The 144,179-nt window shown below is 36.4% G+C and overlaps 1 protein-coding gene across 2 annotated transcripts; it reads right to left on the reverse strand.

Annotated features, from left to right (window-relative positions):
* Positions 1–22,305: 22,305 nt before the first annotated feature.
* Positions 22,306–109,757, reverse strand: RB1CC1 (RB1 inducible coiled-coil 1). Of its 2 annotated transcripts, none has more exons than XM_036752291.1 (24): positions 109,320–109,757; positions 85,117–85,240; positions 83,833–83,962; positions 81,257–81,383; positions 80,801–80,971; positions 76,410–76,612; positions 74,632–75,064; positions 63,424–63,594; positions 60,500–60,684; positions 60,014–60,200; positions 59,837–59,918; positions 55,382–55,443; positions 54,535–54,638; positions 53,959–54,085; positions 51,967–53,867; positions 43,872–44,037; positions 38,898–39,006; positions 38,526–38,766; positions 33,658–33,712; positions 32,681–32,728; positions 30,045–30,103; positions 27,691–27,818; positions 24,248–24,318; positions 22,306–23,354 (listed from the first exon to the last, which is right to left on the reverse strand). In XM_036752291.1, the coding sequence occupies exons 3-24, from the start codon at positions 83,901–83,903 to the stop codon at positions 23,277–23,279; spliced, it is 4,779 nt and encodes a 1,592-aa protein (XP_036608186.1). In that variant the 5' UTR covers positions 83,904–83,962; positions 85,117–85,240; positions 109,320–109,757; the 3' UTR covers positions 22,306–23,276. The 2 variants fall into 2 exon arrangements, with proteins under 2 accessions (XP_036608186.1, XP_036608178.1); XM_036752283.1 differs by having other exon boundaries at positions 27,682–27,818.
* Positions 109,758–144,179: the final 34,422 nt, after the last annotated feature.

Genomic DNA, 144,179 nt, shown 5'->3' on the forward strand with positions numbered 1-144,179 from the left:
ACAGAATTTCAGTTGGAAATTGAACAAAGCCAGGGAGGTCAGTAGTCAGAAGAGAGGAGAGAGTGTGTTCTAGACATGGGGGCACAGCTAGAGAAAATGCCCAGAGCCAAGAGATGGAGTATCTTGTTGGTGGAACAGCCAGGAGGCTAGCATCAATGGATCAAAGAGCACATTTTGGGGAGTAAGGCGTTTGTTGATGTCTAAGCATATTTACTAATGCATTTTCCATCATCTTTCTCTGTGTTCGCCTTTGCATTGAATATATTAAATACCATTATATATGTTGTAATAATTAGGAGTATCTTCTCAGGTCCTCAGAATTTCTCTATACCTTCATTCTGTACAACAGCAGTTGACACAAGTTGTAGTTAGCACCATTGCTCATGATCCCAGTCAATTCTGCAAGACGAGATGATGAATTCTCCCATGAAATTTCATTTGCACTCATTGAAACTGACCCTGTTACATACCTCCTTGACAAGGGCCAAGGGTGGGGTGGGGATTGGATGCAGGGAGAGACCCTGGCCTTTTTAAGCCAAGGTCTTTCCAAGGTCTCAGTTTGTCTGATACAATGCCCATTCATCTTCTGTTTGTTTGAAATTTCTGTCTTCTATTTACAGGAAAAATATCAATATAGATATGGTTCAGTTCAGTGGTCTATCAACTTGTTGGCTCTACAACAGAGATCTCAAGATTGAAGGCATCAATGTTTGTAAGTGGTCTAAGAACTTTAGGGGTTTTATCTCAGAGTTGAAAGGTAGTTAAGAGACCATTTGGTCCAACCATCACATAAAACCCCAAATCTCTTCTAAGACAACCCAAGGAGTACTTCAGCTTTTATTTTCTAATTCAAACAGCAGTTTTAAAAGCAACTGCATCATACAAGGCAATATCGTCTGAAAACCTTTAGTGAAGAAGAAACTTTCACATTTAGATAGTCCCATTAGGAAATTTTTCCTTCCTCAACCTTAAAGTTGCCTCTTCATAATTCCAATTGCTCCTAGTTCCATCCTATGGGGTTAAAGAGAACACATTTTATCCCTCTTCCATATGACAACCCTTTAACTATTTGAAACCAGTTAGAATATTCCTCTTGTGTCTTCTTCAGACTAAATATTACCATTTCCTTCAACTAATCCTCCTATTAAATAATCTGGAGGTACTTTACCATCCCAATTGCCTTGAACCTGCTCTAGTTTGTTACCTCCCTTCCAAAAATTGTGGCACCAAAAATTGGACATATTAGTTCAAATGTTGTTTGACCACGATAGGGTAAAGAAGGATTGCTCTTATTTTGGACAATGTTGTCCATCCTTCCTTCTTGAAGAGGACCAATGACATCAGGAAGGTGACATCTTGACTTGCAAGTGAATTGGATTTGAATGTGGCTGAGCTGTGCAAAGTCATTGACCTCGCTCTCTCCTCCAGACTCATCAGAGTGCAGTGGCAAGTTACAGGTCAGGATGACTGGATGCAGTGGGATATCCTGACCTTTTTAAGCCACGGTCTTTCCCAGGTCTCAGTTTGTCTGAGATAATACCCATTCAGTGATTAAAGGCTAGGTAAGAATTGAGGCAAAAAAAATGGCCTAGTTTGACCTCTCAAAAGAATCAGTCTGGGAGGGGAAGACCCTCAAAGTTTCTGGTCAGAACAGAAACAATTGCTATTTACCTTTGGACATGAACTCTCTATTAATGCTGCCTAAGATTACATTGACCTTTTTGGCATCCATTTGGCACTGTTAAGTTAAATTGAACTTGCAATAAATTTAAACCTTACATCTTTTTTTTTTTCAAATGAACTCCTTTGTAGAACTCTCTTATTCTTGTTCTGGGGAAGTTGATTTTTAAACCTACATGAGAAATTTACATTTAACCCTGTCAAATTCCATCATATTAGGTTTGGTCCAATGTTGTTGTTGTTGTTGTTGTTGTTGTTTGTAAGATCATTTAGGGTCCCAATTTTCATATGTATTAGTTATACTTCTCAGCATTTGTGTTATCTGGAAATATAGCATATCTGTCATCTTTGCCATCATACAAGTCACTGATAAAAATCAGCAAATAAGCATTTTCTGTCTCCTTTTATGCTACTTCACTACAATCACTACAGAATTATAAGAAAGCAACATAAAATTGAGTACCATTCTACATTTTCACCCATTTAATGGATTAACATACATGTCCCCCCCAAAAGAAACCAAAAAACATTCATCCATTGGCCAATCTTCTGTTAACAAGCCTTTCCATATTGAGTTAAGCTAGGCTTCAGACAGCAGATATAGTCAGTTGTTTTTTCTCTACCTCTTAGAAAAAAATACCTAACCTTGTCATCACTACTTCCTCTCCTCATATTCCTCATCCCTTGACAATTTGGCTTGTGTAATTTTTGTGAACCCAGCCACTCTCTGTTAATATTAAATTATTATGTTCATGCATTCTTCATCCCAGGGAAGTTAAAAGATTTTGATTACCAGCTGTCATCCTTAACTGTGCTTCTATGAGTAGGCTTATTATAGATTAATTTTGCAAAGAATGTACATCCTGAAATTTATAGTTCTAAGAACTTTTTTGTACTGGTACTATACCAGACATGACTGCCTGGAGAATATACTGTGTAATGTGTGGAGGAATCAGAATATGGTTTGACTATATCAAATAACTCAGGTAACACAGAGTAAATTTTGTTAGCTGTTCTGCTTATATTCCTTTACCTTTATCTAGCTTGTTTAGTCTAAATTCTTTTCAGTGTGTTCACTGCTTTGAATGTTTTGTCCAGTCCTCTTTTTTTTATTAGTTATTACATCATGCCTTTGTAATGCAGGGCCCCAAGTGCTCATGTTAACAGCAGCTATTTATCTTAGACACAGATTCCTTAATGGCTGGGTGTTTAGGAAAAATGGGGAAGTTTATTCCTTGTTAAATCAGAGTGCTGCTACCTAAAGAGCTTTTAGAATAGATTATTTTCATTCCTTTTTATGACACATATTTATTAAGTTCTGGGTCCCCAGAGAAACACAGTGAATAGCGTAGTAATGCTTTCCATTGTGCTTACTTCTATCTCATAATAAATTAATGTTATACTAAGGAATGGCTCTGCCAGGGATATGTCCTTGTTTCAGTTGGACTCAGTGCATATACACATAAAACAATCTCAAATGTATCTGTTTATAAATATTCATAATAACGGATGTATAACAGTTCTCTGACTCCACTGAGTGCCAGACCTGTTACATTTTACCTTCCCCACCCCTCACCCCCAATTCTCTAGTACCCAGGACCACTTAAACAGGTAACACCTGATCAGTATGTACTTCAAAGATAAAGCAAGGACAAACATACAATACCCCCCCCCAAAAAAAATAATTTGGCACCATAATTCCCACCCAGATTACTTCAGTCTCTGGGGAAGGTTGGAGAAGATTAGTTAAGTTCATAGCATAGCTCATTTTCTACATAGTATTGATCCCACTAAGTTCAAGTCCAAAGCCCTGCTAGGCTAACATCCCCAATCCTTGCTCCGCAGGGCTGCACTGCATGGTTGGATGCAAAATCCAGTCTGAATTTCTGAACTTCTAGATTCCCATGCCTTAAGCATCAGGGCCATAGGATTCACTCCCTGCACCTAGAACTGAAAAGGAAAAAGGAAAAGATCAAAAGCCCTGAGGCTCATTTCAGAGCCATATGGTAGGAGTAGAAGACAGGCTATGAGGCCCTTCTTTCTTACCACTTAGTTTTATCTGGTATGAATGGGGTCCTTTACCTTTAGGAAAAAGCATGAACTATCCTTGTTGGGCAGTTTTAAAATATTCAGACAATTCTGGCTACAAACCCAATTGAAAAAGGCCGCTTACTTTCATGTAGTAGTTCAACACAGAATATTTGTGCATGCCTCAGTCCTCCAGTGCCGAAGAAGATTCCCAGGGCCTTCCATGTAGGTGATACCACCCTAAGTTACCTGGCCATGTGTCAAATCCCCATTATAGATGATTTAGTTAAAATATCTTTATGGAAATCCCACAAGGCACATAACATCTTACCGGTAAAGAGTCCCTTGTTTATACTGGGATCAGACCTCAGCAACCTATACCATACTGAACATTGTAACATTGTAAAGGAACTGGAAAATAAAAGAGATGTCTCAATAATAATGAAAATAGTTGTCACCAAACTCTAGTGTATTATCATAAAACCTATTGCTTTAACCTGGAGGAGAATGTGTGGTATAGAACCTTTCAGAGCGATATTCAGATATTTCTGGGTAGCTTATTGGCTAAATGTTGAATGTAGAAAAAAAAAGGCATCAGGAGTAACAAATACATAGCAAACACTGTCAGTGAGATGGAATATCAAGTTAAAAAAAAACAGACTAAACTGCTACATAAAGCTAGTAGTCTGAACCTAGTGATATAGGAGCAAATATCCTTATATACCTTAAAAACCTGGAAGAATGTCACTGATAGTACCATACAATAAATGATTCATAAGTCCTGGATTGGGCTATATGTCTCTTATCTAAAAAAACAATCTAAGTTCGGAGAGACATCACCAGAACCGTTGCTACTGGGTGGTCAATTTTGGAGGCCATGGCTACTGGAAAAGATAGAATTCATGGAGCAAAGTAAAGTGGAAAAAAACTGGAAAGGTAAGAAGGGACCAAGTTATAAAGAGCTTTAAATATCAACGGAGTGTCTTACAACTTATTCTGTAGGTAATAGGGAGTCACTAGAACTCATGGAGTCAAGAAAGGAGGGGGAGGTGACATGGACAGGCCTGAGTTTAAAAAAAAAATCACCTTGGTTCCTAAGTAGAGAATGGATTGGAATGGGAAGAGATTTGATGCAGGAATACCAGTTAGGAGGCTACTGCAATGGTTTTTCAAGAAGTGATGTGAGCCTGAACCAGGATTGAGCCTGTGTGAGTGGAGAGAAGGGGAAGAATTCCAGAGATGTCGTGAAGGTAGAAATGATAAAAAGGTTTGGCTACAGATTAGATTATGAAGTAAGAGAGAGTGAGCGTTGAAAACAGCAAAGGAATTGGGTGTTTTAGAGGCAGTGTTCTTGACCTTGGAAAAGGGAATGGTTTGGGGGAAAAGAAAATGACTTCTCTTTTGGGCATATTGAGTTTGAAATACCCATGGGATATCCATTTTGAGACATCCAAAAGGCAGCTAGTGATGTGAGACTGAACATCAGGAGAGACAAGGGCTGAATAAAGTGTGAAGAGGTTCCAGTTCAGAACCTTGGGGAATATCCACAATTAGTGAACGTGACAAGGATGAATAGAAGTTAGACATAAGAAAAAATGAGGATAGTTCAGTATCGTGAAAACCTGATGAGGAGAGGTTATCCAGGAAATGGTGATCAGAACTATCAAGAGCTGCAGAGATGTAAAGAGGGATCAGGCTTGAGGAAAGCTTTTAGATTTAGAAATTTAGATTTAGAGATCACTGACAATTTTGAAGAGAGGTATTTCAGTTGAATGATTGGATCTGAAGCCATATGACAAAGGCTTTAGAAAAGAGTGAAAAGAAAGGAAGTAGAACCACCTAGTATAGACAGGTTTTTTTGAGATCATGTTAAGGGAAAGAGAGATACAGGGTAATATTTAGCATAGATAAATGATCAAATGAGGGGTTTTCTTTAAGGATGAGAGATACATGAGCACCTGAGCAAGCAACAAGGAAGTAGCCAATAGACAGTGACAGATTGAAGGTTGAGTGGACATGATGGTAGGGGAGGTCTAGTGAAGAAGTTGAGAAGAGGTGAGATAATGGGGATAGTTTTGGCAAGAAGGGCCATCTCTTTATTTAAGACTAGAATAAGGAAATGAGATGAGATGAGGAAGAGGGGAGAAGGAGCTCTTGACACACAGCCTCATTTTTTTTTCAGTGAAGTATGAAGCAAGGTCTTCAGCTGAGAGGGTGTGAGGTGGAGTGCCAAAGGAGGCTTGAGGAGAGAACCGCTGCTGTGGGGAGTGGGATAATGAATTAATTAGGGAGGAATAGAATGATTGACTTGTTGTAATGGGGACCCAATTGAGATTAGGTAACAAGAATGTTGAACTAGTTGAACTAGTAAGCACAGTTTGGCGATTTTTCTTCAGCTCCATTCAGTAACACATGAACAGAATCAAAAGAAGCAGACGGTGAGAGGAATCAAGCACTAGGATTTGGCTGAGCATGACTGGTGAGAGGACAAGGGGCCAAAGGGTTCCAGAGTGGATGATAGTGTAGAGTTGAGTTTTTTTCCCCAAGAAGTTGAAAGAGAAGAGGGAGAAAAGTCTAGCCAATGCAGTGGTAATGGGAAAGAACTGAAGGGTGGTTGAAATGGAAGTTATGGTGAGGAAGAAGAACACGGTTAGAATCGCAAGACATAGGGAAAAATGATAAAATATTATGATGTGGGTTCAAACTAGAGTGACAGCCTTGTGAGTAGAGAGGAGAAAACATTTTAAAGAAATGTTGTGGTGGTAGAATCACCAAGACTTGGAAATTGTTTGCATATGTGGAATGAGGGAGATTAGGGAGTTGAGGAGGATTCTGAGGTTTGAAGAAGTGTGATTGATAGGATGGTAGTGCTCTCGAAAAAAAAAAAAAGGAAGTCAGGAGATGTGTGTTTGGGAGTAAAAATAATGAATTCCATTTTGGAAATGTTGAGTTTGATATTTCCATGGGATATCAAGTTCAAAATGTCTATAGGAAGTTGGTAAATTAGAAGGACCCATAGGGATTTTCTAGTTCAACCCTCTCATTTAATAGAGGAAACTGAAGACAAGGGAATTACTTGCCCAAGGTCATAGAGATAAGAGCAAAGCTACGGTGAGAATCTATGTCTTTCCTATTCCAAATTGAGTGTTCTTTTCACAAAGCCAGGGAAGTGGTGGGGGTGGAGTGTGTATGTGTGTAAATTATTGGTAGTGGAATTTTTAAGAGTAGAAAACTGAAAGAAATGTTTTTAAAACACATATATAATACTTGTACCCAAGATGTCTCCAAATTCAGACATTGAGTAATTTAGTTTATTTAAATGAATATGTTCACACATAGAAAGTACTATAAAAGGAGATATTAGACATGCCAAAAACTCCCATAAAAGGGGGGAAAAAGACTAATCATTCCCTATCCATCTATGCATGGGAAAAGATGATTCAAAAAATAACACTGAATTGGAAGTGTTTACAAAATTCAGCTGTTCATGGAAGGTAAAAAGGGCTCACAGCTGCTATATAAATGTGTTGTGGTAAATGAGTAAGTTGATGGCTATGTGCTAGTCTCTTAGATATCTAGAATATCATTTCTAATTAGTCAAAGCAATACAGTTATTTAAAAAAAGATATGAATGCACTGAATTGTAAGTGGGATCTTGATATATACAGTAATAGCTGAAAAACTGATGAGTTGGCACTCAATGACAGCAGTACACAGACGTTTCAGGTGGTTCAGCTAACTACTGATAGATTGCAGGAATAAGTTACTCATATCAATAATGTCAAAGTCAATAAAAGCTTTACGCTTTTTTAAGTAAAATAAGTTCATGGACTAAAATGTGAGTACCTAGATTTTCATTCTAAGCTTGGGAGAGTTAATCAGACTTCTCTTTACACCAATATTACAACAGAATTCCAAAGGGATTGGAACTTTGCTAACCATGTAGCATGAGTACCACAATGAATACAACATAAATTGATCATTGCTATAATTTTTATCAGGAGACTGAATGGCATAAGGGCATTACAGCTTCAGAGATTATGGAATTGAATGTTCGTAAGAGGCCCTACTGATCAGTAGTTGAATGGGACTGGAAAGATCATTCTGAAGTGATACTGATGATACAGGAAAACAGCCCTTGAACACACTGATGAACTTTAGGATTCTAATCACTGCAATGACCAATTGTAACTTCAGTCAAGTGAAGCATGTTTCTGGCCTTTCATTAGAGAGATGGTAGAATGCAGTTACATGAGGAGGCATATATTGTCAGACATGGGCAATATGTTGCTTTGTTTTACTTAACTGTACTTTTGTTTTTTTTTTTTTAACAAGGGAGGGACCTCTTGGATGTGGAGGGAGAGGAGGAGGAATCATTGGAAAATGATAGCGATTTCTTAAAAAAAAAGAACATCAATACAACATTTTTTTAAATCCCAGTGCTCAAATGTCATTCAGAACTTGAGTGTGAAATGTGTTGATTTTCAATTGCTAACAATAATTAAAGAATCCGGGGGATGGAATTGGGATACAGTAAGGTCTTACTAGGAGATGCAAAGGAAGGACCTGTGGTTATCATAGAGTCAGGAGATTTTTATGAGAATTTACCTGGTATTCTGACAAACTGAGACTTGTCCTAAATTGTTTACTCTCATACTAAGGCTGCTTATAAGAATGATCTCATCTTTATAAAGCACTTGAAGGTTTACAAAACTTGTCCTTAAGAGCCCCATAGGATTGATGCTACAAGCATTATTATCCATATCTGACAAATGAGCTTAAGGCATTTTCTGGGTCACACAGTTGGTGGTACAGTTTGAACTGGAACCCAGGACTTCTAACTCAAGATTGGGGCTCTTATCACCTAGCCATGCTACCTCTAAAATCACAACAACTATGACTTTTTATTTGGGGAAGCGTATGAAACAAAGAGGTGGAGCTTAGTCCACACATTTCCCATCAGTATGTCTGAGCCACCTAACAAGTATGTAAACAACATAGTTTAAAGCTGACTGTTCAGACTCATTATCACCATGTTAAGAATTTGTTTGAAAGAATCTCCATTTTACATATACATCAAGATTATAGGGTGCATGACAAGTTTAATTTTTTTTTAATTTTGGCTAAAGCAGAATGTTTCTTTTTTCTTTTTAATATTTTATTTTCCCCCAATTACATGTAAAAGCAATTTTTAACATTCATTTTTTTAAAAATTTGAGTTCCAAATTCTCTCTCTCCCTTCCCTCCCCCCTCTCTAAGGCAGTAAGCAATCTGATATAGGTTATACATGTGTAATCATGTGAAACATAGTTCCATAGTAGTCAGTTTATGGAAGAAAACTCAAAGAAAAAAAAGTGTGAAAAATACCATGCTTCACTCTGCATTTAGACTCTGTCAGTTCTTACTCTGGAGGCAGGTAGGAATTTTCATGAAGAACCCTTTGGGTTTGTCTTGATAAGAATAGGTAAATCATTCACAGAAGTTCATTGTACAATATTGCTGTTACTGTGTACAATGTTCTCCTGGTTCTGCTCACTTCACTTTGCATCAATTCATGTAAGTCTTTCTAGGTTTTCCTGTAAAGCAGAATGTTTCAATGTAAGACTCTTAACAACAGCAAAATAACGATGTTTGGTAGATATGAAGGTGAGGATGACAAGGTGTCATGGAAAGAACACTGGTTTTGGACTCAGAGACTTAGGTTTGAATATCTCTTCTGAAACTTACTAGTTGTATGACCGTGGTAAGATGTAGATTCACAGAATCTGACAGTCTGGAAGTAGGGGTTTGCTGGAGATAGCTCATACCGGTAAATGAGAACCAATTGTTAAATTCTCAGTGTGAGCGTGCAGACCTTAGAAATATGGCAATTGCCACAAATCTGGGCTTGAATTGTTTTGTTTTGTTGATTGTCTAGACTTAAGAAAATGAAGGAGGAAAGGGAAGAATTCATGACCCAACAAGAGATAGGGAACATTATAAAATGCAAAATGGATAATTTTGATTATGCTAAACTGAAAAGTTTTTGTGTAAACAAAGCCAATGCAACAAAGATTAGGAGGGAAGCAGAAAATTGGGAGAAAATCTTTACAACCAATGTCTCTGACAAAGGCCTCATATCTAAAATATACAGGGAACTGAGCCAAATTTATAGGAATACAAGTCATTCCCCAATTGAGAAATGGTCAAAGGATATGAACAGGCAGTTTTCAGAGGAAGAAATTAAAGATATCTATAAGAATATGAAAAAATGCTCTAAATCACTTTGCAAATGCAAATCAAAACAACCTAAGTATCACATCTCTCCTGTCAGATTGGCTAACATGACAAAACAGGAAAAATGGTAAATGCTGGAGAGGATGTGGGAAAATTGGAACATTAATACATTGTTGGGGGAGTTGTGAACAGATCTAGCCATTTTGGAGAGCAATTTGGAACTATGCCCAAAGGGCTATAAAAATGTGCATACCCTTTGACCCAGCAATACCACTCCTAGGGCTGCATCCCAAAGAGATCACACAAGTGGGAAAGGGACCTGTATGTACAAAAATATTTACAGCTGCTCTTTTGGTGGTAGCAAAGAATTGGAAATCAAGGGGATGCCCATCAATTGGGGAATGGCTGAACAAGTTGTGGTATATGAATGTAATGGAATACTATTGTGCTATAAGAAATGGGGAAGATACAGACTTCTTAATAACCTGGAAAGACCTACATAATCTGATGTTGAGTGAGAGGAGCAGAACCAGGAGAACATTATACACAACCACAGACATATTGATTCTGTGATGACTAACTTTGATAGACTTGGCTCTCCTCAGCAATACAAGGCTCAAAGACAGCTCCAAAGGACTCATGATGGAGAGAGCTAGCTACATCCAGAGAAAGAAATGTGGAGTCTGAATGCAGACTGAAGCTCTCTTTTTTTCTCTTCTTTTTTGGTTTTGTTTCTTCTCTCTCATGATTCATTCCATTGGTCATACTTCTTCTTTGCAACTTGACTATTGTGTAAATAAGTTTAATGCGAAGGTTTATGTAGAATCTATATCGGACTGCATGCCGTCTTGGTGGGGAGGAGAGAGGGGAGGGAAGGGAAGAAAATTTGAAACTCAAGAACATGTAAAACTAAGTGTTCTAAACAAAAAAATTAAAAAATCTAATTAAAAAAAAGAAAGTGAAGGAGGAAATGTTAATACAGATTAAACTTAAGAGTTTGTTATGAGCACATCTTCCCCCCTCCACACGGAAAGCCACTTGTTAAACATTTGCCAGCACACCCCTGGTTGGAGGGGGCCTTAGCAACCCTCAAGTTCAGTCCGTATCCCCATTATAACCTACCTGAACAAGCAGACCAGGCTCTTCTCAGAGATCTTTAAAGAGGCAGAATCCACCCTTTCTACAGGTATGCCATGCTTCTTTTGGACAGCTCTAATTGTTCTGAAGTCTTTCTTGACATCAAGTTGGCCTCTTCCCAACTTACGTCTGTCACTTTAGTTCTCTCTTCCATAGGCAAACAAAACATATCCAATCTCTTTTCTAAGTGGCAATCCTTCAAACACTTTGACACAGCTATTACTTCCATCTCTGAGTCTTTTTTTTTTCTCCTGGCTTTTGTTGTTGTTGTTCAGTTTTTAGTCATGTCCAACTCTTTGTGACCCCATTTGGGATTTTCTTAGGAAAGATATCAGAGTGGTTTGCCATTTCTTTCTCTAGCTTGTTTTACAGCTGAGGAAATTGAGACAAACAGGGTTAAGTGATTTGCCCAGGGTCACATAGCTAGTAAGTGTCTGAGGCCAGATTTGAACTCAGGAAGAGGAGTCTTCTGGACTCCAGGCTTGGTGCTCTATCCAATACCACCTAGCTGCCCCCTTTTCCTGGCTAGATATGCCTAATTACTTCAACTGACCTTCTGCTGCCATAAACTGCAGGCCCTTAACCATTCTGGTTGCTCTCTTCTGGATACTCTCCAACTCATAACCAACTTCCTTTCTCTCTTGATATAACTAAAAGAGCCCTTTTTGTTGCTTTTGGTATTTCACCAGATTCCCTATAATCTTACAGTTATTATTATTATCATTTATTTCCAAAATGACAGAGCCTCAGGTTGGAAGGAATGTCAGACTAGCATCTAACCTAAGCTATAGATATATAGATAGATCCTGTATAGATATACAGGAATCCCCTCTATAATATCAAAACATCACTAACAGAGAAAAAGAATCCCTGTTTTCTGGATGTAGCCATTCCACCTTTGGATACCATGGAAAATAGTATTTGTATTATTGGTCCATTAATTAGCTTAGAAGGTCCAGATCTTATACTGACTGGATAATTGCCTATGTAAGCATCACAGACTTTGATCAGTCAAGTTAGTCTATAAGCATTTATTAAGTGTCTCCTATGTGTCAGAAACTGTTCTAAGCACAGAGGATACTAAGCAAAAGGCAATCGCTGCCCCTGAGAAGCTCACCATCTAGTGGAGTAGAAAACTATGTACAAGCAATATACAGGACAACTAGGAAATAATACAGGGAAGGAGCTGGAATTAAAAGAGAAATTGGGAAAGGCTTCTGATAGAAGATGGGATTTTAGCTGGGATCTGAAGGAAGTCAGAGGTTCCAAGAGGTAGAGATGAGGAGAGAAAACATTCCAAATATGAGGGACAACCAGGGAAAATGAACAAAATGGAGACAGGGTGTCTTGTTTGACAAACAGCAAGAAGGCTGGTATCACTTGGTGATATAAGATGTAAGACTAAAAAATGTCAAACAGAGGGTTTTTTATTTGATCCTGGAGGTGATAGGGAGCCACGGGAGTTGATTGAATAGAAGAGTGACATGTTCATACCTGTGCTTTAGGAACATCACTGGTGGCTAAATGGTACATGATCTGGAATGGGGAGAGACTTTTGGCAAGCAGACAGACCAACTAGCAGGCTATTAAAAGAGTCCAGGCATGAGGAAATGAGGGACTGTACTAAGGCAGTGGTACATCAAAGAGTAGAGGGCATGGTACTGAAATGTCACATAGGTGAAATTGACAGGCTTTGGCAACAGATTGGATATGGGGGTGAGAGATAGTTAGGAGTCAATGATGAAGCCTAGGTGGTAAGCCTAAGGAACTGGAGGATAGTGGTGTTCTTGTCAGGAATGTTTTGCTGTTTTAGCCCTTTTGTTTTGTGCCATTTTTGCTTTTTTTATTGCCCATTTCCCTGGATTCAGCTTTCCTCAGCTCCTGTCTCCTTGCTTTTTGCTTATGCCTTGTGCAAGGCTAGCTAGGAAAGAATTCGTCTCCAAACTGTGGGCCCCAACCAGTCAGGCTCAGATGTACTCCTCTATGCTTTAGAAATTGGTCTCTGAAATATACTGCGGCATTAGTATTTTTCCACCTTTTAGGGAAGAGTTGTGAGTTCATTTAGGGAAAGGACAGTGATTCTGAGAGTTGATTAATAGGGCTTGCTGTGTTTTCCCATAATCACAAAATTGAGTCACGTGCTTAGCCGCATGGCCAGCAGTGCTGCTGGTTCAGGCACCTCAGAATTCATTTTGTTTATTGGGCTTTTAGTTGGAGGTCTGAAATGACTACTCCATGAACAGGGTAACTGATTTTTTTTCCCCTTTCAACTTCTGTGGAAGAATTAGGAAAAAAAGAGAAGGAATGTTTGTCCAACAAAAAAAAAAAGAAATTGAGTGAGTTGGAGGGTTTTGGATTAGTGAAGTAGGTCAGAGGTTAAATTTGAGAAGAAATCTGAAAAAAAAAATGGGGAGGAATTGAAGAAAATTTGTAGAACAGTCTCTGACCTGGATTCTACTTTTTGCATAAAAAAGCAGCAGAACCCAGAACCAAAAATAGTTAAGGAGGATACAAAAGGTTACTTAAAATAATGGGATGACTGATTCTTGGATACCTAACAAAGGTTGGTAAGCATATATTTGATTGTTGTCTTTCAATTCTAATTAAGGTAACTTGAACTAAAAAAAAAAGATAGAGGAGGAATAAGATGGCATATATATATATATATATCCACAAGTTAGATATTATAGCAACAAGGAAAAACAGCAACCAAGACAAAATTCAAGAAAAGAACTGATGGTAAACTCAAATGTCTATACACAAATGTTTAAAGTTGGGGGAGGGGAACATAAGGAACTAGAGGTCTAGAGGCAAAAATGCAGATTAAATTTCCAAAGTATCTCTGAGAGTGAAATAAAATCCAACACTAGACCATGATTTTTGATAGATTTATTCCAAGAAATATGGTAGGTAAAGGGGGCGTGAGGTATTATAGTTATTGCACATTTAAAAGGTATACACATAACGGGGCAGCTAGGTGGAGCAGTGGAGAGAGCACTGGCCCTGGAGCCCTGCAGGAGGACTTGAATTCGAATTTGGCTTGACACTTACTAGATGTGTGACCCTGGGGAAGTCACTTAACCCCAATTGCCTCCAAAAATGATAATAATAAAAGTATACAAAATAGGATGAAATCCTGAAATCAGAGGAGCAGAGCATGATGGAGACTATTTCACTTAAAGTTAATGCCAGGAGGAACAGAAGTGATGTCATCAGACTATAATACAGACCACCTGTACAAAAAAGAATAAATAGTTGAAAAATTTGGAACAGAACACAAAACTGGAACAAGAGGATTTCAATCACTAAGACATCTTCTCTGCTTGAACTTAATTTCCCTCTTTACCAAAAGTAGGGTACCAAGCAATGAGCTTACTTATTGACTTGCCATAATGATAATTTTATCCTTCAAAAGGTGAAGGAATCAGAGGCAAATTTTATTCTGGATCCCATTCTCATGAATAGACAAGGATTGGTTGCTGGGGATGGAATGATAGGAATCTTGGAGTTAAGGGACACCCAAACTATAGTGTTATAATTGAAGAGAAGAAATCTGGACATAGTCTGAGACGAACCCTAGATTTTAGGAAAGTAATTCTCAAGGGTATCAAGGTTAAGAGGAATGGTAAGGAACAAAATTCAAAAGATGCAAAGAGAAAAAAATTTCCATTGAAGAAGGAAAATAGATGTGGGTACCCAGGGAACTCATCAACCTGGGTTTTTAAAAGAAACATACAGAAATTGGAAGCAAAGCCAGGTCAAAGGTAAATGTAAGAATGTGGCATAGTCTTCTGTAAAAAAATAATGCTACAAATGCTAATGCTCAGAATAAGCTGAAACTAGAAAAAGAAGCTGAAGACTTCTGTTTTTTTTTTCACTTTTTTATTTGCATTCGAAGAGTAAAGAGTATCAAAGAAGGAGGAGGACCTTGTTTGGGGTATGTGGAGCAATGAAAACTGACAACAGAGAAAAGGCAAAGATGCACAGTTCTTGTTCTATTTATTTTCTCTGTAAAAATGGCCTTTACACTATAAAAGAGAGAAAATGACTAACAGGGAGTTGATACTCAATTAAGGGGGCACCTGGCTGCCCTTGATGAATTCAAATACCTTGGCCCAGATCAACCACATCCTTGAGTCCTGAAAGAACTGGCACCACTGTCACTGATACTTGAAAGATCCTGGAAAAGGAGAGGCACCACATTACTGGAAAAGGGTAAACATCTTGTTTTTCAAAAAAAGGGAAGAGAACAGAACAGATTACTTATGGGATGGCTGATGAATATCTAGAAAGTAGGGATTACAGTGAGCCAGCATGGCTTCATCAAGATCAAGTCATGTCTGACTAACCTCATTTCCTTTGCTAGCAGGATTACTAAATTAGACGAGGAAAATGCTGTGGATCTAGTTTCCTTAGGTTTTAGCAAAGCCTTAGGTTAGCAAAGTCTTTGATAAAACATTTCATACTATTCTTGTGCAGAAGATGGGGAAGATATGAATTAGATTATGATACAACAGACTGATTTAGAGCTGAACTCAAAGAGGAGTTGTTTGTGTCAATTTGGTGGGTCTCCCGTGGATGGCCTCGTGTAGATTTTTACTTGGCCCTGCGCCAATCAGTATTTTTACTAGTGACTTCGATAAAGGTATAGATGGTATCTGTGCTCACTAATTTGCAAATGGCACAAAGCTGGGATGGAAAGCTAATATAACGGATGACAAAATTAGGATCCAACAGGATCTTGAAAGGCTAGAGCACTGGGCTATAAGATAAACAATAAAGATAAATTTAAAAGTCATATACTTGGGTACAAAAAAATCAGCTCCATAAATATAAATTGGGGAAAGCATGGATCTAACTCCAAATACAGCACAACTACATTCATTTTAAGAAGAAACAAAAGTCCCAGAGGGCTTTGTGAAGTGACTTACTGAGGTAAGTTATACCGAATTGTTTGCCATGTTAATGTTAAAATATAGGTCAGTAGAAGAACATCTACATCTATTTTAGGAAAATCAGCTACAATTTCTAAAGGGAAGTTTCTCATTAGCCAATGTTGAGGTTTCCTAAAAGGAGAGATCTTAAAATTCCTAAGTTTTGTAACTCTCCACAGTAGTACCAGAAGTTTGATCTTTGCTGAATTTGGCATATGAAAGCATGTCACAGAGGATACCCTTCCACTCCATGCTTCTAAATGACTATTATAAAATAATAATAGCATTGTATGTAGTCTTATCATTACTGGTATCCAACAAAAAATTCCTGAATATGGTACAGAAAATACCATATTTCCCCACGTACAGGACGCACCTTTTTTCGAAAAATTTGGGGTCTAAAACTGAGTGCGTCTTATACGGTGGTTGTAGATTTTTTTACTTGCATTTCCCACTTTTTCACGCTTGTTTTTGTGCTCGTTGTTGTAGATTTTGTTACTTGCATTTCCCACTTTTTCGTGCTTGTTATCTTTGTGCTCATTGTTTCACATTTGTTACCGGTATGTTAGGTTACGTTTTGCCACATTCTGCCCAGAATTGGCTCAGAAAAGATTTTCATACGGCGCTGAATTCAAGTTAAAAGTGATCCAGTTTGCAAAAGTGAATGGAAATTGTGCTGCTGAACCTAAGTTTGGTCCTCCTCCAACTGAGAAAACAATCCGAGACTGGCTACAGGAAGAAGAAAACCTACTGAAAATGCCGCTGCAGAAGGCAGCCATGAGAGGCAAGTCAGCAAGATGGCCTGATTTAGAGAGGGAATTGAAGACATGGATTGAAGAGCAAAATGCAATTAGAATTCCTGTGTCCACAAGGATGGTTCAGAATGAGGCAAGAAGAATTGCTGATGAAAAAGAAGTTACTAATTTCAAAGGACACAATTCAGGTTCGTGAAATGGAATGGATGAAAAGCATGCGTACATGCACCAAACTTGCCCAAAAGATGCCTGAAAGCTATGAACAGATGAATACAACTTGAGTTGAATAACTTTATGTAATACATTTGTTTTTCAAATTTCGGGCCCCCAAATTAGGGTGCATCTTGTACATGGGAGCATTTTATACATGGGGAAATATGGTAGATACCTTTTCATTGAAAAAACTTTATTTTTCCTGTCCTAGCTGTCACCTAAACTGCCATAATTAGGCTGAAGTGTAGAAGTCTAGCTGTAAAGAGAGCTGGGGCTGTATTCAAGAAGACTGAGTTCAAATTCAGCCACAGATGCTGTGACCCTAGGCAAGTCTCTTAGCCTCTGTCTGCCTCAATTTCCTTAACTGTAATGTAGGAATAACAGCACCTACTTTGTAGGGTTGTTGTGAGGATCACACCACACCTGGCACAGAACAGGTGCTATATAAATGATTATTCTATTCCAAATCTTTTGGAGTCCACTGATTTGAACTTGGGTTTCAAAAATAGCGTTTCACAAGTATGTAAATCTTTTCTATGGAGTCAGTCTGAGTGCAGGCTGTGAATTCACGATAACCCGGATAGAAGCTTCATCTGAAATTCAGTGTGTGTCCCTAGACAAATCATTTAATTTTTATGGGACTGGCATCTCCATCTCATCTGCTGCATCCTTTTGGATTACCTTGGAAAAACTCCATGTTCAGATTCAACTACGCTGCCAAAAACACAGATCCTTCCAGTACTCATAGAAATCCTTCCTACTCAGAGAATGCTATGTATAGTTAATTTTCTCTCACGTAAATATAGGTTTAAAAAGTGATTTATGGGAGGGGGGTGGAGCCAAGATGGCAGCTGGAAAATAGGGACTTGCATGAGCTCCCCACCAGGTCCCTCCAAAAACCTATAAAGGATGGCTCTGAACAAATTCTAGAACTGCAGAACCCACAAAATAGCAGAGGGAAGCAGGGCTCCAGCCCAGGACAGCGTGGAGGGTTGCTGGGTGAGGTCTATCACACAGAGCTGGGAGCAGAGGGGAGCAGAGCCCAGTGTGGGTGGCAGCAGAACCAACCAGACTAGGAGCCGGGCAGAACAGGCCCTAGTGCCCTGAATCAGCGAGCTGTGGCAGTTACCAGACTTCTCAACCCACACACACCAAAGACAATAGAGAAGTTTAGTGGGAAAAGCTGCAGGGGACAGAGTGAAAGGAGTTGGCAGTTCTGCCACTGCCCAGGGGCAGCAGGGGTGGTGTAGCTACAGAACTACAGCTGCAGTTGCTTGTGGCCCCAGGCCCACCTGGTGGGAGGAATTAAGTGGCAGATCAGAGTGGGAGACCACAGCCTGCTTAATATCTGAGTCAGGTCCAGGTTGGTGGTTCTTGGGGAAGGAGGAGTGCTGGTGTGGCAGAGTTGCCTGTAGAGAAATAGCTCTGAAAACAACAGCGCATCCCCTCAAGCTTATAACAAAGTACTATTTACTCTACAAGCAGTCACACCCCGACGAAAAACTCAAGGGTCAAGTAAGTTGGCTGGGAACATGACCAGGCAGCGAAAATGGACTCAGATTCAGTCTTAGACTTTGGAATCTTTCTTTGGTGACAAAGAAGACCAAAACATACAGCCAGAAGAAGTCAACAAGGTCAAAGAGCCTACATCAAAAGCCTCCAAGAAAAAACATGAACTGGTCTCAGGCCATGGAAGAGCTCAAAAAGCATTTGGAAAAGCAAGTTAGAGAAGTAGAGGAATAACTGGGAAGAGAAATGAGAAGGATGCGAAAAAACCATGAAAAACAAGTCAATGACTTGCTAAAGGAGACCCAAGAAAAATACTGAAGAAAACACCACCTTAAAAAATAGACTAACTCAAATGGCAAAAGAGCTCCAAAAAGCCAATGAGGAGAAGAATGCCTTGAAAGGCAGAATTACCCAAATGGAAAAAGAGGTCCAAAAGACCACTGAAGAAAATACTACCTTAAAAATTAGTTTGGAGCAAGTGGAAGCTAGTGATTTTATGAGAAATCAAGATACTATAAAACAGAACCAAAGGAATGAAAAAGTGGAAGACAATGTGAAATATCTCATTGGAAAAACCACTGACCTGGAAAACAGATCCAGGAGAGATAATTTAAAAATTATTGGACTACCTGAAAGCCATGATCAAAAAAAGAGCCTAGATATCATCTTTCAAGAAATTATCAAGGAGAACTGCCCTGATTCTAGAGCCAGAGGGTAAAATAGAAATTGAAAGAATCCACAGAGCATCTCCTCAAATAGATCCCAAAAAGAGAATTCCTAGGAATATTGTTGCCAAATTCCAGAGCTCCCAGGTCAAGGAGAAAATACTGCAAGCAGCCAGAAAGAAACAATTTGAGTATTGTGGAAACATAATCAGAATAACACAAGATCTAGCAGCTTCTACATTAAGGGATCGAAGGGCTTGGAATACGATATTCTGGAGGTCAATAGAGCTGGGATTAAAACCAAGAATCACCTACCCAGCAAAACTGAGTATCATGCTCCAAGGCAAAATACGGACTTTCAAGAAAACAGAGAACTTTCAAGCTTTCTCAGTGAAAAGGCCAGAGCTGAATAGAAAATTTGACTTTCAAACACAAGAATCAAGAGAAGCATGAAAAGGTAAACAAGAAAGAGATATCACAAGGGACTTACTAAAGCTGAACTGTTTTGTTTACATTCCTACATGGAAAGACGATGTGTATGATTCATGAGACCTCAGTATTAGGGTAGCTGAAGGGAACATGCATGTGTACATATAATATATGCATATATATATATATGTATGTATATACACACACACACACACACACACAGAGGGCACAGGATGAGTTGAATATACAGGGATGTATCTAATTAAGGGATGAGAGGAATATATTGAGAGAGGGAGAAAGGGAGAGATAGAATGGGGTAAATTATCTGCATAAAAGTGGCAAGAAAAAGCAGTTCTGTAGGAATGGAAGAGGGGGCAGGTGAGGGGGAATGAGTGAATCTTCCTCTCATAGGATTTGACCTGAGGAGGGAATAACATACACACTCAATTGGGTATCTTAAACCACAGAAACGGAGGAAGATAAAAAAGGGGGGATGATAGAAGAGAGGGCGGATGGGGAGGAGGTAATCAAAAACAAACACTTTCGAAAATGAACAGGGTCAAGGGAGAAAATTCAATAAAGGGGGATAGGTTAGGAAGGGGCAAAACATAGTTAATCTTTCACAACATGAGTATTGTGGAAGGGTTTTACATAATGATACTGCAGGTGGCCTATGTTGAATTGCTTGCCTTCTTAGGGAGGGTGGGTGGGGAAGGAAGAGGGGAGAGAATTTGGAACTCCGAGTTTTAAAAACAGACGTTCAAAAACAAAAAGTTTTTGCATGCAACTAAGAAATAAGATACACAGGCAATGGGGTGTAGAAATTTATCTTGCCCTACAAGAAAGGAAGGGAAAAGGGGATGGCAGGGGAGTGGGGTGATAGAAGAGAGGGCTGACTGGGGAATGGGGCAACCAGAATATACACCATCTTAGAGTGGGCAGGAGGGTAGAAATGGGGAGAAAACTTGTAACTCAAACTCTTGTGAAAATCAATGCTGAAGACTAAATATATTAAATTAAAAAATAATAAAAATAGTGATTTATGACTCCTGCCATAACAGGCTAATTTTGAAGACTTTCAAGGTTTATATATGTTTCAGGTCAAATCACAACAAATTAGGAGTAAACCTGAGTACTCTGAAGTTGCAGTTAGTGGTGATAATTGTATCATTTTCCAGCCTATTTCCTTCCTTCTTTTCCCCATCCCCTCCTTCTTGCCTATAATTTAAATTGTTGGCAACTAAAGAAGCCATTTTGTTTTACTGCTGGGGATTTAGGCCTTAGCCCAGAGGCAATCTTATGTGGCAGGAATGCTAGGGTTGGAGACAGAATAAGGTACGGAGGTTTGTATGTTACTTATTTCATTTTGGGTGAGATATTCCACCTAGGATATTTCCTTTATTTGTAAAATATGGAGGTCGGAAGAGAGGATCTCTCTGTATAAACCAATATGAAACATACATGAGTCAAACTGACCAATTTTTTTTATGTCCATAAAATGACCTCAAAGTCCTTCCTAGGCTAACAAATTTTGACTTTGCAGAAATGAATGCTTTGTTATACTTATTTGCAAACAGAAACTAACGAATATTTTAATTGTAATATTCCATATCCTCTTTGCTAAATTCTACATCAAGGATGGTTAGGATCCTTTAAATTTAAATAAAATTTTGCTTTGTAATTTCAAATAATGTTTTTTGATGTAAAAAATTCTCAGGACCTTAACTGTGACTGATATAGAATATTACCGACAGTGATTTGCACATAACAGGTAATGTAAGATTTCAACAAAGATGTGAATGAAGAGGTGGGTGCATCCCAAAATGAAAGGTAGAGAACCTGAGTGCTTAACTAGCATGTTGTGTAAATCTTCTATGAAAATTTATTGAAAGGTACAATCTAGAGCTACACAGGATGATATGAATGCACTGTGATCTATACAAGTATACTGAACTATTAAAGTTCTTCAATTCAAAGGAAGAATATTCAAAATTTCAATTCAATGTGACACCAGCAAAGCTGATGGTAGATAACAATTCTCTATTGTTAACTGGGAAGAAAGGTCAAATCACGAATACCAAAGGGATGGATCTGCTGTTATACTTACTAGCACACTCCGGCACCACAATATGTTATTGAAACTTTCAGTATGTGTCTACGTGACACTGCAGCAACTGCCTGTCTGGTAACTTTACAAAATTTAGTTTGTGCTCTCCTTTGGCTTAAGGGGGAAAAATCTTCACCAAAATTTCATTTTTCAGATGAAGACAGATGCAATACACAGCAGTTTGTTGGCTATTTCTTTTGTACCAAGAAGTCATAGACAGATTGAATAGAAACATTTTAAATCATTCATTCATTCATTTATTAATATGTTGTCAAACTCAGGGATTTTTTACACTGTTGTATTTATTCCATTTTGCTTTCTGTTCTAATAGATACACATCTTTGAAAAAACATTTAACTCTTTTTTATGAAGAAATATTGTTAAATATTTAATGCAAATGAATAGTTTCATTATTGTCCTATAGCAACATAACTGAAACTTTAACCCAACAACTCATTGAAATGCCTTTCCTTAACAGTTGCTTCTATGAGCAAAGGGAGTTTGCCACGATTCATTTCTACTTCTTAGGAAAACACTGCTTTACCCTGTAATATAAATTAAAGAATACCATTTCTGTAACACAGCTGTTTCTCCATGCTGTAATGATAAAGAATAATCTTTTCACACTCTCAAGCATTCACTCAAATTTATTAAAAAACTTACCATTTTCTTTAAAAGGCACACACATTTACAGGTTCAAATCTTTATTGTTTTAAAATTCTACATGTCTTTTACAATACAATAATTTGTTACTTAAATGACTTTTATGTGGTTAATATACAATGAGTGTTCTTTTCCTGAAACTCAACCATGAATTACAATTTCATCAATATGATTTTTCTAAATAGATTAATACAAGACTTCTGTGTTATTGGGAAGGTTCATGTGCTTACATTTAAAACTGTCAATGGCACAGATTCTTCCCTTCAGAATCTATATGATCAATCCATCGAAAGTGCTTTGAAGATTGCTGATTACCTGCGGCTGATCTTAAAATCAGTCAATCCAATTGTAGGGTTCCTTTTTTTTTCTTCCTTGAAACATCAAAGGGCATTTAAAAAAAATAATGAAACAAGTTGTGGTAGTTATCTACAGAGGCAAACTCATGTTTAAGAAAATTATATGATTATCTGCATGCAATGACACTCCTCTTTAAATAGTTTTGAAGAATTTATACATATTATAAAGAATGTGTTAAAGAGAGCAAGTATCCTGATAACGATTTCACAAAAGGACAAATGCTGGTAATAATGGTAACTAACATTTAACATCTAAGTTCGAGCTAATGTATATTTAACAGGCAATTAATATGGCTAATTTTTAAGCCACAATGTATAGGGTATGCCCTTTGAGAAAATGAACTAATTTGGTCCGCATTTCTAGAGTCATCTGGGTAAAAAACTGTAATTCAGCCAAGGGATTTGATGAATTTCTTGTTTCTAAAATGTAATTTGTTAAAAAATAAATGTTGTACATCAATGAAGTATATTGTCATATTGACTTCTGTATAAAAAAGATGGCCTTCTATTTTTGGAGTGATGGATGAACACTGTAGGACAAGGCAGAAAAAATATGACAAAATGAAATGAATTTCCTGTCAGGGTTATACTTTCTTGTTCCACGGCACAGCTTTTACTCTGTAAAATTTGGTACCCAGAGGAACTTTAAATCTGTTTTGTGCCTAAGAGAGAGAAGAAATATTTCTTTAAATCACCAAGGTAAATACACAAGTATGTTTACATGCTACTTGTTGCATATGAAATCCAAGCTAAGGTAAGACATTATCTAAGAGAGTTATTGCTGCAAGTAACTGAAAGACTTTATAATAATACTACTTGATCTAAAAAACAATCCTGCAATAATTACAGAGGATTAGAGCAAGTCTTCAGTGTGACTCAACAGAATGAGTGATGCTATCAAAAATGAGACACGTACATACCTATTAATTATAAAGAAATTATTGACACTAAACTCGTTATTTTTAAACCATGAAAAAATTCCTTTGCATCTTCATTCAGGGAGGTTTGATAGACAGACAGGAAAATATTTCTATGTCAAAACAGAGCTCCCTTTTGATTACCATTAATTTATGGAGCTACCCTACATATAAAAAGACACTACTGACTCAGCAGGGGTAAAACAAGAATTAATCTTCCAATAGATAACTGAACTGCTTATCTGTCTATCCCATTTATGGCAAATGGCACACACCTATTAAGACTATTTGCTAGGATTAATGAGGACTATAGTCAAAGGGGTTACTTTCTTGGGCTTAACTGGAACCTTGCTCTAACTCAAGAGGTTCATAAACTTTATTTGTCCTACTGCACCCTTTAAAAAAAATTACTCAGCGCCCCCTGGGTTTAGATTAACCCTTATTTTTATTAATGCTCCCCCAGTTATGCTGGAGGCTACTCTCACCCCTCTGGATCTTCTAATACCCCGGTATCGTTCACTTTGGGAACCTATGCTCTTAACTGGATAGAAGTGACTATTACTGATTTCTACATAAAGCACTTAAGTTTTCTTTACTAATTCTATGCTTTGTATAGCACATCCTATATTTTGTTTTACCTTTTTGGCTTGACAATATTCCTTTTCCATTACTTTTCCAAGTACCCAGGGTCTTCTAGATGTACCTGAAGCTAATAAATTATAGCATTAATTTCATTTTAAAAATAAAATCTCCTATAAAGCACTTTAACACCTTAAAAAAGAAAAAATAAAATCTTTAAATTATGAATTTATAATACAAAACAAGGAAAATCTTAAATACTTGTAAACAATATTTTTATCATCACCATCTCTTCCCTTTAGTTAACTAGTGAGACATAACTTGAATGGATTATGGAACAGATTAAAGTCAATACAGAAGGCACTGCACACCTACATCTAAGAACCCACAACTCAACAATGGCACAAGAGTGCCACCTACTGTACTACCAAGAAGATTTTATCTGAAGAAATACAAAAAAATAGACAACAGCCAGATTGCCAGGTGCCGCAAATAAAAGGATTTTTAGAATAGAAAGGTCCAAACTAAGTGGAGAAGGGCAGAATGTTTGAAAGGAAATGGAAAAACTCTCTTCAACTCTCAAAGCTGCCACTTTCTTTAATAAGTGTTGGATGATAGTGACAGGGACATTAACTTATTAGGTGAGGCTGTTCTCAAACTTCTAAGATGAATGAACAGCTTTAGGGATGACAGAGCAATGACTATTATGAAGAGTCGTCATATAAAAGAATAATTAGATTTCCCTCTCGCCCCCTTCGGTCTTATAGAGCAAAACAAGAAACAATGAATGGAAGTCGCTAAGAGGCCAATCTAAGCTTGCTGTCAGGCAAAACTTCCTGATAATTAAAAAGCTATGCCAAAGCAGAATGGGCTACCTAGAATGATGGCAAGGTCCCCCTCCATGGAAGTCTTCATACAGAGGCTGGGTATGTTATAGTGGAAATTTTTCCTTTTCTGTATGAGTTGGACTAGATGGCTACTGAGGTCCCTTTCAACTATCAAATTCTGTGAAATTTTATGGTTCTGTGAGTGCAAAAGGTTCTGGTGATCACTACTACACCCAACTAAACCTAAGTAGAACGCCCTTCCCTACCACCTTTAAAGTACTAGAAACAAAAGAATAGATAGTCACATTATAAAATAAGAAATAAGCTTTTTCTTTTCTTTTCATTTCACAACTAGTGATTTCAAGACAACAATGAATCTTGTGATAGTAATTCATCAGATAATCCATTAACCCAGGTAGGAGATATCTCTTTATATTTTATCTGGGAAATGCATACAAGGTTAAGGTAGCAACTTTGGGAGTTTCATGTGAACAGCCTCTATTTTGCTAGCTGGGAAAAGAGGATTAAGTATATTAAAAAAAATTCTAGGTAGAATTTCTGCTTTAGAATTCTAAAGTAGGAAAAGGCCTTAGAGAGATCATTTAGTCTTAACTCTTTCATTTTACAGATGAAGGCACAGAGGTGAAATTACTTGAGCATAGTTAATTAGTACCTAGATCTCCCCTTGCTAATGCCTGTTTCCTTTCAGTCCATGCCTGGAAGTTAAGTTGAAGAAGTTAAAATCTAGGCTAAAAGCCCAGTAGACTCAGAAGTACTGCCTAGTTTCCTTAGTTTCTCTAATCCTCTTTGTTCTACTCTGTTCAATGGGATTGACCTTAGTGGCTATCCACCCACTTAAGTTATGCTACAGGGAAATTAAGAATAATAGCCTGGCTTAAGGCTAGAAACTACATCTGTGATTTCATTGGTATAAATACCAAATGAAGAATCTATTAATGTAAGTCAGCACCTTCTCAGCTTGACTTGCCCAGGTAGCAAGTAGCTGTAGTAGTGTAACTCAAGTCAGTCAACTACAACAGAGGCAGATTCAAAGGGCCCTCATATACTACTGAGCTGTCCAACAACTAACAAAGTAGAGCTGAGAAAGAAAATAAGCAACACTTCTAAGCACAATGAGCTTTTAGATCAGATTTTAATTTGAGTACAGCAATATAGTCACTGAGTAGAACTTGAACTCAAGTCTTCCTCTCCAGTCCTCTACCAACCAGACTACAAGGACAGTCCAGATTTCTAGCCATGATACTACAGAGCCTCTCTCCCAGTGGCCTGGGAATCTTCCCTGCCTTTGAGAAGAACTTTGAAGTCCTTAGAATAGTGAAAGTTACAGACTATAAAAATTACCAGAGGACTCCTGAGTAGTTAAGATAGGAGGCTATGAATATGAGGAACTTAATGACTTAGATTTTTTTCTCTATTTTACTGTCGGGGAAAAGCCAAAACTACACAATTTTACAATTTGCACATTGCATTTTTCCCTTTGAAAGACAGAGGAAAACAACTAGGGCATCCCTGCAAGTTACAAGGTAGAATTACTTTATATATTTTTATTTATTTAAAAGTTATATATAATAGAGATTTAAAGTTTCACGAATAAATATTTTTTCTGTTATATATATGGAAATGCTCATCTATTTAATGTCTATTAAATTCAGGAAAAAAAGGAGGGGGGAAGCGGAGAACTGGAATTTCTAAAGCTATACTAATTTATATGTATGTATGAGGCTATATATCATGCAACCCTGGACTAAATGATGGCACCTGATACAATAATTTTCTTCATTATGATCAAGGAAGGAAGATTTTAATACTTGAGAAGAGTAATGATTTCATCAGTTGGTTACTGAGTTGCTGTGGACAAAACACTCTGTCTCTACTGGCCAACTTTCTGGTGATGAGCCTCTCTGAATTTAGTTAGGCTTATCATCAGATAACAAACAACATACAAGCAGTCCTTCAATTAAGCCTGCACTTGAGGCCTCTCTCATTTGGTAGAACCAAGCTTGACTGGTACAGTTTTTTAAGAATTTAGTCACCTCTGTACTAAGATAGAGCACTGAAATAGAACTTAAGTTGAATATGATGTTTTAGTTAATTATTCTGGGTTAATATTTACCAAATGTATCATCACACTGTTAACAACTGTCAAACAGAATACACTGAAGGATCCTAAACAGCTGTAATATTTGTATATTACTAGTTAGATGGGACCCCAGATTATTTTCTTATTTTATAGCTGAGGAAAATGATGCCCAGAAAAGTTAAGTAACATGCTCAGGATCACATAGAGTCCAGGATAAGACAAAGAATTCATGACTTAGGACTCCTAATTTCTACTTCATAATTTTCCTGGATGACTTAAAAAGTATTCCTGGATTTGACAGTTCCCTAAAGGACATCTCAGTGCTTATCAGTGCCCTGGACACAGGGCACATTCAAGACATAAATTTGTTAATGGTTAATTTTGAACAAAGATTATTAAGCAAGACATTCTTTTTTGGTAAATATTTGTACTACAGTGAATTAGTATGCTAAATTCTGGGACTTTCAGAACTCTATCAAGTCTGAAAAAATTTGGCTATCATTTAAATAAAGTGATAATTGCTGAGGTTAGAGCATCATATTTTAGTTAAAAATGAGACACTTACCACACTCACCTGGTTTGAGGTCCAATGCAGCAAGAGACTCTGAATGCAGGAAGTATAAAGTTGGGCTAACAGTAAATAATACATAATTGTCATGACGTTCATCCAAGATAATGAGAACCAAGTCTCCAACCTGAAAACTAAATAAAAGTAGTAGACTTTTACTATACTTGGTGGTATTATTACAACCACATTCCTGAACGCTTAACTAAACTTTGGATTTTAAGATAAAATTGTAGCTGTTGTTCAGATGTTCCTGAATCTTTGTGATGCTGTGGGCCATACTGTCCATGGGACTTTCTTGACAAGGATACTGGAATAGTTTGCCATTTCCTTCTCCAGTGGATTAAGGCAAATAGATGTGAAGTGACTTGCCCAGTTACAAAGCCAGTAAGTGTCTGATACTGGATCTGAACTCAGGTCTTTCTAACTCCAGGCCCACAGTTCTATCCACTGAGCCACCTAGCTACCCTAAGATAAAACTACACGCTATAAATGTGAAAGAGATCTCTGAGATCATCTCATTTAACTCCCACACTTTAAGAGATGAGCAAAGGAGGACCCACAGAGATGAACTGAATTGTCTAATACCACATGGTTACTAAAGGCAATAAGGAGAAGAAGTTAGATTTGAGTCCAGTACTAATGACTACAAATTTAGTATTCTATCGTTATCGCATTATCTAATTAAATGTGACTAAATATCTCCTCAAAATTCCATTTAAATCTACATGTCCACATGCCCTGAAAGATCTTTTTTAATCTAAGAAAATAAGCATAAGGCCAGGGACATAGTATGTACTCAATAAGTATTTGATTATGAAAAAATTAACTAATTTGATTTTACAAACATTTTCCTGATATTTTATCATAACTATAAGTAAACGGTATTTTTAAAAGCGTTTGGCAGTTTTAATGATTATTATCGTGCCATCTGCAGTTCACTATAATTTGACATTCGCATAAAGCAAAGTGCCAGTAAAACTCCCCTCTCCCCTTTTAAAATACTTCATCCTAGGTATATGCAAATGGTAGGTAAGGAAAGGACATTATAAATGACACAGTTTTTTCAAAGTGATATAATCAAGGTATAAAATGTGTTGCTTAGGAAAAGAAGTGGAAGGAAGGATGGCTTACTTTTCCATGTTGGATGACTTGCCTAATAGCTTGATTTATAAATCAGACTATTTTAAAACCAATAAACCATACGTATACTTCCCACGCCCAGCCCCCAACTCCAAACCCCAAAGGCCTAAAGAAGGGGATCTTCAACAACAGTCGCTAAGCTTCAAAAATAATGATTTGCAATTTTTTTGAGTTTTGGTTTATAGCATTGCTTGTTGTGACCCAACACAGTGTTTAAATGTGCTATGTGGCCTGTTTTTTGTTTTTATTTTTAGATAAAATTAAGCTGATTAAAGGAATTATTAAGTTTCTTAGATCACCAGGAATGATTAGGACATTTCAGAATAAGAGTAGAAAATCACTATTTCAGGAACCCTCATCTACTTTTCCCCTAAAACAGAACAGCAAAAACTCCAAAAAACCATAACACAGAATCTTAGGATTGGGAGAGACAGAGATGATATTAACCACCTCTTTGTCTTCATACAGAACCTTCTGGCTATAACTAACTAAAGAACCATTCTGAGCTCTTTTATTCTCCTACTGCAACTGAAATCAGAAAGAAATATAGATTAGACATAAAAAGCTGGGAAAGAATTATATTTTCATATTAATGGTACCCAAATTTAAAACTACAGATGACTAAAAATCTTTAAAATAACATTTGGGACTCTGGTCAAGATGGAAGCCAGAGATCAGAATAAGCTTCTTAAAACAAACTGAGAATAAATAACCTTAAACAAGAAACAGTTATGGGCTGAAGTAAGCTATGGATGTTTCAGCACACATTCTCAACATTGAGACTGACTTCATTATTCACTATTATTTCATTTCATTATTCATTAATATTCAATATTTTCAATATTCATTAAGGGCAATTGCTTCTTACCATGTATCAGTTTTTGGAGATGCTAATGAATCTAAAACTAGCCTCAATGGAGCACTGGTCTGTAACAGTATAGTACAGGGCAATGAAATATCTGTTTATGGATTAACATCTATGGCATGCCTTTGGAGGTTGCAGGTCTCTCTTCACTGGCAGTGTTTTTCAAGCAAAGCTGGATGACCACTTTTTGAATAGCAGAAGCAATAATTCTTTAAGTATAAGTTGGACTACATAGCTTTTCAAGTCCCCACTAATCTGAAATTCCATGATTTCTCTAACAAGTTAGCACTTCTAAGAGACTTTATTTGCTAACAGGTTACATACATAAAAGAATCTCCCAAAATCAAATACTTACTCTCTAATAGCTATTTTTTCAGAATGCCTTGAAGAAACTGAAGACATGCTTTGAGACATCTGGAAGAAAAAAATTGAGCAAGCAATAAAGCACATAAAATGATATTACCCTCAAATATTTGATCATCCTTAAATTGTTTATTATGTACCAAGACAGAATAAATTTTAGATTAAAAAACTTAAAACACTTTTAATATTGATTAAACAATTACATTTATTAGAGGAGACAGCACCTACTTTCCAGGTCTAGATTTATGATCCTATGAAGTCTTCTTCCCAGTCACAAAAGAACTTCTATTTGGCAACAATTGAAACCAGTATATGAAGTATATATTCAAGGAATAAAATTGTTATTTTGGGGGGAATATTCTATAATTCCTATTTCTCTTTTTCACACTACCTTTTCCATGATGGATAAAATTAAGGGCCTATTGTGAGCCAAGCATTGTGCCAAGTACTGGAGCTATGAACAGAACTAAGAACCTGCCCTTCAGGAGTTCACATCCCCTGGGTTGGACTAGATGCTGATAAGATCCTTTTTCATCTCAGATTCTGTAGTTCTTTCTATCTGTTTACATTTGATTTCCTTACCAATGTGATTACTTAACTTCCCCACTTTTCTCATCTGTAGATGGCTTATATCACTTATAACTGAAATTATTTTGTATTCGTATCCTCAGTGCTTAACACAGTGATTATCATATAAGGCTTAAATGTTTCTCTATTCAACATTAGTTAGAAGCAGTGTCCTATTGGAAATTACTTAATATACATTTTAATAAGCTTTGAAATTATATATATACACATACACATAGTTAAATGATTAAAGTTTTAAAATGAGGGAATCAGGAACATGTGAATTTTTCTATAAAGTACTGATTATATGCATATGTTGTATATGTGTGTGTATAAATGTATATATGTATGTATATAGTCTACTATCAGCTATGATGGGTACAATGCTTTAGGTAAAACCAAGTGTACATTTAATAAAAATTATATATAAAATTTAACATTACAATTTAATATTACTGGCAACTTAATATCCTCCTGTCCAGGATGGTGTACATATATTGCAACAACATTTCAATACTTTAAGGGCCCATGATTCACTCAGATGGCTATAACTTACTCTACCAATGCATATCACAATCCTCGACTTTATCATGTGCTATCCCAACTTTCATGAACTCAAATATATTATCTACAATGCTTAAAAAACATTGTCTCTGCAACTCTGTCTATATTATCTTCTTTTAAAACTCAATTGCTATGCTTCCTCCTCCAGGAAGACTTAAGTAATTCCTCCACATGCAAGTTCACTCTTTTTGATACTGATTACATACTTTACATTAAATCACTCCCCAGTCATCTCCTCACCACGCTTCTTAGACAAGAAACACTTCCCATAAGGACTTAATTTTTCCATCCTGGTTCTCGGGCCTCATTAACCTGATAAGTAGTTGCCTTGGTAGGACACTCTATTTAGTTCTAACTCTAGCCTTCCCTGGCCATTTGCTTCACTTCCTTCCCTGGCAATTTGCTTCTTGGCTGCCAGGCACTCTCAACCCTCTCTTTTTCCAGGTTTGGAACCATAATCAAATCAATTGTCATTGCTATTGGAAAGGGTATATAAAATCTACTCTGCTATAGCTTGACTCACTATCTCTACAACTCTTCCAACCAAAATATTTGGTCTTGGTCACTACTCTACTATGTGTTGCTTCTATTAGAATATAAGTTTTTTAGTCAAACCGTTCTGGAGAACAATTTGGAAACAGGTCCCAAAGGGCCATGGGGCTATAAAATTGTGTATACCCTTTGATTCAGAAATACCACTACTAATTCTGTTTCTTAAAGAGACCAAAGAAGAACATCATACACACTATCAGCAATATTTTAAGGATGATCAACTGTGAAAGACTTTAGTTATTCTGATCAAGAGAATGATTCGAGACAATTCCAAAGAACCATGATGAAAAACGGCATCTACTTTTAGAGAGAGAACTGATGAACTTTGAATGCAGACTAAAGCATACTGTTTAACTTTCTTTTTCTGTGTGAGTGTATGTTTTCTTTTGCAACATGGCTAATATGGAAATGTATGTTTGCATGACTTCACATGTATAATTGATATCACACTGATTACCTTCTCAGAGGAGGAAAGGAGAAAATATGAAAACCAAAATTTTAAAAAATTAATGTTACAAAAAATTTGCATATTTGTAATTGGGAAATATTTAACAAAATAAAAATATTTTTAAAAATAATATAAGCTTCTTGATTGTTGTTGCTTTTGTACTTGCGTCCTTAGCACTGAGAATATTGCTTAGCATAAAAACTTAAATGTTCTTCATTAATTCATTGATAATACTTAGTTTTGTCTATATCAGACTCCTCCCCATTCCCAATTACATAGTATTTCTAATCACAACTGCCTAGTGGAATACTTGGATGTATTAGGTACTGCTGAACTGAGAGGGATTTATAACAAAGAAATATAAAACCCATTATAACTCCTGGAAACAAGGCATTGAAAACTAGATGCACTACTGATTGTGGTCTTTGTGTAAGAAAAAAGAGCACAAAAATATGACACTTTTAGAGCTATCAACATGCCAAGAAATAAATACTTACTAGTCTCTGATTTAACCGCTTATTTTCTTCTTCTTTTAACTGCAAAGTCTGTAGAACAAACGACAATTTATTTTCTGTACTTATAATCAATCCAAATGATAAAATACTAGGAAGCCAAAAAACATTTCTTTGAGAAAGGTGAATTAATCAAAAAAAAAAAAGTCCAAAAATTTTTCTTTAGAATAGCTCTATATATCTTCTGATATTTTCCAAAAGAATTCAATTCAAAATTCTCTGAACTTGGCTCGAAGCAGACATACCTGTTTAAGCTCTATTTGAAAGTATTTATCAATTTTATTTCTAGAATTTCATTAGATAGTCAACTCAACAGATAGAAAAAGATTTTTATAGAGTTAAGGAATGATGATTGGTCTATGGATAAAGAATTTCCCTACCTATGTTATAAAAGTTAGATATGTGCTTGTCTGATTATAAAACTATACAATGAGAAACAAATATACCTAATGCCTTGGTCACAGCTGAAAATGGAAGAGTTGCCAACCTTCAAGATCCTATTCAGACATATTTGAGAAGCATTAATTGTATAATTGTGCTATCAGAAATATAACTGCTCTTCTCTTTTTATATTTTTAACCCAACTAAGATAAATGTAATTTACCATTTTAAAAAAATACGTAGTTTGTTCTATTTCCTAAAATTGTTAATAGAGGCCTGCTATTAAGCAGGAAATGTGTAAAGATTCCAGAACCTGTTCTCTGATATGTATCTTTATTAACTGGTATTCAAAAATCATAAAGATTATCTGAGTTGCGCAAAGTCATTTATTCTCTTTAATAAAGATTCCTCAAAACGTTAACTAGGCCATTTAAAAAACAGAACAATTAAAATTAAATTCTAAATAAATGTAAATAATATGGATGAAAACATATACATGGAATAAAATACATTAATGAATACCCAAGTGTATCCCAAAATGAAAATGACGAATTTAACAATTTTTTAAAAAAGTTACTTACTCTTTCTAACAACATTATCCTTTGTTTTTCTTCAGACAACATGTGAATATTTTCACTAAGGGGAAAAAGAGGGAATTTATGAAGAATAATTCTACTTCTACTATTTTAAAATTAAGTGCTATCTTCAACTGCCATCTCTAAAATTTTTTTAGTTTCTTAATATATCAACTTTCAAAAGGTTTTAAATTAAAAACTTAGAAGATCTTAAGATTTGACACTTAAAAGATTTTACTTAAAAGTGGAGAAGAACAAGGATATTAAATACTTTCCCAAATCTTGAGTAGTGTTTTGGTGTTTACAATAAACTTATGAGGTGCTCAATGAATCATAAATTTGTTATTACGTTTGGAAAGTTTACTTTCACTATTATATATCCTATTATGGGAACATGCTACCTATATTTAGAGCTTAAAATTTAATGACAAAATGAAGCCTATTTCCCCCTGAAATTCAAGGGGCTACATGTAAATACTGGTTGAATTCCCTGATAGTATTTATTTCAATTTTCCTTTTGTTTCTTTTGAATGAACACATCTGGTATATAAAGCACTAGTATGAATTCAGTTGTGTAAATTTTAACAGTTGTAGTACTCCAGTGATCTCTCTATGTAGATGTATATGTATGTGTGTGTATGAATATTTCCCTAGTGTGGCTGGGTCAGTGACGGTGCTGGCTGGATGATGGTTAGCAGGTGAGCTAAACAAGAAAAGCCACTGAAGTTTCCATGAGAAGAAACAAATGAACAGATCAATAAAGAGATGGCTGATGACTATCGAGCAAGATGAGTGATTATTACGAAGAGTTAGCATGGCTTTATCAGTTCACGTAAGACTAAATCTATTTCTTGCATTCAAATCTGCTTGTTGGGCACATCATTTAATCCTTCAAGGATTCTGTAATTGGAATAGGTGGCCTCTAGAGTCCCTTCTTGTTCAAAATCTAGTTTAACAAGATTTTAATGAAGAATGTGATAAAGTATATCAATTATTCAACAAATATTTATTAAGCTCCTATTATGTGCTAGGCAAAAGGGATACAAATCAGTCAGTCAATAAACATTTTTTAAGCAGTTACTATGTTAGCACTGAAGATGCAAAGGCAAAAAAAAAAAAGACAGTCCTTGCTTTTTAAGGAAACTGATTTTAAATGGGAAATAATCAACAAAGGCAGGCAGTAGAATTAAGGGGAATTAAGAAAGGCTTTTGGTAAAGGATAGGATTTTAGCGCAATTTGAAAGAACCCAGATGAAAGGGATGAGGAAGGAGAGCATTTCAGGACTCAGGCACAACCTGTGAAAACCCAGATTCAGGAGATAAAGCAAGAAGGCTGGTGTCTTTGGATCAAAGGATGGAAAAGTGACATTGGGGGGATGCTAGATTATGAAGTGTTTTGAATACCAAACAGAGGGTTTATGTCAGGTTAATTCTCTCCCTTTCCCCAATTTACTGTCTATATCTTATTTATCTAGAGTTATTATTTGTCTTCCCCATTATACTGTAAGCTCCTTAAGCCTGGACTATCTTTGCCTTTATTTGTATCCTAGGCACTGAGCACAGTACTTGGCACATAGTAGGTGCTTAATAAATGGTAACTGACTGACCACCTTTACTATTTTTATTAACAACTTGGATTGGCAGAGAAGGCATGCTCATCAAATTTATAGACTGAACATCAAGTTAGGAGGCAAAGGTAACACAGAGATACAAAGTTTAGGATCCAAAATAATTCTGAAAGGCTAGGGTTTTGCACTACATCTAATAAGATGAAAATTCAATAGTCTTTTATTTATTTAAAAAAAATCAACTTCACAAGTACAAAAAAGAGGAGTAGGAGTTATCAATTTTGCCTAAAAAAGAACTGGAAGTATTCAAGTGTGGCAAGCTCAATGGGTCAGCAGTTTTCAGTAGCATCAAAAGAGTGAATGTGATCCTGATCTGGATTGAGAAACATAGCTCATAGAAATAAGGAAGTGATTGTCCTTTTGTATTTTGTTAGACCTCAACTGGAGCATGGAGTACAGGGCTTGGCACCATGGTTGGAGAAAGACAAGAATAATCTGGGGGGTATCCAAGGGAGAACAACTAGAATAGTAAAGTCCTGCAACCATGGTATAAGAAACACAGAGTGCTATAAAGAATAACTTGAAAACCAGTAACCCAAATGATCTGCCAAAAAATATTAAAAGATAAAAGAATCAAAAAAAAAAAGATACAAGAACCAAATACACGAAATAATTATTAACAAGCATAAGAAAACCAATTTTGGTACATCTGTGCTCTCATTATGTTGCATATTTTGAACCTTTGGCAGGAAGCTGCTAATTGAACCTGAAAGGCACTGAGTAAGCTAGCCTTATCAAAGGAAAAATGGCAGAAAGGCTGCTATGAACAGAAGAAAAGCTTTATTTAGGGCCCTGAAAGTATGCTGAAAAGCAGCTTACCAAAGCAGTTTGGAAATGATGCTGGCAACAAGAGCTACCAAAGAGAATGACAAAGAACTGAGATGATCATCATGATAACATTTATCTAGCACTTCAAGAATTTTTAAACATTATCTCATTTGACATTTACAATAAATCTGTGAGACAATAGATATTATTCCATTTCACAGATGAAGAAACATTAAAAAAGTTTCTTAATGCTCAAAGTCACACAACTGACGAATATTGTGGTTTTCAAACCAAGGATTCTTCTGACTCTAAATCAAACAAGAATGGAAGGCTGAGAAAGTTTTGCAATGTTTTGTGTATTTTGCTGTATTTATTTTTATGCTACTGCCAAATACCTGCTGTCTAGGCTCTAGTTAGGGGGTTCTTAAACTTTTTTGTGTGTCACAGACTCACTAGGCATTCTGGTGAAGCCTATGAATCCCTTCTCAGAATATTGTAAAATATATAAGCATAAAGTTAAAAAAAAAAGGAGACTAATTATATTGTACAATTACCTTAATGTTTTTGGAAGGAAGGAAGGAAGGAAGAAAAGAAGTTCACAGACTTAAGGCTAAGAAACCCTGCTCTAAGTATAGGCTAGCCCCATTCAAGAAGAGAAGGTAAAAGCTCTAATACCTTTTTACTCTCCAAGTCACCATGCAGAATGAAATATTTCTTGTGGAAGAGTAAAAACAACAACAAAAGGATCTGAAGATAAGGAATAGACCTGTAGAAGGGAGACCTTGATCTTTTAGGAGTGAGCACCTGTTCTAGCTTCCAAACATTCATGATGTTTATCCACGGATGCTGTCAGAAAAGAGATCATCCATGCAGTCCAAAAGAGAAGGGAAGTTATGTGGTGAATGTAGACTCCGCTGTGAGGAGAACTGGGGAAGTATGAGTTAAACCCAAGTCCTACACCACCAGAGAAAATCCTTTCAAGACAGGAAGTTGTAGTGCAGACCTGGGACACTCTAGGTTAAGCATGATCCTAGGTGAACTGACCTTGGTGCTTTGGAGAAGAATATAAAGGCAGTTTTTAAGACTTTGGCAGAAAGCTCTTAAAACCCCAGGGAACCTTGCCAACTGCTTTTAACCTACTTCAAAGATAACCTTTAAACTGTTTTTATCTTTCTGAACTGTTTTTAACTTCCTTGAGAACTACTTTTTCCTGAGGGTATTGGAACATGCTTTTAGTAAAAAGACTGTTTGTTTGAGCCCCCATATGATCTCAGAATGATCTTTGACAACAGATGCAGAATCATAACCGAGACAAACTCCCTACCAAGAGATAGAGAGATGTCACTTTATTTAGCTACCACCAACAGTAAAGAGATCTGCTGTCTTCTTGAACTAAAGACCCCAGACAAAGTGAGAAATCTCCCAACAAATGTCTAGTAGGCTTTTTAGGCAATTAATTGGGAAATAATTATACATTGCCATTAGAAACCACCACTTATAAGACCTTGTCAAGAAAATGAATACCTTAGAGATAGATGGGGAATTTTCATCACTTCTGTTTCCTGAAGACAGGTATGGTTACTTTGAAAGAGGAAAATTTCAGAAGCAAACAACTGATTAAGAGAATGATATCTGAGAACAGGATTTGTATTTCTGGACTGTCAATTCGATAGTAGGTAAAATGGGCTTTTTGCCAGGGCTGATACACTACATTAGAGGAGGCAAAAAGAGTTTTGTTGGAATTCTTGCAAACTTAACCAAATGTGGCTTAAACTGAAAAGCAAGGGAGACAGAAATTGTGTACCAAACCTGACAGAACAGAAAATAGCTATAATATAGGAAAAATAGCAATAGCGATGTTAAGGACACAGACTCCAGTTGTCTGAAGTCAAGTCACTCGACTTCTTTGAGTTTTGGATTTCTCATCTTTAAAATGGGGATAATAATATTTGGATTACTACCCCACAGGACTGTTGTGAGAAAAGGGCTTTGTAATCTTTCAAATACTATATAAATTACATGTTGTTATTTTTCACATGACAAAAGGACTCTTTTTGCTTCAAACAACTGTCCTTTTAAAAATTTCCTGTAAGAACAAGCTTTTATAGCTTAAACATGCTTTGTGGACAGTATAATACCGAATAAATGAAAGCCAAGACAGAATAAGATGCTAGCTCAATGTTAATTAATATCTCTAGTCCCAGTTAACTCTAATGTGTGTCTTACTGTGTTAATGTTAACCGTTTTAAGTCTCCTGGATTGAAATAAGCTGCCAAAACATTCAACTACACTGGGCTTGTAATTATTTTTGAAATCTTCATTGTATCCTTCAGTATCATTAGCTAAAATATGGCCTTCTTTTCTTTATAGCTTACAAAATTCTCTCCTTGCTAAGATTACACTTTACAAAGGTTTCGTTGGTAGACAAGAAACAGCTCAGCCATGTTGAAGGATACATACACAAAGATGAATACTCACTGTACAGACATCATGCTTGTTTCCATCGCTGAATCTGTTCTCCCTTCATCTGCTATTTCTGAGGTTAATCTGTCTGTTTCACCAGGGAGTTCAGGTGCACAAGCACCACAAAGTTCAGGGGCTGTAGCTAAATAAGGTGGAGGAACAAAACTGCTACTACGCAATTTATTTACTTCTTCTTCAAGTTTTTTCTTTTCCTCAAGTAAACGAGCTCGATCTTCAGAAAGGGATTCAATTAAATCTGAATATAAAGAATAAAAACAATCAATCAATAAACGAGCACTTAAGGTATTTCAAAAAATGCTCTAAATTTAACAAAAAGATCCCTATAAAACTGATCTAAAATATTCTATTAGAATAAATGGAACTAACCTTTATCTCGTTCTTGTTGTTGCATTGTATTTTTCAATTTGTCACTAAGATCATTTATTATATTTTCTTTCTTCATTTTTTCTCTTGTTAGAACAGTGTTAAAATTAGTCTAGGATTAGAAAAAATGATGATGACTTGAAACACGAGGACAGAAAATAACTAACATAATTTTTTTAAGTTGCAAATTATCTTTATCAAAAAGTGTCAGGAAAAATAAATGGGACAAATTTAATCCAATGGTGTCTTAAACATGTTAATTATACTTCAAAATATTTGGTAATTCCAGGCATGTTCTGCCCTCTTTTCCACAATTATGCTACCATCACTGAAGAAGCAGAAGTGGGCATTGGCTAGCTTACCTACCAGTGATGAGCCTCTGAATGCTGACCTACTTTGGTTCTCAGAAAGCAGACTCAGTTTGCTGTTGTGGCCACACTCAAAACTTTTTCAGCAAGGTAGAATCTGTCAGAGCTTATGGTCCATTGACATAGTCTTCAAGAATCAAGTATCATCTTTATGTCAAGTTGAGGTATAAGAATAGGACTTTGTGGAGGAGCAAAGCACGTAGAATCATAAAATTTTTAAGATGGTCTATGGTTTTTGGTATTCTAAATGTAAGATCTATGTACAATAACAAGCAAATATATATAGATATAGGAGCAGAAGCATATAAATCATGTGACTCGATATAAAATGAAATGAAAAGATAGAAAGATAGCTAACAGGGAATTCTTTGAAGAGGCAGAGAAGAGTTGGAAGCCTTAGATTTACTGTATGACTAAATGCAATAAAAACCACCTTACTTTATGGGGAATTTGGTTATCTCATATTATAGCATTTATGATATTTGCAAAGAAGGAATACAATGAAAATAAATGCAGCTTATACACCAGCATTAGTTTGCAGAGCATGTAAAGAAAAATACTATCAATAACTCATTAAGAAGCTCCAAATTAAAACAATATATATTGATACTCAGTGATTTTGATACAAAAGTGGAGACAGGTCAAGATGGTAAGAGAACATGGGTGATGAAGAAGGAATGAGAAAGATCTAAGAATAAAGATTAGCCTAAAGTCTCTGCATCATGAATATTATTTCAAGAAAATAATTAGTAGGCATTAGACATGGTGAGTACCGTGTAACATCTCAAAAATGAAACTGATTATATATTAGCACACAGGAAAAATTTAACTGATGTGGGAGACAACCCTGAATCAGTCTGTTAGGTCACTGATTTGTCAGAGCCAACATCACAATTAACAAAATGCTGGAAGAATAAGAAGAAAAAAGGTCATAACTGAAACAATATTGAAATATTTGAACAAGTAATTATAATGAAAAAATAAGTAAATGACAATGGAAATTACACTAACCATAATAATTGTCTACCTAAATTCAATCTTTAAATTAAATCAACTGAAATAACAAGGAAACAAAAAGAACCTAAAAAGCACCTTAGTTGGCAAACATCTGACTTAACTTGCTAAACATAGAGAAATAGTGGCCAAAGAAATACTAATTCAGAATATAAACTCACTTGTAAAATGTTGCAAAACAGGATAATGAATGATTATCTGCACTAGCAGCTCACTCTCCTTGGCACTATCTGGGACCACATGCCCTCTACCTTTTCATCTCTTACTCTGAAATACAATCAAATCAATACTGCCATTGCCTTTGGAAAAGGCCTGTCAATGGAACACCCTATTGTTCTACTCACTATCTGTGTGACTTTCTGGACAATAATTACCTTCCCTAGCCATCACTATGTTGTCTCTCCTATTAGAATGTAAACTCCTGGAGGGCAGATACTGTATACCTTGTGCTTAGCACAGCAATTAGTACATAGTGCTTAATAAATGATTTTCATGTATCTGTATTCATTCATACTACAATAGTGGAGCATAAAAGCAGTTTAAAGATAGCTTGGAAAGTGTAAGCAAAGCTATCTGTAGAATGTTTGAGAATGATAATGGAAAAGCAACAAATAGAAGGAAAAAGGGAAAGATCTGCAAAGACTTTAAAAAATTGTTTTGACCATTGAGTATAATCATCACAGGATTTAAAAACAGCAAAAAGGGAGAAAAAAGATGAGAAAAGTAGTTGAATTGAACCAAAATTATACAGATAAAAATCCATATTGGAAGTGACCAAACTGGGAGGAAATTAAGGGAACAATTCATATGGTATCTTGAGAGGAAAATGCCAGAGCATTGTGAAAAATGTCATACTTCATTAATACTAAGAAAAGGTGACTACAGCTACCAAGCTATGTCTTACTTTAACATACATATAAAATATATATGTATATAACATGTATATAAAACCCGTATAAGACTCATCTACACTTCCATAAGTAATAATATACAACAGAACATATCTTTGCCATTTCCCAACTGAAAGATGTGTAGGCTCCAAGATGCTTGTTTATAATTATGAAAAATTAAAATAAAAATGAAAAATCTGAGAACAAAAGGCTCTTTTCCAAAAAAGTGTATCCCACTCATAAATCAAAATCTTTTAAGATTCCTAAGATATAACAATAGAAATGACACTATATAATAGCTTTCTGTTCATATAAAGGCATCAAAGAGGGAGATGTATGCTTCCCCAAGATTATCACCACTGTAATGAAGACGATACAATGCAGAGTCCAAACTGTAAAGGAGTTTTCTATGGAGAGTAAGGTAGTCCAGATAGTCCTGTTTGTAGATAACAGTATACTGGTTCCAATAATGCCTTGGAATACTGCAGAATGTTCTGGAAAAGATGCATAACTACTCAAAAGAGTTTGGCCTCACGATCAACAAAGGAAAAATCAGGTGGACCAAAAAGAATGTTTATTGTCAATTGGCATGTATATCTGGGATAGATTTTACAGATGAACAAGTTGGGCCTAGAGTTTAACAGAAGGAGGAGAGTGAGCTGGATTGCTTTTAGGAAACTGTAAGATTCTCCTATAAAGAAAGTTATACTTTGATAACAATATTCTACTGATGCATGGCTGAAAGATATGGAACACCATTCTTCAAAGGTCAGGAAATAAGTACTAGAGAGGGCAACAGAAATGCACATTGTGGGTGTAATCAGGCTGCAAATTATAACCACTGAAAAACTACAAAGAACAGAAATAAAGATGTTATCAGGGAAATGAATGCAATGGGCTAATTAGATAGCAAGGGAAAACGAATGACAAGTTCAAATGTTCCACGAGAAAGCAAGAAGGCCTCCAACAAGGGGAAACTCCAAACCCTGTGGTGAACTCATGGGAGGACATGGAGAAGAGGTACAGAGAATAGAGAAGGCATTACTGGGCTGTGATGTGCATTCCTGAAGAATCCATTTGATCCATTTGATCCATTAGATCCATTTGAGAGTTTTCTTATGTGGATGTCCTATTCCAATTATAAAAATCAGACTTTTTTTTCCCAACAGGAAAGATCTCTCCTTAAGGAAGTTTAAACATCTGAGAATGAAAATGGTGAATGACTAAAACATTTAGCAGAGTGCCTGGCACATAGTAAGTGCTATATAAAGAATATTGCATTTATGTGCACTCAGACATTAGTCAATAGCTTAAATGTACATAGTACTAAGTACTTTCCTCAGAAAAGCCTGGGAAGTTAGGAAGGTTAAGTATTATTGTCTTCATTTTACAGACTGAGGAATCCAAAGAAGAAAGTGACTGAAACAAATTGGAGGGCTGGGGAGAGGGAATATGACATTTCTACTGTCCTCACTTCTCATAATTATAGCAACTTTTGGCACATGTCACTGTTACACAATATGTCAGATAAAATCAATTCTGCTAGATGCAAATCCAGTGCACTTCTACCACAGTAAAGATCAGTTGTCCCTTCTCCATCACAGTTTCAATGTATCGCAGGTTGGTGTAAGAAATTAAATGGAAATTTTGGGGAGAGTTTTGCAGAAACCACAGATGACATGTGAAGGCCAGCAGAAGACACCAGAAGAGTTTAGAAATTCAAAAATGCATAAAATGTATGTATAGTATTGTATAATATCAACCCATCCAAATTTTACAATGAGGTACTGTAAACACTTCATAAAAGAAAAAATTCACATTTCTTCTCTGGTATGAAGGGAAGGCCAAAAAATTTTATGAAGATTTTCTAGATTGCAGGGGACACCACACCCCTAACCCCACAATGTGGAAGGGCTTACTGTAGTTATGGGTGAAGTTAAACATCACTTTAACTTTACTTCACCTCCCCCCAGCTCCCCAAATTTCTCCCCAAAATACTTGCAAAAGATAGTGGAAATTTAAAAGAAAAGTTGCCAACTAATTTAGAATTTCAGAACTGACTGGGACCTTAAGAAATCATTAGTCAACACCCATCTTTTACAAACCCAGAGAGTTTAAATAAGTTGCTGAATTGCATAATTCTAGTGCAGTGTTTTTAATTAGGGCTGAGTCGGTGACTATCTATTAAGAAATACTATGTGCTGGGCATTTTGTTAGATACTGGGAATGCAGGTACAAAGAATGAAACAATCCATACTCAAAAAGTGACATATTTCCAGAAAATCATTGAGAATTTCACTGTACTCAGGATAGTGTTCAGTATGTGGGTATACTCATGAGGGTCAGGAGGGTGGCTCAATAAAGTTAATTCTGATCAGGTGCAATTTAAATGGAAACTATAGCTACAAAATCATTCGCCACAAATTAAGTATTCTTAGTATGCTCTGCTGGTATGTTTATACTTTCTGATCTTGTTCTATCACTTCTTAAAATTGAAACCAATTTTTCTGGTAGATCTTTTGGGAACTTCCTGCATCGCTGTCCCAATACAGTCTAAAGATATCCTCAGTTAGACCTCCTGAATATTACCAAAACCATTTTCAGGTCTTAAGGGGACAAGGGGACAATGTAGGTTACACAGGCAAATACTAATCCTGATGCTATTCACCCCCTGTGAATCCCTGAGAAAAGAAAGACAAATTTACCTGTTGTTCTGCAATCAAAGATGTTCGGACATTTTGCATTTCTTCATTCTTTCTTTTTTCTTGTTCTTCAAGTTGTTCTAAAAACTTGGCCTTTTCTTCCTGAAGTTTTTCTTGAAGCTCAGCAACTAAACTTGATGAATCTTCACTGATATGCTCAATGGGAGGACTTAAAAAAGTGAATATAATATTGAGAAGAGGCTATTAAATTAATGAAGTGACTTCTTAAATACCTCAATGATTTTAATTTAGCTTAGAAACTAAATAGGCTTAGAATACCAGTGATAATATATGATAATTTTTCCCCCTCAAATATAGTAATGCCTGAGTAAGAACATATCTATATGAAGTTTGACTTCCTAGGCTATAGAAAAAGCAACTGCAAGGACATGGTTATGAGTTTAATACAGCAATATCACCTTAGCTAAAAGGGTATAGTTTGTGGCATATTTTAATCGCAGAAAGAAGGACCAAAAAAACTTTAAAAAGTTCATTCTGAAATATGTGTTTCAGAATATGCTTGGCTAGTAATTATCCAGGCTACGCCTTAAGACTTCTTGTGAATGTGAACTCACTACTTCACAAAGTAGCCATCTCAGTTTTAGGAAGCTCTAATGGTAAGAACCCATGTTATGCCAAAATCTGCATACCTTGCTACTTCTACCTACTGTTGTTAATCTGCCCTACAGGTCAAGCCAATCAGAAAAACTGTGATCTCCCTGATAAGTAATCATATTAATCCAAGAAAATGCCCTCACCAATAAGCAATGATCCCACGATCAAATTCCAGTATATCTTTCAGACACAAGAGAAAAGCTTTCTATTTTTACTGTCTATTTTCAGCATACTATTGTTACTATCTTACCAATAGAGAAATCATAATTTAAAATTTGTAAAATGCTTCACAGATATTGTTTCATTTTTTTCCTCACAAAAACCTTGGGAAGTGGGTGCCATTATCCTAATTTTACAGATGAGCAAACTGACACAGAGATAAATGACTTGCCGAGGTTCATGCAGATAAGTATCTGAGGCCAGTTTTGAACACAAGTTTTACTGACTCCCAATCAACTTAGGCCTGATGTCCGGGAAAAAAAACAAAAAAGCAAAAACTTCCTAACAATTAGCAGCTTCAAGACAAGGTAGATTACTGCTCCTTGAAGGTGATTTAAGCAGAGCCCGGAGATAGTGAGGTATCCTTCTTGTATGGGCTACCACTAGATGGCTGCTGAGGTCCCTTCTACCTCTCAAATTCTAGGAACCCATAACCATGCAGCTAGGATCTAAGAGCTATAGAAATGAAGGATATTTATAGAATTATTGTAGTAAAACTGGTTTTTCAAATATCTTCTTTGTATCCTCTTCAGTAGACAAATGAGTGCTGTCTTGAACAGAGTATGCATCAGTAAATATTCAGTGAATGCTCTTTTCAAGAGTCAAAAACCTTAGTCATCAAACATCTCTTGCTTGCACAAAGGTTTTCAACCTTTCAAATTTTTGGGTCATGGATCCCTTTGGAAACATGTGAAACCTATATACCATCTTCAGAAGGTTTTTAAATGTATAAAATACATATTATTACAAAGGAAATAAATTATACTGAAAAAATTAAAAAACAATAAAATTTAAACAAATTTTAAAAATTAAATTTATATATTAAATATATAATATGTAAATATAATAGAAATAATTACATATGAAATATATTCATAATATAAATAAATCTTAATAAAATAAAAATTAAAAAACATAAAAGAATTAAAGAACAATTCCAGATTCCTGGTTGGGAACTACTATTCTATCAAAATCCCTTGACACTTCAATGCCCTTCCTTTAGAGGAAAGAGGCACAGAAGAGACACTCCCCTCAAATTAAAAGTTGGGTGGGGGAGTCTCCTTGATAAATCATTTATGAATGAGACCGTGGTTGCATGTAAGCTCCAAAAAGTGGACCAAATGATGCATGATATAATTTAAGTTTAGTTTGTAATAAAATCAAGATGATTTTAGCATATATTATAGGCTATTGTTAGCCTATTCAAGCCTATGTTGTGTACTTTCACAATCTCCTTCTCTGGTTTTGCTTTCATTCCTTAGGAAAATTCCTCTTCAGTCTTTCAAACCTCCAGCTCCTCCTCTATAAAATGAGATAGTTTGACCAATGGCTGTTTAGTCCCTTCCAGTTATAATATTCTTTGAAATCGCCATTTTTATATAGTTTCTAGTTACTTTTTAGTTTTTGTCTAAATGCCACAGCCCTGTTTCAAAACTCAAGGAAGTCTCTTGATTAAAACATCACATAATCAATTTAGAAGATTCCTTTTAAATTGATGCTACTGTGGTTTGCCTACAGCCAGGTCCAACAACTTACATGAAAACAGGTTGAGTTCATGAATGAAGTATGGGCAAATGGCTTTTGAAATGTCTTGAAAGCCTAATGTTAATTTTTAAAAAATCTGTTCTTCTAAGAAACAAAAACAAAATCCCCACCTGTTCTTTGCTATCTTTGTACTAATACATAATACCTGATTGGAGCTAAGAAGCAATATAGACAAGACACAAACTGTGCCTTTACACAGTTCAGATTCTTAATTGTTTGTTCAAGCCTTGTTTTTTATATCCCTTAAGACTTCATTGGCTGGGGGGTGGGGGAGGTGGGAAAGGAAGGCACATAGGGGTGATCTAGTAATGTTTCTAAGCAGGAAAAAAATAGTATTTTAACATTCTAATAGTAAAGTCTCTACTGCTACTGTTGCTACTAGATATGCTTCCCCTTCCTACTGGCAATATGGAAAATAGTGTAAGGAAATGGCATTCACTTAAGAGACCAGAAAAGCAAAGTGGTACAGTGGAAGCAGGCAATGGTTTTGGATTCATTTAACCCTTTGTAAATTTCAGTTTCTTCATCTACAAGATGGGCATAATACTCCAAAGGGTTGTTGGGAGAAAATTCCCTCAAAAGATTACATAAAATGGGAGCCATTATTTTTAGACATCAACTACATAAGATTTTACAATCTTAAGTAATAGGTTAAAGTCTACTGGTTGAGGACTCTGTTTTAATCTAAATGGAATTCAGAGTACTTTCACTTTGAATACTATTTTATTTATATGTTACAAACTAAACTCTATTCTAGCTCTATTCTAAATATTTTATTATTCACTCAAAAATTTATTATGTGCCTACTATGTGCCATGTACTTTGCACTGAGGATATAAAAAAAGAAAAAAAGAAAATTCTTGTTCAATCTAATAGGACAGCCAACATACAAATAAGTATGTACAGACAAGATTGTATATATATACATATATATGTATATATGTATATGTATGTGTGTGTGTGTGTATATATAATGGAGATGATCAAAGGGAAGGCAGTAGAATTACAGAGGATTGCAAAAGGTAGGATTTTAGTTGGACTTGAAGGAAGCCAGGAAGCAGAGATGAAGAATAATATTCTAGGCAAGAGAGCTGAGAGATAGAGCATCTTGTTCGAGGAACAACAAAGAGGTCAGTGTAACTGAATTGCAGATACGATGGAAGTAAGGTGCAAGAACGCTGCAAAGGTAGGAGGGGACCAGGAGTAATTTGAATTCCAAAGGATTTTATATTTGATCTTGGAGGTGACAGGGAGCCACTGGAGTTTACTGAGTAGGGTGAGGGTGACATGGTTAGACCTGTGCTTTAGGAAGATAATTCTGACAGCTGAGTGGAGAATGGACTGAAGTGGGGAAGGACTTATAGATGGCAGATCAACCAGCAGGGCACTGCAACAGCCCAGGAGTGAAGTGATGATGTTCTACACTAGGGTAATGGCAATGTCAGAGGAAAGAAGGCATAATGTTACAATGGCAAAATCGACATGCCTTAGCAACAGTTTTGGTTATGCTCAGCTTAAGACATCCACAGTATATCTAGTTTGGGATGCCCAACAGGCAGTGGTATATTTAATACTGGAGGTCAGCAGAAAGGTTAGGGCTGGATAAGAAGATCAAAGAATCACTAACCCAGAAATGATAATTGAATCTATGGGAGTAGATGTGATCACCAAGTGAAATAGTATAGAAGGGTAAGAGAGGAGGGCCTAGGACGGAGCCTTGGTAAAATGGAGAAGACCTGGAGTGAGAAAGTGACAAGTTAAGGATGGCACCTAAGTTGCAAGCCTAAGGGACTGAGAAGACAGTGATAACTTCAACAATATTAGGAAAACTAGGAAGAGGGTAGAATTGGGAGAGGTGGGTGTTGGGGGGGGGGGAATGAGTTCAATTTTTGTGGTTGTAATAACTAACAATTCTAATCATTCTAACATGCAGTTAAATATCATTTATAAAAGGTCACAAAATTGTAAGCAGTAAACAAATGATAAACTATGCTATGACCAAGTTGTTTAGACTTCTAGATGAACTGCTAATGACACTAAAATTATTTTGTAAAGATACAGTTTAAATATTACACATCACTTTTAAATTGTTTAAATAAAAAAATCTGGGAGAAATAATAAATGCAAAATAAAGGAGACATCTTTTTTGGGGAAAGTTTGATAGTTGTAACTTAACTTCACTGTACATTATGCCAGTTGTTTTCACTTAGTTTATTAGCTCTTACACAAATCTTTTAAGGTGTCCATATGATCTTCATTATCTTTTTAGCCAATAACAAAAGAAACCTGAAAATCTAAACTAAGAAGTAGGTTTTAGTACCTTGTCATTAGCGCTACACTGAAATCACAGAAAAAAGATAGCTTGTTAAGTATACTTCTGATATTTCTAAGGGAAAATGAGCTACCTTCTCATACTCCAGTATCTTAAACTCTCAGACTAAATTTAACATAGAACTGTAATATAATTAATTACTGTTATTTCAGATCATACTGGGAGATTCTGATACATAAGTTCTTGTTTATTTATGTCTTTATCATAATCTTTTAGGCCATGAAAATAATGTAAAAGGGCTTTGTAAACTTGTAAACTATGAGGAACTAGACTAAATGTAGGCTTTTTTAATATTATTATTGAATGACATGTTTCAAAAGAATGAGAAGGAAGTTTTAGTGGAAATCTAATTCTCTACCAAAACTGCACTTAGTAAAACGCCAATTTCATTCCTGAAAAGCAAATGAACAAAAATAACTAGTTTCTACTACTACCAAAGGAAGTATTGGTTGAATTAATGTGGTGAATGGGAATAAAAAGGGAGTTATAGAAATGACTGAGGTTTAATTATATCTCAATCCTATATAGAGTTTCATCTATAATCTTTAATTGCACTTAGTCATAATCATATATCTAGAAATGGAAAGGACAATAGAGGTGACTAAGTCCAATCTCTCATTTACAGATGAAGAGAGGTTAAATAATGTGCTCAGAGACAGAGCTAATACGTCTGAGACAAAATTTGAACCTATTATCTTTCTGATTTCAACTACAGAGGTGTATTCACTTCACTGCACTGCCTCAGTATATTTATTTCATTTCTGTCTCCTGATCTATTCTCAGTACTGACTTGTTCAAACATCTAGCTACTGATCATATATATACCCTATTCCCAACAGATGACATGCATAAATGAATATATAAAGAGAAATGCATGAAATCTAACAAAATGTCTCAAAATCAAAGTTTTCAGGCACATCTACCTGGTGGGGAGATTACGGAGGAACTACTAATGTGGTCAGCATGGACACAATCTGGCTATAGTTACAGAGGAGGCCACTGTGGCCAAGGGAATAAGGATTAGGGGAAAGAACCAGAGGAAGAATTAAAAAAAAAACTCCAATGGGACCAGCTTAGTTCAGTTCTTGTTCCCACTTACTCTGGAAAATCCTCATTATCTTCTCTCAAAATTCAATCTGTCCACGATCACAAATCCTTAGCTGGAAAAAAAACTCTGAAGGGCATCTAGTCCAAACCATTCATTTCACAGATGAAGAAACTGAGACCTCGTCAGGATTGAGCTGACCAAGATTATATAGGCAGTAAAAGCTGGACGGCATAATTGAATGCAGGTCCTCTGATTCCGGATGTCCAATTTCAACAGGTGATTTTTTTTTTAAGTCCTAAGCTTCCATGACAGTCTTAAAATTTACTAAATAATATGTCTTCTAAAATTCATTTCTGAAAGATGCTAACACAAATATACACTGGTTAAATCCTAGTTATAAAGTTTGATTCAATTACATATATGGGCTCCTCAACTTTGAAAAAAGCACGTTTTTCAAGAATGAAAATAAAATTTCTGCCTATCACATGCTATCTTCCCCACTATCAGTTAAAAAAAAACTGGAAATATTTTCCTTTGGTAAATAATTAGGTTTCAGTCTGAAATAAAATTACAATGAAGAATCTGATTAGCCTTTTATAACCACAAGTTCACAAGTTTATGAGAAAAAAATGAATTTTATGGTTTATTAACAACACTCAAAACAAATAGTAATTTATAGGATTGACACAATATCTTAGAGGTACAAATCTGAGCATGCTTTTGTGAACAGGACATACTAGACTAAAAAGCAACCCATCTTTTTTCTCAAACCACTTCATCAATGTTTAAAAACAGGATCATGTTATTTTCCTTGATTGTTTAGACCTTATCTTCTAGCACCAGAAGGAAAGTTTTGGCATTTAGAAACAAACAGGCTGAATTTAGGTGATTTGCAGGATGAAAGAAAATGAAGAAATAGGTGAACAAACATAGAACAATATTAGCCACACACAATGCCAAATGAAGAACATATTCCTTAAACATACAGGCTTTGAAGACATGAGAAGCTGCTAACTTGCTATTATGTATTACAATTCTTCTATATACAGATGATTTATGAATTCTATTAAGTACAAACATCTACATATTGTACACATAATGATGAATAGATGTGGTGTAAATTTTCATATACATTTCTTACAGCTATGATTTTGATAGCATAATTGTATCACAACTGTCATATGACAATGGTATTTCAAAGTAAAGGCATGCCTTGCCTAACATCATTAACTGGTTCCATAAAAACATGACATTAGGCAAAACAACATTACAAAACATAGTTGGTTTCATGGAAATGGGGTTGTAAATACAAAAGCGAATACAGTACTGTTAAGTTATAAAGGAGTGTGATTAGAATTATTTATGACATTATTGCATAATGATATTGGTCAAGGCAATATTAAATGGAGTACGTTGATGGTTATTTCAGATAAATGTACACATAACATACAAAAAAGGAAAATCCATAGTCTTCAGGTCTTTGAGATTAGTTGAGCCAAGGTTTTGGGCACTTCTAACTTGCACAGGTAAATTCATCATAATATAACCACCAAAAATTCCCTCTTTATATTATATTAAGGATGAGTCCTAAAACTCTAAAATAATACATTTAATGCTATAATCCAGGGACACACACAGTCCTAAAACACTAGGCTGACAATTAAAATGACAAAAGGAGCCACACAACAGCAGGCTGCATGTCAAAGATTCCAGAGACCAAACAATGAATGTTATATAAATAAAGTCCTTTGAAAACCTTAAAAGGATTATATAAATATATCTATTATTGTTGTTGTTACATGAAGCTTGAGAACTGACCCTGCTACTATCACTGTATTTTCTAAATGGTCACTGCAATATTGCTCAAAATTACATACTCCTTTAATGACTAGACAGCAGTAAATATATACATAGTTAAAACACAAATTTTGACCTATACAACCAAATGACTCTCCCCAACATTTCCCTTAAGCAAACTGAGAAAAAAAAATCCTAGAAAATTGCAACATAGACCTTAATCAGAAAATGCAGGCCTTTAAAAAGTACATTTCTGAAATTAAAATATTTCAAAATTTGTGATTTCAATCTCACACACGAGTACGCACAAAGTACTTTTCATTTAGTCTGTCCTTTTTTAAAGGATATTACAAAAAATGATTTAAACATCAGCCCAAATACAAATGATTATTTAACAATGTTAAAACCCACACACTCAATTTTATAAGAATAACATATACATTTTGGGCATATGATCATATAAAAACCAAAATTATAAGAGAATGTGAGATAGAAACCAATTAGTGGAAATTATAAACGCTTTTAGGCAACTAAATTCTTACCTTTTGCTTATCTGACTCTCAAGATGTTTTATTTTTTCCAACAGTTCTTTTTCAACAGCCTCTCTCTGTAACTCAAATTCTTTAAGGGCAACTTGAACAGCTTCCTCTTTTTCACAATTAAGCTTCTGAATGAGTCGTTCTCTGTCTTGTTCTTGATTCATAACTATTTTCTCTTTGTCTTCTTCAAGTTTATGGATAATAGCTTCATATTTTTCTTCTTGTTGGGCCATTCTTTCATTGCTTTGTTTTTCAAGGACACTCAATTCCAACTCCAACTTACTCTGCAATTCCACTATTTGCTCTTTCAATTTAGTTTCAATTTCAAAAGCTTGTTGATGTAAAGATGTTACCTTGTTTAGTTCAGCTCTCAGCAAATTTGATTCTTCTTCATGTCTACCAACCAACTCTGAAATGCACTGATCTTTTTCAACGGTCATTAGAGTTTTCAGTTCTGCTAAATCTATTTGGTAGTCCTCATTATTATCTAGAATCTTCTGGTTTAACTTGCTTATCTCTGATCTCAAGTTTTCTGTTTCTTTTTCAATAAGGATCTTTAAGGTTTCTTGCTGTTGGGCTTTGTTTTCTTCTAGTAATATTTTCATTTCATCAGTTTCTGCTTCTTTCAAAGCAAGCTCAACCTCTAACTTGCATCTCAGGTCAGACAAATCAGAAACTTTCAGTTTTAACTCCTGTAACTGTTGTTCCTTTTCTTGGACAATTACTGCATGAGATTCTTGTATTTGATCAAGTCTTTGTTGATTTTCCTTTTTTAATTTCTCTAAAGAAACTTTGTGGTCATTCAAAACTTTTTCAAATTCCTGTGTGTGCTTGTCTTGAAGGGTATCTTCTAGTTCCTTCAGGTGACTCTGCTCCAAACTCTGCAGCTCTGCCCTAAGGAGATGTAACTTTTCTTCATTCTCAACATGGAGTTTTTTTAAGTCTTCCAACACAATTTCTCGTGATTGCTTCAGTTCTTTAATTTCAAAATTTTGGTTCTTCATTGCATGCTCCATCTCTAGCAGCTTCTGATCTTTTTCATTTTGCAGGCAGAGGACAGCTTCTTTTTCATTCTTAACCAAAGCAAACTCATTATCTTTATTTTGTAAAACCTCTTCAAGACCTACTAAATCTCCTTTTAATTTTTTAATCTTTTTTTCGTTTTCTTCACTATCTTTTATTAATGTATTGAGCTTAGCTTCATACTCATTTTTTAAAGACTGCAGTTCTTTCTGATGCTTTTCTTTTAGTGTTACTTCTAGGGAACATTTTACTTTTTCAATGATATTTCGTATTTCTACGGCTGTACATTTTAAAGAATTAGAGAAATCACACTGTTCTTTCTGTACAAGTGTTCGGAAGTGACAGAGGTCTTCTTTTATGTTTTGTAAATTGAACTGTGATTCTTGGGCAACAGCTCTACATTTCTCCATTTGAACATTTAGAGAAGCATGGTCTTCTGAATCTTCTTTACCACATATATTTGTATCCTGCATGCGTCTACTGTCTATTGCATTGATAACTGAAGAATAGAGTGATTCTACCATCATTTCTGGACTCTGTGGATCACTTATGGGATTAGGAGATGCTAGATTTTCTTCTATTACAAATTCATTCACTGCTGACATAAAATCAGATTCAGGGCTTTCAGCTAAAGAGTCTAAATCTAAAGATTCTTGGTGAAGGGTTTGTTCTATATTTGGGTGAGGAATTGTCTCAAAATCAAATGTATGAGCATCAATGCTATCTGGAGACAATTCTTCTAATGGACACACTGGCGGACACAGGGGATCCTGAATAGTGAGTGGAGGAGGAGTTCTAGGTGAGGTAGTAGTTGTAATTCCTGTTGTACTTTCCATCCTTGGTGTAGTAACTGATTGTGGGGATGTCTGACTCATGGAAGCCTAGAGATAAAAAGAAAGACAAAAACAGTATTCAATTAAAAACTATATTCTTAATGTTTATCCACAAACGAGCTAAACAAAAAAACCTTACCTTCTGTTCACTCAGTAGGTCTGTAATGGTCTGTGACATTTCATCCAAACTTTGTGCTGCTTTCACTAAATTATGTAGCGCAAGTACATGCTGGTGTAGAGGTTCAAAGTCACAAAGTAATGGAACCCTGAGTGGAAGAAGAGTTTTTGTTTTGAATTTCTATATTATTATGACATGATGACAATGAAATACTAAAAACATATTAGATAAATTAGATCATTAAAATCTTTTTTTTAATGAATCAGGAATATTTTAAAAAATAACAAGGTAAAGTACCAAAGTATAACTAAGCAGGTATATTTAGACCCTTATCTCTTGAGAGCAAATGCTCTTTAAGGGCAGACCACTGATTCAATGGTTGGTTTTATTTCTCATACTGAGCTATATTTCTGCCTGATTAACTTAGTATTTCTCCAGTGAAATCCATGGGACTCCACTAAAAAAGACCCTGAAGCAATATTTTGTTTTTTCTACAATATCTTCCTAAAAATTTCGCTACCCTACAACCCCAAAACTCAGTATTGTAATGTAAACAAATGAACATCACACTGAATCAAACATAGTGATACCATTTACCTGAGTAATGGTTGTACTTCTGAAGGACAGAAAGACTGCAGAAACTTCAAATCAGTTAAGGAAATATCTGGAAGTTCACCATCAAACTTCCGAGGTTTTCGAGTCTGGGGACAAGACAATTTACACAGAAATGTAATATGGGAACAGAATAATGATGAAAACACAATTAAAAGGCAGAAATCAATACACATGATGGGTTTCAATGTGATCAAATTAAGTTGTAAGACACTACATCTTTCCATTGAAAAGTTCAATTTTCTATTAATTCTCCTAAAAAGAAATTGCTAAGATTCACCATAAGTCTCAGCTAATTTTGATCTTATGTGGTGTCAAAGGATTCTGAAGCACTATTCAATCAACAAATTGATGCTATTATGTATTAGTGGTTATACAACCTGTATTTTGTCAATTAACTTGTTTTGTTTCTTATTTTAAAATATTTATACATATATGCATGTGTGTCTATACACATATAAATATAGATAGATATTGATATACATACATATCTACTCTAATATGCATTAGTCAGGTTTTGTACTTTCCTTCATTTTCCGAAAGACCAAAACCAGATACCCTCTAATACCAAGAAAAATTCTGATAATACTATGATGAAAAAATTTAAGACTTTGTATCAGTTGAGTCTTAAAACAAATCTTTTAAAGAGCTAAATTAAGAAACTCCTCAGAGCACAAAGTTCATTATGCTTATAGGGACTATTTTAAATGCTGCCACATGATTTTACTGACAGTTTCCACATCAGGTTCTTCCCCAATGCTAAATATTTTCAAAACTGTAGGTGATTTAAAACATGCAGAATTTAATAATGTTTAAGAAAATGCATACATACACAAAAAGAAGGGGGCCAGGAGTCGAGTCCCCTAAACAGACGGTTTCTTAAAAAAGATTTCCCTGTGTAAAGAGATTAACAATGATTACAACAGAAGGAATAACAAAGGAAAGGCAAAAATTATGGCATTTGTGAAAGATTTAAAAGAAATTTGAAATAATTCTTCCCTTAAAAAAGTTTATATTCAACCTTTAAGCCTTCAAAAGATATGCTCTAATAGATTTCACTGACTGAAGAAAATTTTTAAAAATATTTTAAGAATATTTTTTTAAAAATCAACAAAAACAAAACAATGATTAAAATTAAATGTCATGACATTCAGTCTTCTGCCTCTGTGCTTTTAGGCTATTCTATATGACTAGAATACAATCCTTTCCTCCCTTCCACCGGCTAGAATCCCTAGCTTACTTAAGAGCTTGATTCACGTGCCACTTCCTTTAGGAAGCCTTAGTGCTTTCTTAATGTACAAATTCTATTGTATTTACTTATCTGTATAAATACGGTCATCACTTTTAATATTAACTCCTTGAAAGTAGGGATGGTTTTTTATATTTTGTCTTTGTTTACGCAGATCCATAATGCCTTGTATGTAGTTGATGCTAAATGAATGCTACCACTATCTTTACAAATAGTCCTCAGCAATTCGCTCTCCCAAATCTCTGAGCATCCCACTTAAGCCGATGGATAGGATCCATCAACAGTATGTCAGTAGATGAAAGTGTAAAATTTCTATATTTCTATTTAAACCTAGGAATTCAGTACCAGTAGATCTGTATTCAAGTGTCAGCATTAGCACTGTTCAGGGAAAAACACCTTTTGATTAGCTTGCTCATCATATTAAAAAGAAAGCCCTATAGACACCAAAATATTTATAGTGGCACTTTTTGTGCTATCAAAGAAACTTGAAAGAAAACAGGTATCGATCAGTTGTGGAATAGCTAAACAAACTATGGTACATGAATGTAAAAGAATATACATACATTATATATATAAAAAACCATGCTGTAAGAAATAATGGATGTAAACATAAAAAGTAAAGAACTACATGAACTGATACAGAGCAAAGCAGAACTGAGAAAACAATATACTCATTAACGACAACAAATGTAAATAACACACACACACACACACACACACACACACACACACAGAGTAAATGTTGCAAAATTATAAACAAGAAGCATGGCTCAAAAAAACTGATGAGAAGACACTGCCATCCCTTTATGAGGGGTGAGGGGCACAAATGTTACACAGTGCACCTATTTTCAGACTTTTGTGATCTATTGATCAGTAGGTTTCTTTTTTCCTCTTTTTTTTGTTTTTAAAAAACACTATTTGTTAGACAGAATGGCATTCAGGGAAGGGGTGGGGAAAGGACAGCAGGAGAAGCTATAGTTACATAAAAAACAAGATGTTAATAAAAACTTATCAAAATATTAAAAACAAAATAATTTTTAAAAGGCAATTTAAGGGAAAATTTAAAAGGCAAAATAAAAGAGCATTAAATTAAGTGACCTCTGAGATCATTTCTAATTCTAAGAGTCAAGATTCTGTATTTTTTGCTTATTCTATAAGGGGAAAGATAGTTTTAAAAAACAAACCATTAAAACTAGTTTGCATTGCTCAAGGAAATTAGATGCAATCATGATAAGTGAGGCCTTTGATTACCAAGTTACCTATCTTACTCTTTTATTTTAGAAATGCAGGTAAATCCATGCTTTTCTACTTAGAGTAACAATTTACTGACATGAATCAATTTTTAAAAGCATAAATCAAAGTCTCCTTTAAAGTGAAAATAACTATAAATTTTACATTACAAAGGTCAAATTCTTATCAGTTTATTAGTTTATCTGCAACCTACTATCTGTCAGATGCCAAATGGTAAAGACTGAAAACTGAGTAGATGTCTGTTATAACCTAGCTTGCTGTTTTATAAACTTACGTATACAGTAGGATAAGCTATGTTCTTGTAAACACATGAAAGTTATGTGAAATAAATGCCTGATGCATTAGAAAGAACCTTATGACCCCAGTCTAGTACTCTACTATAGCTTGCTTAGGCCAATAATCAGTGCCTAATGATTCTGATACAGAAGATATGGAAGGGAGATGAAAGTTGATGACATAATGTGGAGGCAGATAATGAAGAAAGGAAGGAGAAGGAAACCAGAGTTCTGCACCTGCTTTTATGATCATATGCAATTAATGGGCTCCCCTTAGACTCAGTTGCCTTATCTGTTAAATAAGATACAAAGAAAAAAAAACAGTCCTTACTCTCAAGAACCATATATACTAATGGAGGAAACAATAAGTAAGGAGTATTAGTGAATCTGCATATAGATGAGTTAAATCTAAGATTAGAAAGACAGGAAGGGGCCAGCTTATAAAAACTTGAGAGGAGTTCATACTCTTATCCTAGGAGCAATAAAGAACAACTAGAGTTAACTGAACACAGTGGGAGCAGAGTGGAGGAAGGGAAATGGAGAGGGAGGGTATGGTGACAGTGAGATGTATATTTTACAAAAATCACATTAGCAGCTGAATGCAGGGCAGATTGGAGTAGGGAGAGATTTGAGGCTTGGAGACCAGTTAGAAGATGTAGTAATTTTTATGTAGTGATAAGGGACTGAATTATGTTTGTATTTTGAGTGAATGGAGAGAGTGAAATGAATTCCATAGATCTTGTAAAGGTAGAAACAAGATGTGGCAACACACTAGATACATAAAGTTCAAGTGAGAAGGATCCCAGGATGATGGGAAGAAAGACAGTAACCAGAAGTTGGAAAAGGGGAAGGTATGGGAGGGAAATATGATGAGCTCTGTTCTGTTCTGAATGCCTGAGAAAGCAAATGGTTATGTAAGACTAAAGCTTAGGTGAGAGGTCCAGAGCTAGAGAAAATGAATGGATCTATCTAATTTAAGGGAGTTAATGACAACACTAAATGAAATCATAGCCAGCAGAAAGGGAAGAAGGACCAAGATGGACCCTTTGGATGTGGGGGCGGGGAGAGACACTCAAAGTTAGCAGTTGAAATACAGATAAAGAACCAGAAGGGAAAGTCAGAATGACAAACCCAGGAGACAGCAGTGTCACAGAAATCTGAAGAAGAAAGAGTACCCATAAGGAGGTGATCAACAGTACGGAATGCTATAGAAAGTTCAAAAAGGACAAAACTAAAGGACTGAGAAAAGGTTTAGCAATTATGAAATCCATGGTAACTTTAGAGAAAGCAATTTTAGATGAATGATGAAGTCAGAATCCAGATTCCAGAAAGTTCAGCTTTCTCAAGGAGTTTAGCCATGAGGAGGAAAAATATAAGATAATGGCTAGCAGAGACGGTAGGATCATATAAACGATTTTTTAAATAAGGGTTCATTTCTGGGTAGCCAGGAAGAAGTTTACAGGGGTAGAATGAATATAAAAAAGTAGGGATTATAGTTGAGGCAATCTGCTGGAGAAGATGGGATCAAGAGTGCATATAGAGGGGTTGGCTTTAGCAAAGAGAAAGGGTATTTTATCTGGGACCAGAGTGAATGGTATGAGATAAGGACAGTGGAGAAGGAAGAATACTTGATGAATGTACCATTTGTTATAGGTAGATTTTGTTTATCTGGGGTGGGGGTTTAGCATGATATAACTGATCCTCAATGGAGAGGTCAAAGTAGGAGGTACCCTGGGAGGCTTAAGAAGAAATAAGAAGGTTTAGAATAGCTGGGGGTGGGGGTAGTGTAGATTAGGGAAGAAAAGAATTTTTGGAGGGAGGGCCCACTTCCTGACAACTCTAAGCTTCTATAAGTACAGAAAAGATAAGCATGGAAAAGAGTCCTGAGCTGGGGGTGATGAAGAGAGAAAAAGCTTGAAAAGTCTCTTCAAATATTTGGGGGGCTAGCAGCAGTGTGGAATGGGGATTATACTTATTCTGCTTGGATTCAGTAAGGAAGAAAAAGATTAATATGAATAATGACAAAATTAAGGAAACCAAATTTCAGATATTTTTTTAAAAAATTCAGAATAAACAGTCTTGTGAATTAAGATCTCTACCTCTACAAGTGTCCACCAGAGACTAACGACTGCTTTTTGGCAATGTTATATATACTGGTAAAGGGCATGAACTACATAAATACCCTTCCTTTTAACTATCATTCTATAGGGGCAACCAGGACCATTAGTTCTGGTACCCAAAAATAGTGTTAATAAAAAAGTTCCTACTTCTAAAATGATCTTTAAAGGAATATTTATTTGGATAACTCATAGATATGTATGCTAAAAGTAATCAATTACAAAATTTTGTAAATGTACATTTTGTGCAACATTTTCCAGTAACCGAAATAGCAAATTTTCTATGGGAAGCAAATATCAACACTTTACTTTGCAAACCTTGTGGATTGAACACATGAAATTCATAAAAGAAACATTTAAATAAAACACAAAAGCCATTAATGAAGAATACTTACTAAACAGTTTTCCAAAAGATTCCCTTTTTGACTTTTCCGCTTCATATAAATGTTTTCCATCACTGATTAAAGCACCAGCCCACTATAAAAAGCAATACATATACATTAATGTAGTCCATCAATTCTCTCATATATATGTGTGTATACACATACAGACATGTAATCTAACTTGCTTACCTCCCTGTAGTGTTTTATGAACATTTTTCTTCTTACAACTTCAACAACAGCTAAGCAGTACATCTGTGGAACTGTACTAAGAGCTTCTACAATCTTGACTCGTTCTAGCAGCTCTGTTACAAGGCGGAGCAAAGCTTGCAGCTTCTCTCCCTCTTTGTCAGCATGAAGCATAACGAAGCAACACCACCTGTGGATAAATTGTGAATGTGAGCATGTAACAGGTTAAAAAGCCACAAAACATCCACTACCCAAAGATACTTTCCAATTGAATTTTGAAACAGACATAGAAACAGCAGACATAAAAATGGTAGCTCATCTAGTACAGTACCTGAGAAAATCCAACTTCATTTGTGTTAATCAATCAACTTGTATGACAATATATTATTGACAAAAATTTATTAAATCCTTTTACTAGGAAGTTTTAGATTAAACTTAAGTTGCATAAAATTAAATTTTGTAATTAGAAATATACTAGAAATCACTTACTTCAATCTGACTTGTAGATTATTTGCAAGTTCTTGTTTGGCAGTGGTACATTTCTGTTTAATATCCAATAGTTTTCTATGATTATTCAACATAATCATCAACTGATTTGCATGACTCAGGCACAAATCAGGTAGCACAGAAGTATCTTTCAAGTTTTCAGCTCTCTTCTGGTTAGCTAAAAATCCCTTTAAAAATAAAACATTTCTTTTAGATGTACATATATTTGAATTATAAACAGTACAAACAGTAGTGAACAAACACTCAAGTTATTAAGTAAACTTTTTTTTTGCAGGGGAGAAGGTGGGGCAATTGGGGTTAAGTGACTTGCCCAAGGTCACACAGCTAGTGAGTGTGTCAAGTGTCTAAAGCCGGATTTGAACTGAGGTCCTCCTGACTCCAAGGCCAGTGAGCTCTACTTACTGTGCCACCTAGCTGCCCTTATTATGTAAATTCTAAAACAAAACTTTAAAATTTAAAATATCTACATTTAAAGAATTAAAATATACATTTCAACTAATACATTTTATTGGAAGACAATTTGATTTACTTCAGCAAATATTAACTAAGCTCTGTATTTATCAGGCTCCATGTAAGGTGCTGAGAATGAAAAGACAAACCAATCCCTACCCCCAAGGAGCATATATTCTCCTATATTCATGAACTGATGTGGATTTTTTTTAAGAGGCAAGATTCCCTTATACTTAATACAAAATCTTTTCTTATTTTTTGTCAAAGAAAAATATACACATATGCCCACAAATACAATTTAAAAACACACAAATATAACACTGAATAAAATTTCAGGCATGGTACAAATAAGATTAATTTTAAAGTTAGAAATGAACTTCTGGAACTCTAGTTTAAACCTTACCTCTTCATTTTAAAGAGAATCAAATTAAGGTCCAAAATGGGTGAGACATTTAACTATAATCATAAAGTTATGTCAGTGGCAACACCAGGATTATGATCCAAAGCTCTTTTCACTAGACTGGCACACATTGCAGTGTTCCAGAACCAAAGTCCAGTTAACGAGGGTTTGATTCTGCCAAGTCTCACAATGAGATCGCATTTGCCCCCTTAGCTTAGGCTCTCTACTGGCTTCTTTCTTGGATTTTGTTTCCTGTGAATTTCTAGTTATTTTTAGCTGCTATTCTTCGTTCTTTATGGCTACACTCTATAGAACCCATATATCTAACAAGTTTCCACATCTTGTCAATTCTACCTACATAACATCTCACACTTGCTACCTTATCTGCATTCACAAAGCCAACATTATTATAGCTCAGAACCTCATCACCTTTCACCAGCTACTGCAGTATCTTCTACCTGACATATTGACATATAACTAAGAAGGTGATTTACTTAAAATACAACTCTGAACATGTCACTCCACAACTCAACTTCAGTGATTCCTTATTACCTCTAGATCAAATATAAACTCCTTAGACCCTTCTGCAATTTGGATCCAATATAGCCTTCCACCTTTATATATTATTCTCCTTCAGGAACTTTAGTTCAGTCAAACAGGCCTTCTTGCTGTTCCTCAAAAATGACATTTCATCTCCTATCTAGGCTGTCCCAAGTGACTATAATGCATTTTTTCCTCATCACATCATAAAATACTGATTTCCTTCAAAGTTCAACTTATGAACAGCTAGCTAGCTTTATGGAACCTTTCCTAATTCCTCCAACTGCAAGGACCTTTAGCTATACAGCACAGCACACTGGCTAAGACTAGAGTCAGAAAGACTGAATTTGCAAACCCTGTTTCAAACATCTACTAGTTATTGTGAGTGTTATGCCTGATAAATTTGCCAGGGTGTTTAGCTAAGAAAATTGGGAAATATAGTGCATCTTACCAACATTTTTCACTTTTCAGTGAGTCAGATCATTAAACCAATTCTTTTAACTTAAAAAGCATATCTCAATTATATATTATTTGATCTGAGAGAATGATATACGAATCATATGATACCCCATTCTATTATTTCATATTCCTAATTGTTAAAAGTGAGCCAACCAAAATCTGCTTTCTATTTGTCCGTTTGTCTACTCTTCTATGTGATGACACTTCAAATATTTAGAGGTGGTAGTCAAGTTTCCTCTTGGTCCTTTCTCCTAGAGTTAAACATCTAGTCCCTTCCACCATTAATCAGGACATGGCTTATCAACCTTGTTGTCTTCTCCTAGACTACTGTAGTCTTATCTTTTCTTTCCCCAGATCTAAAGATTTCACCATATTCTAGTGTAAAAATTCCCTCTACCAATGCAGCTTACCAATTCATCTGTAACTTAGACTCTTACAAACTCTCTAAGTGTCAGGCGCAGGTCTCAATCCAAGGTCTTTCTGACTCCAAGGCCAACTCTATATCCACCATGCCAGCTTGCCTTTCAGTCTGGCAATGTCCTTACTAAAATGCGATATCCAGAACTGAATGTAATTAAATAGGACTGCATTTAAAGAATGATCAATCACACCTCCAATATTTCAAATCATGTGGTTTTTTTTCCCCAGCTTTTTAAAATTTTCAAAAGGCTTATAAAATTACTAATCTCAAACAAAGAGGACAAAATACAAAAGATGACCGATTACCTTAAAGTGAAGTAGATTTCCATTACCAATCTAATCATGAAATAATATCTAAGCCACTTTTAGGTTAGCAAAACATGTCCTAGCTTTTTTCAACAAATATATCCACTGGTTAATGTGAATATCCTCATTTGCCACTAGTTTTTAAATCACTTCATTTTTATATTGATCTTACATTAGTTACTAAAGTTACGTAACATCTTTAATCCATTATTAAAAGGATACAATAATATACAATCACATATTGATATAAGGAATGTTCTCTGATGACAGTGCATGGATGCTATAGAGAACAATGAGAAGTTTTCTTTTCTAGTATGAGGGATGTAATTACCTGAGCAAGTTCTTTTTGTTCATTTACCAATCGGCTGCAGCTAGCTATCATCTGGTCCAGTGCATAAAGCCTGTCTTCAAGTCCTTTAATGGCTTTCATGTTCTGATTATCCAGTTTGGCAACAGTTTGTCGACACTCTACCAAAAAGGGCTGAATGAACCTTGGATCAAGCTAAGAGACAAGAGCAAAGAAATGTTTCAATGACTTTCCGAAGTATTTTTTAAAGAAAGTAGTTCACATGCATCCCAAAATGATGATATTTACACTATTTAAAATTTATATTTATTAATTTTGAGCTTAAATACAAAAATGAGAAAGAAGGAGAACATTTCTCATGTACACAGTAGAACATTAAGAGAGGATTCAATATAAAACAACAAATTACTATTTCATGAAAACCTATGTAATAAACCTTACGTATTGCTTTCAAAGCAATCTCACTTTTCTGTGCTTCCCTCTAGGTTTTCTTTTGTTCTCTGCTATGCACTTTTTATTTTATTTTTTTTCTCCTCCCAACCCCCACAAGGCTACAATTAAACTGGAACACACACACACACACACACACACACACAAGAGAGTACTATACTATGCAAAATTCTATTTGTAATTTTTTTATCTGGAGTTGGATAGCCTCTTCCTTGAACAATTCCAAATCTTTCCATGTTTTCATAAATTAACCAACTCATCATTTCTTATATCACATCAGTATTCCATCACAATCATATACCACAGCTTGTTTAGCCACTCCCCAGTTGAAGAGTATCTATCATTTTATCCAATCTGATAGGTGTAAGATATCTCACAGTTATTTTAACTTACATTTCTCTAATTAATAATGATTGCATTTTCTCATATGATTATCTATAGTCTTGATTTCTTCATAGAAAAATTGCCTGTCCATATCCTTTGACAATTCATCAACTGGAGTATTAGTCACACTATTTTAAAAACTACTTTTGAAGTAAATTTAAAAGAGATGCTCAATTCAGTAGCAAACTATGCTAAATCTGGCTTCTCCTCTCATGGAAAGGTCAAGATAAACAAGGTAAAAACAGAACTGACCCATAACATCATTGTAGAAATCTGTGGGACAAACACAAATCGGGCAAACAGCAAGGAAGTCATAGAGTCAATGTATGTACTCTGTCAATGAATGCCATGTCATTAGCAATACAGAAAGAAAAGGCCATGTGCCATAATTCAGTAAACCCAATACCCTACAGAAAATGTTATGTTCGAATTCTTATTAGAAGCACAGTAGGTATAACCCAGGTAGAAGGCTTCCATAAACTAACTGGAAAGGTATAAATCAAAAATCGAGAGTGTAAAGACCACTGTAGCTTATGGTAAGAAAAATATCATCAGAGGCAGCTGTAAGGGGCAGTAGCCAAAGTATGAGTAGTGTAGTAGCTAGGTCTTTAATGTTTTATTTGAAGTACTGTAATGTCCCAGAAAATTGAATAAACATATTTAAAGTACCAAAACATATTCTTATATCATAAAGAAATTATTTCACAATCATTTCCACTATTGGAGCATTTTCTCTGCCAACATACTCATCATCATTATTTGGGAAAAATGATCAGTATTTTACTATATACTGTCAAAATGCAATTAATGTAGACCCAAGATGCTGTGCTACAGGCTTGTTGCTTAAAGTCTGCTTCCTTAAACCAAATTAAAAAAAAAAACAACTTAAAATATTAAGTTCAAGTAAATTTTAAAATATATCAGAAATTATTACAAAGGATTAAAAGCAGCAATGCACCGTAAGTTCAAATCAATTTGTTTGAATAACAAATTGCTTAGGTATGATACAAAAGCTGAGGCATCTAAAAAATAAACCTGGTTCTCAGGCTAATTGCCCCTTCTGTCACCAAAATATTGTCACTTATTATTTGAGAACTGATATCGAATGTTATCACCAGAAATAAAAGTTACAATTTTTCAAATGACAGTTATACTTATGCAGCTTTAAAAGAGGTATGAAGGCACAAAGACTTCACTTAAAAATTAAAAGTGATCAAGAAATTTTTAAATTTGATAATTAAGTTATAGAATTACAATACATCCTTAAAACCTTCTGGAGCTCATTAAAATAGACACAAAACAGAATGATTAAAATATCTTTAATTAAATTTTAAAACATTAACTATAAATTATTAGCTTTACCCAAAAATATCTATTTTGACCTAGAGAGTATGCTTGTTAGGACTATAGCTCAGGGTAAAAGATAGAAAAGTACAATATACAGAAAAATATTTGGTAAAATATTGGTACTTTTTGAAGTAGCAAATAACAAACAAAATGTCATTAGTTGGGCAATGGCTAAATGGATTACGGTCCAAGAATATGATGGAATATTACCCACATATAAGAAATAATGAAGACTACAGAGCAGCATGGGGAAGACTTATATGAACTGATGCAAAATGCAGAACCAAGGCAATAAGGTAAATGGAAAACTAAATGCTGTTACATGCATAATTATAACTACCAAGAATAGCCCCAGAAAAGCAATATGAAAAGGCACATCTACATTCTTTACAGAGAAGCGTGGAATCTAGCATATGCTCTCAGACTTGTATGATGTATTTGTTTTATCCAACTGTTTCCCCACTCTGCCCAACTCTTTTCATTTTATTCTTTATTGTAACACATTGCTCTCTGTGGGGGTAGGGAGTAAGAAGAGATAAATTATGAAATGAGGATAGTTTTAAAAACAAAAAGATACCAATATAAATTATTGTTAAAATTTTTTTTAACAACACAGACAGTTCTAAGTTATCATCAGGAGTAAAGCAAATTAAAATAGGTTTTTCTTCAAATCCAGAAACTTTAAATGGTCAATGGAAAGAATGCTTTATTAATTGAAAACAAAATATAATGGAGGTAAGGAATTATACAAACGTTCTACTTTTAAAAAATAAGGAAAAAAGCATTAGGATTCTGAAACTGATTAATGAATACTCTCCATTTGAAAGCTGACTCTTCTTATTGGTGTATGTGTGTATGTATGTATGTATGTTCCACAGAGTTCTGTCCTGGGCCCTCTTCTCCCTCTTTACTTCTTCAACTGCCTTTCAAACATTTTGAACTTGATGTCTAGGAGATATCTTAAACTTGACAAGTCCAAAACAGAACTTACTATCTTTCTCCCTAAATTTTCCCTGTCCCTCATAAATCTATAGAGGGCAACCAACCTCCTAATCTCTCAGGCTAGCAAGGAGTTAATCTTAAATTGCTCACCACTTTTCACTCCTTCCTCCCCTTCCCCTATCCAATCTGCTGCCATAGCCAGTTGATTTCACCTTTGTTAACAGTTCTCAAAATACAGCCCCCCTCTATCCTCAAACACTACTACTATTCTAGTTCTGGCCCTCATCACCTCACATCTGGACTACTGTATTAGCTTCCTGCTGACTCAGCCTGCCTCAAGTTTCTCCCCACTCCAATCCATTCTCCATTTAGCCACTAAAGTGCAGGTCCAACCATGTCACCCTGCTACTCAAACTCCCTATTATCTCTGGGATGAAATACAAAATGTTCTGTTTGGCATTCAAAGCCCTTCAGAACCTAGCCTCCTCCTACCTTTCTGGTATTCTTACACCTTACTCTCTGGCACATACTCTTTCATCCAGTGACACAGACTTCCTTGCCATTTCACAAATGAGATATTCTTCATCTTTTGGCTCTGGGCATTTTCTCTGGCTGTCCTCAATGCCTGGAATGATCGTTCTCCTCAAATCTGCCTACTGGCTTCTTTGAAGTCCCAACTAAGATCTTATCTTTTACAGAATGCCTTTCTTAATGCCCCCTCCCTCAGTCCCGCCCCCTCACCTTAATCAGAAGGTTAATGAGAAATATAAATACTTCCTATTTACTGTCTACATGGCTTGTTCACACACACACACACACACACACACACACACACACACACACACACGTACATTGGCATGTTGTCTCCCCATTAGATTCTTAGTTCCTTTATGGCAGGGATTGTTTTTTGATTCTTTTTATGTCCACAGCATTTAGCATAGTACCTGGCCTATAGCAGGTATAACGTGTGTGTACACACACACACACACACACACACACACAGAGAAAGCATTTTAAGAATTATTTCAAGTAGTGACAACCGATTTAGAGTGATCTACCCAGAAGACTAGAAGTATATTCCCTGGTTTTATTATGGAAGGAATCTTGGGTAAACTATGTTGTAATTAGGGAAGCTAAGTAGCTACAGATAGACACTTAAACATGTACCCTCACAACAAAAACACAGAGTTGAATTGTGGGAAATAATCACTAATATTCAGTGGCATTCTACCTTTTAGGATTCCTACAGTATTGTATTCCAATATGAAAAAATACACTAATTCATGATGTAAAAATTATTACTCTTAAGAACCATATCATTTTTTTTTTTTTTGCTTTTTTTGGCCGGGCAGTTGGGGTTAAGTGACTTGCCCAAGGTCACACAGCTAGTACATGTGTCAAGTGTCTGAGGCCGGATTTGAACTCAGGTCCTCCTGACTCCAGGGCCGGTGCTCTACTGACTGCGCCACCTAGCTGCCCCAAAACCATATCATTTTTAAATCAGCAGCAATGTCATTTTAAAACGTTTACTTTACTGAAAACTTTGTTATAAATATAAAAATATGTAAGTAACTAAAGGTAAAAAAAAAATCAAAACCAAAAAATGTTTATTGGGCCCAAATTAAAGTTTTACAATTTAAAACATCTCTTTATTATACTGCTTAATCTACACAAAGAAATCAATCAACAAAATTTTTTTTTATTATTAGCCAACTACTATGTTCTGAGAGAGTGACAGACATTGGGGAAACAAAACAAAAAATGAAACAATCCTTGCCTTTAAGTACCTTATATTTTACTGAGGTGAAGAAGGTATATATTAGCATATGCAAAGTATATTCAAGATAATATGGGGGGCAGGCAGGGGAAATTATGAGGACTATAAAAAGCCTCATGAAGGAAAATGCATTTAAACTGACATCTGAATGAAGCTACGGTTTCTGAGAGGAGATGCTGAAGACATAAGAAAGGGGGCAGAATGTATAACTGCAAAGATAGGAGATAAAATATCTGGTATGAAGAAGAACAAAAAGACCAGTTTGGCTGAAGTGGAGAGGTATGAAGGGGAGTAATTTAAAATTAAGAATGAAAAGGTAGACTAGAATCAGATAGTAAAAGGTTTTAAATGCCTTAAATGCCATATATATTATATATAGTAGATAGTGATAAATATATTATAAAATTTCTCCTGGTACAGGTTGCAGAAGTGCATAAAAATCTTGTTCTCTGAAACCATCTCTTTCATTATTTCTTAATGCACAAGAGTATTCCAATACATTACTATATCATAATTTGTTCACTATCCATGATGAAGTAACTGATCAACATGGTAATCAATGGATTCCAGTGGACTAACAATGGAAAATGCTACGCACTCTCTGAGAGAAAGGTAGACAGATGTATTCAATCTGCAGAATGAGGCATGTATTTTTTGACATGACCAATGTGAAAATTTGTTTTGCCTGACTATGAATATCTGTCATAAGGGTTTTTTTTTTCCTTTACAAGGGAGAGAAAGTAAGAAGAGAAAATAATGTTAATTTATAAATGTTAACATAAAATAAATGTTAATGAAATAAAACTGTTGATTTTTAAAATGCCAATTACAGATTGTATTTGATTCTACAGGTTATTAGGGACACACTAGAAAATACTGATCAGGGAAGTAACATGGTCAGGATGATGTTTTAGGAAAATGACTTAGGTGACTTTGCAGAGAACGGGTTGGAAAAGGGAAAAACTTGTGGCAGGAAGACCAATTAGAAGGCAACTGCAATAGCACAGGGGAGAAGTAATAAAGGCTAGAACAAAGATTGTGGTCATGAGTGGAAAGAAGTGGATGGATGATGATGACAATCATATTAGTTATTATATAGCACCTCAAAGTTTGCAAGACACTTTACAAACATCTCATTTTCTATTGATACAACTCTGGGAAGTAGGTGCTATTATTCTCTCCATTTTATAGATGAGGAAACTGAGCCAGACAGAGGGCAAGGGACTTTCCCAGGGTTACACATCTAAGTGTCTGAGGCTGGATCTGAACTCTGGTCTTACTGGCTCCAGGTCCAGTACCCTATCCACTAAGACATCTGGATACTCCAAGATCCTAGTAGGATCTACAAAATCTAGCAACTCATTGGCTATGTGGTGTGGAAAGCGAGTAGTCAAAGATGAGTTTAATATTCCAAACCTGAGTCACTGAATGGATGATAATGTCCTAGACAGAAACATTTAACTTTAAGATAATTCTAACTGTAAGAACTTTTCCTTACTCAAATATTCAGAGATTTGTGATTTCTTTAATGTGTATATTACTTCCAAAGATATGAAATGTAACCTATCCATGAAATGTTCTCTCATAATATGAGGTAAGCATAGGAGATGCACCCAAAACAGAAGGTGGTGAGGGTGGGAGAAGGGATACTGGATACTACAAGCATATTAATGGAAGACACAAGCTGCCAAAGGGCAGCTTTAAACATAATCAGGAAGCCTAGTGATATCTGTGGCTCAATCGTGACATCAAGAATCAAACAATACTTCAAATATTGTCAGACAACAACAGTGTGAAAGGGGGCTGTAAACTCCTTGAGCAAACTACTCTATTTCTCTTAATCTCACACAAGACAGCATTGGCCTTTTTGATGCTGTTAACACACAGCAGACTTGTATTGAGCTTTCGGGCAACCAAAATAATAAACCTTTTCAGACAAGTTATTGACCATGTCTCTGCTACTCTGTACCTGAGAAATTGATTTCTTCAACCCAAGTTTAAGACTTCAAATCTAAACCTATTCAATTCCATCTTCTTTGACTTAACAAAATGTTATATCCTCAATTTTTTTTGAATCTTGTCATCTAGTTCTACTTCTAAAAGTCATCTACAAATTTAATAAGCATGCAACCTGTGCCTCTATCTAAATCACCGATAAAGAAGATTGAGGCTGGAAAGCAGGGACTTGCCTAAGCTCTCCCCCAAATCCCTCCAAACACCTGTAAAAAATGGCTCTGAACAAATTCTAGAGCTGCGGAACCTGCGAAACAGCAGAGGGAAACAGATCTCCAGCCCAGGAGAGCCTGGATGGTTGCCGGGAAGGGTCTATTGCACAGCGGTGAGAGTGGAGAACAGCTCAGCATAGGCCGTGCCAGGATAGACCAGACCCAGAATCAGCCAGGACAGACCAGACACGGAATCAGCCAGCCGGAACAGGCCTTTGGGCCATGAAACAGTGAGCTGTGGCAGTTACCAGACTTCTCAACCCACAAACACCAAAGAAAACAGAGAAGGTTAGTGGGAAAAGCTGCTGCGACAAAGTGAAAGGAGTTCACAGTTTGGTCACCACCCTGGGGTCAGTGGAGGTGGTGTAACTACAGAACTACAGCTGCAGTTGCTTCTGGCCCTAGGCCCACCTGCTGGGAGGAATTATGTAGCAGATCAGAGTGGGAGTACAGAGCCTGCTTAGATCTGAGTCAGGGTTGGTGGCTCGTGGGGGAGGAGAAGCCCTGGTGTGGCAGAGCTTGCTGAGTAGAAATAGCTCTGAAAACAAAAGCACAGCCCCTCAAGCCTGGGACAAAGAACTCTGTACTCTACAAGCAGTCCTATCCTGACGAAAAACTCAAGGGTCAAGTAAGTTGTCTGGGAACATGGCCAGGAAGTGAAAACAGATTCAGATTCAGTCTTGGACTTTGGAATCTTTCTTTGGTGACAAAGAAGACCAAAACATACAGCCAGAAGAAGTCAACAAAGTCAAAGAGCCTACATCAAAAGCCTCCAAGAAAAATATGAATTGGGCTCAGGCCATGGAAGAACTCAAAAAGGATTTGGAAAAGCAAGTTAGAGAAGTAGAGGAAAAATTGGGAAGAGAAAGGAGAGTGATGCAAGAAAACCATGAAAACAAGTCAATGACTAGCTAAAGGAGACCCCAAAAAATACTGAAGAAAACAACACCTTAAAAAATGGACCAACTCAAATGGCAAAAGAGCTCCAAAAAGCCAATGAGGAGAAGAATACCTTGAAAGGCAGAATTAGCCAAATGGAAAAGGAGGTCCAAAAGACCACTGAAGAAAATACTACCTTAAAAATTAGATTGGAGCAAGTGGAAGCTAGTGACTTTCTGAGAAATCAAGATATTATAAAACAAAACCAAAGGAATGAAAAAATGGAAGACAATGTGAAATATCTCATTGGAAAAACCACTGACCTGGAAAATAGGTCCAGGAAAGATAATTTAAAAATCATTGGACTACCTGAAAGCCATGATCAGAAAAAGAGCCTAGATATCATCTTTCAAGAAATTATCAAGGAGAACTGCCCTGATATTCTAGAAGCAGAGGGTAAAATAGAAATTGAAAGAATCCACCAATCGCCTCCTGAAAAAGATCCCAAAAAGAAAACTCCTAGGAATATTGTCACCAAATTCCAGAGCTCCCAGATCAAGGAGAAAATACTGCAAGCAGCCAAAAAGAAACAATTTCAGTAGTGTGGAAACATAATCAGGATAACCCAAGATCTAGCAGCTTCTGCATTAAGGGATCAAAGGGCTTGGAATATGATATTCCGGAGGTCAATGGAGCTAGGATTAAAACCAAGAATCACGTACCTAGCAAAACTGAAGGCAAAATACGGATTTTCAACAAAATACTGGACTTTCAAGCTTTCTCAGTGAAAAGGCCAGAGCTGAATAGAATATTTGACTTTCAAACACAAGAATCAAGAGAAGCATGAAAGTGTAAACAAGAAAGAGAAATCATAAGGGACTTACTAAAGAAGAACTGTTTTGTTTACATTCCTACATGGAAAGATGATGTATATTAATTCATGAGACCTCAGTATTAGGGTAGCTGAAGGGAATATGCATACACACACACACACACACTTATAGACAGAGGGCACAGGTTGAGTTAAACATGAAGGGATGTTATCCAAAAAAAAAAAAAAAATCAAATTAAGGGATGAGAAAAGAATATATTGAGAGAGGGAGAATGGAAGAGATAGAATGGGGTAAATTATCTCACATAAAAGTGGCAAGAAAAAGCAGTTGCGCAGGAAGGGAAGAGGGGGCAGGTGAGGGGGAATGAGTGAATCTTGCTCTCATCGGAATTGACTTGAGGAAGAAATAACATACATATTCAATTGGGTATTTTACTCCACAGGAAAGTAAGGGGAAGGGGATAAAAATGTGGGGCTGGGGATAAAAATGTGGGGATGATAGAAGGGAGGGCAGATAGGAGGAGGAGGTAATCAAAAGCAAACACTTTTGAAAAGGGACAGGGTCAAGGGAGAAAACTGAATAAAGGGAGATAGGATAGGAAGGAGCAAAATATAGTTAGTTTTTCACAACATGAGTACTGTGGAAGGGTTTTGCATAATGATACACATGTGGCCTATGTTGAATTGCTTGCCTTCTTGGGGGTGGGAGGGTGGAGAGGGAAGAGGGGAGAGAATTTGGAACTCAAAGTTTTAAAATCAGATGCAAAAAAAAAAAGTTTTTGCACGCAACTAGGAAATAAGATATACGGCAATAGGGCATAGAAATCTATCTTGCCCTACAAGAAAGTAAGGGAAAAGGGGATGGGGGGTAGTGTGGTGACAGAAGGGAGGGTTGACTGGGGAACGCAGCAATCAGAATGTATGCCATCTTGGAGTGAGGGGAGGGTAGAAATGGGGAGAAAATTTGTAATTCAAACTTGTGAAAATCAGTGCTGAAAATTAAAAATATTAAATAAAGAAGAAAAAAAATCTCAAGGGTCAAGTAGTTGGCTGGGAACGTGAACAGGCAGCAAAAATGAACTCAGACTCAAACTCAAACTCTAGATTCCTTTTTTGGTGACAAAGAAGAGCAAAACATACAGCCAGAAGAAGTCAACAAAGTCTAAGAGCCAAAATCAAAAGCCTCCAAGAAAAACATGAACTGGTCTCAGGCCATGGAAGAGCTCAAAAAGAATTTGGAAAAGCAAGTAAGAGAAGTAGAGGAAAAATTGGGATGAGAAATGAGAGTGATGAAAGAAAACCATGAAAAACAAGTCAATAGCCTGCTAAAAAGGAGACCCAAAAAAATACTGAAGAAAATAAATCACTGATAAACATGTTCAAAAAAACATGGCCAAACAGATACCTATTAGATACCTCCTCCAAACTGACAAACAATTGATGAATACAGCCATTCATCCAATTCCAAATCAGTATTTTAATATCTGTTAATTTTTCTACCATAAAAAATTGACAAAAAATACTTTATTAAATGCTTTGCTAAAGTCGAGGAAAACTTAACAGGGAGCATTTCTCTAATTTAATAGTTTAGAATGGTTGTAAAAAAGGGAAATGACCTTAGTTTGGCATGATGAACTGTTAAGAATGACATGCTGGCTCTTTGTGAAAATTTTTTTGCTCATTGGTTTAGTCTGTAAAGTCTATCTCCTCCCTTTCTTAAAGAGAGATCTGCCCATCCTAAGGTCAGAGTTTCCTTCTTTTCAACAATTTTTCAAGTAGGAGGTAGGGTAGGAGATATATGACATGGTTAAAAAAAAATACACATCTGGACTGTTCAAATAAGCTTTCCTCACTTGATACAATTACGTTTATGTGGCTTTGTTTCACATTTCTTTAAGGCAGAAAATGTCTTCTAGTTATTTTCTTTGTAACTGCCTACAGAAATTAAATATAGCAGGTTGTTGGTATATTTTTGTGATGAAATTTGCTCATAATCTTACTATTAACTGAATTTTCATATTATTTAATGGCTTCATCTTTTAATTTTATAACTAACACAACTTGGTGAATACTTTAACATTTCAACAAAAGCAAAAAACCAGCATCAAAAATCACAAAAATGTTAAAAATTGCATTCTAATCACAAAACTCAAAAATAGAAATAGTACACTGTTTTAATCTCACTCTATCATTTTATTATTATGTATCAAACCTTATTACCCCTTTTTCTTTTACTTTCATGGAAATTTCAGGTACTAATTAATGAAATATGAAAGTTAACCTAAGGTTATGAGGGAAAAAAAGGAAAAGTGCTTATTTGGAGTATTTGGAGCCAATCAGTAAGATTTCAATTAGCAACAATTTTATTATGTACAGTCAATAAAGTGATTACTTACCCTGTTCATAGAATCAAAGCACTTCCTGACCAAAGATTCCACATCATTAGGTCTATCTTGAACATTTATCCAGTCTAATAAAGAAACATTGAAAGAAGGCAAATCACTCTCTTTAGGTTCTACTGAAATTTCTTCCTCCTGGATAGTGCTCTGACAAGATTCCCTAATTTCTTTGCCACTTTCAGCATCTGTGTTGTCCAGGGCTGAATGTTCCACTGATTTGCAATATGAGGCTAACAATGATTTGTTAGTCATCTGAGGCATATCAGGATAAAGCACCAATTCTGATGATTTTTCAGTCTCATTGTTCTCTGTTTCTTTTCCTTCATGTTCAGGAGAAGAATCAAGTCTTCCCAAACATTCCCTGTAGCTATGTCTTGTTAGGCACTCCAAAAGTGGAATCTTGGCCATTACTGAAACCGCAGTTCCTAAACTTAAAATATATGCAAACTGTCAGTAACAGGAAAATACATAAAAATGCACTAATTCAAAGTAACTGGGGAGAATTCCTAAGTGAATTCACTGCAAAAATATACTATAGATGACTTTAAAATCACATGTCTTTATGCAACAGTCATTCTAATTTGGTAAATGGAAAAATAATCAGTACAATATGGTAAAGTAGAAATAACAGTAGATTTGACGTCAGAACTTGCTTTTGACTTGATTTTTGACCAAGTTACAACACTACCTAAGTTGTGCAATCATGTGATAATTTCCTCACCTGTAAAATGGGAATAATAATAACAAGCACAAATATCATACAGTCTGCACAGGGTTATAAGTGGTAAAAAAATTCTGTTAATGTTAAAATATCATACAAATGTGGGTTCTTATTATTCATATATCAGACTAAATAAATCTGATATCAAGCAAATCCACGGTATAAACATCCAAAGTAACACCCCAACCAAAAAAATAAATTGGGAGATGATTATATATTTTAGAGAAGATTCACTAAAGTATCTCTTAAGTAGTAGCTCCTTTAAATTATTTAAACTATTATTTCACTTATAAAATTTCTACTTATATATAACTATCACATAATTATATATAGTACAGGCTATTATGTGTTGATAAAGCACAGACTAATATGCAACTGATATGTGCTATCATCAGGCTTAAAAATTATTTGTAGTAGTTGGAAAGGCTTGTTTTTTAAGAAGACAGATTCCTGCCATTTTTCTATTACTCATTTCATTAGTCAACCTCTTTCTTTTTAAAATTTCTTTAATAATTTTTCTGTTCTCAAATGGTTTAATATGAAATTATGGAAGAAACTAGCCCAAGAATACCTTTATAATAACTATCAAATTTTCTTGTGGTAGAAATACTTAATGAGGAAAAAAATCTTGCTTTTTAATCTGTCAGAAAAAAATTTAACTTAAAATTTTAATATTATATTTCTGCATACTGAAGAATCAGTGGGAAAGAAGTGTTTTTTGTTAAACCTTTTAATAAAAGCTTTGTCTTCCTTTCAGTTGAGAGGAAAAAGGGAAAGGAAAAGAAGTGTGTGATAGACAGATATATAAGTAATCATCAACTTTTTAAATGTACATATTATTTAATTATTCTATTTTATTTCTTAAGATATCTGTAGGATATATTTCTTAATATTCTGAAAACAGACCATCTAGACATTTAATGACCCAAGAAACTTTACTTGGTACAAGAACAACAACAAAAAAATTCAAGTAATTAAGTTTGGCTATAAAAATGACAAAATAAAAACTGTATTAATTATAGTTCAATTCTACAGGCATTAGTAGCAGACATACTGTGTAAGCTTCAACTTGATGTCTTCTATGGACTGTAGATAATTTGAATAAGCACTTTCAAACTTAGAAAGCAGTTTTTGGTAGGATAATGTACAATCCTCTAAATTGGCCATTATTGCAGCCCAGCCTTGATGTTGCAGATGTTCATCATGGACCAGACCTTCACAAAAGGAACAAAGCTTCTTGGCAACCTCATGCATTTCCTATGTGAAAAAAAAATGAATAAAATATTCCATCAAATCAGGTTTAGAAATGACCTAATACTACCCAAGTATATAAGGAAATAAAAAGAGATCTTAGGAGGCAAGGATGGTCATCATTTCCCTTATGGCAATTACAACAGGAGTTGTGAATGTGTTTCTCTTGAGATTTCAGAATGGCTGAGGTAAGTCAAAACTTCTTAAAGCTATAATTCTTTAAAAAAAAATGATAAAATAAAAAAAAAATAAGAAAGCTGCAACAAAAAATACACACTGAAGCTGAATGTCATTATGGTTTTAGAAAGGACACTAGTTTTGGGAGTCAGAGGAAAGAAATTCAAATTTCATTTTTAATGTTTGGTACTTGTGCTATCTTGGGTAAGTCATTTAACTTCCCTGGGTGTCAGTTTCCACATCTGTAAAAGGAGGTTGTTGGGGCTTTATGGCCTCTGACATTCTTTCTTGCTCTAGATATGTGAACTCTAGGATTCTGATGGAGACAGCCTAGGATTCCCAAACCCAGGTCCTTCAGAAGAGCAATACTTTTAACCTAGTGCCTTCAGCCATTATCTTGGGAAGCAAACCCGAAGAGACAGTCACAACTACTGAAGACCCCAAAAAGAAAGGTCTTGTTACCAAAGTCCTTGGCATTGTCAAATGGTTCAACATCACAAACTGTTATCATTTTATTAGTATAAATGACGTAAGTCATTAATATCTGCTTTACCAGCGTACCCTGAAGACTAAGGGCCTTTTCCATATGACTAGCAGCAGAAACCTTCCATGTGTTATTTGCCTTACTAGAATGTGTGCGCCTTTAAAGCAAAGACTGTCTTACCTTTCTATTTGTATCCTCAGCACTTAAAACAGTGCTTTGCACATAGTAAGAGCTTATTAAATGCTTCACTCATTCATTCCACAATCCTAGAATACCATCTTAGTCCTCAGGACTACAAAAAGCAATTAACTCCAGATCCACAAAACCAAAATCTTATTCATTGTAATTATTTTTTCAGTTAAGCATCTTTGCATAGATTAACATAACTATAATTCTTCACAAATTATCTTCATTTAAAAATTATTATACATGAGCCCACATGTAGAACTATCAATGTATTGAAGCATATGAGTGTGTGTGTATGTATGGGTATATATGTACAAAGACATATATACACATAATGTATAAGAGGTAAGGATCTGGATGTGTGATTTCATGTCATCAATGATGGGAACTCCAGGTGTAAAAATTTCTTTCAATATAGTTAACTCTTTTTGTGTCACAGATCCCTTTTGGTAGTTTGGTGAAGTCCATGGACTCTTTCTCAGGAAAAAAAAAATTTAAATACATAAGATAAAGTACAAAGGAAACAACTTATATTGAAATGCAATTATCAAATTATTAAAAGGCAAAATCCCAGGTTAAGACTCTCTAATTGATAATATTAGAGAATTAAAGATTTAATGTTAACCTTAGAGGTCAACTAGTTCAGCCCTCTCATTTTACTAACTATGGTCGAGAAATATTAAGTGACCTATGCAAGGTAGCAAGTGGCAGAACAGTGCTACGAACCAAGGTCTAAATTCAACCCTTTATCCAGTAGAACAAAATGCTATACTTTACTCCCAGGATAGTGATCTGGGTTAATTAGTGGTTAATTGATTTAACAATAGCTATACAAGAATAATAACTAGCATTTTACACTGTGCTTTAAGGTTTGCAAAATTCTTTAAAAACACAGTTATATCTTGAGGTAGGTGCTGTTATTATATCTATTTTATAGATGAGGAAATTGAGGCTGAGAGAGGTTAAGTGTCTTCATGAGATCATACAGTTAGTAATTATCTTAGGAAAGATCTGAACTCAGTTTTTCTGATTTCCAGCCCCATGCTCTAACCACTGTGGCATTTCAGTTTATTTGTCCTTATTCACAAAGCTAATGTATGTAAGAGTCAGGACTTACACCCAAATATTCATAACTACAAAGCCTTTCCTTCAATCACTGTGACATGAGGGCTGCTGTATGTGTGTGTGGGTAGGGGGAAGAGGCGGAATGTGTGAGTGCATGTGTTTGTGGTTGACAGTGGCATAATAATTTATCTGTGGTCACTATCAACCACAGAACACACAATTATATTAAAGGACAAATAAAACATACTAAAACTGGATACATGATATGGATGTAAAGACCATAGTTAAGCTGGTCAAGAAAACTCCTAGAAATCAACTTTAATGACAAGCAAAGATGGGGTTTTTAAGGCCTGCCTAAGAAAACAAAAGGTTCTCAGTAGCTGCAATGTACCATTAGAAAAGGAAGAAATCATGTTTACAAGTTTGCACAAAGAAGTGGGGAAAGTTGTGAAGAAAAATGCCAATCAAAACAACATTGAGATTGCACTTCACACCAAGAACTTGACAAAAATGACAAAAGATAGGAATAATCAATGTTTGAGGAACTGTGGAAACATAGCCACATATGCATGGTGGAGTTGTGAAGCGGTTCAACTATTTGGGGAAGTGATTTGTAGTTGATATTCAAGTAAAGTGACTAAAATGACCTAACCTTTTGACTTAATTCAGGCATATACCCTAAAAAGGTCAATGATAAAAGTACAATCAGTGGGCAAATTCCAGCTATCTTTACAGGTCAAAATACCAAAAAGCCTACAGAGGTGATGTCATGAGCCCACACACTCTGGGCAAGATGTATATAACCTGACCCACTAGCTTGTGCTCTGGGATATACTCACTAATTTCCCTGCCTGCTATAGTCTCTGCCAGCACAATCTGTCTCTGCCCTCACTCTATCATTCTGTGGCAAGACACAGTAGACCTGAACTGTACCACCCCCTTTCAAAAGAGGAGGAGGTAGAAGAAGGCAAAAGCATGTTCTGCCTGGGGCAGCAGTGCTTAGCCAGCAAATTAAGAAGAAAGAGAACTAGGTCAGGACACCACTGTGTACTAAGCATGAAGGAAAAAGGCCTGACTAGAATGAGATGGAGCTAGTCTCATTCCCTCAGAAGATACTTGGGGCAGAGATTGAGGCTCGTGAAAAGCATATACCCAATGGGGCAGAATGAGATACAAATCTAGTACAAATTTTGGGGGACCCTCCATCAAAGAGAAAGGAGTCAGGAAATGAAAGACAGGGGAATATAAGGAAAAAAAGGCTAAAACAAACCAAAACTCTCACAAAGAAGAAAGCTCAGTTAATAATCTAGAGCAAAAACAGATAAATCAACAGGGAAAATATTAAAACATAAGGAGAAAAATGGCTCCCAAGACAGTTAAATGACTGCAAATGTCTCTAAATAAAAACTGCAAAACAAAGGAAATTAAACCAACTCCTGCTAAAACAGAGAACCAAAGAGAGAACTGAATATCAGCAAATTTTCCCAAATGGTTTAAGAGAGAAATCAAAATCCCGAAAGAAGTTAAAAGAGAACAAAATAGTTGAATTTATGTCCTGCACAGCAGAAATAATTATCAGCAAAGGAAATCTTGACTCTCTCTGTAGCAAATCCATCCAAAAGAAAGAACAAGTGATAGGGATAAAAAGAAAATACCCATATCCACCATTATATTTATAAATCAGCACTTTTTGTGGTAGCAAATAACTAGAAACAAAGTAGATGTCCACCAATTATAGAATGACTAAACTAAATGTGCTACATGAATGCAATAGAATATTATTGGGCTGTAAAAAAAAAAAAGAGATGAATACCATAAATGCAGAGAATCATGCAAAGAAACGAACTGATGCAAAGTGAAGCATGACAAGAAATCTATACATACACAATGACTACAATAATGTACATGGAAAGAACTACCACAAAACGATAAAAAATGAATGTTGTAAAATTTCAAAGAATAAGTATGGCCCCAAAGAAGAGATAGGAGAAAGAAACTTGGGGCCCACTTTTCTGCAGAGGTGGCAAGTGTGGAACATTGCGTGTATTTTTCAGATTTCTTGGTATACTGATCAGTTTTGCTGATTTTTTTCTCCTTTTTTCTTTTCTTAAAAATCTTTGTTAAATGGGATGGCTCTAGGAGAGGGAGAAGGGTTACAGGGAGAAATCTGAGTGATGTAGAAACAAAAGATTCTAATGATACTTTAAAAAAATAAAAATTTAACTGGATGCAAGAAGTAGAAATTATTTGGAAAGCTCAAAAGTTATTTGTGTACAACTTACCACAGCAAGCTGTGTCCTTGAAGCTACCGTATGAAAAACTGCAGGCATCATAAGAGATTCTTCAACTTTTAATTCCATGTCATTTTCTGCTGAAAAAGTTGTTTTGGGAATAGCAGGTGGACGATCACATAAGATCATTTCTTTGTTAAACAGAAAAATTGGATTTGTGTCCTGTATTTAAAAGAATTATAATTTTAAAGTTAAATAACACAATATTCACAGTCCTTCCCAACTTAGGATTGTATGACTGACAGCAAAATAGTTTACTAGCATATGGATACTTCATCTCTTTTTGTTATTGATATTTCTTCCAAATTCACTACACTGCCACAAAAAACCCCGCCAAAACATTCCATTTTCTTCTAAATAATCTAGGATGTAAGCCTGAGAATTTTTAGATTCTAATATGTTCCTTCCTCAGATAAAACGTGTAACAGAACACAGGTGTATACTTACTGTCCCAGCACTGTAAGTGCATACTCTTCGATCTGAGGCCATACATTCTCCTCCATTTACTACCAGTACCTGCTGGTGAATTGCAATCTTATATTTGCTTTGGATAGCATGTTTAAGGTCTGCCACGCTAAGAGAAAGGACAACTAAGTTATTTCATCATTTCCTCAATGAGAGGTTTATCTTTCACAAATAAAGTACATAAAATTTAAAGAGGTTTATGCCAGATTTCAAATTAGGATAATTTAATTAAATTTTATTAAACTGTAGAATCTCAGAAAATTACAAGCTACTACATGCACAGGCAAGTAAAAATTTATCTTTAGTAAAAATTTTGAACATGGAGCAATAAAGAAAACAATTCAAGCTTTCCTTCTTATCAGAGTTTTTAAAATTTAACAACAAAAGAACTATTTACTTAAGGTACAAATTCTTCTTAATAAAGTCTGGAATAATTTGTAATATACCACAAAATGAAGCTGATTTCAATGGCATATAAAAATTAAGGCAGCTTTAAGTTTGGGGAACTCAGGAAATTAACAACGCCAAATCTAGTCTCTATTCTGTCTCTCAAAAGTTCAATCCTTTCATTTTTACTGGAGAGGGGAAAAAAAACACAATTTCGTACCTAAAATGTAACCAATTTAATTTTTAATCAAGATTGTATAAACTAGGTAACTAGATTCTATAAACCTGAATTTTAGTTAAGATTGTTTTCATTTCAATGTAAGAATTTGACTTCAGAACTAAAGAGATAGAGTATCGTTTTATTTTCATTCTTCTGTTTGTTAGGAGCCAATTATATACCAACCTCATATCATTCTGACTGTGACTCCTTATTTAAACTTTTTTTTTTTGGCTGAGACCATGTTGTTCCTTGAAGTTTACACTTTGGGCTTTCTTTCAGGATATGACGGGCAGATTCTATTCCATTCTGTTTCCCTTTGCCCTATGTTTCTAAGAGGTCTGGAAGTTTTTGTTTCACTTTTGGATTTCTTGAAATATGGTTAACAAGGGTGTTTGATCATGATTTTCAGATAATCTGATGATGCCTTCATTTTTCTGAGACTTTCTAAAACCTATGTGAGCCAGTGCTCTTTCCACTATACTACTCTTATTATTTTCCCATGCAACCACGGAATCATTCCTTTCAATTTGTAGTCTGTCTTTCTTTCTTTCTCAATCTGGGCTCCTCTAGGTCCTAACATGCCAGCTCTTCCCCAAACCTTTCATGTTTGTCCATTTCCTATTCTTTAGAATCTTCACATTCTTCGTGATCTTTCAAACATCACTGACAATGGCTTAGGGTGGTCTAATAATTTTTTCAACATACAGTGCATCTGGATTAGGTAACAAGAACAGTCAAATATTCTCTATATCCTCATGCATCTTGAGTCATTAAACTCATTATTAGTTATTCTTGATTACACCTTTCCAATCTCCCTGGCAGAGAAAACAGAAAGAAAATAAGAACTGAGCAGCTCTGCTCTGTATGGACTGTTATGATTGTCCCAGACATCTCAATTTCCATCCCTTCTTTGGTCCTCCTAGTTCTCCTAGTACAGCTTTTGTCTCTTAGCTTTCCTTGACATCATCAGCTCATCTCACAATCTGGACCATTTAGACCATTTCACATTTTTGTACTTATCTTCCAATGCTTACTACTGGTGCCATATTCTGTACAACCCTTTTGAAAAATTTACATGAGTTGGTTCCCTATATATCCACAACAGTCTCCTTTAAAAATTTATTTATTTTTTTAGTGAGGCAACCGGGGTTAAGTGACTGGCCCAGGGTCACACAGCTAGTAAAGTGGCAAGTGTCTGAGGCCAGATTTGAACTCAAGTCCTCCTGACTCCAGGGCTGGTGCTCTATCCACTGCACCACCTAGCTGCCCCTCCACAATAATCTCGTGATATAACTCTCTCCCCTTTCCTCATCGGAAATGTTCTCTAGTATCTTAAGAATTTCCTTCTGATGACTCTCACATTTCTCCTGCACTAATTTTTTCTACAGAATTTTATGCTATTGGATCCTACCTTTCCTTTCAGTTAACTCAACTCTTTTTGGAATCATTGTGGCAATGAATTCTTGAAGTACCTACAAATAGGCACTCATAGGTCTGCCCAAGATAGAAACAGTACATGGGCCCAACAATAAACTGAATATCAACTTCACAAAGACCAGGCTAGTTAGATACAGTATACTCACGAATATATTGTTAGGAAGCAGGTGTTAAAAATTTTTGGCCACTGCAGCAACTCATGAAGCTGTCTTTTAAAGTTTTAAGGATTGTAATGAAATCAGATTTTTTTAAGCATTAAAATATTCACAAATGATAGGCAAAATTTATCATACTTAACCAAAATGTTATTTGCTAAATATATTTGGGTAAAAAAAAAGGAATGGTTTCATACCTGCCAAGTACAATCTTACTTAATAATGGAGTGGGGGCAGGGGGCTTGAGGGGGAGGGAAAAGAAGGGAATAAGCATCTATATATAACCTACTGTAACAACATGCATTTTCTTGAATTATCTCACACACACACACACAGTTCTGTCAGTAAAATATTCTCACGTTTGCACTGCAAGTTCAGTGTCAAATGTTAGGGTAGTTCCAGTGTTGACCAAAAATACATATAACTTCATGATGATTTCTCTGGATTCTAGGAGTTTATCTCTCTCACTCTGATATGGTCATTTAAGAACTAAAAAGAATTCAGAAACAGAGACCAATTTTTAATATATAGCACATTCATTAAGAAAACTGATCTTACTATTAAAACATATCTATACACACTTAAATAGTCAGCTTTCATATAGAAGATGATTAATACTGAACTATTTAATACAAATATTTAGAACATAGTAGTCATACAGTCAGAGAGGCAAACTGTTACATGGAAAATAAAGTAACACAATAACCAGATTTTTCACTTTAATAAAGACAAAAGTCACTGTATACAATATACACAAACACTCCTGTTCAATGAACTCTAGTAGCTATTACCTTTATGATCAAATAAAATCTCAACACTTTGGCATTTAAAGCTCCTCATGACCTTACCCGTTTCCATTTTTCGTCCAAACATTCTATGATACTGTTGCATTGGCTCACCTACAGTACCTATGAGGATAACGCATAGGTCTCTGTTCATTTTCCCATCTCCAGACTGCTTGTTCCCTGGTTTCCCTTCAAGTCATAGTTTAAGTCCCATATTTTATAACAGTCTACCCTCCCATACCCTATTGCTAGTGTCTTCTCAGAGATTACCATTTACTCTATATAGATTCTGTATTTGTCAGGTTATTTACATGAATATAAGCTGCTTGAGGTGAAGAACTGTGTTGAACTACTATTTAAAAAAAATATATCTCCAGAACTTAGCATTTTCGTTGGCACTTATTAAGTGCTTAGTAAAGGCATGCTGACTAACTGAAGTACAGATCAGTCTTTGTCATCATCTCCTTTGCTCTCAAGAGGAAGTAAACGGGCATACAGTGGGAAATGTAAGTCAAGGTAAAAATCTAAAGGTATAAACATTTACTTTTTTAAAAAAATGAAGTTTCCTTTTAGCTTTTAAAATCCTAGTGAAAGATATAACTTTAATCCAATTCTTCTTAGTATGATAATAATGATGTTTCTATTATACAAAGTAAAATATTTAACAACTTAAAAAATTTACTAAATATCTTAAATTGCAAGGCACTATGTAGGGACTAGGGATGTGAAGGAAAAATAAAGCAGTTCCTGCCCTCATTGAATTTATAGTCTATCATAAAGGTTTCCAAATTAAAGATAAAAAAAATTTTATTTATATGCCAACCAAATACTATGTATATAAATAAGATTTAGACTTACCTTCAGGCACTGTTATAGGGGCTACCACTTTTCTTAACTGTAAGAGACTAAAAACTGGTGTATGCTTCCTTTGCTTGATATTGGCAACAGAATGACATTACTGTTCAAAATAAAATCTGGTGACCTAGAAATGAAAATATTTTTGGTTCATTTATTAAGAAATACCACATATGCCCAAGGCCTATATCTTTGGAGAAGATTTTAGGGGGCAGGTTAGTCATCACAGTTCCTTACCTAATGTAAATCAGTTTTTAAGAATTTTCCAGTTACTATTTTAGGCAAAGACACATGTAATACTTGTAAATCATCAGAGCCTTCCAAGTCACATGACAAACAAGGAAACTAAACATTTTCTCTGATCCTCATGACCTCTCAAACATCTCTATGGGCAAGAGCTAAGCAACTGCAGCTGCATCCATAGTCGAAGACGCCAAGAACCTTGACAAAGCAACAACTCAATAGGCCCTAATGCAATCACTCGGAACCCCATCAACAATAAGTTGCCATACTCTGGAGTAGGACAATTTCTGGAATCCATTTAGCAGTCCTTTGTTGCTGCTGTATGGTCTTTGTCAGCACACCTCCTACCCTTGCTCTCACCCCACTATTCTGCGGCAACAAGTAACAACTCAACTCTGCTCAATCCCTTCTATGAGGAAGAAGTGGAAATATAGGAAAGTAAAAGAAGTGTTCTCCCTGGAAGCAACAAGTGTGCTTCTCTATAAGCAGTTCTCTGTCAGAGACGTAATAAAACAGGGAATTAGGGAAAGGTGCCAGCATATGTGTGTAGCTCCACCAACCCTGAAGGAAAGGGGACTACAATCCAGCTGAGACCAGTTCTGTCCTCCCAGAAGTCACTTGGGCAGCTGAAAAGAATTCTCTATCACAGGTGGCATTTGAGACAGCTTTTTAGTTCAACATAGGAAAACCACTATCAAAGAAAGAGAAAAATGAGTAATATGGGAAAAATAAAGCAAAAAAGGGAAAGAGTTTAAATACCAAATTTCTCAGGAGGAAGAAAACTCAGTGAAAAATCTTCAGCACAAGCAGATAAACCAATAGGGAAGACAATAATAACAAAAGGCAATACTAACTCCAGATCAACTAACTGCACCCAAACATCTAAATAAATATTTTAAAACAAAATCTGAACACCATAATTCAAGAAATAATACAAGAAAACTGTCCACTCCCCGCATTTTCTAGCTTTAATGGCACTGGCTCCACCTAAAGACACAGTATCTCTGATCACCTTTTTCAGAATTCGTACCCCTCTGACCACAATAGTTATGGTGGAATAAGAATACTACTTAATTCCAATCGCCACCTCTAGACTCTTCCTTTAAATCACTATCACTCAATAACATTGCCTTCTTTGATGTTCATACCATCAGCCCAGTCACTACCCTTGAGTCCTCACTCAGACTATACCCTTGCACCCCCATTTCTAGTATGTTGCCAAAGCCTGTCACTTTTACCTTCATAACATAACATCTAGCATAACTCTCCCTTCTTTCCTCTGACACTGTCACCTCCCTGGTACAGGTCATTACCTCATACTTGGGACTATTATATAAGCTTGCTTGCTAGTTGGTTTCCCTTCCGCAAGTCTCTCCCCACTTTATATATTTTAAATTATTATTTATTTATTTATTTAACATTTTAAGTTTTCAGCATTGAGTTTCACAAGAGTTTGAATTACAAATTGTCTCCCCATTTCTACCCTCCCCCCACTCCAAGATGGCATATATTCTGATTGCCGCATTCCCCAGTCAACCCTCCCTTCTGTCACCACACTACCCCCCATCCCCTTTTCCCTTACTTTCTTGTAGGGCAAGATAGATTTCTATGCCCCATTGCCTGTATATCTTATTTCCTAGTTGCGTGCAAAAAAATTTTTTTGAACATCTGATTTTAAAACTTTGGGTTCCCAATTCTCTCCCCTCTTCCCTCTCCACCCTCCCACCCCCAAGAAGGCAAGCAATTCAACATAGGCCACATGTGTATCATTATGCAAAAGCCTTCCACAATACTCATGTTGTGAAAAACTAACTATATTTTGCTCCTTCCTATCCTATCCCCCTTTATTCAGTTTTCTCCCTTGACCCTGTCCCTTTTCAAAAGTGTTTGCTTTTGATTACCTCCTCCTCCTATCTGCCCTCCCTTTTATCATCCCCACATTTTTATCCCCTTCCCCTTACTTTCCTGTGGAGTAAAATACCCAATTGAATGTGTATGTTATTTCTTCCTCAAGTCAATTCCGATGAGAGCAAGATTCACTCATTCCCCCTCACCTGCCCCCTCTTCCCTTCCTACAGAACTGCTTTTTCTTGCCACTTTTATGCGAGGTAATTTACCCCATTCTATCTCTCCCTTTCTCCCTCTTTCAAAATATTCCTCTCTCATCCCTTAATTTGATTTTATGTTTTTCAGATACCATCCCTTCATATTCAACTCACCCTGTGCCCTCTGTCTATGTACGTACGTACGTGTGTGTGTGTGTGTGTGTGTGTGTGTGTGTGTGTATGTATGTATGTATATTCCCTTCAGCTACCCTAATACTGAGGTCTCATGAATTATACACATCATCTTTCCATATTGGAATGTAAACAAAACAGTTCAACCTTAGTAAGTCCCTTGTGATTTCTCTTTCTTATTTACCTTTTCATGCTTCTCTTGATTCTTGTGTTTGAAAGTCAAATTTTCTATTCAGCTCTGGTCTTTTCACTGAGAAAGCTTGAAAGTCCAGTATTTTGTTGAAAATCCGTATTTTGCCTCAGAGCATGATACTCAGTTTTGCTAGGTATGTGATTCTTGGTTTTAATCCTAGCTCCATTGACCTCCGGAATATCATATTCCAAGCCCTTTGATCCCTTAATGTAGAAGCTGCTAGATCTTGGGTTATCCTGATTATGTTTCCACACTACTGAAATTGTTTCTTTCTGGCTGCTTGCAGTATTTTCTCCTTGATCTGGGAGCTCTGGAATTTGGTGACAATATTCCTAGGAGTTTTCTTTTTGGGATCTTTTTCAGGAGGCGATTGGTGGATTCTTTCAATTTCTATTTTACCCTCTGCTTCTAGAATATCAGGGCAGTTCTCCTTGATAATTTCTTGAAAGATGATATCTAGGCTCTTTTTCTGATCATGGCTTTCAGGTAGTCCAATGATTTTTAAATTATCTCTCCTGGACCTATTTTCCAGGTCAGCGGTTTTTCCAATGAGATATTTCACATTGTCTTCCATTTTTTCATTCCTTTGGTTCTGTTTTATATCATCTTGATTTCTCAGAAAGTCACTAGCTTCCACTTGCTCCAATCTAATTTTTAAGGTAGTATTTTCTTCAGTGGTCTTTTGGACCCCCTTTTCCATTTGGCTAAATCTGCCTTTCAAGGCATTCTTCTCCTCATTGGCTTTTTGGAGCTCTTTTGTCATTTGACTTAGTCTATTTTTTAAGGTGTTATTTTCTTCAGTATTTTTTGGGGTCTCCTTTAGTCAGTCATTGACTTGTTTTCTTGCACCACTCTCATTTCTCTTTCCAATTTTTCCTCTACTTCTCTAACTTGATTTCCAAATCCTTTTTGAGCTCTTCCATGGCCTGAGACCAGTTCATGTTTTTCTTGATGTATGCTCTTTGACTTTGTTGACTTCTTCTGGCTCTATGTTTGGAATCTTTCTTTGGTGACAAAGAAGACCAAAAGTCCAAGACTGAATCTGAGTCTGTTTTCACTGCCTGGCCATGTTCCCAGACAACTACTTGACCCTTGAGTTTTTCTTCGGGGTAGAACTGCTTGTAAAGTACAGAGTACTTTGTTCCAAGCTTGAGGGGCTGTGCTTTTGTTTTCAGAGCTATTTCTACACAGCAAGCTCTGCCACACCAGGGCTCCTCCTCTCCCAAGAACCACCAACCCGAACACCACTCTGATCTAAGCAGGCTCTGCACTCCCACTCTGATCTGCCACTTAATTCCTCCCAGCAGGTGGGCCTAGGGCCAGAAGCAACTGCAGCTGTAGTTCTGTAGCTGCCCCACCTCTGCTGCCCTCAGGGCGGTGGCCAAACAGCAAACTCCCTTCACTCTGTCCCCACAGTTTTTCCCACTAACCTTTTCTGTTTTCTTTGGTGTTTGTGGGTTGAGAAGTCTGGTAAGTGCCACAGCTCACTGATTCAGGGCGTTAGGACCTGTTCCGCCCAGCTCCCGGGTCTGGTTGGATCCGGGCATGGCACACCCTCGGTTCTGCTCTGTCCTCTCCCAGCTCTGTGCGATAGACCCTACCCAGCGACTATCCAGGCTGTCCTGGGCTGGAGCCCTGCTTCCCTCCGCTATTCTCTGGGTTCTGCAGTTCTAGAATCTGTTCAGAGCCATTTTTTATCAGTGTTTGGAGGGTCCTGGCGGAGAGTCCTAGGCAAGTCCCTGCTTTCCAGCCACCATCTTGGCTCTGCCCCTCTGTCCCCACTTTAGTCCCTCTATCATTCAGCTGCCAAAGTGATTCAGTCTGACCATGTCACTAATAATAACAGCTAGCATTTACGTAAAATATACCACTTTACAAATCTTATCTCATTTGATCCTCACAACAATTCTGAGAGGTAGATGTTATTAAACCCATTTTATATTTGAGAAAACTGAGGCAGCAGTTAAATGACTCTTCCTAATAGAAAGGTTTCAAATACACAAAAATATTTATAGAGCAACAATTTTTGTGGTAGCAAAGAAATGGAAACAAAGTAGAAATCCACTGACTGGAGAATGGATAAACAAATTGTCGTATTTGAATGTAATAGAACATTGCTATACCATAAGAAAAGATAACTATGATGAACACAGAAAAGGCTTGAATGGACTAATGACAAAGCAAAGAAAATCACATACACATGGATTACAGCAATGTCAATGGGAAGAACAAAAAAAATAAAAAGAGTGTAGATTGGTTTTTTTTAATATGCTAATAGGTGTATTAATATATTTATAAGTATTCATCTAAAGTTAACAGTTTTGTTAACATAATTGGGCAAAAGTTTCCGATAAGTTTCTTTATATCTTCTTCAAATGTTAATTTTTTTAAATCTTGGAAGCATCTTGGTTTTTTTTTTTAAATCAGATTGGCTATTTTTATTTTACTCATTATTTTGCAGAGTACTTGACAAATATTATCTCTTGATCCTTGACAACCTTGGGCTATTATCTCCATTTTACAGATGAGGAAACTAGGCCTGAGAGAAGTTAAGTCCAGGATACCACAGCTAGTTAATATCTGGTAGAATGTGAACTCAGATCTTCTTGATTTGAAGTCTATTTCTCTATTCACCACCTAACGCCACCAAACTGCCTTCAATAAAATCCCCTTAAAGAAAGTAAAGTAACTGGAGACTAAGTAACAGGTGGATCAAAGAACAAGTTATACAATTTTATTGTACTGTGGTCAAAGTATTTCTGATTTTCTATTTTTTTTTTTGTGAGATCTTTTAGTCCCTCACATATGGTTTTATTTTTATAAAAGTGCCATGCACAACTGAGAGAGGGCGGGCTTTTTATTTTCATCCAGTAATTACCAGAGATTTATCACCTCTAATTTTGTTAAACTTGGGTTCTTTATTTCTTTGTTGTTTGCCTTTTGCTTAGATTTGTCTAGATCTGAAAGAGGATACATTAATGCTCCCCACTAATCCCAAAACCATTAAACACAACAAAAGCCATCCTCACACTGTCATTTTTAGCTTTCTCTGAGTCTAGGGTACTAGGGTAAGATACTAGGGTTTGGAATTTTCCCCCCTGCTCTGCCATTAATGTGTAAACAAGGCCGTCCCCATTCCTTTTCAATTAAATAATTATGTGAACCTTTTTTCTGTTTCTCTTGGTGCCTCCATTTCTTTCAAAACATCTGTTCAGCTCTGGCCTTTCAAACAAGAATGCTTGGGAAATCCTCTAATCCATTAAAGATCCATTTCTACTCTCTCACACCTTCTCTATTATATTTTATTTTGTCATATAAGGTATTCTTGGTTGTAAATTTTTATCTCTCTTTTTGAAATATTGCATTCCAAGTTTTCTACATGAACATGTTAGCTCCTAAGTTTTATGTAAATCTTTGGTACTTGAATTTTTTTCTTTCTTGCTGCTTGCAGTATTCTTTTTAAAAATCAAAGCTGGATTTGGATATGAAGTTCCTAAGAATTTTCACTGTGTACATTCTTTCAGAATGTGTTCAATAGACTTTATGTTCACTTTTCCCAAATGTTCTAATATATCCAGGTAGTTTTCTTCCGTAATTTCTTGAAATATATCTAGTTGTGTGACCCTGGAAAAGTCACTTGTCCCCTATAAAATCCTCATTCCTCATAGCTAAAAAAAGATTAAAAAAAATATGAGATCTAGGATCTCTTTCTTGTCCATGGCTTACAGATTGTCCAGTGACACTCAAAATTTTCTCTGTCTAGCTCATTTTAATTTTCAGGTCATTCAATTCTTGGGTGAGGCTGTTTTAAGATGCCAATTTTCCTTGCCACTTTTTCCTCCTTAGCTTTCCCATTATGCACTTCTTGTTTCATCTGTTCCAGGTACTCCTACAAATCCCTGTGGCCAGGCATTTTTCTTCCCAGAGACTTCAGTGTATTACCCGTGGTCACTAACCTCCAGGTTTACCCTCTGGGCTTATCTCAAATCACAGTATTTCCTCCTGGTATATAGTTTTCCTTGGTTTCCTCATTTCATTCACCAGAGTATTTAGGTTACAACTGGGAGAGAAGGGGGTGATACAAAGTTGAGTTTTGGTCAGTCTCTGTGACTGAAATGGGCAGAACCTGACTAGTCCTGAATTTAGTGGCCTAGACTAGGTCTTACTACAAGTGACTGCTGGGCTTAGCCTGAGGTCTCTCTTTTGCCACATGACTAAACACCTCCAAGTGCTGTAGGTTCTAGCTGAGGTAATTTGCCCTTGTGTTTTATCTAGGTTATTTCTCTCCTATCCTGCTGGATCCCCACCCCAAATTTGCCTGTACTTCAATTTCCATGTAATCTATCCTAGGGTCTCTGTAGGGATCTGGGGGTATATATGTGGATTCCTGTACTGGGAAGGGGAATCTGCATATTAGTATAGTTTCTTTGCAGAATGTGCATTTTGAATCCCTACTGAGAAGTGTCAACAGGCAATCCCAGCATCAGGAGACTTATGTGAAAACCAGGTTTATTACAAGAGAAATGAACAGGCATGCAGAACTCAACGAGTTCATACTCCTTACAAAAGTTTGTGTATTTGCAACAGTATAACAGAAGGAGGAGAAAACAGAAAGGGGAGTGGTATGGGAGGGGAAAAGGTGCAGTAACCCCTCCCAAAGGGGAGGAGCAAGGTAATGGCAAAAGCTGCATTCTTTTCCCTTAGGAACTTCTAGAGCAGGGTTGGGGAACCTGTGGCCTCAAGGCCACATGTGGCTCTCTAGGTCCTCAACTGCAGTCAAACTTTGCCAGGTTTGGATTCAGTCAAAGGGTTGCATGTACTTCAGCAAGCTATTACTTCTTAACAATCAGTAAGTAATACAACCTGCATTCTGGTTTATTTTAAAGAATTGTGTTTTCAGTTATCTAATTTTCTTCTTTTTTATTAATCCAGCAAGGTTTCAAGACTGAGGTTTTTATTAACCAATATGCAGATAATATAAACAAAACTTAGGTCTGTAATCTTAATCTTTTATGGATTCATGATCCTTACATGTATCCATTCTAATGGATCAGATCACAACCTAAGTGTTATTTCTTATCCTATGCAAGTTGTTCATGCTCTTCTATAAAACTTTCATGACATGCTTCTGCTATATTTTTTTAAACATTTTTTCAGCCTCACTGTGGTATCTAAGCTGTCCATCCGTTGTCCCTCATTCTTGCTACATGACAGACCCACCAGTAGTGGCCTATACTTTGAATTATTTTTTGGTCTTTACTGTGATTTATTCAATTCAAAGTCTAAAAAAGTGTCACTACTACTTTTAAGGCATAAAATAGCAAATAAATTATGGACTCTTTCTTAGAATTTAGCTTTTACCTTTTGGGGGAAAGGACATATTTTATGTCTCATAAAATTGACATAGAGCACAAATTCAAAATAAACTAAGAGAAGTGCAAATAAGGACAGCAATGATAAAGACTGTACACAACCACCCTATCTGTTCTTTTTCTTCAGGAATGAAAACACAGAGATAATAAATAGTATGATACCTCATAGCTAAAAGCAGTAGATGGGAGAATGAGACTTTAGTCTGGCATGATCAGCCAATTCTGGTAACTCCAAGAGCCCTTATGTATGAAACTTGAAAGACAACAAATAGATACAACATGGACCCAATATGCTAGTGTTTTAAGAGGATTTTCTACCATTATTGATAACAGCAGAACTACACAATTTTTATTTTAAAAAAAGGAAATGGAAATGACACTTAAGATGAGGAAATCAAGAAAAGCTGTGCTAATTAGTAATTCAAAGAAGAAATCTAAGGCTAAAACAATCTTAAGGGAACACAGATATCAATTTTTTGTGATAAGTGAGAGACAACCAAAGCAGGAAAAGAAAAACAGGAGTATTAACAACAACAACCAAAAAAGACTACTGAAAGACATCAATAACTACCAATTCAATCAATCACAGTCTTCAAAAACTAGGATAAGGTAGCCTATGTTCAATGGAAGGCCACATTTTCAGTTTCTCCTTTGTAGTGATTTATTTCCATGACATTGGGCACAATCGTTGCAGGTTAATCACACCTGTGCCATCTCCTGTGTATAGACGGATTCTGTCCTGGGCCCTTTGTTTCCCTACACATTCTCCCTGTGATCTCAACAACAATCATGGATTCTATTGCCTCTATGTAAGTAATTCCTAAACTTATATATAAAATCCTCATCCCTCACCTGAACTAGAGACCCACAAGTCCAACTACCTCTCAGTAATCTCTATCTGGATGTCCCAGAGGCAACTCAAACTCAACATATCCAAACAATTCAGCATTCCCTCCTCCAAAAACAAAAAAAAAAAAACCCAAAACCAAAAGAAAAACTCACCCCTTATCCTAATTTCCCTATTTCTGCCAAGGAGTAACCATTCTTCCAATTTCCCAGGTTCTTGACTTAGGAGTCATTCTCAACTCTTCCTTCTCATTAATCCCCCAGAGCCAAATAGTTGCTGAGCTTTATTGTTTTCACCTATTCAACATTGTTCATATTGTCTCCCTATAATCCACAAGATAAAATACCAACTTTGACTTACACAAAAAAAAAAATTACCTTCATGGCAGCAAAATTTGATGACAAACAGTTGGACTTTGTATTCTCTAAAGTCAATTGTGATGGCAAAGATTTGGTTTACTATGGAATATCACAAAACTTACTTTTCCTCTTTTTTGCAAGGAGAGCTTGTGTCACCATTCTACTTTGCTGTAAATCCCTATTTTCTTCTGGTTTCATTTATAGTTAAGACTTTCAAAACTGATGTCACCAAGTGTTATACAAGAATGAAAAACAAGATCTCATATTTATCTAAGTTAAAGTTTATAGAGTATAGAAACTATGTCTGATCACCCTCTGCCCTTTTCCATTATTCTGCAACTATCACTGCAAATCAAATATAGAAGTGTACTACACATTTTTCTTTGCTTCATGAGTTATCATGGTCAGGCATCACCAAATTAGTCATCTTTATTAGGCTGTCCTCAGAAAGCAAACTTACTCTTACTAAAATGTAAACAAACAAAAAGGAACAAGATGAATTCACAACCAAGAGGAAGTAAAAAGATAAGAAATTGAAAAAAAGTGTTAGAGCTAATATTATTTCTATAAGACACACATTTAAATACTGAGAACACAAACCACCCAAAGTTAACAAAAGAATCCATTTTTTTTATTTTCTGAAATGTTCATGTTTATTGTTTAATTCATAACAAAAAAGAATTTTTAGAAGCAGATTTGGGAGGTAGGTTCTCACTAGAAGTCCTCAAGAAAAGAACAAACGACAATTTGTCAGGTATGCTCTAGAGGAGATTATAACAGTACAAGTTGGACTAGTTGGCCTTTAAACTCCTTCCAACTGATTCTGAAAAAAGCTTGGTGAGATGAACTGAACTGCGAGACACTAAAATGAGAAATTATTTTCAGATACAACCAATGTATGGATTTATTCTGCTTATTTCAAGGAAAGATTTTATTTGGGAAGGGAAAGGGAAAGGAGGCAAAGTGTTAAAATAAAAATTTATAAAGTACCTATTATGTGCCAAGCACTGTGCTAAGTGCATTTTACAAAGATTATTTCATTTGATCCCCATGGCAACCCTCTTAGGTGGATGCTATTATTATCCTTATTTTGAAGATGAGGAAGCTGAGGTAAAGAAAGTTAAGTGAATTGCCCAGGGTCAAACATCTAGTAAGCCTCCCAGCCCAGGTCTCCATCCACTGAGCCACCAGCTCCCACTAGTAGGGAGGAGTAGTCACAGTGAGACAAAAAATAAAAATGTCAAAGAAACATTTAAGAAATGAACAAAACAGAACATTGAAAAGGGAACACATTTAAGCAGGGCAATGTTGCTTGACAATCTTAAATTTAATATATATTTCTTTAAAATAAGTTTTACATTATAGATTTGTGGTTTCACATACAATTCTTTGTATATGGAAATGTTTATTTGTTGTTTGTTAAATTCATAATAAAAAACATTTTTAAGACCATACCAAAAGACCTAAAAACTGAGTTTTAGTGCTGTTGTAAAACCCAACAAGATAATGGATAGGAAAGTACTCTGTTTAAAGCAGACTATTATTAAAATTAACCCCAAAAGCTTCCACACATGCTTCACAATTTCTGTTAGAGGTACCAGGATTTTCTGTATTACCCAATGTTCAAAACATCAAATCATCTAACCAAATCCTACAAATCTGCCCTTCATAAATCCATTCCTTCCTTTCCACATGCCATACTAATTCAGGGACTTATCAACACAGGTGTAGATTATAAAAATCACCTTCCAGTCTTCCTGACTATCTCTCCCCTATGCAGGCCATCTGGAACATCACTGTCAGATTTAATTTCACCACTCATAATGTCAGTCACCTCTCCACAGTTCTTACTGGATAAAGACCTAACCCTTGACCTTCACAATCAAGAGCCAATCTACCTTTCGAATACACCTAGTTCCTTTTTGTGAACCTTTATTTATGTTAGATCCTACCCCATGAGGGGAAAGGGGGGAAGAGAAGAATAAATAAGGCTGTCTTGAATCCCATCCAATTTTCAAAGCCAAGACCAACTTCAATTTCTTAGAATCATCAAATCATAGATAGTTCCAAGGGTGTTTAGGTCATCTAACCTCTCACATACTATGAAGAAAGAAATTAAAGTTCAGGAATTTGAGGGACTTACTCCAGGTCAAACATGTGGAAAGGGGCAAAATGGAACTGGGACCTAAAGAGATATGAGAAGATACTTCTCCACATTCCTTTGCCAAATTTGGAATCCACAGGCGTGGAACATTTAATGTAAAAAAATTTTCCCATAATTTTTTTTCTTTTTTTCCTCTTCTCTAAAAAAACCAACCCCCCCCCCCCCCCGCTCTTGCAAATGATATTAAAACAATAAAACTGTTAAAAAAAAGTCAATAAAAATCTAATTCGGAAAGATGGATCAAGCACTGTCACTAAATGTTGAGGGTAATGTTGAGGAATCCCTTGAACTTGTCTTTTTGAGTTGCCATATTTTCCAGAAACACTGGACTCAAGAGTATGCAGGAGGCCCTAAATGTGTCAAGCATAAAGCTTCCCCTGACCGGACATAATGTGGCCTGTTCATACTCCTCTGCTGTAGTACTTCCTTATCACCTCTAGGATAAAACAGAACTCAGCTTGGCATTTAAAGCCCTACACAATCTAGTTTTAGCATATATTCCCCATTATACCCCAGTCATGCATTCCATATTCCAAATTAGTCTAACTTGAAAGATTCCAATAGCTACTCTGATAAAAAACCATTAGGAAAAAAAATAGCTAAATAATGATAATGAAATCCAAAAACTGAACTTAAGTGATTTCTTGTAACCCAGAACTGCAAATTAGTCAGTCAGGGGCCCTGGCAGAAAAGACAGGACCAGTTCTGGCAAATAAGATAGCAGCCAAACAGCTAGACCAGACAGGGCTTCAAGGTTCTGTATCTGATGGGATATTGGTTTGGGGAACCCCCTTGAATCCTTCTCACTTAATATGGGATTAGCCTGAGGCCATAAGCCTACCAATATCACAATGCCCAAATCTGTTACCTTTAAACTAGCCTAGCCCTCCATTGTCTGTTATCTCCAGGTAGCCTTCAACTACTTCCTACCTTTAATCCCATTCTCTGGATTCCTGGAGTCTGATCTCTAGTCAACCCAGTCCCATCACGATCCTCCTTAGACTCCACACAAGACCTCTCTAAACCCCTCCTCCTATCACCCCAGAACTCTCCCAGTCTTTCTGTATATAAGATCCATCTTGCCTCCATGAAGGTGCTCAGATTCAATCCAGCTCAGACTCAATCTGGGTCGGATTGTTCTGGCCCGCTTGTCAATACAAGCCATACAAATGTTCAGACTCCTTAAGAGTCTACCCAATACGGCGATTCTTTAATAAACTTTGTTTTTCTTTAGCCGAGACAAGGCTTGAGTCGAATGCATTTGGGCAGGGCCCAGTGTGTCAGTATTTTGGGGCCCCAAGCACCGCTAAACTTCAATATATCTACAAGCCACAAAAGCAGAAGACTCCCTTGAAAAAGCATTCTGACTTCAAAGATGGGGGAAAGGGCAAAGCAAATAACTCCAGGATGTATACAACAATACTCAGTGTTCACTGGTCATAATTCTTCTTTACAGCTTGACTATTCTGTGAATAGGTTCTATGAGGAGTTATACGTTGAGGATATATCAGATTCCACGCTGTCCTGGGAAGGGAGGGGGGAGAGGGGGGGAAGAAAATCTGGAACTCAAGATTATGTAGAGCCAAGTGTTGTGAACTAAAAATAAAAAAAATCTAAAAAAAAAAATCCAATATTCAGTGTCAAATTCAAATAGGAACTGAGCCACAAAATCATAATAAGGAATCTCTGTGGGACTACTAATTTAGAAAATCACATATTAATATTATGTTTGATTGTATTTTATTTATTTTGATCAATATTTCCCATTTACATTTTATTCTGATTGGGCAGTCACTGGTGGGCTTCATTGGCAGTGTCTGAAGTAAAGCAGGAAACTAAGTTGGGTCAAATACCACACTCAAAGCTCAGCAAGGATCAAAGTTTGGCTGGAAGGAGAAATAAACCCAAGAAGACAATAATCCTTATAAGGAATTAACTCCAACCTGGAAGGATAAAGTATCTCCATAACTACAGAGACTCAAAAAAATTACAAGGGATACATGGATAACTGGAGAAAATTAGGCAAAAAAATTAAACAAAATAACTGGAAGGCAGTAAATAGCTTATACCCAAGTAACAGAGTCTCTGAAAATTAGACTGTAACAGAAATCAAGGACTCTACGAGACATTAAGAAATATTTAGAATAAAATCAAAAGATTGAAAAATAGAAAAAAATGTAAGCTGCTATGACCAGAAAAATGAGTACTGATTTAAGGCTCAAACTTCCTGAAACTGTTTTTAAAAAATCCAAAGCCCTAAAATCACAAATGAAAACTGTCCACATATATTAGAATCAAAGGACAAAGTAAAAATAGAATAGAAAATTTCCATAAATGTCATAGCCAAAAACAGATCTTCCATGTCAATAGCATATTATAAACAACCAGAAAGAGTTCCAGTACCAAGGATCCACAACCAGTGTCACAGGAGACCTGGTAACTTCTAGCATAAAGGAAAGGTAATCTTGGAATATTCCAAAATGGGGGCAAGTATAATCCTACGAGATGGGGGAAAAAAAAAACCTTTCAGGGAATAATGGAATTTAAAATACTCTTGATGAAAAGTTCAGAGTTGAGTAGAAAACCCTGAAATGCAATCACAAGACTATGGAGGAAAGCTACAAAGTGAAATTTATTTGTGAATTGGGAAGGAGCTGTATGACAACCAATGGTTGACATTCCACTAGGGGAAGAAACAAATGTCCCTTCAGAACCTTAAGTGTTTTTAAACAAGCATTGTGTGAATAAAATAAGAAAAACAGAGGACCCGAGGGTAAACTGATTTATGAAGACTTTAGGAAGAAAAAAATAAGGGAGGACATAAGAGGTGCTCAGTGGATAGAGACCTGGGCCTGGAGTCAAGAAGACCTGAGTTCAAATTCGACCTCAGATACCAGCTGTGTGATCCTGGGAAAGTAACTTAACCTGTTTGCCTTAATCCACTGGTGAAGGGAATGGCAAACCACTCCAGTATCTTTGCCAAGAAAATCCCACAGAGTTACAAAGAATCATACTGAATGACTGAAAAATAACAGAAGGAATATACTTGTAGAAGGAGGGGATAGAACTTACTATCTCATAAATGGGTACAGGAGTATGGAATGGAGAAAGGGTTGAAAGAAGCTGGTATCTGATAGACCTTACTGTATAGAAATGCATTATTATCAGTAGGGCAGTAGGTGGGGTCTAAGGAAAAAGGGAGTTTAGAGGAAAGACAGTAAGTGGAAGGGAAAAGTCCAAAGCATAATGTCCTGATCCCCAAGGGGAAATTAAAAGGAAAAAAATACAAATAAATGTAAAGAGGGAAGGGAGAGGTGCCCATCAACTGGGGAACAGCTAAATAAGTTGTGGCATATCGATGTATTGGAAAATTCTTATATGAAATGATAAAATACAGTTTCAGAGAATCCTGGGTAGTGTGAACTGAGACAGATTGAAGTGGGCAGAATCAGAAAAACAATGTATACACTGACAACAACATAGTGAAGAATACCAACTTAAGAAGTCTGATAAAAGCAACAACCACGTTTCCAGAGGTCCCAAGATGAAATATGCCCACTTTCTGACAGTCCATGTATTCAAGATAATGAATGAGACATATCCTTTTAGACTTAAACTTTGACCACTAACTGTATTTGTGTGGCCTGACTAGGTGAAAGGGGGAATTAAGGAAAGGAAAAAAGGACAGTCACTGAAACTTTTTTATATTGAAACATTAAGAAGTATAGTTAAGCAAAATGATTTTCAAAGTAAGTTGCTGAATTTTTAATATACTTCTAAAAAAAAGCAATATTCAATTCAATATTCAAAAGAAATATTCAATTTCATATACAATCCTCTTTGTGTTCTATTTTGCATATGTAAATGGTCATTTCTTTGGCATTAAGTTTAAGACATAAAAATAAATCTCTTTTTTTTAAAAGAGAAACATACTGTTTTCATTCCTGTAACATGTGATAATCTGAGGAACTAGGTTCTATGTTTTACAGTGGTTGGAAAAGGTATAACAAGCCCAATACACAAAAATCAGACTAACAATAGTTTTCTCTGGTCAGTTGCTCAAGTTGTCTATTACTAAGAATAACCTACCATCCTATAATTCTGATAATCAAAGTACACATCAGGGCATTGATGACTTGGCATCAATCTTCATCAGCTCAAAGGATTTAAAGCCAACAAGAGCATTAGAGATCTATGCGACCCCTTCAAATTAGGGTCTAGGGGAAGTTTGAAGATTTTTTTTTCACGGTCTAAGAGAGGGCTGTCTAACCTTAGGTTATCTTAAGGCCACATTAAAATAAAATAATTATTCGAGGGCTGCACCCAGGATAAAAAATACAGTACACTAATAGAAAGTGGAGGGAACGTCATCAATACTACAAGCAAAGGCATGAAGCGCAAAAGCAAACACAAAACGACACAGCGACAACACAACACTAGGCACACACTGACTAGTCTGCATCTACAGACGGAACACATCCCACAGACTGATTGAAAATTTCATCCCTAATACTGCTTAAAAACACCAAAGAAAATTAACACCAAAGAGATTATTTATTAGTGATGGCATTAAAAAACTAATACGCATTCCATGCAAATTATTTTATTTTTTCGCTTGTGAAAATTAAAACCCACAGGTGGGCTGCATAGGCGGGTCGCCTAAGCGGGCCACATTTTGGACAGCTCTGGTCTAAGACAGCAGAGTAAAAATTCAAACTGAGATTCTTTGATGCAAAGTTCAGGGTTCTTTCTTTACCCTATTCCATCTCCAAAGAAGTTTGTGTAGCTTCAATTCTTTTGAGATTTACAATCAACTTAGAAGAAACTGTAGTTCAGAGTGGTTAAGTGATTTACTTCACTTCACTATTTAAGTATTCAACTCTAAATCCAAAGTTGTTCCTAGTTTTTACGCTATATCCTTCATTAGATTTGCAAAAATTTAACATTTCAGGTATAAACAGTATTTAAGAATGACCACTTCTTTAATTTGCACCTAAATCAGGGAGACTAACTGGGGGTAAGGAGTAATTAGTCTTAAGTAAAACAAACTCAAAGGATGTACAAAAGTATTTAAAGCTCTTTTCTTTGGGCATCAGCAAAGAATTGCTAAGTGAGGGCACGCCTATCAATTAAGTAATGGATCAACAAGTTAGGGTATATAAATGTATATAATACTATTGTGCTGTAAGAAATTAAGGAGTTTCGGAGAAACCTGGGAAGACTTGCATGGGAGCAAAGTAAACAGAATAAATAATATTGACAACAATACTATAAAGACAAATTTTAAAGACTTAGGAAAAATAATTAGAGTAATGACTAACTATGACTCCAGAGGAATATAAATGTAACACACTACTTAACTCCTACTAATAGAGAGGTCAAAGACTCAATGAGGCCTCCGTATGTTTTTCGTGACTATATATGTTTGTAACAGGGGAACTGGATAGGAGAGATGAGGGGTGGGGGTAGGGGTGGTAGTTAGGTGGTGAATTTTTGCAGACTGAAAGAAACAATATGACCAGTTCTCAAAAAAATTGTGAACTATTGGCACCCATAAGAAAGAATACTCCAAGTTACTAATAAAAAGAGAAATAAAAATCAAAACAAACCCTGAGGTTTCATTTTACAACCAGCAAATTGGGAAAGATGACAAAAAAAAGGGAAAAGTTAATTTTGGAAGAGTTTTGGAAAGACAGACACACTAATGAACTGTTGGTGCTATTATAAATCAACCATGCTGGAAAGCAATTCGATATTATGCAAAGGGAATGACCAAAAAAAAAAAATGTCTACCCATACTCTTGCTCCAGAAAATCCACTGCTACAAAAGAAGGTCTATGAGAAAAGAAATCCCTACACACATAAAAGTATTTAGATCAATACTTTTTGTGGTAGCAAAGAAGTAGAAGTAATAACAACAATGCTAGCAATAGTTATATTTTAAAGGGCTCAGAAGCCCATTCAACATTTCATTTCCTACCACTTTTACTCTGGATTCTGCCATCAATAAACTAAAATCAGCTTTGGTACTCACATCAGAACTCAGAGTTGCCTGTGGTCCTTCGACTGGAGAGCTTGGGGGCAAAACAAAAAAACTCCTCCCGAAGCTTCCATTCAAAGACGGCCCAGAAGCCAGCCAATTCTTTTCTTCTTACTAGATGCATTCTTTGGATTCTCTTCTGAGTCCACCATTATCATGCCCCTTCCCCAGGTACCAACTATTACCTCTCCTCCCCTTTTCAGTTTTTCCTTTTTCTTATTTGTAGCCCTAGAGCTTAACTCAACCACAAGGGCTTAGCTCTGTACTTAGCACAATCTGTACTGTATTGTATGGTACATAGCATAGCATATGGGCAGCTAGGTGGCTCAGTTGATTGAATGCCAGGCCTGGAGTCAGGAAGACTATCTCCCAGAGTTCAAATCTGGTGTGACCCTGGGTAAGTCATAACCCTGTTTGCCTCCATTTCCTCATCTGTAAAATGGGCTGGAGAAGGAAATGGCAAACTACTCCAGTATCTTTTACCAAGAAAATCCCAAATGGAGTCACAAACAGTTGGACATGATTGGGAAAAAAACTTAATTGAACCTCATTATCCACATCTTCTAAAGCAGGGTGGTCATCAAAGGGAATCAAAGCCCTGGAGCACAGTTGTCTAGAATACTCAGTATTCTGCCTATAGAAATGCACTCAGATTATACTATATTCTACAAAACATTCTAAATGGATATAAAATCCTAATATTACAAAAATTATACAAGTTAGAAGAGAAGCAAATCAGACCCAACTTAAAAATGACTGAACAACTTATAGCCATCTCATTTGAGTAGATAAAAAATTATGAATGATTAATACAAAAAAGCATGGAAAGACATATGAACTGATGCAAAATTGAAGAAGCAGGAAAATATGCATGACTATACCAATAAAACAATAAAAGCTGAGTGTTGTCAACAACAAACCATACTCCATCCTTCAAAGCAGAAGTGGGGAACCCTGAATAAAATCAGATTTTTTTCAATATGTGATTAGCTTTCTCTCTCTCTCTAGTATAAGGAGTGTCTCTCCGGGCAGGTAGGTGACATGAAAACAAAATAAAAATTATTTTAAAATAATTACATCGGGATCACTGTTTACTCTGATCCAGATCAATTCCAATTTTTAGTGTACTACTTGGATGGAGTAGAAAAGAGCTCAACCTTACATTCAAGGTCCTCTTGCAACCCCTGATGCTCTAACTTGGGTGCATTATTCACTAGTCCCTATGCCTCCTCAATGACTGAGGAATGACATACTGTTTCAAACTTAACCTTTTTATCTCCCCCAGTATCTAAAACATTGTTTTGCCCAAAGTAGGAGCCTGAAGAGATTTTAAAAGTGGTATTCCTTTCACTTTCAATGTCCTCTCTAACCTCTTCTCAATCAAAATTTTACCAATTCTTCAAGAAGGTAGCTCAAGGGTCACAAACTAAGCTCCCCTAATTCCTTCAATGACAATCCAAGCACTTCAAACATTAAGGTATTTATCACATAATGCCTCATGGTCAGTCACTCTAATGACTTATTTTCTTAGGTTAATTAAACAGAACAGACTGATGGATATTCTACCTAAACCTATCCTACTCAAATGGTAGGCTGACCTCTAATCTCCTATTTCCAACTGTCTTTACCTCAAACTAAATGTCCAGTAGACATCTTAAAATTCAGCATGTACAAAACTGATCTCGTTTCCCCCTAAACTTTCCCCTCTTCAATTACTTTAGAGGGCAACACCATCCTCCCAGTCCCTCAGGCTCACAATGCAGAGTGTCACCTGCAAATCTTCACCATCTCTCACCCCACCCCCCATCCAAGTTATAGCCAAATCCCGTTTCAGCTTTGCAAGATCTCTCAAATAAGCCCCCCTTTTCCTGACACTGCTACAGTGTAGGTCCTCACCTCATGCCTTGATATAACTGCCTCAAATCTTTCCCCACTCCGATCCATCCAAAGGTCCAATCAGATTACCTCCCCTGATTCCCCCACCTCCCCGAAAAAGAAAAAACCACCACCACCTCCCTATTGCCTCTAGGATCACATAGAAAACCATGGGCCTTCCTTCATGGGAGAATCCTCTGAGTTCACGGATGGGTAATTGCTACTAAATATATATTTACCACAACACAAATTATGGAGGTAAAAACGTAGGTTTTGTTATTATATTCATGCATAGGTTCAGGCCTCAGAGAAAACCTGATCTTATTATTCTAACAGGGTTTCTTATAGGCAAAATTATGTCACTGACAGAGAAATAATTCATTTACACTTTACAATCTTGTATGTTCCTCTTAGGCCACAAAAGTTAAAGAAAAGATAGATCTACAATCCCATACTTCTTCAATAAAAGCTGAAGCAATTTAAACAGTCATAATTCCATATTCCCCCTAAGGCAACAAAACTAGTCAAAAAAACTCTTTAGATAAACTAAGTCAGGTTACAGATTAAACAACATTTAGAGGACTCAAAAATAGGCTGCTGGAGGAGGAGGGTTTTACATATTGCCAAGGAGCCAAGGGCAGTTAAGATTCTTCCTCTGGCTTCTTATATAAGGATCATTTAAGCCACTAAGTAAATTTTCATGTCCCATGGGGAAGGTTTCCGTCAGGAGTAATGGTCCTAGGTCCCAAATAATCAAAAAAGAAATTAAAACTTCCCATAATAATTCCAGGCCTTTCATAACTTAGTCCTCTCCTACCTTCCCAGTCTTCTTAGACCTTACTGCCTTTACAAAGCACTCTTCAATAGCCTCCTTGCTGGGCATCTTCTCTGGCTGTCCCCCATGCCTAAAATGCTCTCAATTCTCATCTTCACCTACTGTTTTCCCTGGCTTCCTTTAAGTCTCAACTAAAATCCCCATTTTTTTATAGAAAGCCTTTCCCAACACCATTAATTATTTCCTATTCATTCTGTATCTATCTTATTTATATATATTTGTTTGTTGACTTCTTCAACAGATTGTGAGCTCCTTTTGTATTCTAACAACACTTTTGGTTGTTTTATTTAAAGTTTTCTCTCCAACTAAACTTGTCAGCTCCTTCAAAATGGGGGTTTCTTTAGTCTTTCCTACAGTACCTAGCACGGGGCTATGCATGCAACAGGTGTTCAGTATTTTTGGTTGATTCCCCCACTAGATTTTGGACAGCATGGAGCTAATCTTAAATAACTCTGAAAATTCTAAACTGCCTTGCACATAGCAAATCTTCAATAGACAGTTGAAGTCTACAATCCCCTCAATGAATGTCAAAAGTTTATTTAGAATACCCTGACCACATCTCTCACCTGTCCCCCAGTCCTAAATCACCAAGAGGATGGGTAAAGACCCCTCTTTTCAACTTCTCCATTACTGTCCAGGGCATCACCATTCTCCCAAGCACATCTCATTCCCTCCACACTTGTGAGAGCTTGTTTCTACTTTCACAGATTCTTTTTATTTAAGATGCCTTACTCTCAACTCATATAGCCACCATCCTAGTTCAGGCCAACTTCCCAGCTGGACTAGAAAAAGCGTTCTGTTGAGTCAGTCTCCCTGTCTCAAGTCTCTTATCAACCTAATCCCTAAACTCCCTCATTCAGCTGCCCAAAGTGACAGTTGTAAAGCTTTCGGTCTTCGTTGCTCTCTATTACCTGAAGGATCATTTTCACAAATTCCTCTTCATAAACTGGACCCTTCCTTCCTTTCCAGTTGTTTTACACTTTTCTCTCCACTCCACCAATTCTATAATCCATCTACACTGATTCTCCCAGACATGCCATCTCCCTGCCTTTACACTGACTGTGCCCGAATGGGCAACTAGGTGGCACAGTGGACAGACTGACAGACGTGGAGTCAGGAAGACTCATCTTCTTGAGTTCGAATTCAGCCTCAGACACTTACTATCTGTGTGACCCTAGGCAAGTCACTTAACCCTGTCTGGATCAGTTTCCTCATTTGTAAAATGAGCTGGAGAAGGAAATGGCAAACACAGTATTTCTGCAAGAAAACCCCAAATCAGGTCAACTAAGAGTTGGACATGACTGAACAGCAACAACATCATCCGGAGTAGAGAGGGTTGTTTCTGAAGACAGAGAAATTCTAATGCCTGAAATACTCTCCTTCCTTGACTCCTCTGGTTCAGTTTTCCTAGCTTTCTTCAAAGCTCAAATCCCACTTTACACAGGAAGCCTTTCCCAGTCAGCGTGCCCCACCTCCAGCTGCTTTTCTCCCTAATGTTACAGTCCATTTTCTATGTACCAAGTTATATACATACATATTATCTTCTTCCCCTTTAGAATGTGAATTTCTTGAAGGCAGGGGCTGTTTTTACTTAACTCTTAGTAAAGTGCCTGGCAAACAGTAAGCCCTTACTAAATATTTGTTCATCCATTTATTCTCATATTTATAATTGAGAATGGCCAACTTTCACATGTTTACACTGATTTTAAAAGCTTCAAAGATGACAATCTTTTAAAAAAATTACAATCTAAAAATAAAAATTTCTAAATAGAGGGAACTAGGGGCACAGTGGGTAAATAGTACTGGACTTGAGTCAAAAAGAACCAGTTTAAATCATGCCTCAGATACTTATTGTACATGATCCTGGGCAAATCAGTTCACTTCTACCTTAGTTTCCCTATCTGTTAAATGTGAGCAATAATGGCACCTATTTCCCAGGGTGGTTGGAAGGATAGAATGAGATAATTATAAAGTGTTTTCAAACATTAACATAAATATAAATGCTATTATATTCCTGTAGTAAATTTTAAACAGTCCAAGTTTATGTTAAAGTTCATAGGATCAAAGATTTAGACCTTAGAAGGAACCTTAGGGCCATCTCATTTTGCAGATATGGAACCTGAGGCCCAAAGAGGCACTTTGGAAGTGTCAGGATGGGGACTCTAATCAGGATTCCAGCACTTTATGCAAAGCTTGCATGTTAGGACATGAAGTAGGGATTCAGGAACAAAGGTTTTGTGTTCCTTGCCCTTTCAGAAAATCAGATTCGAAAGTTCAAAATGCTGTCATGCATTCTGACCTCTTGTTTCTTAGTAAAGCCCTGAAACATTTTTCTTACAACTCAGAAAAGTAGTACATAGCTTTCTCCATGTTACATTTTAAAAAATAATGCTTAAACATACATAATTGGAGGGCCAAACACAATGAATTCTATTGTAGATTTAAAAATATAGATTGGCCAAAATTACTGAAAACGGAGTCAAGTCCTCAAATACTGATTTCCAAACACCTCCAAAACACAAAAGTACACAATCCTGTTTTCCCCTAACATGTTTAATAGATTCAACCAAGAATTTATTATCTACTTAGTTCAAGATCTTTATTATGAGAAAACCTAGCCTAAGCCAATATATATAAAAGCAAAAGAAAAAATCCATTTAAATAATCAGTTTATATAGAAGAGGAATGGTACAAAGAGAACTTGCCTCATACAAGTTTATTCCATTACAACATGTTTGGGAAAAAATCTCTAATCTTTAGGCAAAGGGTCATTTATTGGATTGGTGCATGAACAATCCCCCTCATGCTAAAAATGATTCTTGTCACTTTTTGAATATTTGTTCCAGTTATCAAATTCCTGATCATTTAACAATTTTTAAGTTGCTTAATATAATTTACGTTTTAAAAACTCTAAATCTCAATATTAATCAGTCTTCCGTACCTACTTATGACAACAATGTGAAGCTTAGCTACAGGTGAAAACCTAGAAAAGAGGAAATTGGAGCAGCACTTATTGACAGCCATCCACTTTTTAAGGTGAAATCAGTGCACGCTGGTCGGTCAAGTTGAACAAAACATTCCCACTCGCAGCATATAGAGAAGCAGCATGACAATTACTCCTCTGACACCTAGGCCTACCCGACTTGGGAGGATATAACTGCACTTGTAAGAGTCATGAAGGGAAGTAACACATATTGCGAAACTGTAAACTGCAAACATCGCATAAGCACCCCAAAAAGGTGGAAGAAAGGAGATTCCTCACCCTTAAAAGACTGTTATTTCTCATATTAACGGTTTGCATCTACCAGACAAGTTGTGAAAACAGCTAATACCCAGTTCAACCTCCCCCCACTCCTCAAAAAAAGTACTAGTGGGGGCAGGTGGAAATGTGCGGAGAGGCTGAGTCATTCCTAGAAGTAACTTTATACCGACCCTCTCACTCCAAGGGGACAAAGACGCGGCTGTCTCTCCCAACAGCCCAACCAGGGCTACATTCAGCCCGGACCGGATCAACTTAGCATTTCCTACAGGATGAAAACACCATTCCCTCCGTTCCCCGCCCAGAGAGAAGAGGGGGGAAGAGTCTTTCTACCAGAGATGGTCTCCCCTGCCATCAGTTCCTTGTCTCCACAACTTTGCCGGCCTCCTCCCTAGCGGCAGAGTTGGGGGGGGGGGGGGGGAACCCAGCCAAGGTACCTTCAGGAACCCAAATGTCAGCTCTGTCCCGAAGGGCATCAGACAACCCCAGCTCCTCCCAAAATTGACTTGGCCGCTTTTGTCTCTAAGGCGGCCGGTGCTCGGTCCGGGTGCCCAAGCCCACCAGCCAGATAAGGATCGATGCAGCATCCCCACCCCTTGCCCCAGGGATCCTGGACCCCTGGGGGTGGCGGGGGACTCCAAGGCGAGGATCCTGGGGCCTCAGTGCGCGCCCCCTCCCCCCGGCCCCGGGAGTGCTCCGCTTCGGGGACGAGCAGCCCCGGCGGCGGCAGCAGCAGCTGCCTCGCTGAAGTAAGGCAGTCAGCAGCAGAGGCGCCTTCTTACCCGGCGGCAGCGCCTCCTCCTCCGCGGGCAGCCCCGGCGGCCCCCGGAACCATCTTCCGCCGCCGCCTAGTCCTTCGGCGGCGGCTCCAAACCGCCCATTCGGCGCTGCTAACCGACACGAGCGGCGGCGGCTCCCCTCCCGGCCCCGCCGGGCTCCGGGCGGGGAGGGGTTCAGGCCACTGAAGACAGCCCGCGGTGCGCTGCCAGGCCCCCCGGGTCGTCGTCGGGAACAAGCGCGACGGAGAGAGAGCACAGTCGGGGCTCCCTCCGAGCCCCGCGGCTGAGGCGGCTTCTCGGGTCGGGGGCACAGCTGGGCCCTGCTCGCCGCCACAGCCGGGGTTCGGTTTGTTATTGTCGAGTCTGTCTCTTCCGCCGCGGTGCAAGCTGGGAAAGGGCTGATCAGGCTAAGAAGGGGGGAGGGGGGTTGTGAGTAACACCATAGAGACGGGCATCGGAAACCCAGAGAGGTTAGAAGTGTCACTGCGCATGGTCGGAAGTGAACGGAGCCGACGCGAAGCCGAATGACTCCGCCTCCCAACCTCCGTGGGACCTCGGGCCATGGCTGGTTTCCCCCCACCCCTCGCCCCTCACCCCCACCTCCTGGGCGCTGCAATTGGGACTCGCGGCTGGGGCCTGAGCCACGCCTATGGCGAGGTCGTTCTTCTACCAGGTGCATTTGACCTTCACGGTGGGGACGGTCGTCTGGGCCTGTTCCCTCCGGCTTTGGGATCAGCCCTAGGTGAGGGAGAGATCCCAGCTCGTGGATCTCCGCCGCCCCACCCTTCTCTCCGCCGGCTCCTGGGTGCACGGCCTCTCTGCAAGCCGGCATCCCACCTACCTAAGCTCCAGAACCCGGGGACTGAGACTTTTAAAATTGAGAAACCTCTAATCCTAGGCACTTTGGGGAGAGGAAGGCCACGGGCCTGAGGGGCTGAGGGGAAGGGGAAAACCGCTACTTGGAGGTGGCATGACCTGAGACCGAACAGTTCTTGAAGTTAGGAGACCAATTCTTACCTAAAAAGTGTGTATATGTATCATTAATTGCCTTGCACACATATAAAGCTTGAAGAATTAATAATAATCATTGAATATAAATTTATCCATTTGGCATTATAGGGTTATTCTTTTTCACCAAAGGAAGTAAATTTATTTTTGGAGGTCAGGCAAATCCATTTCTGATTTCTTAAATGTTGTTAAGTGCTAGGCTAAGCAGTAAATGAAAACTTTTTTGAAATAGGGTAAGTTCTTCTAAGTATCGCCTATGTTAATGTTGATCTCCAGCTGGAGATATTAACTTGGCTACAGGAGTAGCAGTTCTAATAATTATCTTAAAAGGGTGTGTGTGTGTGTGTCCTAATGCCCTGTGCATATTAAATGCTTAATGAATGAATTAGTTGTTGAACGAAAGTAACTTTATCCATTTGTCATCATAAGGATATTCTTTCTCACCAAACTAAAAGAAGTAATTTTATTGTTGGTAGTTGGACTTGGACAAATATTCCTTTCCAGTTCATTTATTAAATATTATTAAGGTGCTGTGCTAAGCACTAAATGAAGGCTTTTTGAAAGAGGGTAGATACCTCATGTATGTATAGCCTGTCTTAAAGGTGATCTCCAAGTGGAGATGTTCACTTGGCTACAAGGAGAGCAGCTTTTAGAGACCCCAGTCATGTTTGGCGAGGTCACATCTAACTATTGGTGTAGTGGGAAAAACAGCTAGATCTGGAGTCAGATAGCCTAGGTTCAAATCCAGGTTCTTTCTATTGAGTACCAGTGTGTCTTTGGATAAGTCCCTTTACATGTCTGTCCATCCTTAGATTTCTTCAGCTGTTAAGATGGGAGGGATGTACTATAGAAGTTAAGACACCTTCCAGCCCTTAAGTTTGTATTTCTGTGATCCAGCAGCCTTTATATTTAATTATAGGGCATATAGGTTTGATGTATAGAAAATAGTAATCAACTTCCAGAAAATTTGTAGTTAATAAACATTTATTCTTAGCCAGTATTGGTAGGGGGAGAGGGACATATTTCAGGCTTCCACAAGCTAACTTGTATCTTATTTCCACTGGAGTGTTAGGATTGTCCAAGTTGTTCAAAACTTTGGTTCTGCCAGCTTTTAAAGTAAGATTTTTCAGCTATGACTGTCTTTTTGACTTTGAGTGTTTTTTGAACTATTTTAATTGTGACTTTCTCAGGGCCAGTGCAACTACTTGAGTTGCTATTAATTGATAAGTTGATGGATAAAAACCTGGTCTCCAACCCTCTTAGAATCAGGCTGCATATCATATATGTGATCAGTCTTCAGCCTCATAATGGAGAGCCATTGAACATTTACTAATACTCTATCACTATGTGTCATTATATGGTTCAATTCAGTAAATACTGTGTGAAGAGTACTGGTGTAATTTTTAAAGAAAAGAGAAAGTTTAGCTATAATTTTAATACAATGTGTAACAGTATTACACAGTAATGAAATCTAATATTTGATATTTAGTAATAATCAATTTTCACGTGAACCAAATCATTGTAATAGAGTGTTTGTGCCAGATTGCCCTTTCAAACCCAGAAAAAGGATACCAAGTTAAAAAACAATCTGTAATCACTAGCTGCTGGATGGGAACATGTGCATTCAGTCTTAGAATCTTTACTCCACGTTTTCTTACTGGTCCCATTCTAATCCTTAAATAATATAAGTCATATAAATGTGTTTTCAAAGAATCAATAAAAATTCCTTACATTTTACTAGGAAAGAAAATGTGTGTTGTGACTTTATTTTAATGCTCACAGCTATTTTAAGCTGTTAAATGTAATCATATGTCATTTAAAGGTTGCTATATGGCGTTAATGAAATCACTAAGCTAATAGTTACAGAGCTTCCAACTGCCATACTTTGTTGGTATAATATATGCCATGTATAACTATAATTAACAATAACAACTTACAAATGGCTATTTCCAAAGCTCATTAAAAGTATTAAAGAATCTGGTGAGCTGAGAAGCAACATTGTTTCCAGAGTCATACCATCAGAAGGAAAATTGTTTAGTCGACTATCTCCCAAAAGATTTAACTAGTTTAAACTGAGATACTTCTCCATCCCCCCTCCCCGTCCCATCCACTCAATTGTCAAATCTTATTGCATATGCATTTACTATATCCCTTGTGTTTGTCTCACTTTCCCCACTTAAAGCCACCACTTTAGTTCAGACTTAGATTACTTTTTTTGTTGTATACTGAAATAGATGTGTCTTTTTTGGTGTTTTCACTTATTCATTGGAAGAAGTAAAAAGAAGATATGCTTTTATTCCCTTTTTTTGGTAATATCTGTGAATTTCATATAATATGTTCTTTATCACTCTCTAAACATTTTAATAAGATATATTCCTAGGAAGTAATTCTGTGTAGCACCATAATTAAAACACTATATACTCCTAAGAGTGGATAGATATGATCATACTCTATATAGTAAAGAATATTTGGCTTCCCCTAAACAGGATTCATTAAATTGTCCATGGTAAAATATGTATTTGTGATAATCATAGCTGAGATTTATATAGAGCCTGCTATGTACCAGGTACTGTGATGAGTGATATACAGATATTTCATTTGATCCTCACAACAACCCTGGGAGGTAGGTGCTATTATTGTCTCCATTTTACAAGATCACACAGTTAATTAGCTACTGACCTCCCAGCATTCTATCCACTGTGCCACAGAGGCAAAGACAATACATTGTATATCTGGAGACTTGAGTTCAGGTTTCAGTCCTTGCCCTGCCACTAAATAAGAATACTAATGTTATAACAAGATTAATGAAAAAAGTAACAAGGATTTTTAGAAATTTTGGCACTGCATGTTGGATTGAAAAATTTTGTTTCAGATCTTGTTTGAAGTGTATTAAACTGTGTAATTATATGTATATAGTTATAAAAGACGTGCATTACTAAGCCAGAGAACTCCAAAATGAGTAGGGTAATGCCTTGAGAATATCTGATCTTGCATTGATTTAAGTAAACCAAAGTCTGGACTATATTTTCCCATCCACCAAGTTTAATACAGTTTGGAGGGATAAATATGAAATTTATGGGAAGACCACAAAAGAAAAATAAAACTGAATAGATATTTTGAATAATAATCTAAACTTTAAAAAATGAAAGTAATCTAATTGTCTACCCCTCCTTCAGACTTCCTTTTTTTTCTTTCAAAGGTACCATGTCATCTCAGTCACCCAGGTTCTTAATCTTAACTTCAGTCAATCTTTTTTTCCTTCTCCATCCCGCCTTTGCCTCCCATCCACTCAATTGTCAAATCTTATTGCATATGCATTTACTATATCCCTTGCATTTGTCTCACTTTCCCCACTTAAAGCCACCACTTTAGTTCAGACTTTGATTACTTTTTTTGTTGTATACTGAAATAGACCCCTAATTTGGTCCCAATTTCTAGACTTTTCTAATTCCAACCTATCTGTTGCTGTTTGGCACAGCGGTCAAAATAACCTTCCCAAAACACAGGTTGGGCCATGTCCCTATTTGTTCAAAAACCTTCAGTTAAGTGACTCTCAGTTGCCTAGAAGATAGAATATAAATGCCTTAGCCTGCTCTTTGAATATTTCACAATCATCTTTCCCCTAATGTTTAGTATCTCCTCTCATATTTATTTGTTGGGTTTCCAGTTGTTTAAATATGCAATTAGTTTATTAATGTCCTTGTCTAATTTTGTTAAAGTATGGTTTTAAGGATATATTTTTCTCCCTGAGAACCACATCCCAGAAATTTCAGTACATTATCTCATCATTATTGTCTTTCACATAATTATTGTTTTTGTGAAACAAAGTTCTGTGAAACACAGTAGGTGCTCATCTATTGACAGAACAGGCCAAACAATTGTGGTACATTCGTGAAATAGGATATTAAGGTGCTGTAAGAAACAAATATGATGGTTACAGAAAAACATGGAAAGGCTTTACGTGAACTAATGTTAAAAGTAAGCAGAGCCATGAAAACAATATATACAGTGATTACAAGATTGTAAATGAAAAGAACAACCACAAAACAATCAAAAGTGAACAAAGAACAAGCAGGCCCCAAAGAGAAATTAGAAGATACCTCCTCCTCACTCCTTTGCAGATACAGGAGAGCCATGGATGTGGAATATTATATACATTCTGACTTTTTTTTTTCCCATGTATTGATCTCTTTTACTGATTTCCATCCTCTTTTTTTCTTTTAATAAAATACTTGTTATAAGGTCTGGGTTTCTGAGGTAGTTAGGGACAGATATTTTAGCATGTAAAAATTATTTTTAAATAAGGTTTTAAAGTATTTCTTAGACATTTATATTGTACTTAGATTCATAGTAGTGAATTGCCATTTAATGCCAAGCAGTTTATTGTTAAATAATTATTAATGCAGTGGGTTTTGTTTCTGTTTGTTTTTTACTTCTTGAAAAACAGAAGAACAGCCCTGTACAGAATAAGCAGGATTAATTTTGTAAATGCCAAAACTAAAGACAGAACAAATATACATTTTCATTTTGATATTCTTAATACTGTGTTACCTAGGTTACATTACTTGAAAAAAAAACTATAACCTTTAAGAAAACATATAGAGTTGCCAGGTTCATACACTAGCATTATGGCATAATTATAGTGGATAACTTAAATAATTTTTCTGATTAAATTGTTAACTTGAAGGAATTTTATCCTTTATTTCTTTTATATATCCTACATAGCACTTAGAACTCTGTACTTAAAGCATACCATAAATTCGACAAATGTTGATGCTTGTTTAATTTTAATTTAATTTTATTTTATTTTTGGAGGGGAAGGCAGGGAAATTGGGGTTAAGTGACTTGCCCAAGGTCACACAGCTAGTCAGTGTGTCAAGTGTCTTGAGTTCACATTTGAACTCAGGTCCTCCTGACTCCAGAGCCCGTGCTCTACTCACTACGCCACCTAGCTGCCCTTTGATGCTTGTTTAAGCAAGCGCTTCATATAAAGCTGACGTGTATACTTGATTTTTAAATCATGAAAACATCTCTAATCTGAGTCCAGATAACTCGATGGCCTTAAAAAGACAGGTGATTCATAAATTAAGAAAGGTGGTGCAGCCTGTGGTTAAATAATCTGAGATCACTGAACAAAGTACTTAGTGTCTGGCAAAATTATCCACATGCAAGCCCTGTTTCTCAGTTTCCTCTGATAGTTGGTGGTGCCTTGAGGAAGACCTGAGTTCAAATTCTGCCTCAGGTACTTAGTAACTGTGTTGACACATAACTAGACAAATTACTTAATTCTCCTCAGTTCCCACAACTGTAAAATGGGGATAATCATAGCATCTACTTGTCACGGTTGTTGTGAGGATCAAATGAGATAATAGTTGTGTCAAAAAAAAAATTAGTTAGCACAGTGCCTGGCACATACTAAACTCTGTGTAAATGTTTTTCTTTTTTCTGACCCTTTACCACATTAGGAAGTGGTATTTCACTCCTTTTTATCCATGAGACTGCTTAATTGTCAGAGTATGTAAAACTTCCCTCTGCCTCCTAGAGACAGTTTTATGGAACTACCTTCAGTTGTTTGTTTTTTTGTTTGTTCAGTCATTTTGCAGTCACGTCCAATTCTCTGTGACCCATTTGAGCTTTTCTTGGCAGAGATAGTGGAATATTTTGCCATTTCCTTCTCCGGCCCATTTTACAGATGAAGAAACTGAGGCAAACAGGGTTAAGTGTCACTTATATCTTAGGCTAGATATAAACTCAGGAAGAATCTTCCCGACACCTAGCTGCTTTCAGATTTACTGGTTATCTTATGGTGGCCTTTATTAGTTTCCGCTTTATTCAAAATGATAGCTAAGTATAATGATAGCTTATATCAATTGAGCACTTCAAGGTTTACACAATACATATATTATCTATTATCACAACAAACCAGTAAGGTCAGTCCTACAGGTTGTCACAGGTGAGAAAATAAGGTCAAAGAGATTATTATTTCTACTGATATGTGCTTTAAGGTTTTTAAGTGCTTTACATGTCATCCTTACAACAGCTTTGTTAGTTACATAGCATAGATATATTCATTTTATAAGAAGCAAACTGAGACTAAGGGGTGCTATAATGCAAACAGGGTTTGCATTATTGTATTGTATGTGAGGTTGGTATTCTAACCCTAGTCTTTTTAAAATTATGTTTGAATTTATTTTAAACTTAAATACAATATAAGAAAAAAAACACCTTGTCATGTACATAGCAGAACATAAAAGAAGATTCAGTATAAAGCAATGGATTTCCATCTCAAGCAAACCTATATAGTAAATACTATACATTATTTTCAAAGCTGTACATCTTTGTCTTGTATGTTTTCTTTTGTTCTCTTCTGTATTCTTTTTACTTTATTTTTTTTCCCTTTCTTCCCTCCATGGAGAAGGCTACTATCTATCTATAGATCCATCTATAGAAACACACACACACACACACACACACACACATGTGCTCACGCACATATACACTCAAATGCATATATATAAGACCATATTATGCTTATTTCCACTTGTCATCTGTTTCTCTGTAGTTGGATAGCATCTTCCTTTATATATCCAAGCCTTTCCATAGTTTTCTAAATCCACCAGCTCATCATTTCCTACACCACAATAATATTCCAACCCAATCACATTCTATCTGGGAGATTATGAGAGTTTTCCCCCCAAGTTTTCTGTATTCTTACTGTTCTTGGAAACATAGGTTTTATTCTTACAGGAAAATTTTAATTTAATCCAAATTATCCATTTTATACTTCAACACTGTTCTCACCTTATAATATGGTTTAAAGTCAGATACTACTGAATCTAGTTCCTTCACATCTTTTACCCCTGGTTTCCTTGAAATTCCTGACCCTCTGCTCTTCCAAATGAACCCTGTTATTTTTTCTCCTGATAATTTTTTTAGTAATTTAATTGGGATGGTATTACATAAATGAATTAGTTACTAAAAGTCATTTTGAAAATTATATTGACTTTACCTACCCCTGAACAATAAATATTACTATTTAGACCTGACTCTGTATAAAAGGTGTTTTGTGTTTATATTCATATAGTTCCTGTGTTTGGTTAATAGTAATTAAGATGGGACTTTTTGCTGTTGACCTTCAATGATTCTGGCCTTTGTTTGAATGGGGCAGATAAAGTGGGATGTTTTTGTATTTCTCCGCACTGAGACAACTGGGAGTCACTGATTTTGTATCTGATGTGATATTGGGGGTGGGGAATTTTTCCACACCCAGCCTAGGTGAGGCCGGGCCCTTAGGCCCTGAATGAGATATATAAGCCCATAGGTTAGCATTCTCTCTCTCTCTCTCTCTCTCTCTCTCAGCTCTGCGCCACAGCAGTAGGTAAGCGTGACGCTGGGCTAGCAGTTGTAATGAGCTCCCTGGCTGAATACTCAGATGTTGATAACTATGAATTGTATTTGGTCTGTAATTCAGGGTGCTGGCTTTTCCCCCTGAACTAAGTAAATGATATTTGTATGCTGGATTAAAGTAAGATTGTTAACCCCTTAATATTGCTCTCCTTAGTAAAGCAAATCAAAAGGACCTGGGCTTGCAGCGTTCTGTGAACTGGTTGTTGTTGGTTTTATACCCCCACAGCAGCTGCTAGCTGGATTGTTGAAACAGTCTGTTTTGGTAGGTATACTCTCACTTTTTTTTTAATACTGTCAAGTTATTTTATATGATCTAAAACTATTGATTAATGTGACTGACACAGTATAATTTCCCTATTTTTCTCTTTTGATTAAATCTGATTTTAGCTTTGACTTTATCTGAGATCATGATTACTATCCCTCCTTTTTTACATAAATTCTACTCCTGACCATTATTTTATGTTTGTGTGTATCTCATGTTTATAGCGTTTCCTAAAAGCAACATATTGTTGAATTCAAATTTTTAATCTGCTATCAGTTTCCATTTTATAGGCAAATTTGTCTCATTCACATTCTAAACCATAATTACTTGTTGTACATCTTCATCCTTCCTGTTTTTCTCACTATCCTTCCCCCCTATTCCAAACCCTCCTTGCTCCTCTACTTTTACTTCTACCTGATACCTTGTCGTCCTATTCCTTAATCTATCCCCTCCAAGAATCTCTACCTTATCCTCTCCCTCCACCCTATCCCCTTACTCAGTTTATTTCCTTCTCAATTTAGAAGACTTTTATACCCTTCTAAATATATGTATTGTTCCATCTTTAACCCATCATCTGTGAAAGTAGGGTTCCAGAATTACCTGCCCTTTTCCCCCATCTAATTCCTCTGTATCGGTTTTTCCTCTTGTATAAGATAATTACTCTTTTTGCCTTTTCCTACTTCTTTTTGCTTTTTACAATCACATCATATTCATCTCTACCCAACTCATTCTTTTGAACTACCCAATTACTAATGACAATCTTGGACATATGGTTTGCATTTCCACGTATAAAAAGCAAACAATTTGTCCTTATCGAGTCCCTTGTAATTAATCTTTGATATTTACCTTATATTTCTCTTGGATCTTGTATGTCAAATTTTCTATTTAGTTCTGGTCTTTTTGCAATAAAATCCCAAAAGTCTGTCAGTTCATTGATTATCCTTTTTTTTTCATTCAGCATTATACTTTACTGGATATGATATTTTCAGCCATAACACCAGTTCTTTTGCTCTTTGATATTTAATGTCCCAAGACCTGTGGCCTTTAATGTAGCCACTGCTAAGTCTTGTGTAATTCTAATTGTGGCTCTGCCATATTTGAATTATTTTTTCTTGTTGCTCATAATATTTTCTCCTTAACCTGGGGGTTTCAGAATTTGACTATGATATTCCCATACATTTTCCTCCAAGGATCTCTTTCAGGTGGTGATTGGTGGATTTTTTTTTATTTTTACTTTCCCCTCTTATTCTAACACTTAAGGACAATTTTCTTTAATTATTTCTTGTATTATTGTATCAAGATTGTTTTTTGAACATAGCTTTCAGATAATCTGATTATTCTTGTATTTTCTCTTCTTGATCTGTTCTCTAGATCAGTTGTTTTTCTTATAAGATGTTTCACATTCTCTTCTATTTTTTCATTCTTTATATTTTGTTTTATTATTTCTTGGTCTCTTATAACTTCACTGACTTCCCTTTGCCCAATTCTAATTTTCAAGGAGTCATTTTCTTAAGATTCTGGATCTCCTTTTCTAGTTAGTTGACTTTCTTTTCATAATCTTATTTTACTTGGATTGGTTTTTTTAATATTTTCCAGAGGATTCTGGGAAGATGGTGGAGTGGGTCAGAAAATTCCAAGCTGTCAAGATTTCCCCCCACAAAAGAATTAAAGTAGCACCTTAGGGTGAACAAAGTGGGTGAAGACAAAGAAGAATAGGGACACAATCAGGATCTTCCTGGGACAATTTGAGAAGATTGGAAGAAAAATCCCAGGAGGAGGTTTGGTCCTTGGGAGGAGTAAACACTTCCAGGCTAAGTGCAACTAGGGGCAAGCCCTGGGGTTAGTTGATTTGAGAGGCTGCCTCAGCCCCAGCCGTAGGAACTTTTCACCTCAGGATAGTGAGGGAAGTTTGATGTTTGAGCCCAGGAAGATTGAAGGAATCTCTGCTGATGAGCCAGACCCAGCTGTGCTGCAAAGAGTGGTGGGGACGAGAAGGAACCAGCACACACAGTGAGTGCAGAAGCAGTGGGGCAGAAAACCCCTGCCTGTGGGCCCTTATAGGAGGTTAGGCTTTGGTTTGGCTTTGGTTCCAGGCTAGAGGAGAGAACTGAAGATCTGGGGCAAGAGGCACCATTTCCCATGCCCCAGGGCTAGAGGTGATTACAAAAATCAAGCTATTCCCACAAAAAATGCACAGGCAAAGGAGAAAAAAATCCAACCATAGAAACCTATTATGGGAATAGAGATGACTGGGGTTCATCTTCAGAGGAGAATACTATAGTAAAGAAACCCCCAAAGAGTAACGTCAAATGGTCACCTGCCCAAAAAAATTTTAGAAGATCTTTAAAAAGACTTTAAAAATCAAATTACAGAGATGGAGGGAAAACTAATAAATAAATTAAAAAAATAATCCAAGTAAAATAAGAAGGTTATGAAAAGAAAGTCAACCAATTAGAAAAGGAGATCCAGAATCCCCAGGAGGAAAATGACACCTTGAAAATTATAATTGGGCAAAGTGAAGCCAGTGAAATTATAAGAGATCAAGAAATAATTAAATAAAACATGAATAATGAAAAAATAGAAGAGAAAGTGAAACATAAGAAAAATAACAGATTTGGAGAATAGATCAAGAAGAGAAAATATAAAAATAATCGGACTAACTGAAAGTTATGATCAAAAAAAGAATCTTGATACAATAATACAATAAATAATTAAAGAAAATTGTCCTGAAGCATTAGAACAAGGCAGGGAAGTAGAAATAGGAAAAAAAAAACACTAATCACCACTTAAAAGAGATCCTATGAGGAACACTCATAGGAATATTATAAGTCAAGTTCCAAAACCCCCAGCTCAAGGATAAAATATTAAAGGCATCAAGATTAAAACACTTTAAATATAATGGTGCCACAATTAGAATTATACAAGACCTAGCAGCAGAGACATTAAAGAATCACAGGTCTTGGAACACAATATATTGAACAACAAAAGACCTGGGGTTCCAGCCAAAAATATCATACCCTGAAAATTTAAGTATTATCTTGAATGAAAAAAAAATGGACATTTGACTTTGTTTAAAAAAAAATCCTGAACTTAATACAAGGACCAAGAAAAACATAAGGTACATACCAAAGACTGACTATAAGGGATTCATAAGGTCAGACTGTTTACTTTTTATATAATGTAAAATGTATGTCTAAGATTCTTACTAATAGTTGGCGAGCTCATAAGAGGGGGTAAACCCGACTATGATATAAATTTAAAAAGTAAAACAATTTAGAAACAGCTAAAAAAGAGTAACTTTTTATACAAAAGAGAAGAAAGGATACAGAGGAATTAGATGGGGGAGAAGGGCTGGTAGTTCTGGTAAACTAGTTTCATCGGGAATGGGTTTAAGAGGGAACAATACATATATATTGTAAAGAGTATAAAAGTCTTCTAAATTTAGAAGAAATAAAATGGTAGGGGTATAGTGAGGGGGGAGAGGACAAGGGAGGGATTTTTAGAGGCGAGAATGAGGCAATAGGTAAAAGGGGGGTATAGAAGAGTGTTTAGATTTATGGGAATGGGAGGATAGGGGAGGGATCCTTGGAGGGGGATAGGCAAGTAATAGGAGGGCAATGTAGCAGGTAGAAGTAAAATAGAAGAATCAGGAGGGATAGGAAATGAGATCATAAATAAAAAAAACAAAGGTCAGGAATAGAGTATGTTGGGGAAAGTATGAGTGTGTGTGTATATATGTATATATCTGTATGTATATCTACAGCTGTAGAGAAGCATATCTAAACTTTATTGTAGCCTTTGGGGAGGGGTGGGGAGAGGGAAAAACCGAGAACAAAAGAAAACTCACAAGGAAGCAAAGAAAAGATGAACAGTTCTCAAAACGTATTATTTATCATATAAGCTTTCTTGAAAATTTATTGTTACATATTTTGAATACTCTTACATTCTGCTGTGCACATGACATGCTTTTTTTTCTTTGTATTTATGATATGTTTTGTTCCTTTTCTCTATTCTGTATGTGTTCTGGCCCTTGAGTCTAAAATTAAATTAAATTAAAAAAAATTTCCTCAATCTCTCATTTGATTTTTGAATTCATTTTTGAGCTCTATGAATTCTTTTTTGGCAGGTGACCATTTAATGTTGCTCTTTGGGATAGGAGAGGCTTTTTTGCTTCAGTATCCTCCTCCAGAGACTAACCCTGGTCTCCTCTATTCCCATAGTAACCATCTACAGTTGGGTTTTTTCTCTTTTGCCTGCTCATTTTTAAAAAAAATTTAGCAGATTATTATAAAAATCTTTAATCCTGGAGTGTGGGGGATGGTGCCTCTGGCCTCAGGTCCTTCTTACTGTTCTTTTTTGAGCTTTGTCTTGCGTCCAACTTCTGCACTTCTTTCCGCCTTCAAACCAAAGCTAGGGCCTCCTGGCACACTATGCTGGAAATGCTCTAGCTCCCTGGCTGTGACCTTCAGTTCTCCCCTCTGGCCTGGAACCGAGACCAAGAACCCAGCTGTCCTGTAAGTGCCCACAGCCACAGCATCACCACCCCACTGCTTCTGCACTCACTGGGCATGTGCTGGTTCATTCTTGCCCAGGACCACTTGGCAGCACATCTGGGCCTGGCGTCTCTCAGTAGAGATTTCCTCCACCTTCCCCACTCAGATTCCCAACTCCCCACACTGTCTGGGAGGTGAAAATTCCTGTGGCAGAGGTCCAGGCCACCTCCCAACCCAGCTGCCCCCAGGGCTTGCCCTTGCTGTTTTAGCAGAGGGAGCCGTGAAGTGTTTACACTTCACTTGGGCTGAACCTCTTTCCTGAGATCTTTCTTTGAATCTTCTCTGGTTGTCCTAGGAGGACGAAATCTCTGATTGTCCCAGGAGGAAGGCTGTTTGCTCTTGTTTATTTTTGACGTTCAAAGTTGACCCTGAGGCACTGTTTTGTTTTGTTTGTGGAGGAAATCCGAAGAGCTTGGAATTTTCTGACCTACCATCTTCCCAGAATCATTTCTCCTAACCCTAGTCTTCCTTATTCACAACTATGTCCTGAGAATCAGCATTGTGTACTGGGGCACTGGACTTGGCATCAGGAAGAGTTCATTACAGCTTACTATTTGTCAGGTACTATGCTAAGTGCTAGGTATACAAAGAAAGTCAAAGAACATTCTTTGACTTCAACTGGGGAGGCAACATGCAAACAACTTTATACAAACGAGCTATATACAAGATAAATTGGAGGTAATAAGCAGAAGGAAAGCACTAGAATTAAGGAGGATCAGGAGTGGGTACCTGTAGAAGGGATTTTAGCTGGGTCTTAAAAAAGCCCTTAGACAAAGATGAGGAGGGAGACCATTTCGAGCACAAGGGACAGCCAGTGAAAATCCTTGGAGATAGAGTTCAAATTCCACTTCAGATAATAGGTGTGTGATTGTAAGCTAGTCACAACCTTTGTGACTCAGTTTCTTTATATGTAAAATGGGGAGTTGAACTTAAGGTTCTTACAACTCTAAATATGGCACAGTATACCTCTTTGTGACAACTAGTAAGAGACAGCATTAATCCTAAGTTTTTCTTGACTCCAAATTCAGCATTCCTTTTGTATACCAGGCTAGATTGGTTTCTGCTACTACTACTATTCCTTTTAATCCACTTACATCGGTGACAGTGCAAATTTTCTTTTTCCCTCCTAGGCTTCCGCGATATTCCACTATAGCCTCATTCCCCATTTTGATCAACTCCTCACTCTGTTCGAAAAACTCGAGGTCTTCTTAATATTTGTAACAGCAACAGTAATAACAAAGAATGAATATGGTTTCAGATAATAAACATTTTTCAAGTGCTTACTATGTGCCAGGCTCTGTGCTAAGCACCAAAGATCAAAAAAGAGGCCAAAGACAATTCCTGACCTCAAGGAGCTTCCTGTAACAAAGGAATTCGTTTGGCTTTTATGAAAACAATTACCTCTCCTGGAAAAATCTTAACAGTTTAGTTCTGAAAATGCATTTAAATGCTTCAAAGTATGTAATTAATTGAAATTGATTTTTTTTAGCAAAATTTGACATTTTCAAGAGCATCATTTAAGTGACATTTTGTACCAAGAACAAATTTTTTCCTGAACTATTCTTTCCAAGAAATGTTTACATGAAACATAAATGTATTGAAAATGATGGCTCATAAAAGTCACAGCATCTCAGAGTTGGTAGGGACCTCAGAAGCCATCTCATCCATCATGAAACTGAATGAAAATCTTCTCTACAACATCTAAGGCAAGTATTTTGCTTTATGACTTCTAGTGAGGGGAAATGCACATTTCCTGAAGTAGCCTAATATACTTGTGGATAGCTCCAATTATAAACAACTATCTCTACAATTTCTATCCATTTTTTCTAGTTCTGCTCTCTGAGGCTGAGCAAAACATGTAAATCTCTTTGCTATGATATACTTTCAAATACCTGAAGAAAGCTATTTGTGTATCCCCTAATCCTTTCTCCATAATAAATATCACCAGTTCCTTCATTCTGTCCTCATACGCCCTTGAACATCCTAGTCACCCTCCTCTGGACACTTCTCAGCTTAGCAGTATCCTTCTTAAAATGTGGTTTCCATTAAAAGACAATTGAACTTTGCCTAACTGCCAGTACAGGTTCCATAGGATAGATGATAGAAATCTATACACAATATACACGAATAGGAGGGCAGTCTTAAAAGGAAGACTCAAGAGACCAGGTAGGACGACCAAGATTTCCTGTTGAAAATGGAATGAGTTCAGTCTTGAAGAAAGCTAGAGCTGTCTAAAGATGTAGAAGAGGAAGGAAAGCATTCTAAGCATGAGGAACAGCAGCTACAATGGTTCTCAAACTGGAGATGTGCTTTGTTCAAGGAAAAGCAAATAGGCCAGTAATGCTGAACTGCAGAGGATGTGGAAAGGGGTAAAAGCTAAAACTGGGAAAAACAAGAAGGGGCCAGGTTGTGAAGATCCTTAAATACCAAAAGAGACCTTTGTATTACAGCTTGAAGTAATAAGGAGCCACTGGTGTTAAAAATTAATAAAAGTAATGCAGTAGTAGATAGAGTTAATAGGGTTATAGTCATAGTTCTATCACTGAATTATAATACTAAAAGCTCTCCCAGATGCCTTGTAAAATTTTGCTTTAGTTCAAATAATGTATTATCAAATACTTTTGAGAAAGCCAAATTCTTTCAGGATATATAATACCTATCTTGTTGTATCTCACAAGATTGTTATAAGGATCAAATAAGATTATGGACATAAGCACTTTGAAAACTTTAAAATACTGTAAAAATGTAAGCCATTCTATTTCTTTAACATACTACTCTAGTGTCTAATATAGGACTCAACACAATGAAGACTCTAAGTCTTTTTAACAAATACAAATAGAGGCTGTAGTTTTTTTTTTGGTGCTTCCTAATTTTAAAAGTGTTGGTATGAGATACAGTGTAATCTTGTATTAACGTCTATATTTGCATTCTAACAGGACTGTGGTTCAAACACTAATTTTTTTCCTGAATTTTATAACAATTGCTTTCCCTCAACCTCCTTAGCTTCTGTTCTTGGCATTTTGACTTAAAAATATGATTTTCATTTAGTTGTATTGTCCTTGTGTGTTTTGTAAACATATACTATTTCCTTTGGTAAAATAATATGGGCATTTAACAGGAGTAATTATAAACAGAAAAAGCTTAATTTTATATTAGCCTTTAAGACTTAAGAATTGGATCTTCATAAATCAGATGTGAAAGCATTACTATTTGTAAATGCTTACCATCAATTTCCTTCTTATTTATAGATCATCAGTTTCTATACATTTGCAATTTTTAACACATAACAATTCTTAAAACTTCTCATTTTTTATTTTTCTTTATCAAATTTTGCTCTAATCAAAAGAACCCATCCCTTCCCCTAACCTTTGCTGATACTCCCAAAAATTATTTATGCATTTCATATTTTTTTCTTGAGGACACTAAAAAGCATCATGAAGAAACAAATCAAAAATCCAGTCTTTCTTAAAGCAAATGCCAAATTCTATTTAATTAGTATTTCTTAAATACTGTCAGCACTATGATAGATACTGAAGGATACAAAAGAAGTAGAAGGTATAGTACTTGGCTTTACTTTTAAAGCCCTTCCCAGCCTGGCTCCAACCTACCTTTCCAATCTTGTTATGGTACTTTACTCTCTTTCCATACTCTGCTGCCCTACCCACAGCAGCCATACGTGTTATGTGTCTCCTGCCTCCATGTCTTCACACTATCTGTCCCTCAGGCCTGGAAAGCATGCCTTCCTCACATGAGCCTCTTGGAATCCCTTGTATCAAAAAAACAAGTCAGAGAAACCAACAACATTCTAATATTTAATATTCCACACTCATAGCCCCCTACCTCTTCAATGGAGGGAGAAAGGTACATATTCTCAACTTTTCTCTAGGGCCAAGCTTGGTTGTAATAATTACACAGTGTTCGCTTTCATTTTACAGTTCTTTATATTTACATTATCATAGTTATTGTGCATTTTTTTGTTTCTTTTTACTTCATTCTGTAAACCTTTAAGTTTTCCCCTATCTGTGGAGATTTTTGTAAAAAGGTAGTAAAGCCACCACAATTGGATCCTAACATTTCAGATCTACACTATTTATAGGTGAGGTTGAGGCTCAATAATAAATATACCTATTTTCCCATCTATATGACATGTATTTTTGGTATAATCTACACATGTATCAAGGCATCCTTCCTTGATGAAAGTATTAGGCATCCTTTCAGAGATAGTCCACAGTAGGCCAAGCCATCACATAGTAGGTTGAAAGATATAGTGAATACACAACCAACCCCACAGCATTTACATTTGTTTTTTGACTTCAAGTACTTGATTGAATAAAGTGAAGTGGTGCCTAGCAGTTTGGAGGTGTGCGTATCTATATGTTTGCATAATGATGGTTAGCAGATTTGAGAGCCCCCTTTAGGATTTTTAAAGCTAATAAAGATAAGCTACTTGAAAATGCTGTTAAATTTGTCAACTGTGTTGGCTCCAGTTCAGTCTTCTCTTTTCTATAGCAATGTCATCCTTTTAAAAATTTATATTCCTTTGTATTTAGTTGAATTATGACTGATTTCAAAGTTAAAGCTATATAAAATAAGTAACTAGAAAGCCCATATATGAAACAAATTCTAAAAAGCACTCCAATCTCATGCTGGAAACAACCCTAACTTGAAATAAACAAAGTCAGTAGGGATGATAAATTATGTTTTTTATAGAACATTGTGCTTGTAATAAAAATGAGTACAATCGTTTTAGGACTGCTTAAACCAATGACTGCATTAAATTTATTTTCCAAGGAAATGATCATCAGTATTTCAGCAGTATCAGTGATTATTAGAACTAGAAGGAATCTTATAAAATCATCTGCTTCAACTAGCTCATTTTATAAATGAGGAAACTGAGCCCTACACATATTGTGACTTGTTTAAGGGTAACATTGATGTAGGTTCTTGACTTTGAGTAGGTATTGTTTAGTGGAAACTGTACTGTACTTGGAGCAGGAGAAAACTTATTCACCCTACAGAAATAGCTAAGTGTTCAAAGGCGTAAATATCCTCTTTGAACCTGATTTTTCATGTAGTTTAGATGGGCTTTAAAGTCTCTTCCTGTTCCAAATCTATCATCCTATATTTATTTATCTACAGATTTTATTCCATAACCTCCCTTTCCCACCCTTCATAAGTTCCTTGAAGATAGGGGCTGTATTCTTTTTGTCTTTTCCAGCTAACTATAATCACTCCTCTGAGTTGCCTCACACAAATTCTGACTTTCACAGATTGGCCAACAGTAGGTTCCAAGCCTACCTTGATCATTGTTTGGGTTCTGATGGCTGAGTGAATGTAAATAGCAATCTTTCTGTTTTGGCCAGAAACAGATCGATTTTTTTTTACTAGGTAAAAGAGGCCATTTTTTGGCCTTATTTCTACCTAGCCTTGATCACTGAATGGGCGTTACATCAGAACTGAGACTTGAGACTTTAGCTTAAAAAGGCTAAGGTCTCCCACTGCATCCAGTTCTATCTCTAGTCATCCTGATTTATATCTTGCCACTGGACCCAAATGGCTCAGGAGGAGAGAATGAGGCTGGTGACTTTGCATAGCCCTGCCTCACTTAAATCCAACTCACTTGCAAGTCATGACATCATCTTCCCCATGTCAAGAATAAGGGACAAACAACAATCCTAGAAGAAACTAGCCTAGTCTATAACAGATATTTTCTCTTCCTACAGTATGACATTTAGAAACCTGGAAGATGGATGTACCATGTACCATGGATATACATAAGTAATGGTACTTTGTAAGAAGATCAGAAATATTTTATGAGTTCTTTGTTTTCCATATTTAAAAAAAAAGCTGTACCCATTGCATTCACTTCCTGTTTTTACTCCTCAGCTCTTTGCAATCTAGCCTTCAGCCTCACTTAACTGGTATTGCACTCTCCAAAGTTACCAGTGATTTCTTTTTCCAAATGTTATTTTCTTTTATCTTTTCTTAGTCTCCTTAATGTCGGTACTGCATTTAACATTGTTGACCACCTTCTCCTCTTTGATACTCTTTTCTAAGTCTCCTACCTGGTTGACCACTCCTCTGCCTCCTTTGCCAACTTATCATTTATCTGTATCATGTCCCCTAAGTGGGTGTTCTCTCAAGCTCTGTGATAGGATCCTCTAAACTCTGCTTTCTCATGACTTATCATCTCTCTACAGGTTTGTATATCAGGTCCCGGTTTCACCAGAGTTTCAGTCCCCCGCTACCAGATACCTATTGGATATTTCAAACAGGACACCCCAGAGATATCTCAAAGTCAACATGTTAAAAGATGGTATTATTTTTCCCTCCAAACTTTCTTAATAATATAGAAGTCTGCTTTCATTTCCTTCCCCCCTTCCCTGACCCCATGGGTTAACCCAGTAGAAAGAACCATCAATAGGAGTAAATTTCAAACTCCTTTGCTTTATCACCCTAACCTTGGCATGATCATGCATGATCATTCATAAGTGCCTACCTGAGAGGGCCTTTATGACAAAGGGGTGGGGGAGAGAATGTGAGAGTATAATAGTTATATAAGAAAAAGAAAAGAGGGGAGGAGGGAAAGATCATTGAAACATTTTACATAGGAGACCAGAGTGGAATTTAAAGGGGAATATAGACAAGCAGGCTACTACTGGTACCACCATGTTTCATTTAATGTATATTTAAAGGGATAAGCTATATGTAGTAGATTAACTAATTTTAAGTAAAATCTCCATTTTCTGGCCTTTGTGTATGGAAATGTGTGTATTTGCTTATGGTTTTCTAGTTTGTAATAAACAAAGGACCAAATAGACAATTTTTATTGTTTTTACCAAAAAATAGTCTAGAACAAGAAGAAGAAAATATCAAGTGGGGTAGGGGTTGGGGGAGATTTGAACCAAATAGCATTGCTAGTCAAGATTTATAAGTAATTGACATTAAGTATTTAAGACCAAGAGCCATTCTACAAAAGATAAATGATCAAAGCATAACCATTTTCTCAAAAGAAGAACCCCAAACTAAGTGGTAATCACATTAGGTTGCTACAAATCACTAATAAGGGAAGTGGAATTCAAAGTAACTCAAGGTTTTGACCTACACTCAGTACATTGACAAAGAGAGAGGTGAACATTCAGTGGTGAAGAGATTGTAGAAAGATAAGAAGCTGGTAAAGCTATGAATTGTTCCAACTGTTCTGGAAAAGGTGGGAATTTTATGGTAAGAAAGTGACTAAATTTTCCATACTCTTTGACCCAAAGATCCCACACCTAAACTTATAGTACAGGGCGGTCAGAAATAGAAGGAATGGTCTCTTATCCACCAAATATTTATAGCAACACTTTTTTGTAGTAGCAAAGAACTGGAAACAAAAGTAGAGACCATCAGTTGAGGGATGGTTAAACAAAAATGTGGTGCATGAATTTAATGGAACGTTACACTGCTGTAAGAAATGATGGACATGCTGCACAGAAGCATAGAAAGATGTATGAACTGAAGATGCAAAGTGAAGTTGTGTCAGGAAAGCAATAAACATGACTATTAAAATGTAAATGAAAATAACAAAATAAAAACTGCTATTAAATTTTAAACAACTTTTGGGATAACTTGGTCCCCACGAAAAGATAAGAAAAGCCACTTTGCTTGCCTTTTTGCAGAGGTGAGTGACAATGGGTATAACACTGTGTGTGTCATACTAATTTGCTAAATTAGTTTTGTTTACTTTTTTTCTCTTATGAAGGATAACGGTGGAGAGGGGAGAAGCATGCCTTAGAGAATTGTAAAAACAAGATCTCACTGAAGATTTTATTTTAATAAGGAATACCATGTAGAACACAAAGAAGCACATACAGAACTTAGAGTTCTCACAACAATGTTAATAGAAATTTTTAAAAAATGAGAATCAAAACTGAAGAATATATATAATTACAACAGCTAAACTTGTCCCTGACAAAGAAATAAGAAAATGTGGATTCCCTCCTTTTCTTTGCAGGGGTAGGAATCTGGGTGTGGTGAGTATATTCATGCGATGCCTTACCTATCTAAGAGGGACAAAACATATTCACATTAAAAATTAAGAAAAATATTTTTAAAAAAGAAACTTTCAATATAGTACTTTAAGGAACCAATGACTATATCTGTGTGAAAACTCCCTTCCATAATCTATCTGTGCCTTTTCATCCTGTTATTTTTTCTTCTCCCATATCATCTAGAGGGCTGCTATACAACTCACTGGAGGCCCTCCTTTAGGTTTTCACAATTCAATTCAGCAATTACTTATCTTTTAAGATATTGTGCAGATGTTGGGTGCATTTCTCTGTGCTGTCATTCATCTTATAATCTCTGTATGGTTTCTGTTACTCTTATGTATAAGGATGCATTTTCTTCTTAGAAGTTTGTAACTGAAATAATATCCTCTCACATTAAGAACTATAAATTGATACTGCTTCCTGCAGAAAATATATGTACATACACACATTTATAAACAGCTCTAATTAGGAAGATCTTTCTCCCTTTTGGGGGATCTTTGTATATTGGAAATTTTTTCTCCCTTCCCAATAGAATCTGAGTTGGCATTCATTTTTAGAATCCTTAAAGAGAAAGTCCTAAGTGCCTTAATAAGACCTTGGAGCCTTACTCGCAGGAGTACATCCCAAAATCATTCTCCTGGAGCACATTAGAGGTCACCTAATCTGAACCTCTCATTTTACAGGAGAGGAAAGGGTGTCTATCCAGAGTTGTCCATAGTCACACAAGTAGTAAGGAGCAGAGGGTTATGTGAACCTGGCTCCAAAGGCCTCTTTCCACTGTACTATACCATATTTCACCTTTCTCTTTTCATTTCCACTGCCCTTTTACAGGCCTTCATTGCATCATTTCTTTTCCAATAGTCTATTAGCCTCCTCTTTCCGCACTCCAGTGTGATGACAGTAGCTAGCAATGTGGACAGCAGTGAGATAAGGTACTTTTAAAACAAGGGCATGGGAGATAGGGGGTGTAGAGAAGGGTATGGTCAGAATGAAGATTGAATGTTTTAGAGAGGAATTATTGTGCTAAAATTGTGGCTATGTCAACATATGTATAGGTATATAAAATGCATGTGTAATTTATGTATGTTAAATCCCATCTCAAACCTTTAGTAAGTCTACCTCTGAATCTTAGTTTCCTCACTTCAAAATGGGAAGCAGTCTACAAAAGTCTGACTATATGACTTCTATAAGATCCTTCCCAGTTCTAATCTATTAGGAGGACTAGCTTGGGAGCTAGTTTCCTCAGAGATGCATGTGTGGAATGGTAGATTTTTAAATGGAATAATACATCTTTCTCTGAAGAGAAATATTTAAGAGCCAGTAAGGATAGATACGCAGCTGAAGAGATGACAGTTTTTTTACTGAAGCAGGAGATCAGGTCATGGTTATATCCCAAGAGGGAGGTAGTAACATGGAGAATTGGACAATGGAGGAGTATGTCTAGACTCTATATTTTCTCAAGAGATTGCTAGGATATTGACAAGAGACCAAAACTGATCATTAAGGGACAGCTTGACAGCATAAATCAAGTAGTTATTAGGCATGAGTTATAAAGTTATAAATCTCCCAAAGAAGTGAAACTGAAACAAAGCCTTTTTTTTTTTCACTCAACATTTTCATCCCAGAGCTCATAGCCAATTCCCGGGCAAGACAAGCCACCCTCATGATGTAATTGGTCCTCTTCAAGAATGAAGGAACAACAACAGTATTTGGCATTAACTCCTATGAGTTTTCACCCATTTTTCAGTCATCGTAGAACACTGACTATTAAATCTGTCAGAGACCGGTTTGCAATATTCTATAAAATGATAATGAGTTATACTTACAGCACTAAATTGATGAAAGTTGAAGCAACATTCCTAATAGAAATTGGAGATGTAGGTAAGTTTAGAAGTATGACCTTTTAACAGAAGTGCAATTTGTTTATATAATCCTTTTTTAAACCAAGTGCTTTCCTCACAACTTCTTGAGGTCAGTAGAGCAAGTATTTGAATACTCATTTTGCTGATGGGAAAACAGACTCAAAGAAGTTAAATGGCTTACAATTGCTACATATAGTAAGTGATATAACTAAGACTTCAAGCCAGTTCCTTGGCTCTGAAGCCAGTAGTGTACTTTCATTTGCAACAAGCATGTTCAAAAGCAAGAATAATTTTCACAGGGCAAAGAAAACAAAATTTCAGTAAATTTTGGAATATGACACTCAGAAAAAAAGTTTAATATGGTAACACACTACCTTGTGAATCACCTTGAGATGTTCCGGAGATCTGGCAGTTCTTCCTAAAAGTGTCTCTGGAAAACTGGGCAGTTTCTGAAAGTAAACCTTTCAGAACATACTTGCCTCTGTCATAGCAATCTTATAGCAATCATTAATTGATTCATGAAACATTAAACACTGTTTACTCTCTCTGTGACACATACAGTGCTGAAGACATCCGTAAGCCTCTGTTGACTGATTGAATGATTATGACTACTTAAAGCCAAGTCAAAAGGAAAATGCTCAGAAGCTTTCTCTGCTAAACCCTATGGGTTCAGAGTTTTAGCTACTAATAAAACATTATGGTGTTAGAGACAAAAAAAACTAGGAAGAGTCAAGGTAAAATCAAATTCTAATTAACTCAGTGTCTATGACCATTTAATCATGAACACATGAATTAATCTTTGAAATATACAAAGATGGTTCTTCATTGCATTAAAAATTTAGAGTTGGGAGGGATCTTGGAGGACATTTGGTTCAACCTCCTCAATTTATAGGAAATTGAAGCCAGGTGAGTTTAAGTGACTTGCTCACAGTAACATAGGGTTTGAATGGCAGCGGTAGAATCTGTACCTGAGTTCTTGGTGCAGTGGATAGAGCACTGGGCTTGTAATCAGGTAAAACTCATCTTTATGACTTCAAATCCAGCCTCAGACATTTACTAACTCTGTGTGACCCTGGGCATGTCACTTAACCCTGTTTGTCTTAGTTACTCATCTGTAAGATGAGCTGGAGAAAGAAATCATAAGCCAGTATCTTTGCCAAGATAACCCCAAATGAGGTTATGAGGAGTTGGGCAGGATTGAAATAGATGAACAACTGAATGAACCTATGGATCTAAATGCATCGGCCAATGTACCATGCCAAGTAAGTTTAATGTTAAGACATTAGGGGCTAGTTTAACTTTAAAAGAAGCCATTCATTTAAAGGGACTTTATGCTGCTAGTAGCAAAACTTCAAATTATAAATTATATTTATTTAGTTATTAATAGCTTAAGAGACCCCTACACAGAAACAGAGGTAAGAGCTGGAGTTTATAGATGAATGTGACAAAAATTTTCTTTCAACATCAATGTCCCACAGATATAGCCTTCCCTTAATTATAAAAATTAATGAGATATTACTATAGGATAGTAGAAATAACACTAGACAGGCAGTCAAGAGAACTGGGTTCTAGTTCTAGCTTTGTCACTTTCATTGTCATATGACGTTAGGAGCAATCGCAACTTCTCTGGGCCTAAATGCCTTCATTTATAAAACCCACCCACCTTCGGTGGGTTAGGAGATTGTGCCCAAGGTTAATGGCAGAGTCAGTTATAGAACCCAGATCTCCTGACTCTCCATAAGTCTAGTTTGTCTGGAATTTGGGGCTTTTGAAGGGGAGCAGTATTCATAGCATTATAGCAATCATTTATTGCTTCATGAAACATTTATTAAGCACCTACTGTGTTCTGTGGGCAGAACACTGAATTATATACTACATGCAGAGCACTAAATATTCCTGTGGTTCCCCTTTGCCTCCAGAATAAAATATAAAATGCTCTGTTTGGCAGCCAAAGTTCTTCATAACTTAGCACCTTTCCAGTCTTATGTCTTCTTGGAATTTACTTTTCTACTCAATGACAATGGTCTAGTTTTCCAAAAACATACACTCTCAGCTCAGAGCATTTTCTAGTGCCTTCCCTCTTTAATTTTCCATTTATCCTATATCCCTTATATCAGCCATTTTTCAGTTGTGTCCAACCCCATTTGAGGTTTTCTTGGCAGAGATACTGGAGTTGTTTACTGTTTCATTCTCTGGCTCATTTTACAGATGAGGGAACTAAGGCAAGCAGGGTTAAGTGATTTGCCCAGGGTCACACAGCTAATAAGAATCTGAGGCCAGATTTGAACTCAGGAAGATGAGCTGTCTTGCCTCGAGGCTTGGCACTCTATCCACTGTGCCACCTAGCTGCCCCAACAACAACAGCTGATTTATATATATTTGTTTGCTTGTTGTCTTCCCCCATTAGATGATGAACTCTTTGAGGGCAAGGACTGCCTTCTACCTGTTTTTGTGTCTTAAGATAATGCCTGGCCCATAGCAGGTGATTAATAAATATTTATTATTTAACTATTGATAGTAAGCTGGTTAAACAAGATGTGAAAATAACTGGAATGTTTTGTTGACAACCAAGCCAACTGACCTGATTTGTTTTTGACTTAAGTTACTAAATAAAGTTTGGGTGTGGTGGTTTTCAGGAAGCTGGGAGAGGCTGATTGAATCAGAAAATGAGTAAGGCATTGTTTACATTATTTAGGCAGATATGTCAGTACACCAGTGTTTCTTCAGATAAATAATGATTAAACCCAAGGATGAGTATTATGAGAGGCCGTAGCAAAGTGGATAGAGGGATAGTCTTGGACTTCAGAAGACCTGGTTCAATTGGACACATATTCCCTGTGTTCCCATGAGCAAGATACAGTCTTTCAATAGCCTAGCTACTCCATAAAGATAGGTTGTTAGCATTGGATGGAGTTTCCACACAGTACTATAATTTTTAAAAAATTTCTAGTTTGAAAAGGGACCTGATGCTTGAAATCATTTCCTTTGAGCTCTCTCCAACTTCATTTCAAAGTTCTAAAGTCTTAGAACGGGGTGGAGAATTTCCCTAGACAAGTCGGTGTAGGCAAGTCCTTTTCTTAGTCATCCCACCATCAGCCCCACCCGTTTGTGGGGAGCCTCACTGGCAACTCTTCAGACCAAACATAAAAGTCTGGGCAAAATCCAGCATGCCCAGTCAAAGTACCAAAATACTTAGAACAAATTTAGGCTTTGCAGAAGGAGACACTACATGAAGACAGTATATAAATACGCGTCCTGGCTTTTTAAAGCATTCTTTAACCTTTTTTTTGGTTGGTTGTTTTATTTCTCCCTCAAATCTCTCCTGGATACATGTCTTAGCATATCTTAGCAATATAATAATTTAAAATACAAATGGTGTCCATTTAAAATCCTGTGCACATAAACATTTAAAAAATAAATACCTCCTATTCATTACCTATAACAATAATATTAATAGCAGACCCACACAGCAGACCATTGAAATACTTTTTTTTAGTTGCAAGATAATGCAGAGTATTTTCACTGTACCTGTTTTGTCAGTGGGGTTCGGTGCCTGCATCTTAATTCAGAGCAATGCAAAGCAATAAATTATTTTGAAATAAATGTGGTATATCGTAGCATACACGTCCTTTTAAAAAAAATGCCTCACCACACATCCCCCCTCTTTTCCACAAACTGGGCAAATTAAAAAAAAAAAGAAAAGAAAAAAAGCCAATTATACATAGTTGCATGGCAAACACATTCCCAAATTGTTCATGTCCAAAAATGTATCTGTCTTTCTGCATTTTGAGCTCAATACCTGTCTCCCGGGAGGTAAGTGTCACATTTAATGTTCATTCTTTTGGACTCCTGGTTTATCAGTGTGTTGATAAAAGTTCTGAATTCTTTCGAAGTTGTTTTTCTCTTATTATATTGTCATCAGTGTATAAATTGTTCTTCTAGTTCTATTCCCTTTATTCTGTATCAGTTCATAGAAGTTTGTGATTTCCTATGAAATTTCTTATTGCATATTAATATTCCTTTATATTCATATACTACAATTTGTTTAATCATTCCCTAATAGTTTCTAATTTTTTGCTACCACAAAGAAAAACTGCTTTAATTATTTTTGTATATATAGATCAATCCCTTTCCTCTTTCTTTTACTGTTTGGGGATATAGTTTAGTTGGACCAAAGGTTATACACTGTTTCCTAACTTTCTGAACATAATTCTAAATTGCTTTCCAGAATGGATGGATCAATTCACAGCTCCACCAACAGTGTAGTGGTGTACTTGTTTTCTTTCAGTCCCTCCGATATTTCTTCTTTTCTTTTTGTCATTTTTGCCAGTTAGATGGCTGTGAGGTGGAACCTTAAAGTGGGCTTTAATTTGAATTTCTTTAATCATTAGTCATTTAGAGCATTTTTTCAAATTGTTGGTAATAGCTTATATTTCTTCCTTTGAAAATTACTTGTTCTTACCCTTTGACCATTTATCCAATGAGAAATGTCTTTTGCCTTATAAATTTGAATCTGTTCATATATATTGACAAGTAATTTTTTATATTTAAAAATACAAAAATAAAAAAAATACTTCCCAAACAACGCTCCATAACAAACAAAAAAACCAGATTAAATAAAGTTTACTGTGTCTGTTACTGCAGCAGGTAGCTCAAACAAACAACATACAAGTGTTCTAGGGGGCTGGAGTACGTACAAGGTAGGGGTAGGCACAGGTTTTAACCCATGGGATAGGGGAGACAAAATAGGGGGAAGTGAAAGGAGGAAAATAATTTTTTTTGCCTTAATTCTGTCCACATAAATATGTTCATTAAGACCAAAAAGAAGAGGAAATGAGTTGGCAGGAGAAGGGGAGGAGTGGGAGGGAAAAGGACTCCTCCATACTACCTTCTCTCATGAGAGAAATGCACTGGGAGCCAGGATGGGTGAAAAGGGATGTCCAAAAAAGGAGAGAGAAGATTGAAGGGAATTCAAATCAAATTTGTTTTATCTTGCATGATCCTCTATTTTGGCCTCTTCCCCTGTCTATAGATCCAAAAGGTAATTTCTTCCTTGTTCCTCTCAGTGTGTGTGTGTGTGTGTGTGTGTGTGTGTGTGTGTGTGTGTGTGTGTGTGTGTGCATGCGCGCGTGCACCCGTGGATGCCTAGAAAGAACACCGTGAGAAGATGTCCCAACAGTGCTAAAGATCAGATGTCTTTACAACCATGCCCAACAATCTCAGTTATCCCTAAAAGATGCCTTCATTCCTATGGCCTTTCCTGATCAGTAAGTTCCTCTAGGACCTCTATTTTAAGGAAGTACCTAAGTTAGTTATATTCACTCCCTTCACTCCTCTTCCAGCTCTACTCAGGACACTGTACATCTCCTTCCCAGCCTCCTACTTTTCAGCTTCTTTTTAAGTGTTGTCTTCTCTCATTAGAATGTGAGCTCCTTGAGGGTAGGGAATATCTTTCATTTTGCCTGTATTTGTATTGCCTGGCTTTACACAATGCCTGGCACCTAGTAAATGTTAAATTTTGCTTGACTTCATGATATCTTTTATATCTGGGTTGTATATCCATTTGGAGCTTTTGTTTTGTTGAATGGTGTTGGTCTAAACCAATTTCTCCTGGACTCCTTCCGGTTTTCTCAGTAGTTTCTCAGCAGTCAAATATTGAATCCTACCACTAGTAACTGAGCTTTGGGAGTTTATGAAAATGCTATGCTACTGTGTGTGCTTCTGTTTCACTGTGGCTTGACCACTTTCTAACCAGTACCAAATCATTTAAATGATTATTGCTGTGTAGTATAGTTTGAGATCTGGTTCTAATTGAAAGGCCCTCTTACTTCCCATTTTCATTATTGCCATTGAGATTCTAAAACCTTTTTGTTCCCCTACATAAATTTTATTATGTTCCATAAAATATTTCTTTGACAGTTTAATTGGTACAGCACTGAATAAATTAATTTCAGTAGTATTATTAAATTAGTTTGACCTACCAATGAGCAATTAATGTTTTTCCAATTAAACAAGTATATAATTCAATTCAATAAACATTTGTTAAGTCCACAGTAATATGCCAGCCATAGTCCTAAATGCTAGGGATACAAAGAGGCAAAAGGCAGTCAGTCTTTATTTCTGCAAGGAGTATTTTATAGTTGGATTCATAAAGTCCTATAGATGTATCTTGATTTCATAGCTTCTTTAGTTATTTTTCATAGAATATCTCTTGTTGGTTGTGTGTGTGTGTATATACGCACACACACCTTAATGAGTATACATATGTATATATAGATATGTGTATGAATGTATATAACTGATCACACTTGAAAAGTTATCAAAAAAATTTTAAAACGAGGTCACAAATCCCAGGTTAAGAACCCTAAGTTTGAAGGTCATCACTAGGTTTGCCCCAGCTGCTGTCATTTAGATTGTACTTGAAAGCTTACCAAGTGCTTTACAAATAGGTGTTGTTCTCATGCTGTAGAAAAGGAGACTGAAATTCAGACAAGTGACGTTCATGGTTCTCAGGCAAGAAGTATCAGAGGCAGGATTTGGGCCTGTCTCTCCTCTTTCCTCTGTCTTCTAATACTCTTTCCACTATAGCACACTCCTCAAACAGGAGGCTATATATCTTTATTCCTGGCATGTTGATGTTAATGATTTATAAAATTTGCTTAGCATCAGCTAAGCAAATGAGGTTAATGTTTGGTGTCATCAGAGCCTTCCTGCCACCCATAAATATGAATCACTGTTAATATGGGGATCCCCAAGCTTAAAGAACCCCATTACTAGATTCTAAGCCAACTGGGCAAGATAGAGATTTAATTATAGCTTCTATGTGGTGCATTACACTTCACAGTTACTTAACATATATTTGTTTATGCTGATACTAAGATGTTGATAATTAAATGCCTTAAGGCACAAAATGAGTTTTTTCTCAGATTTGTTCCTTATTATTACATAAGGCTGCCAATTTTTAAGAACTGTCTTCTATCTAGTATGTCAACATCAATAGATATTAATTTTAAAACTGTTATGTCACCATTTTCTCATGGTTGGCAAATACAGGTCCTGATAGAACACATTTTTAATAAGCTAATATCAACTAATCTAGCCACTGATAAGCTTTGAATTTTTTTACCTTCTACTTTTCATATGGCTTTGAGATAATAGCTGATATTTTGGTGAATGGAATTTTTGCAAATTGGTTCACAACAGATTACTACTGCCTTTATTTATGCATTGTTTTTACTACACTGACAAGTGTTTTACTGCCATTCACTGTTGATTGGCACCCCTTTCACTGATCAATTCCACAAGTATCTATTGAGTGCCACTGTGTGTACTAGACTTAAGAATCAGAATATTTTATTTTTAATACTAGCTGAGTGACCTTGAGGAAGTCACTTGGCTTCAGTTTTTTCATCTTAGAAAATGAAGATAACAGTCTTTACACTATTCCCTTGGAGTTGGAAAACAAGAAATCATTTTGTCAGCTATACACAGTGCTATAGAAATGTGAGCGATTAGTTACTTTTTGGAGTGTCCAAGACTTGTGATTTCCTAAGCATAGGGAACTCCAAGAGAGAAAATTCTCTTGGCCAATGCAGATCAACAGTTGTTCTCAACAACATTAGAAAATTCTCTGGGGTACTAAGGGACTAAATGACTGTCTCAGGGTCAATAGCCAATAAATGCCTTAGGCAGAACTTGAACCCAAGACCCCCTGACTCTAGATCTCTATCTGTTAAATTTGCCTTTCTATTTGATACTGTTGTTTCTAATTTCATAACTGGAGAAAGGTACAAACAGGATAGAAGCATTTGGTATAATATTAGACGGTTACATCTCTTAAAATCCTAAGTATGATTTGTAAATCTATCATAGAAAATTGAAGTGAATAAAATTCACTAGCTAATAACATAATACTTCGATGAAATCGTCTTCTTCCCCTCAAAGGGATGAAGTTTCTATCAGTCCTTACATATCTCAAAGGGCTTTCTTGTCCAGAAACCAGTTACTCTAATGATGGCAGTAGAATGACCAGCCACCGCTGGGAATTCTAACTACTATCACTAGGAGATTCTGCCTGAACTACGGTATGGCCATGGTTCAATACTGTTAAGGTCACGTTGAAAATAGATCTCTTCTGTGCAAGTTTTGAGAAATGAAAATAGCATTCTTTAAAAATAACACTAGGGGTCACTACAAGTCAGATTCTTTTTACTATTTTTAACACGCTATGGATTTTGATAACAATCCTATCGTGTTTGAAAAGTTTAAGTACTAGACTTTCAGCCCTAGGTTTGACCTACTTTAGACCATACCCAGTGACCTTATCAGGTATCACAAGATTTTCATAAAATAATTTAAACTATTTACAGTCTCCTGAATTTATAAAATAAAAATCTCATGTAGAACTTTTACAAAAGAGTATCATAATAAGAGAAAGTATTGAAAATCCAAACAGCTAATTATCACTGATAGTTCCCAACCACAGAATAGTAGATTGTCCAATAGTAATTAGGTGAACTGTGAAATGGCATCCTAGCATTATTCTCCTGTGCCTCAAGAGGCCCCCTGAGTTTGAACCAATAAACGAATGAGTGAAAAAAGCATTTATTAAGCATGGTGTTGCCCTCTATAGTAATAGAGAAGGTAGGAGGTGGGGAAAGTTTGGGGGGATATCAATCAATGAACAAACATTTCTTAAGTGCCTATATTATATGCCAGGAACTGTGAGAAGGGGTGGGGATACAAAAAGAAGCAAAACACAGTCTCTGCCTTCAAAACAGCTTAGAATCTAATGGGGGAGACAATCTGCAAACAAATCTATACAAAAGCTATATAAAAGACAAACTGGAAATAGTTAATAGAGGGAAGGCACTAGAATTAAGAGGGCTTAGGAAAGGCTTCCTGTAGGAGGTGAAATTTTAGTTGAGAAAGCCAGGGAAGCCAGGAGGCTGAGTGGAGGAGGGAGAGCATTCCAGTCATTGGGACCAGCCAGAGGACATGCCTGGAGCTGAGAGATGGAATGTCTTGCATATGGAATAGCAAAGAAGGCCATGTCACTGTTTTGGAAGAGCATGTGTCAGAGATTAATGGGTAAGAAGATTAGAAAGGGATGAAGGGCTTTGAATGGAAGAGCATTTTGTATTTGTATACTGAGGGTAATATAGGGTCACTTGAGTTTATTGAGTAGGGAGGTGACATGATCAGACCCACACTGTAGCAAAATCACTTTGGTGGCTGAGTGGAGGATGCATTAGAGTGAAGAGAGACTTGAGGCAAGCAGACCCACCAACAGGCTATTGCAATAGTACTGCCTTGAAAGATGATGAAAGTGATGAGGGCCTGCACTAGAGTGGTGGCAGTGTCAGGATAAAAAGGAGCATTGCACAGGGATGTATATGGGGTGATCCACAGATTGGGGGAATGAAAGATAGTGAGGAGTTGAAGATAACTCCTAGGCAAGTCAAAGGGATGGGGAGGACAGTGTTACCACTTACAGGAGTAATACAGAAGGCAGGAGGGATTCAGAGTTTAGGGAGGAATGATAATGAGTTTTGTTTTGTACATGTTGAGTTTAAGATGTCTATTGGGCAATTAGTTGACATGTCTAAAGGGCATTTGGACATGTGAGATTGAAGGTCAGCAGAGAGACTGGGGCAGGATAGGTAGATCTGAGAATCATCTGCGTAGGGATGGTAATTGAATCCATGGGAACTGATGAAATCACCAAGTGAAGTAGTATAGAATGAGAAGAGAAGAGGGTCCAAGACAGAACCCTGCTGGACACCTATGATTAGAGAGTGTGATCTGGATGAGGAATTAGCAAAGGAGACTTAGAAGGTGAGGTCAGATAAGTAGGAGAACCAGGAAAGAGTGTCATCCAGAAAATCTAGAGAGAAGAGAATATCAAGGAGGAGGGAATGGTCAACAGTGCCACAGGCTGCAGAGAGGTAGAGGAGAATGAGGATTGGGAGAAGGCCATTAGATTTGGAAATTAAGAAATCATTGAGAGAGGCAGAGCCAAGATGGCTGGGTAAAGGCAGGAACTGCCTGAGCTCTCCCAAATTCCCCTCCAAGCAATGTTGAAATAATACTTCAAAATGAATTCTGGAGCAGCAGAGCCAACAAAAGGCCAGAGTGAAACAATTTTCTAGTCCAAGAAAACATAGAAGATTGGTAGGAAAGATCTGTCTTCCTGGGGTGAGAGTGAAGTGAAGTACAGCCAAGCAGTAGCAGAAGTGGTGGCTTCTGAAGAAAAAAACTCTTTAAAAAGTAGAGTTGCCCAAATGGAAAAGGAAGTACAAAAGCTCACTGAAGAAAATAATTCCTTAAAAATTAGAATTGAGCAAGTAGAAGCTAATGACCTCATGAAACATCAATAAACAATGAAACAATATCAAAAGAATGAAGAAGTAGAATAAAATGTGAAATATCTCATCAGAAAAACAACTAACCTGGAAAATAGATCCAGGAGAGTTCATTTAAGAATTATTAGACTACCTGAAAGCCATGATTTAAAAAAAAGACCCTAGACATCATATTTCAAGAAATCATCAAGGAAAACTGTCTTGATAGCCTAGAACCAGACGGCAAAATAGAAATTGAAAAAATCCATGATCACCTATTGAAAGATCCTGAAATGAAAACTCCCAGGAATATTAGTCAAATTCCAGAACTCCCAGGTCAAAGAGAAAATAATTCAAGCATCCAGAAAGAAAAAGTTCAAATATCATGGAGCCACAGTCAATATAACACAAGATTGAGCAGCTTCTACATTAAAGGATCAGATGGCTTAGAATATCATATTTCAGAGGACAAAGGCACTAGGATTACAACAAAAAATAACCTAGCCAGCAAAAGTGAGTATAATCCTTCAGGGGAAGAAAAAGGATATTTAATGAAAGAGAGGACTTTCAAGAATTCCTGATAGAAAACCAGAAATGAATAGAAAATTTCAAATATAAGACTAAAGAGAAGTATAATAAGGAAAACATTAAAGAGAAATCATAAAAACTCAGTAAAGTTAAACTATTATATTACAATATGGAAAAATGATACATATAATTCCTAAAAACTTTGTTAGGGCAGTTAGAAGGACTCTACATAGACCTAGATCATAGAAATGAATTGATTATGTTGGGATGATCTCAAAAAAGAAATGGATTGGTAAGAAAGAGGGATGCATTGGGAGAAGGGAGACAAAGAATGGGGAAAATTATCTCATAAAAGAGGTGTAATAGAAAGCTTTTATAGTGGAGAGGAAAATAATGGGGGCATCAGGCAATGCTCACTCTCATCTGAATTGATTCAAAGAAGGGAGAATATATATACACACTCAATTGGGTATAGAAATCTATTTTACCCAAGAGGGAAGTTAGGAAGGGAAAAGGGTAAGGGAAGGGGGTGGGGAAACAGGATTAAAAGGAGAGCAGATTAAGGGAGGCAGTGCTGAGAAGCAAAACAGACAGGGTAAAAAAAAAAAAACAGAATAAAACTGAAAGAATGAATTATAAATAGAGACACTTTGAAGAATGAGGGAAAATATCCAAATGAGCTAGAGATATTTTTACTAACAACGTAGCTGGCATTTATAAAGATAGAACTTAGAGGTTTCACATGCAAAAGATTTAGGAATTTTAAAACTAGATTGGGTGAGGCAGGAAAAGCAGAAAGAGTAAATTCTCATTACCATACTGGAGCTAATCTAGGCTTTACTTTTCCTGTTTGGGCTAGGTAAATTT

This window comes from Trichosurus vulpecula, chromosome 1 (genome assembly GCF_011100635.1).
Source record: "Trichosurus vulpecula isolate mTriVul1 chromosome 1, mTriVul1.pri, whole genome shotgun sequence".
Lineage (NCBI taxonomy): Eukaryota > Metazoa > Chordata > Mammalia > Diprotodontia > Phalangeridae > Trichosurus > Trichosurus vulpecula.

Bases quoted from the DNA above. Each gene is read 5' to 3' on its own strand.
- RB1CC1 (XM_036752283.1), bottom strand. From the start codon at position 83,903: ATGAAGTTATATGTATTTTTGGTCAACACTGGAACTACCCTAACATTT. The intron at 80,972-81,256 runs GTAAGTATACAC...TTTTAAATACAG, and splicing joins GCACTTACAGTGCTGGGACA to GACACAAATCCAATTTTTCT. The intron at 60,201-60,499 runs GTAAGTGATTTC...ATTTATCCACAG, and splicing joins AATCTACAAGTCAGATTGAA to GTGGTGTTGCTTCGTTATGC.